Here is a 101,939-nt window from a genome sequence, read left to right as displayed (position 1 = left end):
GACAGAGGCAGAGAAAAAGAGACACAGAGAGATAGAGTCGCGCCGGCTAAGGATCAGTGAAGATACACAGAGGAAGAAAGATTTGAAATGGGCTCTAGAGTCTTCCTGAAAAATTATAACCCTTTGGGTTCAAAGTTCAAACACTGAGGTAGAGGAACCACATCTGACCCATAGCCTCACCAGGTTTGAACCCCATCCCCAGAGCCTCCCCACCGCGCAGCGCACGGCTGGGCGGAGGAGACACTCCGTTCACCTCTGGAGCTGAAAGCCACAAAACAGAAAGCGAGGACAAATGCAACTTCTAAACCGATGATTTCCCTCTTTAGTTTTCACCAGGAGCCAAACCCTGAGCTGGGACTTTTGTCCCACTGCAAACATTTACCGCCAATGTTTCAGCACAATGGCATCTGATGGGGGAATATCAGCAGAGGGCCAAATGGAGCATACTTCACACAGCGTTTGACTTTCTGGCTTACAATAACAGATCATCTTTCCCGGAAACTATTCTTTTCATCCTTTTGCATATTTGACAACAAGCAACTTTCTCATTAAAAAAAAAAAAAAGATTTCACCTGAGCAGTATTTTTTAAAGAAAAAAAAAAAAAGATGAACGAAGGCCAGCGCCTAACTCTGGGTCTGTTGTTGAGACAGCGTGGATCGTGAGGTGAGCCCTGATTGCAGTCCCACAACCCGGGTTCAACCCTGAACACCTTACGGAGCAGCCGGGAGCCTCCCCAAGGTTAAGGTGGTGGGAGCAGGGAAATCTGCAGACTTAGAAGGGTTTATGGAGAACCTGGTACTCAGCCCTGTAGTGTGATTCATAGGTTACAAAACTGCTTTGCATGTGTTTTATTACTTGGTCCTCACGACATCTGGTGAAGCGGCTCTTTTTATGATTTACCCAGAAAGAACCGAACCCAAAGAATTGAAGGAACTGGCCCGATGTGAGGACACCGCAGGGCTTTCATGCCAGGTTTTCCCCTGCTGGGCCGGAAACTCCTCGAGGACAAGAAGGCTTCTGTAGTCATCCTCAGATCCCCGTGGAACTCAACACAGGCCCTCGCTCAGAGCAGGTAATGAATGTGCGCTTGGAGAATGCGTGTGCATAGGCCTCGCACGATGCGCATCGCTCCACACCCAGCACGGGTGATCGGTCCTTCTCCACTCGGAAGAGTCCACGGCCAACGCCTCTCCTCTCTGAATTCCCTTCGGACACCCGTGTGCACAGTGTCAACCGGGCACTAGGGCATCCGTTCCGTTCTGTGCCCCATACTGCACTGAACACTGGTGTATCCATTTCCTATTGCTTTTGGACCAAATTATTGCAAACTTAGTGGCTTCGAACAGCACAAACTCATTGTTGTACAGTTTTGGAAAACATGAGTCAGAAATCAGTTTCCCGTTTCACTGCGCTAAAATCTTGATCAGGCTGAAACACTTGATCAGTGTCTTGATCAGGGCTCGTTCCTTCTGGGGGGGGACAATCTCTTTCCTGGCCTTTTTCAGCTTCCAGACGACACCCACATTCCTAACCCTGGGGCCTGGCATTCAAAATGCTTCCCCCCCCCCCCCGCCCGCCTCTGCTTCTCCCCTCACATCGCCCTCTTCTCTTCTGGGGTCACATTGCCACCTGCCTCTTTCTTGTAAGGACACCTGTGATTCCATTTAGGTTCACCTGGAACAGGTAACATTCTCAGGGAGGAAGATTTGCCTATTTTTAGGAAGCATTATTCAGGCCACCGCATTTACCGTTCATTAAGACTGACAATTTACCTTTTAATTTTATATGTGCCTGTCTTTCTAGGACACTGAGCGACTTGAGAGCGAGTAATGTACCTTGCTTACGTCCATATTGTCACCTCCTGGTACAGTGCCTCACATCCAGCTGAGGCTTCATAAATGATTATGTGAATAAATAATCCCGTATCCGCGGATGGCTTCTGCCCGAGGGTCATCACAGTACAACATTCCAAAGAAGTCTAAATCTGACTTCAAAAAACCTTAAAAGATGAGTCAGTCTTTTGCAAAATTCTCTTGGGGACATAGAAGAGGAGGTCACAACGCACAGTACATAGCAAAGCTTCCTTAAAAAAATGCCCTGGAGACATTGCTCCCTTCCTTCCAGACCCCTTCACTCAGTCTCTCCCTTCTTCTGCCCAGGCACTGCCCCAAGCAGCCAGATTTGTCATCTTTCCCAGGGAAAATGCAGGAGCATCAGGATTTAATTTTGACACTACCCGTTTTTAGCCAATGGGCAGGGTCTCACTAGCAGAAGAAGAAGAAGAAAAAAAAGCACTAAGCACTTCCTAAATTCCTGGGTGTGTTCCTAGATCTGTCTGCCACACAGCAGGGTCTTCGCGGCATTGTGTCTCGTTCCCAGTGATCCCATTTGGACCATATTTGGGCCCAGCCCTCTGTCCCAGGAAGCAGTTCAAGCGGAACTGCCTCCAGCCAGGGCCCAGAGGCCGTCTCGGAGGGGTGAGGGGAGCGAGCTGCCTGGCAGTCTGTCTGGCCCCAAGACTCTGGAACGTGCAACCTGGCCAAGGCAGCCCAACATCTCCAGTGCGAACGCCTTGAAGGCCTTCTTTCTTCCTCCTTCCAAATTAAAGTCAAAAACCAACAAATGAGTCTGAGTAAAATCTCACTTGGGTTAGTAACTCTTGGCTATAAATTCCTGATGCTCTGACACGATCCAGCCCTTCCCGATTCTCCAAGCTCTGCTTCTGGGCCCTTTGCTTGTGTAAGCAGGTCACTCTGAGGGCATAATAACGACAAAAGTCTCAGTGTTTTATTTACTTTCTTGTGGGTAAGTTTCCTAAAATGGAAAAAATAGTCCGGAAGACATGACTGGACTGTATGAAAATTTTTATAGCTTTTGGTACATATCATTTGATTGTTTAAGGAATTACCCAAACATATCATCACCAGCAACATGTAAGTACATATTGCCCTGCAGTTCTGTTAACATGAGATTTATCATTTTTATTTGTTTTTACTAGTTCAATACTTCCAGAATGGTATCTTAAAGTTGTTTAGATATGTTTTTCTTTATTGCTTTCAAGGCTGTATATTTTTTATGTGATGTTTGTTCTTCCTTTTAGTTTGTTAATAAACTACTCATCTCCTCCGGCAACTTACAAACTGGAATCCAGACACAACTCTATATGTACCAGTTCTTCCCTATTTTGGAATAAGCTTCCAATGCTTACGTTTTTCACATATGTTTTTTTCTATAGGCTGTGTCTACCGTAAGTTTAAAAATAATCTTTATTTTTTTAAGAATAATGTTTATGTATTCATATTTCTCTATTTTGCCCTCAGTATCTGTCATTTCTTCAGTAGTCAGAACTTTATCGCTCCTTCAAAAACAAGATTTTTTTCTTATTCTTAAAAATACTGGCATGTGTTTTCCTCTGAAATTTATTATTCAGTATGCTATAATGTATTACGTTAAAGTAATACATGGAAGAAGGTACTGAACTTCCCTTCTATCATCCTGTTGCCTGAACAATTAGCAAGCGATGAAATCTTTCTGCATTGTTGTATTGTTTCTCGTTTGTTTTAAATTAAGTTGATAGGGGCGCCTGGGTGGCACAGCGGTTAAGCGTCTGCCTTCGGCTCAGGGCGTGATCCCAGCATTATGGGATCGAGCCCCACATCAGGCTCCTCCGCTAGGAGCCTGCTTCTTCCTCTCCCACCCCCCCTGCTTGTGTTCCCTCTCTCGCTGGCTGTCTCTGTCCTGTCGAATAAATAAATAAAATCTTAAAAAAAAATTAAGTTGATAAAGTAGGACATCTGAGCCACAGGAATTTGTTTTGTTTCGTTCATGCCAACACATTTTTTTTTGAGCAGCTACTATATGCCAGGCGCTGTTCCAGGCGCTAAGGATACTTCTATGAACAAAGCAAGCATTTCTGCCCTCACGGAGCTAACATTCTGGCAAAGGCGTGGAAGGAGGGAAACAAATTTTAAAAAATACATGATCGTTGGATAAATAAATAACAAATAAGGTAGGAAAAATGTGAGGGAGCCTAGCATGGGGTTGAAATTTCCAAAGGGGAACTTAAGGACCTCACTGAGAAGATGACATTTGAGCAGAGACCTGAAGGAAGGCGGGGAACAAACCTGAAAATCTCACTTGGGTTAGTAACTCTTGGCTATAAATTCCTGATGCTCTGACACGCTCCAGATTGTGGGGGGGGGGGGGGGGGGCGGGTAGCGCCTGGGTGGTTCAGTCCATTGAGCGACTTTGGTTTCGGCTCAGGTCCTGGTCTCAGGATGGCGGGATTGATTGCCTACTCGGGCTCCCGCTGAGTGTGGAGTGTGCTTGGAGAGTCTCTCCCTCCGCCCCTTCCCCACTCGTGCACGTGCTCCCTCGCTCTTTCTCTCTCTCAGGTAAATAAATAAATCTTTAACCCACACGCACACACACATATCTGGGGGAAAGCAGGTTCAAGAAAGCAGCAATTGTAAAGGAACATCAAGTCCCTAACGTGCTCTGGCTGGGGTGCTAGAAAGCGGGTAAGAGAGAATGGCAGCCAGCGCATCTGGGATGAGGCTTCAGGCTGCGGTTCCTGGGGGTGCGGGAGGTGGGCCAGCCACAAACGGTGGGTTCTGGATCTATTTTTGACCTGAAATAAAGAAGGTCAAGGATGACTCCGCCTATTTTGGCCGGACCGTTGGAAGGGTGGTTTTGCCTTCACTGAGATGGAGCTGACTGAAGGAGGAACAGTGGGAATTTGGAACCGGTGTTCCGCTGATTTTTTTTATTTTTATTTTTTTCTGTTTGGGGACCTATCGTTTTGATGAATGTGCTTTTTACAGTGCATTTTCAGTCCTGTGAGAGAGTCCTTGTTTTTTTCCCATTGTTCTCTAAGACTGGTATCAATTATCCAGCTTCTATAAGTATTTTATAAGGCCTTAAACTAATATTGCATTCAAAGTGTCACCTTTGAAAACACTGTCGCATTTATTAGAGTTTGTTTTTCGGTAACGATCCAGTATATCTCTCCATTTGTTCGCATCCTCCTTTCCTTTTCCTGTTATGGTTTAATAATCATCTTGGAATAAATATTGTGGCTCAAAGAAAATCCTCCACCAAATTTATTTTTGGTTTGTGGTTATAAATGGACTCTCTCTCTCTTCTTTATTTTGTCTCTTTATTAATATGCGGCTGTATTTCGCTAACGGCTAGAAACGCAATTGTTCTGTGTGGGTTTCTTTTGGCTACATCTTTGCTGGATTCTTTTATTATTTCTAGTAATTTAGGGGTTGCTTTTCTTGGAACTCTCAGGTATATAATCATGTCAACTACAAAAAGTAGTATTTTTTTTACCCCTATATTTTTATGTCCTTCCCAAATAGCTATTACCAGCATTTCCAATACCATGTTGAAAGAATAGTGCTGGGTGAAACTTCTGCTGCTGCTTTCAATGGGAGGAACCATCCTTAATCTCCAGTAAGTGTGACATTGACCCTTCAGAAAAAGTACATGGTTCTTATCGAAGAATAAAAATCTCCATGTCTTATTTTGAAGCCTTAATGAGGAATAAATATTAAACTTTATTGACTGTCTTTTCATCAACTGTTAAATTAACGAGTACGCACTTAAAAAAATCACTTTTTTTTCGCTCCTGATTTTATTTGCTCCATTTTCTCTCTCTCCTTTTTTTTTTTGTTGAAGAATTTAGCTATTCATTTGACAGAGAGGGAGACAGCCAGGGAGAGAGGGAACACAAGCAGGGGGAGTGGGAGAGGAAGAAGCAGGCCCCCAGCGGAGCAGGGAGCCCGATGCGGGGCTCGATCCCAGCACCCTGGGATCACGCCCTGGGCTGAAGGCAGACGCTTAACGACTGAGCCACCCAGGCGCCCCTAACTAGTTTTCTTATAGGTAGTGAATAGTTGTATTTATTGTATAACCCAGACTTTAAATTTATTTTCTCCTCGTAGGGAGGTTTATCTCTGCGACGTGTAATATAAATGATATACTTGTATGAACTTTCCTTGGTGTTTACCTTTATCTTTATTGCTTCTTATTTTACTTGCCTATTTTCTTTTACTTGTCTCTGTGGAGAAACAGAAGCGCTGACCTTTGTGGTAATATTTTAACAGTCTGGAATCCTTTTTGAGTTTCTAGGTTTTCTGGATAGGATTTGGCAGGTATTTGAATGCAGGCTCCCCCCCCTCGCCCCGTGTCTCATTGACATGTGGTAACAGATCTGGGAAACAGGTATTTTTATCCTCATTTTACAGATGTTGAGCCTCAGGGAGGTTTTACATCTAATAAGTGATAGAACCATAAAGTAAACTTTATTATATTACCCGTTGGTTTTACTCTGACTCATTAGCCTTGCCATTCAGCAACGTCCTCGTAGATTACTTTGTCCTCGGGGTTTCTCTGCTTCATGGTCTTCTCTGTCCCTGGCTGTGGTCTCTGCCTCTGTAGGGCTCTGCTGGGAGATAGCACCCAGCCTCTCCTTCAGTCTTCAAGAAGAAAAGATGGAATCCGTCAATCTCACTTGCTTATTGGCAAAGGGGAGGCTCAGATTCAAGTGTGCCCCTCTCCAAAGTCTTCAGGTAGCCTCTATGATGACGTTTCTGTAGATGTGGCCTGGTGACCACCCGCCTCAGACTCATCAGAGACATGAACTGCTCACTAGTAAAACACATTCCTAGGCCCCAGCTCAGACTGACTGAGGCAGAAAGCCTGGGAATATATCCCAGGGATCTTAACTTCATCTTAACTGAATGGGCTCCTCCGGCAGTTCTCACGCACACTCAAATCTGAGAACCGCTGCCCAAATAGACGGAGATGTCCCCCGATGCGTCATGTCCCTGTGTAGGCCTCTCCCTTGAGTGTGGGCAGAATGTGTGTGGCAGACGTAGTGGTAGAGATGCTTCTGTGTTTACGGTACGTTTTAGAAGACGGTCTTAGAGGACTGCAGAGAGAGGGTCTCCCACTGGCCTTCAAGGTAAGCGGCCATGTTGGGGAAGCCTATGAGAGGGCCACATGCCAGGAAATGTGGGTGATTTCTGGACGCTGAGAGCAGGCCCCAGATGAGAGCCAGCAAGAAAAGAGGGAGCTCAGTCCTACAATCAGAGGAACTGAATTCTGCCAACAGCCATGTCAGCCTGAAGAGGACTCCAAGCTCCATAAAAGAATGTAGCCCCAGCCAAAACCTTGATTGTAGCCTTGTGTGACCCTGAGCAGAAGGCCCAGCAAAGCCATGCCTGGACTCCTGACCCCAGAGACTGTGAAATAATAAATGTAGGGTGTTTTAAGCCGCTACATGGTGGTAATTGGTTACACAGCAATAGAAAACTAATATACCTCCCTTCTCAAACTTTCACCACCTACCTTTCTTATCACATTATTTATAGACTTGGGGGTAGAGGCTATAAGTTATTATTTATTTATTAATTTATTTTAACCTTAAATGTATCTTTTAAAATAGGTAAGGGGCGTCTGGGTGGCTCAGTCAGTTAAGCGTCTGACTCTTGACTTCGGCTCAGGTCATGATCTCAGGGTCATGAGATCAAGCCTCGCATAGGGTTCTGCACTGGGCATGGAGCCTGCTTCGGATTCTCTCTCTCCCTCTCCCTCTGCCCTTCCCTCTCTCTCTAATAAAACAATTGTTTTAAATAAAATAAAATAAAATAAAATAAAATAAAATAAAATAGGCAATACACAGTTATACATTCATTATAACATGTGAAAGACCAACAATACCAAATATTGGCAAGGATGTGGAGCAATTGGAACTCTCAGGCACTGCTCGTGGGGATGGAGAAGGGTCCCATGGCTTTGGAAAACTGGCATTTCTGAAGAAGTTAACATACACACCCCTACAATCTAACCTTTCCACTCCGAGATATTTACTCAAAAGAAATGAAAACATATTTCCCCCCAAGGACTTACAAGCAAAGGTTCACAGCAGCCTAATGCGCACAACCCCAATTTATAAACAACCCAAATGTTCACCGACGGTTGGCTGGATAAACAAAATGTGGTACAACCATACAACCAAATACTATTCAGGAACAAGCTCTTGAACTCACAAAATAACACGCATAAATCTCGAAGCCATCACGCGGTGGGCAAGAGCCAGATTCGAAAGAGATACCGCTTGATTCCATTTATATAAAATGCAAACTAACCTCTAATGACAGAGGGCAGTTCAGTGGTTGCAGGGGGCCCGGGTGGAGAGAGAGGGACAGCAAAGGGGCGTGAGGAATCCTTGGGGGATGGGGTAAATGTTCTGTATCCAGATTGTGATGGTGGTTTCACAAGTGCAGACACTTTTCAAAATGTATTGCATTGTGGGGCGCCTGGGTGGCACAGCGGTTAAGCGTCTGCCTTCGGCTCAGGGCGTGATCCCGGCGTTATGGGATCGAGCCCCACATCAGGCTCTTCTGCTATGAGCCTGCTTCTTCCTCTCCCACTCCCCCTGCTTGTGTTCCCTCTCTCGCTGGCTGTCTCTCTCTCTGTCGAATAAATAAATAAAATCTTTAAAAAAAAATGTATTGCATTGTGCATTTTAAATGGGTGTGATTTAACTGTCCAATAAGCTCAATAAACTTGGCAAGGAAAAACAGATCCACGTGGCTCAAAATTCAAAAGGTACAAAAGGTGCAAAGTGGCCCTTTTGTTAGTGGCCCAAACAGAGGCAACCACTGTTACCAATTTCCTGGGTAGCTTTCTGGAGATATTTTTACTTAATATAAAGTGAAGATCTTTACATAGCGTACCTTAAAAAAACAAAACCAAAAAAACAACCTCCTCTTTCTTCTTTTTAATAGCTGTATAATTATCTCTGGTTGTACCATAATTTACTGAACTAGTTTCTAACTGATGGGCATTAGGTTACTACCAATCTTTTTACAAAGAAAACAACAATGAGCTTAAATTGGTGGGTCAAAGAGAAGGTGAATTTTTTTTTATTTTTAAAGTTATTATTAAATTACTCTCCGTAGAGGTCATAACAATACCTATTTCTACCAACAGCAAGAGTATCTCTTGTTTTCCACAGCCTTGCTGGAGCACTATGTTATCAGACTGTTCAATGGGATAGAAAAGCCAGTATGGATCATGACAATTTTATTTGGTATTCCTCTTATTATGAGTAGGTGAGGGTCTTTTCACGTTTTTCGAGAGTTATTTATAGTTGCCTTTGCAGTTACTTTTTTGTGAACTATTTATTCGTATCAGCCTATTTTTCCATAACGTATTTTGTTGTCCATATTTGTGGGGCTTTTTCTTATTGCCTTCTAATAGTTCTTCATATGTGGTCTTGGCTCAGACGCCCTAGGAAACTGGCTGAGACAAAGCTTCCATGCTAACGTTCTCCTGGGGGAGCTCAACCCCAGGACAGTAAGAAGGAAGGGAGAAATGGAAGTGAGGCCGAAAAGTAGGGAAACAAATACAAGGTGGTACATTGCCAAGCTGGTCCCAGCTTCACGAGGAAACAGACCATCGCTCGGTTATGTGTGTCTCAGGGGCCAGGGCTGGTGAAAGTGGGGAGAAAGGGATATCCTCTGTCAGTTCCCTTCCATCCACAGTCTCTCAGAGGTCACTACTTGCCCCACAGGGTGTTAATTGCCCTGCACTCTTGGGTGGCATGCCCAGCACCGCTGGTGGGGAAGCCAGATCTCGTGTCCCGTGGCATGGTGTTTCTCTGAATCCAGAAGAGGGGAGAGGTATTTCTCCCAGATCTGGATACCAATGCAATCGTGGCCCTTGCCCAGCCTTCATCCGGGTGGAAGACAAGCCAGGCAGTGTGTCCGGGACAAGGCAGTGAAGGCAGTGGCCAAGGGGCTCCACTGAGCTGGCAACTGAGGTCCTGGAGAGCCCCAGGTAGATCTAAGAATTCTGGAGAAATTTTTATATATTTTTTATACAAAATTATAAATTTTATAGATATAATTCCCTTCTAATTGCTTAGATCTACCTGCAATATCCAAAAAAGATAATAATATATATGCATATATGTTATAAGGACATTATATTTTATTGTATATATAATATATACATATAATATATGTATATACATATAAATATATTAATTATATATTTTATAATATATAATATATAATTATAAAATATTATAATATATAATATATAATTATAAAATATTATAATAATTATAGAATATAATTAATAAATATAAATAAATATGTATGACATATAAATATTATATATTATAATTATTATATATTATTGTATACGTTATCCTTTGTGCTGTATTCTAAGTTTCAGATACTCCCCCCTGCCCAGTTTGTTATTTGAATTTTGACTACTTATGGTGATTTTTCTGCTATGCAGAAAAGTTTTATTTTTATGTGACTAAATTTATCAATACTTTCTCCTATGGCTTCAACCGTTTCCTACTCTGAGATTATGAAAATTAAAAAAAAAAAAACCTTCCCATGTTTCCTTCTGCTGCTTCTAGGATTTCATTTTTCAAAGTTTAGATATCTCAGGGGCGCCTGGGTAGCGCAGTGGTTAAGCAGCTGCCTTCGGCTTAGGGCGTGATCCCAGCGTTCTGGGTTCAAGCCCCGTGGCTCCTCCACTAAGAGCCTGCTTCTTCCTCTCCCACTTCCCCTGCTTGTGTTCCCTCTCTCGAGCTGGCTGTCTCTCTCTGTCAAATAAATAAATAAAATCTTTAAAAAAAAAAAAACAACACAAAGTTTAGATATCTCAGATTCGTCTTGATTTTATTTTAGTATAAGGGCATGTAGTATGGATCCAAGTTTATTTTTGTTCTAAACGGCCACACAGTTGACCCTGATATGAAAGGACACCTGTATCATCTTATTACGTCTCCTTACTTTTGAAGACTGTTTACTGAAGCTGCTTATACCTACTGGCCTGAGACTCACTAGGTGGAAGGAATGATTTAGGGGACGAGAGTCACACCGTTAACGGAGCTCCACTTTGTCTTGCACGATGGTCCACTCCAAAAAGGGCAATCGTGGGCAAAGAGCAGGCAGTAATTTTTTTATTATGCTATTTTTTAACATAACTAATAGTGCATTTTGTGCTATTGTGTGTAATGATGTGAACGACGATATATCAAAATGGGGCGATATCTCCGTAACTAACAACATCTTGGTGAAATGAAGGAGATGGAACTTTGAATTATGGCTTCTTGCCCTGGGACTGTCATAAAGCATAAATGTAGTTTTGGACGCGCTGTTTTTACTTGGCATGGTCTGTGGGATAGCCTCAAAGGTGCTTAAAGTGCCAAAAGACCAGACAGGAAAAAGGGGGAATAAAACAGTTCTTTTTCAAAGAAACTGGGCCTCTGAAGCCATCCTTGGCCAAGAGCACGAACCCTGTCCTTTGCCCCCCAGTGTACTTTCATGACAGTGAATGCTTGGTGACCCATCCTTCCTGGCTGGACATGCATTTCTTAGGGGCGGAGGGTTTAGGTTTAACCCCAGAGTTTAGCCTAAAGCCTGAAACACAGTCATTGCAAAAAATGTGTTTCTAGAATGAATGAAATAAAGAGCAGGACAATGAATCAACTCAGATCACCTCCTGTGAAGCTTTTCCTGACACCATCACTGTTCCCTTCAACCCCACCTGGACTCTGAGGGCCCACTGTGCCCTTTTATTTAACCACTGACTTCCCCACTTCTCCTTTATGCATCCCTCTTCCCCACAACAGCGTGAACTCTTGAGACACGTGAACTGTCTTAATCAATTTTATATCCCTAGCACCTAGTAAACACTCAATAAATGTTTGTGGAGTGAGTGAGTGAGTGAGTGAATGAATGAATGAATGAATGCACGGTCTGTAGGCAGACTATTAGAAAAGGCCTGAATGTTGCTAAGGGCTAGCTGGTGTCTCTGGTCTTCATGTCCAGAAAGGAGATTATCTTTCCAGAGGAGAAAATATGGTCGAGCAGGAAGAGTGTAGGCTTTGGACACAGAACACCTGAGTTCTGATTCCAGCTCGGCCACTTCCTTTGGACAAGTCAGCTTCTCTTTTCTGAGCTTACGGTCTTGCACGGTAGAGTAGATATAATGAGGATTGGAGCTGAGGTTTGCCAGTGCTCCCCTCCAACCCTCCCGGGGTATGGTATGTCCTAGGCCCTCTCTAACAGCCGTGCTGTTACTGCTGTTATTATTATTATTATTATTTACCACTATGGTTATTTAGAGGTGTGGGGGAAGTACGGAGGAAGCTGTTCCAGGTATAGTTTAGGTAGCTTTGGAGGAGAGAGTTTGGGGACAGGATGGAGTGTGGGGAGATCTCTGACAATTGCTATGGTGATAATAACCAGCGGATACAGAACACTGACTCTGGAAGGCATTCCGCACACATCCTTTCGTTAAATCCTCGTAACAACCCTTAACGTTGGTGGTATCGCTCCACTTGTCAAAACGAGGAAGCTGAACCACAAAGCGCTTCTCTGAGGTTCAAGGTCATAGAGGTTAATAGGTTGAGGTTGAGATGGGTTCAACCCAAATCCGTTTCGAAAGCTTTAGGTTTGAGCTCCTACCCTATGCGGAGTAACCCAGGAGCTCAGAATATTCTGGGAACAAAACCTAGGTTAGAGACCTGCCAAGAACCTAGATACTGAGTTAACTTATGTAGAATTACAAGAACATAGACACCCCTTTTTTTTTTCTTCATGAAACCGTGCTTGTCACTCCTGCTGTCATTAATGGTGTCTTAGTATTTACACAACTGAGCATGCCTGCACCAAGTGGACCGCACTGGGGGTGGGGAGGTGGACTTCAGGGAAAAACTTCTTCACCTGCACCTATGCCTTTAGCAGCGGCAAGTTACCAGTGGTTTGGGGACAGCTCCCTTTTAGGAAACTGCCCTGGGCCTGGCTCATCACCTAATGGAACATGTCATTGGTTTGCATTTCCCCAGCACACATGGGATGTTTGCCATAGCATACCATACATTCTCCAAGCACGGGGGACCGTGAAGACTCACCCCAGGCATGGCCGTCACAAAGCTGCTTCTGGCTGTAGCCTCTTTAACCCCTTCTCTAGTGCACGAGCTCCTCCTGGTGAGACTTCTCTGGGGCATCACAGAGTTTAGAACCGGATTCTGAATTCCCACGTGCTGTTGGCCATCACTGTGTCGGCCTTCCCTCCATCAGCCAGATGGTCTTAAATGGGCTCAGATCCCCCACCATCCCCAGTAAGTTGTACCTCGTAGGCACTCAATAAATACGCCCTGAATGGAGAGGTTAGCTAAGCAAGAGGAGTTGAGCAACACCACCTCTTAGCATTGGTTGTATGTGGCATCGGTATTCAGGAGGGGTTGAGGGGATGCAGAACGGGGTTGACTTGTTTAAAACCTCTTCGTTTGTATATATGTCTCTCCCACAGAGAGTCCTGCTGAAAATAAACATAGCCTGCCCTGTGTGTCTCCACCATGGGAGGGGCATAGGGCACGGGTTAGAACTGTCTTCTCGGGGGGGAGCTTTTCCAGAGGACACTATCTATTTACTCAGCAAATATTTACCAAGCAAGATGGGAGGAGGAAGGGCATTCCAGGGAGAGAGAACAGTTTGAACAAAGCCAAAGAGAGGGGAAAGCAGGGGTAGGCGTGGGGTCTAGTGAGTAGTGAAATTCAGCAAGGAACATTTGAAAGGTAGGAAGGAACAGATCAAGAGCTTTGCATGTTTGGCAGAAGAGTTTGGGTTTATTTCAACACGCAGGAGGGTCAGAGGAAGAGTCTAAGCAAGATGGACGTAATCAAAACTGCTCATTAGGAAAATTAATTTGACAGTAGTGCCTAAAATGGACCGAAATGAAGAATAATCATACAGAGCAGCCAGCAACGACTGGGTACTTACTCTGCACCCAGCACCATGCCAAGTCTTTCATACACATTGTCTCATTCAATAAAAGTAACAGATAATGCACGTAAGACTCCGTGGCTGGCTCCTAGTCTTTTCTAATCTTCACAATGAACCTGTGAGTTGAATATTATTCTTACCTCAATTTTACAGATGAGGCCTGAGGTGCAAAGAGGTTAAGTATATTATGCCCAAGGTCAGAAGTGTTATGTGGCAGGGGTGCCCGGGGGGCACAGTCCATTGAGCATCCGACTCTTGGTTTCAGCTCGGGTCGTGATCTCAGGCTCAGGTCGTGATCTCAGGCTCATGAGATGGACCCCTGCATCAGGCTCTGCGCTCAGCGGGGAGTTTGCTTGAGACTCCCTCTCCCTCTCCCTCTGTTCCTCCCTTTTTGTCCCCTGTGCCACGCCACCCCCCACCCTGTGCTCGCTCACTCTCTCTTAAATAAATATATATATTTTAAAAAATGATAAATATATATATTTATTATAAGTGGCAGAGCCAGGGTTTAAACTCAGATCAGGCTGACCCTAAAGTGAACTCTTAAGGGAGGGAGATGTTAGGAAGTAATTGCAAAATCCTGACCAGGGGTGATGAACTAGAAGAGGGGCAGGAGGGAAGGAAAAGAGAAGAGGGATGCACAACTGAATTGTGGATACATAACAGACATGGCGTAACAAGTGAGTGACTGTTGGAGAGACGGGGTGGTCAGAGATGGCCCAGGGTTTAGAGGATGGGTGGCCAACACAAAGGTGGCACTTTAATGAAAATGAAGAACAGAGGAAGAAAAGTAAGTTAAAGGAACTCAAACGATGTCAAGTTTGATGTGTTGATGGAATTATCACGTAGAGATATCTTGCAAGCATTTGGAAAACCCACCTTATTCCTTACACCTTGTTCCTTATTTATAATGTCTCATTCTTAAGTGTCTCATTCTTTTCTTTTTTTAAATGGTATTTTTTTAAAGATTTTATTTATTTATTCAACAGAGATAGAGACAGCCAGAGAGAGAGGGAACACAGGCAGGGGGAGTGGGAGAGGAAGAAGCAGGCTCCCAGCCGAGGAGCCTGATGTGGGGCTCGATCCCAGAACGCCGGGATCACGCCCTGAGCCGAAGGCTGATGCTTAACGACTGAGCCAATTAAAATACCCCTTAAATGGTATTTTAAAAAAAATTTTATTGTGATAAAATATACCTCACATAAATTTACCTTTTAACCATTTTAAGAGTCTTATTTTTTAAACTAACAGGAAGTTGACTTCCGGTTTCCGTGCCAGCGTGGAAGGAGCTTGGAGGTCATCAGTCCATCCACCCAACAAGTAAAAAGCTGAACAAACCGAAAAATCAACTCTTCTTAGATCCATCAGAAAACTGAGGTCACGGAGCACAGTGCTGCCCCCCAGAATGGAGAGAGAGACAGGTACATACAAAGAATCGCAACTTCGTGTAGCAGAAACATCCGTGGGAATCAGTCCTGGGGGAGGAGAACTGAACTGCAGCTGACAAGTCTCTGGAGGCTCAGTGTGGACAAGTCTGAGAGTGAAAAACTCCAGGGGGGCCATCATGGGGGATGCCCAAGCTTTTGTAAGTTTTAGCTCTAGAAGCTGTACCAGGTTCTCGCAGAGACTATCAGAGAAAAATCCCCTTGTAGTTGCTTCCAGCACAGGAAGGGAAAAAGTGACCATTTTGAAATATGCCAGAGTGTTCCATTCTTCTTAATGAAGGCCTGCTCCCAAGAGAAACTATTTTACCACAGCCTAACCTATTGGGGTTTTCCCAGAGCTTAATCCTTAACTGGGGGAAGGGAAATACCCTACTCCAGTCCCTGTTCCACCTAAGAGAGAGAGAACGGAGAAGCCTGTGTCAAGTTCACAGCCCAGGAGCACAGCCCGACGAAAAGACCGAGACCTAATCATCAGACTACAGAATGCTTCCCCTCCACCCACACCTGGCCAGCACACCACTAAAGGCCTGTTTCCCACAGTTCCTTTTACCCAGCACATCATGTCGCGCTTTCAACAACCAAAAACAAAAACAAAACCCCAAAAACAGAAAACAAAAAATCCTGCAAGTCATACTTAATGCAAAAACCACAGTTTGAAGAAGCAGTGCAAGCATCCAAACCAGGTTCAGATATGGCAGGGGTGTCCCATTATCAGCCTGGGAATTTAAAATAACTACAGTTAATACGCTAACAGCTCCAATGGAAAAAATAGACAACATGCAAGAACAGATGGGTAATGTAAACAGAGAGATGGAAAGTCTTAGAAAGAATCAAAAAGAAATGCTAGAAATGAAAACAACAACAACACAGCAACAGAAATAAAGAATGCCTTTGATGGGCTCATTAATAGACAGACTGGAGACAGCTGAGGAAAGAATCTCTGAGCTTGAGGATATGTCAATAGAAATGTCCAAAACTAAAAATCAAAGGGGAAAAAGAGTGAAGAAGAAGAAAAAGGAACAAAATACCCAAGAACTATGGGAAATCTACAGAAGGGGTAACATTCATATAATGGGACTACCACAAGAAGAAAAAGAGAAAGCACAGAAGAAATATTTGAAGCAATTATGACTGAAAATGTCCCCCAAGTTAATGTCCGATACCAAAATGCACATCCAGAAAGCTCAGAGAACATCGGGCAGGATAAATGCGAAAAATAAGCAAACAACAACAAAAAAATTACACCTAACCATATCATATTGAAACTGCATAAAGTTAAAGCAAAAATCTTGAAAGAAGCCAGAGGGGAGTGAAAAAACGCCCTACCTGCAGAGGAAGAATGATAAGAATGAATTTGGCTTCTCAGAAACCGTGCAAACAAGAAGAGAACAGAATGAAATATTTAATGTGTTGAGAGAAAAAAACCCACTGACCTAGAATTCTGTGCCCTGTGAAATTATCCTCCAAAAGTTCAGGAGAAATCAAGACTTTCTCAGACAAACAAAAATTGAGAGAACTGATTACCAGTAGGTCCTGACTTGCAAGAAATGTTAGAAGTCCTTCAGAGACAAGGAAAATGATACAGGTCAGAAGCTCAGATTTACATTAAAAAAAAAAAAAAAGAGGAAGAGTATTAGAGCAGGTGAAAGCAAAACAAAAGCTTTTACTCTTCTTACTCTGAATTAATCCAACAGATCATTGTTTGGAGGGAGGAATCTGGAATATTTTGTTATGATAAGGCACTTGCACTGCCCATGAAGCGGTACAGTGTTAGCTGATAATGGACTTGGATTGGTTGTAAATGTATATTGCAAACTCTAGGGCAACCACTATAAAAAGCTTAAAAAGGAAGTATAATTGACAGGCTAGGAAAAGAAAGAAAATGGAACCATATAAAATACTCAATTAAAACTTCCAAAGCCAGAAAGAGTGGAAGACAAAAGTAGGAACAAAGAACAAGGGTAATGAATGGAAAATAGCAACAAATATGGTAGACACAAAAACAGCTATAGCCATGATCACATTAAATGTCAAAAATCTATCATGCCAAGTAAAAGACAGAGATCTCAGAGTGGATCAAAATATAAGACCCAATGAAACGTTGTCTACAAGAAACCCATTTTAAATATAATATAGATCATATATAAAAATAATATGATTAAAAGTAAAGGGATAGGGAAATATATACCATGCCAATACTAACCAAAAGAGAGTGAGAGTAGCTTCTTTCACTCAGCGTAACATTACTTTGGCGGTCATCAGAGTTGGTTTATGTATCAATAGTTTATTCCCTTTTAATCCATTGTATAGATGAACCACAGTTGTTTTTTTTTTATTCATCAACTTATTGAAGGACATTTGGATTATTTCAGGTTTTGGCAATTATGAATAGAGGTGCTATAAATATTTCTGTATATGTTTTTGTATAAACATAAATTTTCATTTCTCTAGGGTACCCATGAGCACAACTACTGGGTCATAAGGTCATTTATGTTTCATTTAATAAGAATTTTTTCCAATTGTTTCCCAGTGTGGCTGTACCCTTTTTCATTCCTACCAGAGACGTATAGGAACCATGTTCCAATGTATGACAGCATCCTCGTCAGCACTTGGTGTTGTCAGGAGTTTTATTTTAGCCATTCTAACATGTGTGCTGCTATCTCATTGAGGTTTTATTTTATTTTTCAGATTTTATTTATTTATTTGGGAGAGAGGGATGAGCAGGGGGAGGGGCAGAGGGAGAGGGAGAAGCAGACTCCCTGATGAGCAGGGAGACAGCCTGACGAGGAGGAGCTCAGGATTCAGTCCCAGGACCCCGGGATCATGACCTGAGCTGAAGGGAGGCACTTCACAGACTGAGCCACCCAGGCGCCCCTCTTCTGAAAGTTTTTTTTTTTTTAAACAGACCTGATCTTTTGTGTTTTGTTTTTGTTTTTGTTTTTTATTTATTTATTCGACAGAGATAGAGACAGCCAGCGAGAGAGGGAACACAAGCAGGGGGAGTGGGAGAGGAAGAAGCAGGCTCCTAGTGGAGAAGCCTGATGTGGGGCTTGATCCCAGAACGCCGGGATCGCGCCCTGGGCCGAAGGCAGACACTTAACGACTGAGCCACCCAGGCGCCCCATGACTTCTATTTCTTCTTTCAAAAGTCATCAATAGACGTGAATTTTGTCAGGTGCTTTTTAAGTATCGATTGCTGTAATCATGTTTTTTTTTTCCCTTTAAATGCTAAATGTTGGAATTACATCGATTGGCTTTCAAATGATGAACAATCTCTTCACTCCTTGTATAAACCCCATTTGGGCATGTTATATTATTCCCTTTTTATTATATTGTTGGATTTGATTTTCTAAGAATCTGTTGAGGATTTATACCTATGTTCATGAGAATTATTTGTTTTTAATTTTCTTTTTTTGTGATGTCTTTTTCTGGTTTGGGTGTAATGCTATTCTATTAACGGACCCATCCTTTATGTTAAAAAGGATTGAAGCTAGAAAATGACAAGGATTCTGCAAACATCCCGCAGAACACAATTCCTGGATTCAGAACCAGTGCCATTTGCTGTGCCGTGAATTAGATATAATTTCTTGTACGTTTTGCTCCTGGATTCAAAATACAGATGGTAGTCATGTTGGCTACAGTGATAACTGACTTCTGTAATCTGTAATTTCATTGCCAATCATTAAAACTTGCCTTCCCTGCTGTCACATTTTCAGTGATTGATGTAACGAATGTTTACATTTTCCTACAGCAGCACTGCCAACCTGATCTCTTTTTCCCTTCTGTTTGGCAGTCACATCTGGAACTATACCAAATCGACCAGCCAGGTAAGCCCAGGCCCCTGTGCGATTCACAACTACACGCAGTCCTTGACTGTATGGTTTGACTTACAATCCTTTCAGCTTTACGATGGTGTAAAAGCAACATATTCCATAGAAACTGTGCTCCAGATTTTGAGTTTTGATCTTTTCTAGGGCTATCTAAACACCTTCTGATCTTCTCTCGTGATGATGGGCCCTGGGAGCCTGCCGCAGCTCCTGGTCAGCCACGGGATAAGCAATCCCTCCGCTTACCACCATTCTGGACCCATACAGCTATTCTGTCTCTCCCTTTCAGTCCAGTATTCAATAAATTACATGAGATCTTTGGCACTGTGCGATGAAATAGGCTCATGTTAGATGATTTTGCCCACCTCTAGGCTAATGTTAAACTTTCTGAGCACATTTAAGGCAAGCTACGCTACTCAGTGGTTTAGGTATATTAAATGCATTATCAACTTAAAGATATTTTCAACTTATTATGGGTTTATTGAGACGTAACCCCGTCATAAGCGGAAGAAGATCTGAATATTAATTCCCGGAGGGCTTATGGAGTTTCTGCTTCCTTCTCTCCAGAAAGGGACAAATAGTTCAGATAAGCCCGGACCTCTAGGTAGCATGCATTTGGCTGAATGGATTGCCCATCTGGGGCTCATGTTCACTCAGGTGGAGGCCAGCTGGGTCATCAATGTGAAAGTAGAGAAAGGGAGAGCTTTCCACCAGGCAGCCCCTCTCCGAGTGATGAAAAGAATAGATGAGAAGTCAGCTATTCATTTGTTTAGTTTAATTTAACTTAATCTGTTAAATTTTATTTATTTGAGAGAGAGAGAGAGAGAGAAAAGCAAGAGCACGAGCTGTGGAGGGGCACTGGGGGGAGGAGGCAAAGGGAAAGGGAGAAGCAGACTCCCCACTGAGCAGGGAGCCCGACACAGAGCTCCATCTCAGGACCCCGAGATCATGACCTGAGCCAAAGACAGATGCTTAACCAACTGAACCACCCAGGCGCCCATGTTTTGTTTAACTTAAAAAAAAAAAAAAACCACAATTTTAAATGTTTTCCTAAGTATTAGGTTGATAGTCTTAATGTGGAGGGATGTCTATGAAATAGAATGGGAAATTAAATAATAAATACATCAAAATAGTTGAAATTCAGGTAGTGCTTTTTAAATGCCAGGCACAGCTCTAAGCCTTTTACATATGTGAACTCATTTAATTGTGACAAAACCCCCAACAAGGTAGGTATCATTGTAATCTCAATTTTACTAGGTAACTGTTGCAAGAGAAGTTGTAGAATAATATGGATAGCCTTATTTATGCAATAAAAAAATCCCACCTATGAAAATACAAAAAATATTATGTGGAGGTGAGGTCCCCCACTCTAAGCCCGGAGTGTGTGCATGCCCAGGGAAAGAAGATTTTCACTTTTGTTGCACGTACATCTGTTTGCTTAGATTTCTTTTAATGAGTATACATTTCTTTTATCATTTAAAATTTCTTTTTTTATTCAAATTGCTCACCAAAGGTGATTTGCACTTACTGTCAAATTTTTAGAAAATGAAAACACGCACAAATGAGAAAATAGAAATGACCTGTGATCTCACCTTGCAGAGGAAATAAGTGTTTTGGTGTTTATCTTTTCAGTTCTTTTTTCTTTGTATAAGTAAGTGATTTTATATTTATCAGAAAGTTCGTTCACACTTGGGAGATAACAGAAAACGTATATTGGCCTCTGTCCCCCATTCCTGGTTCCTAAAGAGCTCCTAAACCCTTGTAATTTCCCATATGATAAGAACCCCAGGAGCATTTCTCGTTCTAGTGAGGTGACTGTTGGTGAGCTCCTAGGTGGGGGTTGGGCACTGGAAAGAGCAAAGCATGATTTGAAGCTCAGAATTTTCAGGCTCTTCGAGAAGGAGTGGCTGAAAATGGAGTTTATGATCCATCATGCCTACGTGATAAAAAGTCCATCAATTCCCACAAGTACAGGCTCAGAAAGCTTTCCGATTGACGACCACATGGAGGTGGGGGAGAGTGGTCGCTCCATGTCCTTTCCCACATACTGGGCGTCCCTCCCATCTGGGTGTTCATCTGTATCCTTTATCATATCCTTTGTATAAGAACCAGGCAAATATAAGTCAGTGTTTGTGTTTTGCTGAGCTCCGTGAGCAGCTCTGGCAAAGTAATCAAGCCCAAGGAGGGGTCGTTGCAATCTCTGATCTACAGCTGGGTGTAGCATGAGTGACAGCACGAGTGACAGCCTGAGCGCGCGACTGGCGTCTAAGGTGGGGCTGGGGGGTGGAGGTGTCAGTGTTGTGGGACCAAGCCCTTCACCTGTGACATTGGACACTGTCTCCTGATAGATGGTGTTGGAATGGGGTTGAATTGTGGGGACCCAGCTGGTGTCACAGAGAATTGCTTGTTCTGGGGAAAAACCGCTACACATTTGGAGACCAGAAGTGAGGTGTTCCATCTAAAAGTAGAGAAGACACACGGGAGAGACACACAGTGGGCGGGAGCTGGGTTACCCCCATTCGTAGGTGGAAAACGGAGCCTTTCCATACACAGCACTGTAACGCTGTTTTTAAAGCTTCCTTTTTCAGCTAGCAATTTTATGATGAGCATCTTTCCGGGTCATTAAGCATTCTTGCATGGTATGGCCTTGACCATAGTTTTGGTGGCCTGCGGCTGTACTTTTCTTTTGCTATTGGAAGTGGGAGAGGGTGATTAATTGAACATTTAAAGTGGTGGAATAACGTGATTGAGAAATCAGCTATATGTGGTTTTCTTGGCTGTGGACTCTCCAGGAAAGAATGTGAAGTATTTTCCCCACATCCTCCCAGGAGGGTGGCCAGAGCTTCCAGTCTTGGAGGTCAAAGGGGACTGGAGCTGGTTTTCCAAGGTGGGGGAGCCGGAGCCTTACCTGCGGGGCAGTGACTTCCAGTACCTAAGAAGAAGGTGCGAGATCACGAGTGTCCACGAGTGGCAGACGTTGAAATCCAGCTGGAACACACATCTTCTGACCCCGCCCCCTCCCCCCCCAGGTGGCAGAACCTGGTAGGGGACGTGCGACGGCTCTAAGGAGGAAGCAATGCTCACAGACAGGAGGGACCAGCGCTCAGCACGTAGTACAAGGAGCAGATGTTACTGTGGCCATTTCCCCTGAAAAAGGACCAGCTGCCCCAGTTTTCCAAGATCAAACCCCTTGTGTGCTTGTTTGGGGATTTTTGTTTTTTGGGTTTGTTTGTTTGTTTAGATCTAATGGGCCAGGGGATTTAAGCTTCTCACGAACTGTGGATGGGGCTTGCAATCAGAGTTAAATAAACCTGGCAAAATAAAAAATACTGGCATTTCTTCCCCAACAAGTGTCCTGGAGCTGTTTGTTTCCTCACTTATGCACGACAATACAAGGAACAGTCGTGTGGCTAAAACTGTATTCATCCTTGATTGTTGGCTGTTTGTTTCAAACATCTCTTGGCCTGGAAAGCAGGGCAAGGTCAGCTGGGCCGGTCAACTCCAGGGACGAAGAGACCAGAACTGGGCAAAGACGGACAAGAGTTCACTACTGGTTCCAGTCGTCGCTCTCACTACTGTGCTTTAGAACGCCGAGCAAGTTTCTTTAGTTTTATGGGCCTCCGTTTTCTGGTCTGTAAAGTTCTGTGGACCCATAAGTCCTTGCCTCTTGGAGCCCTCAGCCTGTAGGAAGTCGAGACAGCTTGCCAGTAAATTAAATGACATATTCATGGAAACCGTAAGCAGCTCAGTATCCTCCCATGTGCTCAAACCAGATTGTGGGCCGTGTTCCAGAACATGCTCTGAGTTTTGCACGTCTGTGGTTTTGCTCTTACTGTTCCCCTAGAACGAGTGGCCCTCGCTCCTGCCTGTGGAAATCCCACTAGCCCTTTGAAACTCGACAAAAACAACTCTCCACGAGGTCACCCCCTGAGGAAGCCCTCTTTCTTTCTTCTTCCTCTCGCATCTTACGCCTGAGACTCCAGTCATCAGGGTACATTTTGCAAGCTCCCTGAGGGCAGGGGCTGGGCCCCCACAGGATCCAGCCCAGGAGGCCATGTTATGGTGCAGCCAAATGTTTGTGGAACTAAAATTGGGACTTGGGCCTAGGCTTGGCTCAAGTTTCAGGCTATTTCAGGCCCTGGAATGGGTGGGGCGATGAAGGGAATGCTGGGGCTGTGAGATAAAAGGCCTGAGCGGGAATGTGGCCTGGGCTTCACTGCCTGGAAGGGTCTCTCTGCCTCCCTCCTCTCCCCCGCCACCCAAGAGGGCACGGGAAAACACTATGTTCTAGGGACTCTTCCATCAGACCCCCGTGGGCCCCTTAGGACCTTGCTCCACCCACCCCTTCCCTGGGTCCCTGGGGTGGGGGTGAGGTAGGCCAAGGCCCAAGCAGGTCTGCAGGAAATGGTTGGAGGGGCTGTGGGGAGAGGTTCATGTCCAAGCTCCTGGTCTCCGCTTGGGCCCCACTGCTGCTTTGGGTCTAAAACGTTGTGTTGACCCCTTGTCCGGGCTCTGTTTGGAGTGTGGAAGTGGCATGAGCTCATGCGAGAGGCCGAGGAGCCTTTCCTCACTGCTGCAGAATGGGACAAATGCTGAGGGTGGGGATAAGGGAGTTTAACTCTTTTCCTGGGGACGAGTCCAGGCTTGCCATGGCTAAGGCGGAGACTTCACCCCTCAGATGGCCGCCCAGGCAGAACTCCCGTACATCACAGGGCAGAAGGGAGATTTGCAAGATCAAGACGGACGGGTGTGAGGGGCCGCGCCGGGAATCCAGGTCAGCTACAGGAAGGCCTGGGAGGGTGAAATGGTTAATGGTTTGTTGAAAAACAGGGAGAGTCCCTCCTCCAGGGGCCCAGCTGGCTGCAAAGCCAGGAGCAGAGGCTCCAGAGGTGATGCAATGGGGCCCGCCCTGCACACCAGAGAGGGTGAGGAAGGCGGGCTCCCACCCAGCAGCAGCCTCCGCACCAACAGCTGACCACGTTTCTCCAGCTCCAACAAGCCAACCTTGTGGCAGGGCCTTTGGAGGGGGCAGGATCCCAGCTACCAGAGACTTAGAGAGTTGAAGCTTCTGGCTATCCCACTGCATCCGGCCCCAGTGCCCTTCCGGTCAAGGCAAATCCCACTCTGAGCCCTCAACGGCAGATCCAATCAGCCTGGCCTACCTCTTGTCTCTTCCAAATCCAAGACCATTTCCAGCCCTAGGGACAGGTGGCTGGTGGCAGGTGGGGAGCAAAGGCCGGAGAGAGGCGGGGACGGGCAATGAAGTCCTGGATCCCAGCAAACTGGTACCTCCGCCTCACCAGCCCACTCTCCATTGTCTTGGGACAGGATATCTGCCAGGGAGACAGTATTCTAGAAACTTCTAAGACTCAGGATAAAGCCAAGGGTCGGTAAGTCGATACAAACCCTGAAGATGGATGGCCGTCCTCCTCCCCACCCTGAGGTCTGGCATGATAAATGCAGTTTACTTCTCAGAAGGGCTCTGCAGGGTGCGGCACGTGGAGAGAGGAAGGAGGAGGGCCCCACTCTGAAAAGGTATGGGGGGGACAGATTTTGAGAACAAGTCCTGCTATTGATGCTAAGCCCCACGAGGACAGGAACAGTGTCTGTCTTGTTGACTGCAGGCTCCCTGGCATCCAGCCCATCCCCTGACAAAAAGCCTGTGCTTAGTAAATAACTGACACACAAAGTAGCACAAAGAACCATCAAAACATTCCTTGAACATTGTTTACAGTACTCGATGCTTGCTCAGCCTTAACTTTTACCGGCTACAGCTTTGGAAAACGAAAACTGAAGAAAGATACATCAGGCTCTCTGGTCCAACCCAGAAGAAAGCATTTGAGGAAGTCTGGAGGGGCTGCTGGATACACAGTAGCCAGACCCCAGGCCAGGCTGGGCCAGGGAGGTGGCGGGTGGCTCACGGCTGGGACGGTTCCAGCCGCACCTCGCCCCTCGCCCCTCGCCCCTCGCAAGGAAGCACAATCGCAGTGTAAACAAGGACTCAGCCCCAGCACTGACGAGCAGCTTGCTGCTGGGAAGCGGTGCACCGAGAGAATGCCAAATTCTCGACAATAACACCTTCCCCTCCAGATTTTTTAGCTGGAGCCACATTTTGGTAACTTACATTTGCACAATACTTGTAACTTATTCAAAGCTCTTTGATATTTATTATTTTATGAGATTGGATTATCACGGGCCCCAGATGGAGAGCTAGCCCCCTTGTTTTGCATGAAGAAACGGAGGCCCAGAAAGGGCCAGAAAGGCCCAGGATTCCAACAGCCAAGTTGGTAGCAGAGTCAACACTTGAGAGGCCGCATCACCGTCTATCCAGAGGCCCGGCTTCTCTCCACGCCACGCAGCCTCCCCGTGAGTCAGCCATCACGAGTTCCAAGCACTGGGCCTCACATCCCCTATGGCTGAAAGGTGCCGTCCCCCCAGTTCCTATTTATAGCCGGGACCATGGGCCCCACTGTTTACATTTTTGCTCCTTCTCTCTGGCAGGACCTGGATGCTGTGACCCAACCTTGTCTATTTTGCTTGAAAGCCTATCCCGCTCTGACTCCTACTCTCACGCACGCTTTATTCAGATGGTACCAAGTTGAAAACCAGGACCCAGCACTGGGAACACGGTGAAGCCGACTTTTATGGCAAGACGATGGAGCGCTTGGGAAACACTGACAAGGACAAGCATGTAAGCAATCTCTGTATGTGGTAATGTGTTTTCGAAATATTGTAATCTGATCAAAGCAGAACACAAAGCGACATGCATCTACTGATCGCAGGTATGTAAATGCCAGCTTCTGCAAATGGCCAAGGACTGGAAGTGAACTCAGAGAGATGTAAAGAGATTTTTATCTTCACAGGTCTTTCTTTCCTATAGTGTTCCAAACAATAATAAATAATAAATATGAAGCAGAGGAGGAGGCAGAGAAGGAGAAGGCCCCCAGGGGACTGTCCATCTTTTCAAAAGTGCTTGAGTTACAAAGCGGGGGGCAGAGACTGGACATGGGGACTGTAGGGGCTGGGCGGGAGGCGGGGGCCAGGCATGCCTGCGGAGCCAGTGCCCCCCCCTCCCCGAGATGCAGAGGTGCAGCTGGGAGTCTCACCTCTGGGGGTCCCTCAGGGCCAGGAGGGCAGATTGGCAATCTGGAGTCCTGCTTCAGGGACCCCCTTCATGTCAGTGTTCATAGTGCCTCCCAGAGTTGTGCAACAGGGAGGCCCTGGGACAGAAAGAAGATGGGAGAGCCACTGAGCCTTGCTCCCTTGCTTCTGCGGTCATCCAAGATCTCTTGCAATTTTTCTGCACCTTTCATTGAGGAGGGCTAAAGGGAGGCCTGGCCCACAGAAGGCAAACGGCCTCCAGGGGGAGGCCAGCCTTGCTCTGTGGGGTGCCAGCCTGGCCGGGTATGAAAGGCATGAAAGGCACCAACCTAGGCTCCCCTGGCACTGGGGACAGTGCGCTACACAGACACATCAAACTCAACATGTCTGAAGCTGACTCCTTATCTCAGCAGCCCCTCCACCCAGACTCGCTTCTCCTCCCATGCTCCCCATCCCGGTGGACGTCAGCTCCGCCCACCCACGGCTTGCCAGGATCTGCAGGATCGGCTCCACCTTCAGCTCTCACTCTGCTCCATTTTGCACCCTAGGCCCCACCTGCACTGAGATATTTACAGCGCCCGTAATACACCAGGTTATTTCACCGCCCTGCCTTTTCTCATGGTATCCCTTTCCCTACCTTGTCCAGCTGCTTCTATGTCAAGAGTCAGCTCAAGGAGCAGCTGCCTCTACCAAGCCTTTCCTGCTCATCCCCACCCCCCCCACTCCCCCACCTTCTGTCCCCCAGTAGAGATCAGTACCTCTTTTGTCTCTGTAGCCCCAATATCTAGTGCTGTTCCTGGCACATCTTCAGCATTCAATGTATATTTTATGAATTAAAAAAAAAATGAATGAATGAATGAATGTGGAAGGTACGTTTTGGGGTAGACAGAAGAGTGAGTTTGATGAACAAGACCAAGCCCAGGCAGGATACCCCAGGGCCAGCACCTTTCTGGTGATGGCATCTCCCAATTCATCTCTACCCTCAGGCTCCCCCTTTCTAGAGCAGGGTCACTTCAGGCCCCGAGGCTCGTTGGCACCTTCCCTCCACCACACACAACAGATGCACCTGTCCTTGGGGCTCTGCTCTTCTCAAACATGGGCCCCTGGTCATTGTTCTCATCTGCGTGTGGATTGTGCTGTTCAGGGGGGAGCAAGTCAGATAGGTGGGTGGGCAGGCCGAGGACAGGCGATTTCTTGCCATTCATGAAGGCAACTCCCTTAGCTGGGCCAAGTGGGACCATCTAGGAGGGAGAGGGGCGGCATGCAACAGTTCTCACCCATATTATGTCATCACATTCTCTGGCTGGATCAGTTCTTTGGGCTCCAGCCCACACATGGTGGGGGCAATAGCAGCCAGCCATGTCCTTGGCAGCAGGCTGATTTCCAGGAAGGCCTGGGCCCTGGCCCGATGTGAACCACATAGATCTGCCGCCTTTTCCAGGGCAGGGAGTACTGCCCCTCCTGCCTTCTAGTCTAAGTACGCAGTTCCCCTAGGTCGGCCTCCCCAACCTCCCCTTGGGCCAGGTGCTCAGGTAAGCAGAATCAGACCTGCCGGTCTCCTTCCTGGTTCAAACTGCAAAGGTACTGCTCCGTCGAGGCCTGGCTCTGTCTTCAGCATTCTCAGCCGCAGCCACGGCCAAGTCTGTGAGCAAGGTGTTAGGGAAAACCTGTTACTTTGATTGAGGAGGAGTCAGAGAGAGGGGATCTTCCAGCTCCAGGATCGCAGTGATGGCTAAACGCGTGGCAGAACTTGGGCTCAGAGAGACAAAGCTCTCACCCAATGGGAGTTTTAAAAATCAGATTCAAAGGACAGACACATCTATGTTTTTTTTTTTGTTTTGGGGGGTTTTTTGGGTTTTTTTGTTTTGTTTTTTGTTTTTTTGTTTTTGTTGTTGTTGCTATTGTTTTTAATAAGCTATCCTAAGTCACATGTTTTCCTATTCTAGGGATGTGGAGTTTTCACCTCTGTTCCAACTGGCTCTGCCTCTGTTCTCTGAGCAGGCACCTCTGATCCCTGGACTCTGACAGCAGTTTGGGCAAACCCACAGGATACAAGCTACTTTAGGCTGTAGGTCCAAAGACTCCTGGGTGGGCAAGTCTGGCTCCTGGCCCCAGCTGAGAGATAAAGAGGAAGGTATCTGTCTGGCACCCTTGTGGATGAATCTGGTATTCTGGTCCCCCTGCTCTCGGTCCCTTCTGATACAGGAATACTGCTGAGAGGTATTGGAGGTATACTGCTTGAAAGAGTGGGCAGCTGAGAGAATTCGAACAGTTAAGATGAGGATCTGCAGAAGTATGTGGGCACTTTCACAGCCGGATTCAAACAGACAGGCCCCTGGGGCGGGGTGGTTGGAACATGGGCTTCTCTGACTAAGACTCTAAGGCCCCAGAGACATGTATTTCACACTCTCCCCAGTCTTGAACCCAAACCAGTGGAAAAGATGTCATTTCAAACGACAGCTTCTTTCTTGAAAGAGTTGAGCCTGTCAAAGACCTGGTGGGCTTCTGGGTATAAGGAGGTGGGCTTGGTGGGGCAGGGGGAACTTGAGAAAAGGGCACTGGGAGGACCTGAATTATTCATCCCGGTAGAGAGGAATCTGGCTTCGCAGAGTCAATCAAGGAGGAGAGAGGGAGGTGGCGGGATGGGAAGGAAGGAACAGATGGAATAACTGGGTGACTGGGCATTAAGGAAGACATATGACATAATGAGCATTGGCTGTTACAAACAATTGATAAATCACCAAACTCTACCTCTGAAACGAATAATACACTAGATATTAATTAATTGAATTAAAATAAAATAAAATAAAAAGGGAGTAACAGGAGGAAGCCACATTAGACAGCAGTGGGCTAGAGGAACTTTGTGAGTTGGTGTGGCCAGTGAGAAACCCCAGGTGACAAGATAGCCAAAATAACTTTTCAGAACATTTCAGAAATGTGATTCTAAATTGTTTGCTGTGTGATGTAATCTCTCCCCTGTGGCCCACAAACCTTCATTAAAAGTTCTGCTACACGTTACAGCATTATTTTTGCAGTTGTTTTGGAATAGGGGTGGGGGTTGAAAGGAGAAGGGGCTGTGTTCCATATTTGAATTGACAGCAGGAACTAAGGAAACAGCCACACTGCCAGAATAGTGAATAAAACTTCAGATGAGGCAGAAAACTAGAGCCAGAGGTAACCATGAAATTCTAAGTCCCCCCCCCCACATCCAGTAATCACAGAAATCCTGGGGAGGGCACTGGACTTTCCACAGGACATGGGCATCCAGCCAGTGTCATTTAAATCTCAAAGGACATGCTACCTCAGCTGACATCAGGGTCCAAATAGGCTTTGCCTCAGCAGCTGGACTAAACCTTGCAAAACATAAAATGCTTTGCACACACCTTTACTATCCAGGGCCTTAGCATAGAGCACATAGTAGGGGCCAGTAAAAGAATGCCCTGGGTGCCACCGGGAGCTAGCAGAGTCTATGCTTGGGAGGGGGAGCAGGAAAACCATTCATCCAGGATAGGACTTCTCTCTCCCACCCCCAAATCCCTTCCTTCTCTCCACTCTCTGCCCATTAGCCCTATCCCAATGGCCAGATAACATTAGCTCTGAGGCCTGAAGGTCTTGTAAACAAGCAAGACCCAGGGGAGACGGTGATGGAGGAGCTCAGAAAAGGTTGTGCGGAAACGAAACTGCTCTGAGTTTGTTCTGCTCACTCTTTTTTTTTTTTTTTTTAAAGATTTTATTTATTTGACAGAGATAGAGACAGCCAGTGAGAGAGGGAACACAAGCAGGGGGAGTGGGAGAGGAAGAAGCAGGCTCACAGCAGAAGAGCCTGATGTGGGGCTCGATCCCAGATTGCCGGGATCACGCCCTGAGCCGAAGGCAGACGCTTAACCACTGTGCCACCCAGGCGCCCCTGTTCTGCTCACTCTTAATGGGGTGAGCAGGAGGGGAAGGGGCTGCTGGTCCAAACGGTCTGGGGCAGTGAATGGGTTGTCTGGGTCCCTGCCTATTTCCTGGTCCTGGCTGTAGAATGCGTCGCATAGGGCTCTGGTCTTTGCTTCCAAACAACCCCCTTACACCCTTCTGAGGCCTTGCGGGGAACCCCACAGCCCAAAGAAACCCCTTCTCCCCCCGCCAAGTTCCGAGGCGTCCTCGCGAAACCACGCGCCTCTCATAGGGCTGATGCCGCCACCTGGCGGCGGAAAGTGTCTGGCTCACTCGGGGAACAAGCGAGGCAGGAAGAAGGAGGCGTGGCTTCTGCAGCCCGGTCCGGCGTGATGACGTCATGACAGGCCGCCGTTTCTCCCCGCCTCTTCCCCTTACTCCGCCCCTCTCGGAGCTGCCAGTACTTGACGTGGCGTCACCCTCCTCTACCCTTACTTTGCGTGCGTGTTTGCGTGCGGCGGAGGTGGCGGCGCGGGCCGGTCGGAGCTCGGCGCTGCTGCTCTTGGTGCTCCTGTCGCCGCGGTCGCTGTCCGGCTGGTTTAGACTGCCGAGCGGACGAGACGCTGGCCACAGCACCTTAGCACCGGACGCAGCTCCGCGCGGGCCCGGCGGGAGGGTGGGCGAACGCGTGTCGGAGGGTGCCGCGCGGGCGGGCGGGCGGGCGCCGGTGAGGGAAAGAGGCGGGGGCGGCGGGTCAGCCGCGGGCCGGGCCGGCCGGGGGATGTCGATGCCTGACGCGATGCCGCTGCCCGGGGTCGGGGAGGAGCTGAAGCAGGCCAAGGAGATTGAGGACGCTGAGAAGTACTCCTTCATGGCCACCGTCACCAAGGCGCCCAAGAAGGTGCGGGGGCTCTGGGTGGCGGCGGGGGCCTGGGATGGGGCCTCGCGGAAGGGGCGCGAGCGAGCCCAGGGCCCGGGCTCCAGCTAGTTCGGGACTTCAGGGGCCGGGTTTGAGGTGGTCCGGGACGACGGAGGTGGTGTGAGGGGTGGCGGGTGAGTGACCCCAGGCCTATCCCGAGCTGGAAAGGCCGCCCCTGACCTCACTTTCCTTTGTCCCTCGGCCCTAGTCCTCCGGGATCTTTCTGAAATCCGAAAGGGCCGGGCCTTAAATTTGCGGCTGACTTTTCCTGGATGAAGGGCCTTTCGAAGACGGGAGGGGGGTGCGGGTGAGCCAAGTCAGTCGACCCTTGTGACCGGCCCCAGGGGATGGCGCTGTACAGAAAATCTCCCCTCAGGTGAGTGGGTAAATCTGGCAGAGCTGCTTTGGGCAAATCTTTGGGAGCGGTGGCTGGTTTCTCCAACAACTGCGTGCTAGCTTGGAGGCAAGAGGGAAAAATACGTGGAACTAGCTCTTTTATGCAGGTGAAAGCAGCGAGGGCAGCGTGAGATTGAAAGGGAAAGTATGATTTTCACCTTCTGTGGTCATCCAGTTGCTTCAACATATGTAAGATATTAAGGCTTGGAGGTTGGTGACAGCAGACACTGTCATGGATACAGGTTGATCCTAGTCATGTGAATAGATCACTTAGGCATCCCTTGAGAAAAGAGCTTGGGTGGGTTGGAGGGGTGGGTGGTAAGGAAGGATTGCTCATTCTTTACCGCACTTAACGGAGGCAGAACAAGTTTAGTCTATTGTGCTGCGGGTTGAGCTCAAAAGACACCCTTCTAATTCTCTTGTCGTGGAAGATTAAATAGCAACCTTCGGAGATTTTAGTCTAACTAGCTCTCTGACCGGTGGGATTGGGATCCCAAGTGCTTTGTGAGCATTTGCTGCCAACCACGTCTTGACTGTCCACATACCTGGCACCCAGTTAACAGTAGACCGGAGAACCTTTGCAGAGAGGTGACCTTTCTGAAACCAGTGAGAAGCTGGATAAATATTTCCCTCCTGTAAAGACAGTGTTTCAAGGCTGTCTCTGCCTGCAGTGTTTGATAGGATGCAGTGCTTGTGTAAGCTGAATACAAGGTTTGCAGGAATAGTTACAGTCCTTGAGGCCCCTACACCTGAATTAGTTAAGCTGTCATAGTGGGAGGGATGACTTTGTTTTTAAAGGGGATTAATCTGCCACTCCAGAAATCATTTGATTGGGATTGAAAAGACAGGTCGCCATTGTGTGCTGTAGCTCTGTTTTCCCACAAAATTAAGAAACTTACCAATAGAATGCCTTTAAAAGGTAGTAGGAGATCCTTTGATTCTGTGGAGCCTGATTAACCTTATTTTTAGTGCTCTCAGTTCAGTTGACTGCTTTATTGGGGCAGTAACTGTAATCTGCACTATTTGGAGACACAGTCATAGCCTTTCTAAGAATGCTTAAGGGTAATACCTACGATAAGTTAGGAGAAAGCCCTGGTACCCTAATTCCCTGAACTCTTCCTCTCCCCCTTAGCCTATCCTCTTTTGTCTAGTTGCTTCAGGGATTAAGCATCTTTATTCTTACGTGCCTTAATTTTAGTAAGCCTGTATTCTTGCAAGTGCCACTTATTAGTAAGGCAGAGTTTGTATTGTAGATTATAAACTCCCTATAGGCAGGGACTCTTGTTCACCAGTGTATGTATTGTGCCTAGCTCTGTACTTAGCATCTAGTAGGTATTCAAATATTAATTGCCTACCTGGCTAACTAGTAATTGAGATGTCTGTAGGACCACCTACCAGGAATAAATATTTCTTTTCCTCCTTTCTTCCCAGGAGGAATATTGTTAATGTATTATTGTCAAGCCAAATGCTAATGATTTTAAAGACTCATTCCATTAGCTGAAATGAGCAGTCTCTGCCAGGAATGTGGGAAGACCCTATTATAAGTCTCCATTTGTGGGTAAATGTACCCCCGTGTTTCTTATTAATCTTGCTCTTTCTGAGGTTTGTTGTTTAGCATTTACACAGCACTTTGTATTAACGTGATTTATGATGACTAATTACCCTTCCCCTAGTGATGATAAAAGGCATTTATTTAGTTAATGAGTTGACTGAGGACTAGTCAAGGTCACATAGCAAGTTCTAGGTGATCCGTTTTTTCAGAACAACTGAATTGGACATTATGACTTAAGTCACTTTTGTACCTCTGCCATGTGTGGATAATGTGAGAAAGCCTGAGAAAAGAGAAAAAATGTAGCGTGGTGTGTACTGAATGATGTAAGAAAAAGGCCTCTTCAAAAGGTGCCGGCCTTACCCTGTGAGGATTCCAGTGTGGCTCTAGACCAAGTAAGCCTTAGATCATTCCAAGCCCCAAGGCCCCTCAGGAAGTGAGGTGCCAGTCAGGCTGTAGGTTACTCTAGGGTGACCTTGGTGGTTCTTAGATCAGATTCCAGTGTAACTGGTGAAATTTTATTCACTTTGGGAGAAGAGTAGATGTCCATCCATTAAAAGCATAGATTGAGATTCTTCAACTATAATCATGACTTGGTGTTGTATGCCCCAGGGTCTACCACAGTACTGTGAAGTTAATAGGACTTGTTGGTTTGATTCAAGGTTTGATCTGGGTGTCAAGAAGTCAACTAAATGGGTACCACCTGAAGCAAGTGAGGTTCTGTGCCTCAGTTTCCTCATCTGCCAAATAAGTGCTTTTTATTTGGAACAGGTAGAGATAGGTGCATGTTGGGAGCTAAGATGGCAAAAGTGGTTTTAAGCAAGTCTGTTCGTATACTTACACTCCCTCTTTTTAGTGAGCATTTGAGATGGCTTATAACACAAGACACATACAGTATAGATAGAGTCAAAACTAGGGGCGCCTGGGTGGCTCAGGCGGTTTAGCGTCTGCCTTTGGCTCATGTCATTATCCCAGGGTCCTGGGATCGAGTCCCGCATTGGGCTCCCTGCTCAGTGGGGAGCCTGCTTTTCCCTCTCCCCTCTGCTCGTGCGCTTGCTCACGCTCGCTCACGCTCGCTCTCTCTCTCTCAAACATAAATAAATCTTGAAGAAAAGAGAAAAAGTCAAAACTATAGAAGGAAGGAAAAAAATACTAACCATGACAGCTATGACAATTGGTGAGGCTGATCGTCACATGCAGTGCCACAATTTCTAGGAGGCAGAGGATAAAGGGAATCACATTAGCAGATGTGGGAAATAACACATGTACCATTTCTTTGGGAAGACAGCTTTGGCTGACACAAAGTTCTAAAGGAGATTTTCATGGGACAGTATTAACAGCTATAGTATGAGTCACAGGGTAAGGCTTGTTCACAACCGTTACTGTTGGTTTCACATTGTATTGCCAGGAAAATTTGGGTGAGGAAAGGGGTCCCTTAGTTGTTAGGGTAGTGTACATTATGCCACAACTAAAGAGGATCCTTGTTTAATGTTGGCAGTTATCAGTCGACCCAAATAAACCCGCTAGTTCCCCATAATCACTGGGTATTTATCCTTCTTTCTGCTACTTTGTATTGAGGGAGTGAGAGCTGTCCTTGGGCCTTTGGAAATTGACATTGTATCAAGTTGCTTTTTTTTTTTTTTTCCTAAGACTAAACCCAAATCTCCAGCTTGATAAAACTTCTAACTTAGACTTGCTTCTCTGGAAGGCCTATCAGAGCATTTGCTGTTCTCTGCACTTCTGAGCATTTATGGGGGGTACTCTCTGTACTTCTGAATATTTATTGGGGGGTACTCTCCAGAGTGATACATTAGGCATTGAACCCAAGATCTATACAGACAGACTTTTACCACCAGCACAGTAGAGGAAAAGAGAAGACACAAAACAACTACTTTTGCTTGTAAGATATTCTTTATTTGAATAAGGCATATATAGCAGCCTCAGTTTATCAAAAGGGTCCGCTAGGATTTAGGAAGCACACCAGGTAGAGGCCTAGTGAGTACTACTTAGCTGTTAACCTGTTGGGTGGAATGCAGGGTGCTCCTCTTCTCAGTCAGGGCTGTGTTATGGCTAATTCTTGATGCAGTTGTACAGAATTTGCACCGATATTCTTAGACTCACTGAGAAGAGGTCTGATAGGTGGATATTTCCTATCTTCCCAACATCATTAGTATGTCTTGATTCTCTTTAGGGCAGCTACTGTTTTAGTGGCAGTCTTCAAACAGAAGTCAGGGGTGTAAGAAGCCCTTGTTTGGATTTCTCCACAGATACCGATTATCTCTTTTTTTTGAGTTGTTAGACTCTAGTGTCAAAGTTCCTTTAGACTTTTATCTTGTAACAGAGAAATCTGTTCATTGTCTAGATCCCTTGCGTCTGTGTGTTTTGATACATAGACTCATGTAGATTTCTAGTTGCCTGTGACTCTTCATAAATTCCCTCTGCCACCTCAAGTAGTTATGATCTGTAAACAGGATCCTTACCACAAATTGTCTTTCTTACCCTTGTCAACGGTGTCAGCATATGATAAGCAGTTAAAACTTCACATAGAAGTATGGTCACCTTTTCTCTTACGATTCCATGTTTCCCTGTGACTCATTCAGGTAGCTCTCTTGCTCTCCCACTCTTGCTTGGCTGTTACATAAGATCTCTTTAACTTCCCCTTTTTTGTTCCTAAAACCGAGGAGTACAATGTACGTTAAGCTCTTGATTTTTGGAGTCAGGTTTACCTTCAGTCCCTACCCTCCAAAGCCCATGTGGCTTTGGGCTAGTGACTTAACCTGTGGAGCCTCCATTTTCTTGTCTGTAAAATGAGGAAGAATGATGGCACTACAGGACTGTTGAGGAGGTTAGCATTTAGTAAATTTACTAAATTTACTTAGCGCTATTGTTCCTTTATAACTAGAGTGACCGTATTTCTCGTTTGCCTGGTTCAGTTCTGGTTTAGACCTGTTACCCACCATGCTGTTCAGTGACTGTAAACTCTGAAAAGTACCCTGGTTTATATGGAATTTTGAAATAGTCTTAAAGAGCCAACAAAAAAAAAGGTGTTTCTATTAGAATGTCTTTTCAACAGGAAAAAAATTTTCCCTGAGGAAAATGTTATTTTATGTAGGGCTTAAACCTATTGAACACTAAAATAGTGGTTTTCTAAGAGGTACGCAGACAACGGGAAAACCTAGAGGTTGTGCTAGAAATGGGGTGTGCTCCACCTGACCCCTCCTCCCGCAACCCCCACGTCGCACAGTGCACCTGTAGAAGGTGGGCGCCTTTCAGACAGTGGGTTTGCTGAGTCCAGGAGTTTCTTTCCTCAAACTGCGGTCATCTGGGAGGCTTCCCAAACTAGAATCCTTGAATTACGTGAAACAATTCCAAAGACCCTTTTGAGGTCTGACTTTATCTTTTTATATAATCACCTTCAGATCACATCCTGTGTATTCCAACTCCCTCCCTCAGGTACTGTTTCTCTTTGCTCTCAACAGCCTGCTCCGAATTACATTTAACTGAGTTTCTCCTGCAGAAGTGTGTGGCCTTTGCTCTGAAGCAATTGCAGAGCTAGGGTGGGACACCCATGCTTTTGTTGACACTCAGACTGGTTTCATTTTTTTCCTATCTCTGTTCAGTTTCTCTAAAGGCTTCATTCAGTCCGGTGCCTTGATCTCAGACCGAGTATAATGATTGGTGCTACTTAGCAATATACAATGGGGCTTAATCATTTACTACCCAAACAGGCCACAAAGTGAAAAAGTATAATGAACCACTGGTAAAAGGTAGCATTTGGAATCCTATGGTCGAGACGAGAAAAAGACTTTGAAGAAACAAAAATGTAGGACTGGCCCTGCATCCTTCTGCTTTCTTGCCACAGAAGTCCCACTGCCTCAGCTGACATGTGTCTGTCCTTAACCTGTAGAGCTTAATGGGCTGAAAATGTTCTCCTTTACCAGCCCAAACCAGTTCACTGCTCAAATGTACACCCCGTACTCAGTTGTGTGCCCGAGTGAGGCTTAAAACAGGAGGGGCTTGGGACTGCTCACTGTTCCATGCTGTTCATCTTGGACCTGCCTGAGGCTTAGTTCTGTACCATCTGAAGAACTGCCCAGCTAGAACAAGCCCTGTTGTATATTTTTCTCTTCTTCTTGGAGAGTGTGTGTGTACAGTGCCATCCGTGAAATCCCGCTGAGCATGCTGTGTGCTGCAGGTGCCAAGGAAAACGCTAGCGTGCTGATCCGCAGTGGTGCCCCAGGCAGCTCTGGGAGCTAGATGGTGAATTGGCGAGTGACCGAGTGCGGGGTTAAAGGCCCGGAGGAGATGAGTGTAAGATGTTTCATTTCTGTCTCCTGAATGAAGCTGCCCATTTCACCGTGTTTTGAATAATGTCAGGAGTATGGAAGTTCCATTTTTAAAAGAAATGTTTCCAGCTCTTATGGTACTTATTAATTAAGGCGAACCTTTGGGGCACAGGTTTCCATGGGCATAATGGGAATTACCTTATTCCTTTTTTTTTTCCAAAGATTTTATTTATTTATTTGACAAAGAGACAGCCAGCGAGAGAGGGAACACAAGCAGGGGGAGTGGGAGAGGAAGAAGCAGGCTCCCCGCGGAGGAGCCAGACTCCGGGCTCGATCCCAGGACCCTGGGATCATGCCATGAGCCGAAGGCAGACGCTTTACAACTGAGCCACCCAGGCGCCCCTGAATTACTTTATTCCTTTCCCCCAGGACGGGCTTGACCTCAAGTCAGAGTTTCTGGGCTTTGACTTGTTTTCATTATGATCTTAGGATCCTGAAATCAAAAAAGGGACCTATCAGAAGAGTAAGTAGGACAGTGGTTCTGCTCTGCCCTTTTTGACCACCTCCTTCCTCAAAGGTCTTAAGAAAGATTTATTTGGGCTGTCGGGATGGTTAGCTTTATTTTGGAGCTGTAGAAAACCTTGAATTCAAGAAAACCTTGAATTTTCCAAAGCGCACACCCTCATCTCTGTGTCTAATTTTAGGAGAGAGGTCAATAAGTAGGTAAGTCTGTGTGGAAGGTAGAGAACTGAAATAGGTTTCTCTTTTGCCAGTTTGAGGGATGCTCCTGAGATAGTCACTGGATTAGAAACTCTAGAACAATGATTCTTAATCTTTTGAGTCACCGATCCCTTTAAGAATCTTATGAAAATTATAGTTCTTTGGGAAAATTCAAGAACACAGAAACTTGCATATATGTTTCAAAGGACTTGCGGTACTTCCTGAAACTCATCCATGGATCCTGGGTTAAAAACCCTGATGTGGAAGGGGAGGTCTCTAAGCCACAGTATTCTTTTCTTTACAGATCCGGACACTGCCGAGATTGTTTCCAGCTTGCAGTTTGTCCTTGAAACAAAGCTGAGGTTGTTGGTGTTCTCCGTCACCCCCCTCTTTGGGATGCTGCTCAGCTTCCCAGGAGACTCATTATCAGTGCCTCGAGGGTTCCACTCAGGAGCTCAGGCATACTGAAACCAGCGTTTCAGCAACTTCTGGGGGTTCTTGTACTGTCCCATGCCCTGTGCCCTTCCTATGAACCGTGGTGCCTCTGAAGCTTCAGAGCTGATTCTCAGGAGTGTTTAGGGAGCGCACGTGCTACACTATCAAAACTAAACAGAATAACTTGTTCCTCTGTATCTCTCAAAAATAGGTTTGATTTCAGTGTGGTGCTTCTCGAAACCTTTTTCAGGACTGATTTGATATCTGAATCTTAATTTTCGTTTGATTTCTGTAAACCAGGCATTTTGAGGGCAAGGACCATATCTCACACTTATGTATGGTATGCAGTGCTTGGCATATAAGTATTGTCAGTAATTGTTTATTGAGTAAAATATTATGAGATGATTATCACTAGGAGAAAGTGAGTTGGGCTCACTTGGTTGCTTTGGCTCCCTGTCCCTTTCAGTTGGCAAAAGGTGGTTTTTCTAACTCAGATCCCTCTCGCATGGGTGATTATGGAAATACCAAGAGCTGCAGGTGAGAAATTGATAAGAATTTCCAACAGCTTTTATTAGATCCCTTTCTAATGCCAGAAATAGGAGGTAAGGGAGGAGACTGTTGAGATACAAGGCTTCTTAGCCCAGTAGCCAAGAACCACAGGGCCGTTGGCTAGAAGCTTAGGGATATCCTTACATGTAATGAGAAGGTAATTTGATGTCCCACCAAGTTTTAAACCCTTAGCATTAGGGACACTGCCCTAAATGTTGAAAGTGGTGTCGTGGTTTACACATGCTCTTGATTTAAGGAACAGAGGCTTACTCTTAGGTTGTTTGAGATCTGAGGGCCAGCAGTGAGTTGAACAGTTTCATTTTGGAGTTTGTGTTGGAGTCCTAAAAGTAATAAACCGCAGCACTGCCCCGCAATGCTGGGCAAACTTCTGATTCTTCTCATTTTGCAACCCGAGCTGCCCCTTCTGAACCAAAGGCTGAGCTCCATGTTCAAAAGCTTTATATGCCCTTGTCTTTGAAAAACACCTTCCTTAGAGTTACAGTCTTCTGGGACCTGGGCCAGTGCTTGTCCTAACCAGGAGTCAGGCTCTAGTTGGCATTGAGGAGTTCGTGTGTTTTCTTTCTCTAAGTACGTGATGTAAGCAGGATTCAGGGGGAAGGGAGACTTTCAGAATTTTGTAGTTTTGGAAGTAGAAATAGGCACTTCGTAAAGATGGCAGATGTGTTCGGGTGTTCTGGTAACTAATTCAGTCTCCTGTGGGTGGCCAGGTAGCATCCTACTTCTGATTCAGTACTTGAGTTTTTAGTGCCCAGCTTCAGAGCACCAGACTTCTTAGCACGCAAGACATGAAGATTCCCAATGTTCAGTTCTTACGGAGAGTAGCCCAGCTGGCTTGTCATGCTGGACTAGATGAATTGTGAATGTTAATTATACTGATCAATACAGTGGCCTTGGTAACAGACTTGTAGCTGCTGTAGAATCTGTTTACTTCAGGTTTATAACAGAAAAGAGACCAAGCTGGTTGGGAACATGATGTTCTAAATGTAATAAGCTGTATTGTAAGTCCAGGGAAAACGCATGCTGGAGGCACTGACCCCATTGCACCCTTCCCCAGGATTTCCCAGAGGAAAACATTACTCTGGGGGGTAGTTTCTGTTCTTATTTGCCAGTTGAAAATGAATTGAGGTTGGCAGAGGCACGGCTTTGGTGAGATGGGGTAAAGGATATTTACAAATCATAAAGGTTAGACGGAGAGCACCCATGTTGGGAGGCATCTCATTCCTCTCCCTAGTTTGTAATTAGGAGTGGAGCGTTGATGAGATTAGTTTCAACCCTTGCATTCAGAAGAAGGAACCCCTCCTATCTGAGGAATAGAGGGTTCAGAATTCTGCACATTCTTTTCTGACTCCACAGGGAGGGGATTAGCTGAACACTGGGCATGTTTGGAATGAGAGCACCTTGCCAATTCTTACTGATTTTGGACCAGGCCAGTCTCTTTTCCTGCGACAAGCTCTTTGCCGTGTTCTCCTAAACCCTGTAGATCTGTTTGATGGATTGGCTGTCCCTGACAGATGGAGTTGGTATTAAAGAGGCAGATTTTCTACTTTCTTTGGCTTATTTGTTTTATCTCTGAACAAGATGTGGCTAACCCGTTTGTTCCCTCTGTGCCTTCAGTTGCTTTATCAAGAGCCTGGTAAACTCAGTGTGCTTGTGTTTGCGTTTTCGGGTCCTTCTTAGATTGTCTCTGATGAGTACTTCTCATGGAGTGGAAGACATGGAAGGAATCAGGCACCTAGGAAGCTTTTCAAAACATTCATTTCAGGGCCCTGACCTAGATCTGCTTAATCAGAAGGGGGAAGGGTTGAGGGATAAGGGACAAGTGGAGAATAGGATAGTATGTGCTTTTTAAGACAGCATAATCTTGAAAGATCCCGTATTTAGAACCAGTCTTTTAGATTATCTAGCAAGACTGGCCAAAATTGTTATGAAATCTGATACTGGGATGGTAATGTAGCTCCCACCTACCTTGAATGACTTTGGCCATGAGTAAAAATCTTGTGCCCCATGTGAGAGGTCCTGAAAACAGCCTGTGGTTACTCTTCTTTTCCAAAGTATTCAGAGTACGCTGTGACCAGAAATCGTGCAGCTCTGTCAGCTCAGGGTTGAGCACCTGCTACTGTATCTGAGGACCTGTGCTGGGCACTTAGGATTCATCAGTGAACAAGACAAAGATCCATATCCTCTGGAGTTTCCATTCTTGTGAGGTTATTATTCAGGCCACATAAGTCTAGTGTAGTGGTTCTTAACCATTTGGAGTTTGGAGCCCTATCAGAGCTGTGTTCATCTTCCAGAAAAATAAATACACATTTTTATATGAATATATGTGTGTATATATAGATGATAATTTACATTTAAGGGGAGTTGGCAGCCTGAAGCCCATCCATGAACCCAGGCTAAAAACCTAGAATGCTTGCTTGCCTAGAATGGAGAACCTGGTGATTGGGATCAGGCCAGGCCATGAGTTGGGTGTTTGGGACTGTTATCTCCTAGCCACACTGGGTTGTAGTTTCTTCTTCTGTATAGCCAAGGCCATTTGCAAAGAACTTGAGGGTGTCCCTAGAAAAAGCAAATGCAAGGAATTGTTAGGCCTCCACTACACCAATAGCATTTCTTGAGTCTGTGCTGTCTTTGAATGATTTTGACTCTGTTCCCATTCCCACATCTTGACTTCTGGTTGCCTGAGCTTCTTGGACTCAGCAGATTAAAAATCAGGTCAGAAGATGAGAATTTCCTTAACACGAGAATTTATACTATCAATTTCTGGACTAAGAGTGGTAGTAAAATTATAAAGATCATGAGAGGGCATTTTAGCGAAATTCTGGCATCAGAACACAACCTCACAGAAGGAGCTGATTGATGAAGGACTGAGGAAATAGCCAAGGAGTAAAGACTGGAGAGAGATGAGAGGAAACAAAGGAGGGCAGAACTCAGAAAGGCAGTTAACAAGCTGGCAAGCCAGGTAACCTTAAAGCAAAGGGAGTGGATTTGAGACCCAGTCAAAAAAAAAAAAAAAAAATCCTTTTTAGTTCTGAAGGGTCTGTCACTATTCCTTTATTATCAAACAGAACTTAGGATAAAAAGGGGAGGGCGGATAAGGCTTTGCTTTACGTATACCAATATTAATATGTCTCTGTCCTTGGAAAAGTTGGTGTTTGACTTGAATGAATGGCTAAATCCTGCCTCAGGGTTAGTACCATGTATAACATATACTGCAGAAGTATGAATGAAATTTCGTTTGGGACACTGGGAGAAAGAATTGTGTAGAAATGACATGGCCAGATTTAGAGATTGGAGCACAGTGAGCACACATAGTCCGGTGTTACTTCTACCTTTACCTCCCTGGAATGTGATTTTTAGTATAACCACAGATCAGGACCTTTTGAAGGGTGGTCTTTACAGGGAATTTTTGTTTCTTTCCTGAGATCTAAGGGGAACTTTCCAGACCCACACTGAGGGATTGCTGAAAAAGTGCTGTCTTCAAGGCCTTCTAGGCCAAACCACTATACACTCAGAGCGCATTAAAGAACAGAGCCCACGGTCCTCCCCAAAGGAGCCTGGAGGCTCTAGATGGTTCCGGTTGTAACTGCTCCAGTTTGTCCAGCATATGGAAAAGCTGTTCTGCCATGAAACCTTCCAACCTGCTGTTAGTATACGGACGTCTCTTTGTTTGCTCAGTGATGCATTAAAACCAAAGCTCCCTAATCTAGGGGAATAGAATCACACCAGCAATGATATTTATTTTCTGTTTTTTTAAGAAGCCCTTCAAATGATCAAAGAAATTTTAGACCTCACTTCCTGGGACAGTTTAAGGTTCTATTCAGCGTGTAAGCTATGTAGTTAAAACCTGCTACTCAGTTTTTGAAAAAATTCTCCTAAAAATCATATAGCCAGATTGTTTTCATTAAATGAGTAGTTTAAATAAATACCTACCGTGGATATGAAATCAAAATTCAGTCGTCATATTGCTTAAGTCCAGAATACTTCAATAAAATGAATAACCTTGTAAGAACTTTTTTTAAGTCATAGTAAAGTCAGAGAACTTGTTTTGTATTGGAAAAGTCTGACTTTGCAAGATCTTTCAGATACGTTATAAGATGCATGGTGACTTGGAGGAGATACTGTTTGAGGGCCACACCATGGATGGGAAGGGGACCTGGTGGAGTTCTCAGTTTAAGGGCATGTACTCTGTGCTCTCTGTGAGAGAAAAGTGCCCACATTCCCATTGTGCACGACAGAAATAGCTGCCTTAAAAAGCACATTTAAGATATATTCTCTGTGGCATGTTTTCAAGTATGGTCATTTCTTACGAAAATAGCAGGTTTCCCAGATGATGAAAAAAAAAAATCGTTGTTTGGTTTTAACTGTACCAAATTTGAAAACCTCCTTGTGTAAGTAAACACAGGTGGAATTTCTACGTTGCTCTTGATGCCTACAAGACATTCTGGGGTCATTTCTCTCATCCTAGTGGTCGGGATTAGATTGCCCATGCATTCTTCTGCTCCCCATTCCACCCCCAGAAGACAGTGGACATATATGCCAGAACAGAGCTTTTGCTTCTGCAGTGTTTGGGCTCTTAACTCTCTCCTCACCCTTTCCAGCCCGAGGAACCGTACCCCTCAAGGCAATTCATTGGCAACTTTAATAAATTACATTTCTTTGCATCATTGCACTTCTCCCAAAATCAATGTAGATTTTGGAACAGAAAGAATTCTTTTCCCTCCCTAGGGTTCACAAGTGTTCATCTGGAAGCCTAGAAAGCTTCACTGCAATAGTAGACTATTCTGTAACTGACCTCTTGAAAATAAGGGGGAAAGCTGCTGTTTCCCTGGCCTAATCCAAAAGAAGCATAATAGTACTGGGTCTGTAGGGAGTTTTTTCTCCCTTGCTTTTTCTTTTTTTCTTTTTTTTTTTAATCTCAGTATTGTTAGCAAATTTGCCTTCAGCAAGTCACTTAATCCCCACCCCTGTTCTGTTTTTTTTTCATCTGTGAAGAGTACATCCCACACTTAAAAGATTTTAAAATTTTTTAAAAATACAAATCCTCTTTAAGGAAATCATATCTGCGGGGCACTAATGTTGAAGCAGAGTGCTTAAACTAGAACATCGTAGAAATCTAGGCATCCAGGGGACGCCAGGATGGCTCAGTCGGTTAAGTGTCTGCCTTAGGCTCAGGTCATGATCTCAGGGGTCCTGGGATCGAGTCTCAAATTGGGCTCCTTGCTCGGGAGCCAGGGAGGTGGAGCCTGCTTCTCCCTCTGCCTTCCACTTCCCCTGCCTGTGCTTTCTCTCTCTCTTCTTTCTCTCTGACAAATAAATAAAGTAAAAATCATAAAAAAAAAAAAAAAAAAGAACTCTAGGCATTTAGGATCTTTGTTTTTACGATACCGGTAAGTGTGGATTTTGAATGTATAATCAGCTTTAAGTAAAAGTCCTGATGTAGTGCTTGCAGGTGGTTTCACTTGTTCTTTGTATGCCAAAATTTAAACAAAAATTGTTTGAAAAATATTGATATCAGTGACGTTCTAGCATTGTTATTTATTGATAAAATTTGCTGAGTAACTCTTCCTATACCAAATTCGATTTTGACTTTTAGTTTACAGTACAACCTAAAGCAAGAGATCTTTTATCCTTGTGCATCTGTCCACTTTACTCATTAGAAAATGACGTTCAGAAAGTCATGGGTCGGGAAAACCCCACTTTTACATTCTGGTCTGGGAAAGAGTGAGGGGATTGTACTGTATTCATACTGGAGCAATAAGTAGTTTGTTTTGGGGGGTTTTGTGGGGTTTTTTGTTTTTTGTGGGTTTTGTTTGTTTGTTTGTTTGTTTGTTTGTTTGTTTTTGAGAGAGGGAGAGAGTGTGAGTGAGCATGTGGTGGGGGGGAGAGCAAGAGAATCTTAAGCAGGCTCCACAGCCAGTGCAGAGCCAATGCAGGGCTTGATCTCAAGACCCTGAGATCATGATCTGAGCCAAAATCAAGAGTTGGACACTTAACCGACTGCGCTACCCAGATGCCTGGGTAGTTCTTATTTTTAAATAGCCCCAAAGACATTACAGCCAGCCATTCCTTTCAACCAGCTTCTTTCTTACAGGCTATCTAAGGTCATGATTTCATACTGAGACTTTTATCTAAAATTGAACATAGACATCTCAAGTTAGAAAGCCAGGAAGAGATGGCAAATATTACCTCTCTAGAATGAAAAATACAGTTCTGTTTTTGATGTGACCAATGGTCAGATTCTTGTCCTTGTATTATGTGTCTCGTCTCCTAGAAGTTTAATATTTTGTGTTTTGTTAAGAGCTGTGGAAACTAAAGCCCCCTGCAGCAGATCTTTAAAGTGATTTTTACCTTGTTTTTTGAAATGGAAACTCTTCTACCTATTTACAGAGTAGATTCTGGAAGAGCCCATTGACCCACTGGCATTTGGATACAATACATGTTACTACATAGTTACTGTTTAGTATTGTCTTTAAAGTCAGATTTTTTTTTTTAATTTAATGTTGAGTTTTGATGGCTTTTTCCTCCCTTGAGCCTATACTTTATGGGAAGCAGTGGATGGTAACTAAAAAACCAATAGGGTTTCTGTCTTACTAACCTTTGTTGGGTGTTAGCCTAGAGTTTAGAAAGCACACCCAGGTAAATTCAGCTGCCACTTTTTTGGAGCTGCTTGTAGTTCTTCTGCCATAAACTATTTGGCAAGGGTTTGCATGTCTTGCACCTCTGAATGGATATAGCCTTCCCCAAAGCGGCTCTGACTTACAGGTGGGATTCATTCACTCAAGCAGATATGTGTAGAGGGTTGGAATTTGCGAGATGTAATTGTCTTTAAACTTCATTTAAGCTAAACTTCCAGAGCAAGGAAGGAAGAATTGTTTTTATACATCTCCAGTCTTGTTCTTCTTGGCAGGCTAAGAAATTATACAGATGGCATTTACTCAGTCTATGTGGCCACCTTCCAAAATGTCAGAAACTCCCATCTTCCATCTAGACCTGTCCATTGATCGATTGCTTGCTTTCGCTCTTAACTTTTCTTCTCATAAAAATTCTTTTGACAAATACAGATTTACCTATTGATGAGCATTTGACAAATTTTCATCTTAAAGAACACCCCAGCATACCTTGCAGTGAGGTTTGCCAGTTTAATTTCTTGCGAGCTTTATTTAAAGTCACAATTGGCTTTAGGCTAGTGACTTTTTATTACACACATATAAGGTGAACAGTAGTAACCCGGCTCAGTCCTTCCCAGCATTTAAGAATTACTGATTCTTATATTCTGAACCAATACAAAGTGATTCCTAAGTGGAAAAAAAAAAAAACAAGGTGCAGAATATTTTAGCATTCTACCTTTTGAGTAAAGTAAGAGTATAAATATATACTTGCTTTTTTTTCTACCTCCAGAAATGAACATAAACCAGAAACCAATGAAAAGGGTGACGGGGGGTGGGTTAGAAATGGCAGTGAGACTTCTCTGAATATACCGTTAAAACTTTTGAGACGTGTGTTTCGTATGTCAAAAAATTAAAGAGAAAAAAGGAAAGCTTAAAATTGCCTAATAGAAACAAATGAGTCTAACTACATATCAGATCGATTATATAATCAGCCAGAAAGCCATCCTTGAACTGTACATCCTTTGTGAGAGATTTTCTAAAGACAAAAAGAACTTCAGTGAAATATTGACATTTCACTATGTAGAATATTGTTAGTAATATTACTCTTACAATTTTGAAATTGTTTTAGATGTATTATAGAATAAAACAAGCAAGTGTATCATTGCTGTTAGAGACCAAGGTTGTCAGCATAAGAGGAAAGAAATACAAATGGGGGGGGCGCCTGGGTGGCACAGCGGTTAAGTGCCTGCCTTCGGCTCAGGGCGTGATCCCGGCGTTCCGGGATCGAGCCCCACATCAGGCTCCTCCACTGTGAGCCTGCTTCTTCCTCTCCCACTCCCCCTGCTTGTGTTCCCTCTCTCGCTGGCTGTCTCTATCTCTGTCAAATAAATAAATAAAATCTTTAAAAAAAAAAAATACAAATAGGAAAATTAAAAGTCTTAAAAAGGTAATGTTAAATTTGAAATGGAAATACCAATATAAACTCATGAGTAAACAAAAAGATTCTCTACCCCCTGAAAGAACTTAATTGGCACTGACACCTCTAATAACAATGAGCTCACTTTATACTTAGATATTATTTTCTAAATAACATTCCCCGCTGAAACGAATCAGGGCTGATTCCAGGTCTGAAGCAGAGAAAGAACAAGGTGAGCCTGGTGTATCTTCTTATGCCAGAAAGGAAGGAAGCGCTTAAACAGAAGAGTCAGCGTGAAGGAGACTCCCACTGGCCCAGTTTGGGACAATTGGAGCATTCAGTGTACTCACTGTATAATTTAGTGTAACAGATTGAATAAATAAAAATATGAATGACAAGTAAAGAAAAAAGTGAAAGAGGGAGAAGAAAAGCTTTTCTTTACAAAAATAATGCCAGCTAATATATGTGGAAAGAATGATAGGGGAAAAAACCATGATTCTGTAAACCCCCCCCCACATTTAATTGGTTCAGGCAAGGATTATGAACAGATGGTAAAGTCACTAGGGAACAGGATATTCACAGGCTGAAAAATATCACCCCACAATTTAACCTTTACGTGCAAAGGAGAAAATACACCTTTCAGAGACTGATAGTCTCCCTTTAACCCAGGGTTCAGCTTGGTGTCACGAATCATGGGACAGCCTGACGTTATGTGCTGCCTGCTGTGATGCAAAGGGAAGTATACGATGTTGTCTATGAAATATTCTTGCCAAAATTTTAATCTCTTTCAAATCAAACCTCAAAACTGAACTTCCAGTTTACAGGAAGGAACTAATCTGAAAAATTCAGAATATGGGAGATTCCGTAAGGCAACTGGCCTGGACTCTTCAGGAAAAAAAATATCACAGGGGGAATAAAATAAAAGCAGGAGAACTGTTCTAGATTACCAGGCACTAAAGGAACCTAACAGCCAAATGCATTTGGTGAACCTTGATTCCATCCTGGGTTAGAAGAGTTGGGGAGGCATTTGGGTCTATAACTATGAAAGATGCTTTTTTAAAGTTGCTCAAGTGTGGTTAACATGGTGTGTTATGTTAGTTTCGGGTGTACGGTATAATGATACAATTCTACACATTACTCCATGCTCATCAAGATAAGTCTTAATCTCCTTTATTTCCCCCATTCCTCCCAAGCACTTCTCTGTCAACCATCAGTTTACTCTCTGAACTTGAGTGTGTTTTTTGTTTGTCTCTTTTTTTGTTTTTTAAATCCCGCATACGAGTGAAATTATATGGTATTTGTCTCTCTGACGGACTTATTTCACTTAGCATGATACCCTCTGGTTGCTGTGGATGGCAAGAGTTCAGTCTTTGTTGTGGCCACGTAATATTCCATTGTGTACATACCACATCTTCATGAAAGGTATTCTCGAGATAATTGGAGAAGTTTGACTACAGCATGGATGAGATAGGGTTATTAATATTCTTAAAAGTATGAGAATGTTATTGTGGTTCTATAAGAGAATATTCTTATTCTCAGAAGATTCATTCTGAAGAATTTATTGGTGAGTTTTCATGTTTGCAATTTTTTTTTTTTTTTGGCAGGACCACTTGAAAGTTTGCATATGTACATGTGTGTATATATATACAGAGGAAGAAACCTAATGTGGCAAGTGAGAAGATTCAGTGTAGATGGAGGGTATATACGTGTTCATTATACTATTCTTTTAAAGCATTTACTTGTAGAAAATGATAATAAAGTTGGGAGAATGGGACAGTGGGGGTGGAGAGTGAGTTGGAATGGAAACTTGGTGTATCACTGAAGTCATGGGTATGTTCCAGGAATCTAGATTTTTTCAGTCACCTGTACGTGTGTGTGCGTGTGTGTGTGTGTGTGCGTGTATGACTTAGAGTTGATGATAATTGAATGTCAGGAAAAGAAGAATGGCCAGCATATTTTCAGATAATATTGGTAGCAGACTGAGGATGAGGAGAGTATGGACAGGACAGGCAGCTGGGCAGATAGCTAAACAGGCATTGAAATAGAGTTGGGATTGTGTGTCTTGTAAATTATGGTTTTCAAAAGATTAGGAAGCCCCTCCCTGTCCTACTTGTTGCCACTTTTAACCTCTTAATTTTACCTCTAGTTGGCAGTTGGAGGCCCAGATCATTCATTTTCATTAGACCATTTTAGGAGCTTATAGAAAGCCGGTGAGGTACGTTGTCTCATATGGGGAGTGGGGAGTGGGGGAGTAGCTGGTAAGGGTAAAACCACTCTTTGGCAGAGGTTTTCAAGCTTTATGTTCCTTCTTCACCAGTTAAGTGACTTGGCAGTGTGAGCCCTGGTGTTGCCTCACCCCTTCCTCCCACCAACATTGATGAAAGATCAAGTTAAGTCCCATTTGTAAAAGAAGTGTTTCTTCTGGAAGTGGATTCTAGCAGTGTGTGTGTGTGTGTGTGTGTGTGTGTGTGTGTGTGTGTGCATGGGCGCCCGCACACGCACATATTATGTATCCTGTTACCCTTGGGACAGAGAGATGGGTGGAGTGGAGGAGGGAGAGGTGTGCTGTGATTAGTCAGCTTGCCGTCCCACTCCCTCCCCCCTCAGAAGTTCAAGCCCCATCTGGGGAAACTGAGAACTTAAGAAACTTGAGACAGGGAAGGAGGACAGGGAGCAGCCAAAACCTGCTGCGTCTCAGAAGACTGGTTCTGCGCTAGGGCATGGAAGAAGTGACCGATGGAGGCTGTGGATTCGACTCTGTGGCCTGAGATTGAGTCCCTTGAGATAAATTATTTTCTGGTGGTGTACCTGAGAGCAACGTGTTGGGAAGAGGATACCCGTCTTCTTTGGGAAATTTCTTTTACCTAACTGAAGGTCTGAAAGATGGGCACACTTATATAGTTCTTATACCAAAAAATCGATGTTTATTGATAACTATTTCTTTGGATTCATCTGAAATGGAATCAGACTGATCAGGGGTAAGTATCAAGGGAAGGTCTTGCGCCTGTTTAGTTTAGGCTGACAGCCATACCCTCTTCCTTCCCTCAGCAAAGAGCAGGTGAAGGTAGATTCTGCAGAAGAAGGAATCTAGCCAGAAGATGTGTGAAAGAGGGATTAGAAAAGATAGTAGGAGTCCTGGAAGGTGTTATAACACATTGCTTAGTAATTGACCTTGTTACAATTTCTAGCTTCTGATAGTCATCTTTTTGCTAAATATTAGCTAAGAAATATGCTGACCATCATTTCAAAACAGAAAATTCTGCACACGCAGTATGCTAGAGGAGACAGTGGAACAGATTATGTAAATTTGGGAATGCCTCAGAAGATCACTGGTGTACCAGAAGGAGGGATAGCGGCCCTTCACATACTCCTCAGCAATTAAGACAGACCAGTCCCTCTCCTCACTTCTAAGCTATGCTTTCTTAATGGTTTGTTTTCCTAATAATTGCTATTTACCTTTGAGTCTAGTCCTTCACCCTTAGGAGGAAACCTTTCTGAGGAAATTAAAAGCTGCTAGATAGGCATGTGAAATCACAGGTTTTGTAAGATGTCTAGCCTAACCTCTGATTTTTGGAGGCCCAAGCTGAACAATATCCAGATAAGGCTGTTAAGACTGCAACATCTAGGATCTTCCTTAAGAAGCGGTAAAATTCTATGACAGGCATTTGTGTTATCGTTACCCCCTCGGTCAAACCAAATCTACAGATCGTAAGGGCCCGTATTTCCTTTCGTAGATCTTTCCTGGGCTAGCGCTGCGAGCTCAGCTGGTGCCTCCCAAGTGTGTCCATTGAAAGGATGTAATACTCCACGAATATTATCCTGATCACCGTCCCTTGGCTATAGTGTCGATGCAATCCTGATGGCTTTCAGTTCTCTGGGATTCAGGAGCTAGATAGCAAAATTGGGTGGGACCTGGGAAGGAAGTGTGGCTAAGCTATTATTTAACATCTGGGTAGATGGAACGTGTGTTTGTGGAAGTAAACTTTTCAGCTTTTAATGGTAAAAAAATATCAGTTGGGATAAGTTGAACGAGTAGTATACAACAATTTTTCTTCTCTGGAAGCTTATAACTGTTTTGGGTTGTCTGTGATCCCTTTTTCTTGATAAATTATATACAGCAATTCTTTCAGCTCACTTTGTCACCAGACTTAACCACGAGGTGGTGGGTGCACCATATCCCAGATTGTTTCTTTGGAAAACTTCTTTTTATCATTTTCAGTGTCACATGGAAGAGAGTCAGCCATTGTACCCACTGAGCCCTTTGAAGAGGTGCTTTAAAATAGCACATTGAATTGGCCTGATATTTAATTGAGTTTTTAAGGCACAGCAAGTAGACTTCTGTATTTGGATGTGCTATTTGGAGAATGGGTCAATCTGACCTTCTAACCTTTCTCAGATGTAATATTAGTTCAAGAATGAAACACTGGCATGCTTGTTGTGGGTAAGGCTGTTTATGGGGTGGTAAGTATTCAAACACAAAATAGTTCTTTAACATAGGACTCTTTGGTTTTCAGATACTTTTTGAAGTTCCAGCTATCTTCTTTTTCCCTCCCCCTGTTTCCCATTCCACATCATAGTTAGAACTAGCCTTCCTTACAGATACAGCTTTGAAGAAGCACTGAAGTACACCAGTTGAGACTTAATTATGGTGGGAAGAGATGATGACAAGAGGAAGTAATGTAAACAGAACAGTTTTGCAGCCATCTTTGGATTTCATTTTTACATAACTGATCAAATCTGTGTAAATGTGATGAAATCCATCCCAGTTTAGAGGGCTATTACTGAGATCTGGTTTCACTAGAGGGAAAATTTGTGATATTCAAAAACCGCTTTTGACAACAGTGTCCTTGTTTACAATGTGAAGGCGAACAGCACTCCAGGAGGTACTTCAAAAGGAAGACAGAGCTACAGGCTGTAAGGCAGCCATAGAGCAGGCAGGCCTGCTGGAAACTGGCAGAGCAGCAGCTGTGATCTAGGTTCTTTTCAGCGTGCAGTTTGGTGCTGGGAGAGAAGACAAGGTTATCATGCATCTTTGTATAGCCGGACCACCTTATTTGTAAGCAGTGAAAATATCAAAGAGCTGCGAGAATAGACAGCCACCCATCCATGGTATGGCTTGAATTAACAGTCTGCCCACCTCAAATATGGACCCTATTCATTATTTGAGAGACGGGGCACTGCGCTGATCAGTAAGCTGCTTGCAGCACAGTCTAATATTTTTAGATGGGAAAGATGTTGCTAAGCTTTAGGCTACTGATGAGCTGCATTAATACAAGGTAGGATTACGACTATTAAATCAGTTCTGAGGTTGCTGAAGAAACACATTTCTGTCTTGCTACTGCCACCTCTCTCTCTCTCTCTTTTTTTTTTTTTTATTTAAGAAACTGCGAATGTTACTGCACTTCCCTCCCCCATCCCCGCCACCACCAGGTAGGTGGTGTCTGGGAATATGCCCAGAGCCTTTTGAAAAAAGATGAACAGGGTAGGGAATCATAACAGCCAAGAGAGAAGACTAGCTTCCGACTAGACTGCCCATGCCAGGAACAAGGAGGCTGATGGAGGAAGGGCTGCCTCTGGAGACTGTTAAAAAGGCATTGATGGTCTCTTGACTGGATTTTTTCTGCCACCAAAAAACTGCAATTGGGTTGAAAGTCATTACCTTGGTCCTGGATCAATCTCTTCAGTAAAACTAGCTTTGCTGACTGCAGAAGTCATGTGAACATGCAGTGGGAAATCCTATCTAGAAGGGCAGATGCTGACCTGTGGCCACTTCAAAGAGTGGGTTTGTTGTGTTGTTTTTAGATTGATTTATTGAGAAAGAGAGTGCCCATGGGGGGAGGGGCAGGGGGAGAGAGAAACTTAAGCAGTCTCCATGCTGAGCACGGAGCCAGGGCTCCATCTTACGACCCTGAGATCATGACCCCGAGATCACCCCTGAGCCAAAACCAAGAGTTGGTTGCTTAACCGAATGTGCCACCCGGGTGCCCTTCAAGAATGGGGTTGGTCGGTTGGTTTTTTTGAAAGGCACTGTGCTTTTGGCATTTAAACTGTTTAAGTTTTAGCACCTAAAAACAGCTGCTTAGGACATATAAAGATATTTGTTAATCAAGTTCTGGTGCCATGTACGTTGTGTAGACTGAGTCCCTTTTACTTCTTTTTCTGTGTGGCACATTGAAGCCTGATTCTTAACACTGCCAGCCGATGCTACCCTAGCTGGAGGGTACATGTGACAGAGAAGGGGGGTGTTTTGCAGCTGTAACAAACGGGCAGTTTACTGTTCCCGGCTTCAAAGTGGCTACAACCCTGTTGCTAGCATTATGGGGAGAAGATTTTAATCTGTAATAGCTTTTATATTTCCAGAGATATCTGCTAAAGACTTAGTTTAATGGATTCTCCATGGGAACCTTTTCAGATTTAGTCAGATTGTGAGGAGAATCTCAATTCATAGTCTCAAACCGTTCTGTTTTTCAGGAGGCTGAAGTTTATTTCATATCTTAAAGAAAGGGTTTATCAGAGCTTAAATAAAGAGCTCAGGAGGAAGGTTTAAACCATTTAATAGAAGGAAATGTTTTCATACACTTTAGAAGCATCCATTAATTTGACTGTAAATTATATTAACTGTAAGGTATTTGCCACTTACTAAAGCCAATTTTCCAAGTATCCTTCAAACAATTACCTAGTTCTGGTGTATTTCATTTAAAGAACTTTTTAATACAGTTTACCAAGTCATTTATTTTCTCCTTCAAATTAGTCCTAATTAGTTGGATTATACTGTGGAGTGCATATATTTTTTTAAATTTTGCTTTCTTTACTGAACTCCGGTACTTTACTGGATGTAGAAAGTTCTGGGCATACTACATTGGCTTTGTGAAGTATAGGTATGATTGGACTCTGACTTGGCACCGCAGTGCCCATCACCATTTCAAGGCAGCTCCGTAATTTTTCAAACAAGACCATTGCTAATTTCAGAATATGAATGTGCTACAAAAGAATATTCTGAAAAAAAAAAAAAAACAAGCAGAAGCACTATGAGATTGTGCTGTTTTTTGGTAGAGTTGGGAGGAAGGGTAGAGAGTTTAATGTGTCAAGGTTGTAAGAGGAAAGAAAACTTTGTGGAATGTGAGAAGAAAGATTTGTGAAATTTGGACAGATGCTAAAAGAAGTTAGGTCTTAAGCTCCCCGCCACACACATACAGAAATTCTAAAGCAATTGGAAAGAGGCAGTAATTGGCATTTGGGGAGGAGTCAGCAAGTAGCCTCCGCCTACACTCATTCTGGTGGGAGAGTTGCTGCCTTAGCAGGAGCTATATCAGAACATTAGGTTTTAGGGAAGGAAACGTATGGCCTTAAAAAATGGAACATTTCATAGAATGCTTGTTGTAAGTTTGCAACTGTTCATCTTCCTCTTACAGCAAATCCAGTTTGCTGATGACATGCAGGAGTTCACCAAATTCCCCACCAAGACAGGCCGGCGGTCTTTGTCTCGCTCCATCTCCCAGTCCTCCACTGACAGCTACAGTTCAGGTAGGTATGAACTTCGTGTCCACTCTGATCTCTCTTCCCAGTTCCAGAGTCTTAAGCTAGTTCTCTACCCACTGCTCTACTTTTCTAGAATCTGAAAGTACCTCCTATCAGGACTTCCCATCTTTCTGCTGAAAGCTGATAATTAGCACTTGGGCAGTGGGTATGTCCCCAGCCAGGCTTGTAGCTGGGGAGGCTTTTGTCATCTGGAGACTTCTCTTCCCCTGGCCGTCTCTGTGTGTGGTCTGTGGCCAATGCCTGCTTGGTAGTACTGGGCCGGTTCCCATTCCCACGTTTCTCCGCCCACATCACAAAGGGAGAAAATCAATTCTATTTTGGCTGACGGAACTGGCCTTGAAAAAGAGGTGTGTGTACTTTGGAAGCATAATTTCCAACTTTGTTGTTTAAGATATACCCCGCCACCTGTCTTTTTCTTTCTTGGCTCCAAGACTGCTTGAATGGTGACGAGAAGAATGAGTATTTTGGCTCCTTTTCTTTGCTAGGTTACCCTTTATGTTGAAGTGTCCTCCCTGTTCACCTCTGGAATAGGAAAGGCTCAGCTACGATAATGTGGCTCCAGCTCTGTTTCTTTCTAGTCTTCCTCTCCTATGTTAACCCTATATAAGTAGGCTTTTTTTTTTTTTTTAATTGTGTCCTTCTCAACTTTAGAGGGAATACTGGAGAGTTAATGTGGGAAAGGATGTAGAATTTAGGATTTGAGTACTAGCAGAATAGGCACTGGAAGATCCATAGGGGCATCTGATCTAAACCCCCCCCCCATTGTTCAGCTGAGGAAGCATTTAAGAGTTTAAGAAGCTTTCCCAAGGTCATAGATTGCTGTTAGTTTCAGCAAAGAGATTTGCCATCTCCATAAATGATCTTGCCAGAATACTGTTCTTATGGTTATTAACAATAAGGACCAGGCTTGAGGTGAAAGGATTGTAAAAAAAAACAAACAAGTAAATGCATTTTAAAAAAACCTGTTCTCTGCTCTGTGCCACTGATAACCCAGTGTTGATAAGATAGGCAGATAAGAGCAAATGGTGATCTACAGGGTCAAGTACTGAAATAAATGAATATTCAGGGTCACTGTGGCATGTGTGCAAGAAAAGGTTCCAAATACAATGGCTGTCATAAATAAAAGGTGTCTTGGAGTGACAGATACCAAAGAGTGGGAGTGATAAGCAGACCCGATTCCAGCAAAGAGAGAATTAATTGTGAAAAGCTGGGCTATAAGAGGAAGAAGGAAGGAGTGAGTGAAGAAAGCTTTAGCGAAGTTCTCAAAGATCTTGATGTCCATCTATTAACAGGAGCCTATCAGCATTTTTAAAAGCTTAGTGATCGAGTTAAATTGTCGCAGATACCTTTGGGACAGATACCTTCGGGAGTATGTGTGTTAGCTAGCAGTGTGTAGAAGACAGAGACCTGAGGCACTGGCAGAGACAGAGATCAGGAAATACTCGTCGATTCAGAGAGGAAAGAAGTGATTTGAGAGTCAGGGAGTGATGATTATATGTCCCCCACCCTATCTCTCTCTCTGAAAGGACATTTTTAGCCTTTATGTGAAGCTGCTTTTTTTTTTTTTTTAAGTTGAACATACTGAGTGATCTCAGGGCTGACAGTAGAACCAGAGGCACACACTCACCTTTTGAGTCGTTTCCTTCCATCTCTATAGTCCTTGAGCACAACCTAGTGTGAAATCCCTTGCAAGAGTCTCTTATCTCAGACTGTGGTCTTCTGAACCGCAGCCCCAGCAACACCTGGGGACTTGTTAGAAATGCTAATTCTTGGGCGGGAACTTCTGGGGTGGGACCTAAGCCATTTGTATTTTAACAAACCTTCCACGTGATTCTGATGGATGCTGTAGATGCTTGAGTTTGAGAACCAGTGTTCTAGGGAAGTGGTTCCTTACATGCCCTAGAGTATTCTTCCAGTTTTGCCATGTCTGGTTCCAATCCACATTGGGGCTAAGTGCCCCTGTTAGCTGGGATCCCTAGAGCTGGTGCAGGAATGGGGTTCGTAGCTTCTTATTACAGGGACTAGTGGCAGAGTATCATCAGGGTGGATAAAGGGGCCATAACAATCCCATGCATCAGTCTACTCTGAAGGAGTAGAGCTGAGAGTGATGTGAAAGGTGGCTCCAATTCCGAGTTTGCTTAACTTAAATGAGAATCCTTTGGGGAGTGCACTTGGTGGAGTTGGGGCCATTGAGGTTTTTCTCTCCTTGTTTCTTTCTCTCCTGTCTCTAGCTGCATCCTACACAGATAGCTCTGATGATGAGGTTTCCCCTCGAGAGAAACAGCAAACCAACTCCAAGGGCAGCAGCAATTTCTGTGTGAAGAACATCAAGCAGGCAGAGTTTGGACGCCGGGAGATTGAGATTGCAGAGCAAGGTAAAGAAAGGGGGTGGGTAGGGGACCAGAAGCAGCCCGCTTGCTGGTCATCAGGATCCGCAAACAACTTCACCCTTGAAAGCTAACTTGAAAGTCGCCTTGAAAAATTCAATATTCCGGACTCTTGTATAAGCAGATTTCTCTTTGTGCAGCTTGAGCCTCAGGGTTCTTGTTCTTGTTCTCCTTGCTTCCTGTTCTCAGCACGTAGTAATTACACAGAGTAGTTTCTGTTTTCCTCCCCCATGACACCATATTCGGAGATCTCCTTGTGGAGTCAGCAAGTCCCGGATCACTACATGGTGGTTAGTTCTGCGGGATCCTACCATAGCTGCCAATCTCCGAGACCCACATTTCCCAGAAGCAGCAGATGTGGGAGGGTTTTCAGCTAAGGACGGGGTGACCGAGGGTCTCTTTGGTCTTTGGTCCTTAGCACCCTCTGCTGGAGTGAAAGTGAAAGTGACTGATAGTCCGTTAAATCTTGGTTTCTCCACCCACCCCACTCCTGATAAGGTCTTTTTACTCTTGTTACTTTCACACTGAAGATGTGCTCTCTGCTGGGGGAAGTGCGGAAACCAAACAGACTGGCAGAATGGGGTTAGGCAGCCCAGAAAACGCAGCAAGTGCTCTTCTGCTGAGGGTGAAGTCTTCCTTCCTGGTTTGATGATTATATATAGGAGTCCATTAGCCAATGTCATAACCACTTCCTTCTCCTCCGTGTAAATGATGAGACTCCCCCTCCATTTTGACCCAATGTGAGGATTTACGTCATTCTCCATTCAGTCCTCTGCATAGAAGGCTGAAATGGTGGAGGAAGAGAGAAATTTCCAAGTAGTTGGATGACAACTCCCCAACTGTCTTTCTGCTGTTGAAGCCGCCAGTCATCATGGAAATTTGCTTAGAGTGTTTCTACCTTATCTTGCAATATCTCAACAGATCCAGACCACCCCTAGATGTTACTGGGGCAGAAATTCATAATCCTGCTAGCGCAGACCTAGCTCAAATCCTCTGTTCTTTCACAGACATGTCTGCTCTGATTTCACTCAGGAAACGTGCTCAGGGGGAGAAGCCCTTGGCTGGTGCTAAAATAGTGGGCTGTACACACATCACAGCCCAGACAGCGGTGAGTTTGTTGGGAGACAAAAGAGGGACTTCTGATGAGGGGGGAAAAAAGAAACTTTTTTTACTTGCTTTTCCTTCCCTATCGATCCAATCTTCAAATGCTAATGACTATTAGGTGGGACCTCCTGTTACACGGTAATGGGGTTTTCTGCTCTGTGTGTATAGATATATAAGGTATGTTCAACAAACCGGACTCAGGGAGATCTAGATCTGCAAAAATATGGCTGTTAGGAAAATGTTAAGACTTTCAGGAACACATATTCTGGGTAAAGTTAGATACCAGTAGGCTACCTCGCTGGACCATACCCTCTGTCGACTTCCCAGTGTAGCCTTAGTCCTGCAGAGTTGCTGGGTGTTGTCCTCTTGTGTGCCGCTCCTACCTGGCCCTCCTCTTTCTCACCCTGTCTTCCCATATATCTACGCAGGTGTTGATTGAGACACTCTGTGCCCTGGGGGCTCAGTGCCGCTGGTCTGCTTGCAACATCTACTCCACTCAGAACGAGGTGGCTGCAGCACTGGCTGAAGCTGGTAAGTTCAGCTTTTTTCGCCAACTCTGTCTCGAAATCATTATCTGAATAGAATGTGTACATATCAAAAGTGTCTTTACGGTTACATGTATGTCTAGGGGCTGTAAAACGTGGAGGGTAATGAGAATAGCAACAGGAAGAAAATGGGTAATAAAATGAAGGTCCATATCCCTGATGAAATATCACATGGTCATTAAGAATGACCTTTGAAAAGCATCTTAATTACATGGGGAGATGCTTAATTCTGATAGTAAGTGAACAAGGAGGAATATTAAACTGTATGAGGTATATGAATTCAGCTGGTCTCTTTTCACCAAAGGCTCATCACTTCCGAGGGAACACAAGGGAGCAGTGCCGTCTATATTAGTAGCTCCTTCGATAATTTGGTGTTCAATATTGCACTGAAAATATGTGGACTCCTTGTAAGTTCAATTTAGCTTGTAACAGTTTTTATTGTAAAAACGTTCAGAAGAAAATCACCGCGAAGTTTCCTGAAGGACTTACCATCTCCCTGGGATCCTTAGAGAGCAGCTTTATAATACTTTTGTTCTTCTTGTTCTTTTCCGGTATTTGTTATAGAAAATTTAGGAGTTTCCAAAATAATAATAATAGTCCTACTACACAGGGATAATATTTGACACATTTTTCCTTTTTTTCTATTCGCTTTTTACAGAGATAAATAAATCTCAATATACAATTTATAACCTAAAACATAACATTTTCAGAAGTAGTTTTCCGTGTCACTGAAAACTTCTTGAAAGCATCATTTGTAATCATCATATGGCCACGTGATTTTACTTCATCGTTTCACTCGTGTTAAACATTTAGGATGTTTCAAGATTCTTGCTAATACAAATATTGTCCTAGTGAACAACTTTATTTTGATTCCCATTTCATTTCATCTCTTTAGCTTACAGCTCCAAGTGTAAAATTGGCCAAAGAGAATAACATTTTAAGGTTCCAGAATACTTTTAAAATAAAAAATCTCTTAAATTTGTTACTGGTTTCTGAACTACAGGTGCCATTTTGACTTTTTGCCCTGTGGAAGTTGTTTCCTTTCCAGCATAGTTTCTGTAGCCTTTTTCTCTTCACATGGATCTCAGAAATTGGTATCGGTGTAGCAGACTCCCAGAAGGAGGAATCCGCTGATGTGTTCCCATCCCTGCAGGAGTTGCGGTGTTTGCTTGGAAGGGCGAGTCGGAAGATGACTTCTGGTGGTGTATTGACCGCTGTGTGAACATGGATGGTTGGCAAGCTAACATGGTAATGATGTATATTCATCCTATACCTTGACCATAGATTTGTTTCCTTTTTTTCCCTCGAAGCATGGTTCCCTAAATATGTTTTGGATGTATGTTCTGATACACTTACTTTGTTACCAAAGTGTTTAGCTCAATACCTATTCAGAACGGGTCTGAGTACTGAATGGAAAGGTGGGGGAAGGGTAAGACTAAAGTGAACACATGTGGCTCAAACACAGCAGAATGAAATAGAAGTACTGTGGTTCCTCTTTGGAGTCGAATTCTGGTTTCTTTCCTGCCTGCCCCAGCTCTCCTTTTGCATCCCACGGAGCTATATATTTCAAGACTCTAGACTAAAAATGAGTCTGTGATTAGCCTAATACTCTTCACTATAGCCAAGAACAGACTTAGGAATCCTTTTAACCATTCTACACCAACAAATTTGACTGTGTTTCCACTGTCTAAATCTGCTCTAAGGAGCTCTGAGGAGTGCTCTTCCAAAACATACCGGGCTCTCTTACTAGTACAGAAAGTGGGTTCAAAGTTCCCCCCAGCTCTAGCAGCCTGAATGCCCATAGAAGTCTTCTGGCTGTTCTATAGATCCTGGATGATGGGGGAGACTTAACCCACTGGGTTTATAAGAAGTATCCAAACGTGTTTAAGAAGATCCGAGGCATTGTGGAAGAGAGCGTGACTGGTGTTCACAGGTAACAGATTCTGGAGTAGCTGCCCCTTGTGTCCTTGCCTCAGCAAACTCTCCTGGTCTGCGTTAGGCTCGAGGGCTGTGTTTCTGACTTGTCACTAAATGGGAATACCTTCATTAGATAAAACTTCTCCGTTTTTACTTCTGAAGAATCCAGGAGATCCTAGAAGGAAGTTATCCCAGGTTCTAGTTCACACATTTTTCTTTCCCATTTATTCCACTGTGAGTCTCAACCAGTGTTGGGAGGTGTAGGGAATGAATATATCTGGAAAAACTGTATTCAATATTGTATTATAATTTTGTATTTAATATACAAAAAAAAATCCTGTTGTAAAACTATGCATTATATACACTACAAAAAGTAAAACTGGGCAAACTATTCTTGGCTTGTCGAAAACCCTAAACGATCTCTCTCTGAAAGAATGTTTCTCAGTTGGGGGCACACGGTACGTGCTCACACACGCACACATAGGGAACCGAAGCAGAGTCATTGATAATCTTTGTTTATCAGAGGTAGGCATGTTTGGTTTTTTTAATCGAGAAAATGCTGGGTTAAGGAAATACATCCCCTTTTATGGAAAAGAAGTCAATTTCTTCAATTGAAAGGGTTTTTTTTTCCCTTCCAAGAAAAGGGCGGGGGCCCAGGGGGAGAGAAAATGAAAAGAGGTGAGGAGGGATGACAAGGAAATGCTCTTGTTTACTAATATCCTTGGGCAATAAATACAGCTGGGGAGGGCAGCATAGAGCTCAGAGAGAATTAGGCAGATTTTTGCCACTGAGTGTGTTTTACCAGCTAACGTTGGTTTTGTTTGTTTTTGTGGCTTCTTCTCCCTTTAGGCTGTATCAGCTCTCCAAAGCTGGGAAGCTCTGTGTTCCGGCCATGAATGTCAATGACTCTGTTACCAAACAGAAGTTTGATAACTTGTACTGCTGCCGAGAGTCCATTTTGGATGGGTAGGTTGAAGTGTACAGACACTCGAACTTCTAGGGGACAGGTTTGGGTTGGGTCGCGTGTTAGTCTGATACCACTCCGGTCTTGTCCCTTGGTCTTCCCTTGGTTTTCCTCTGGCGTTAAAGGTTCGTTAGAGGGGTTCATGGCATACTGAGCTCAGCCAGCTTCCAGCTGGAGTTCTCATGGGGCCTTGCCTCACGCTTTTGCTTTTGTGCAGAGGGACTGTGTTTGGGCTAATAATGTTTAAGTTGAGCCCTTATCTGTTTTCCACAGCCTGAAGAGGACCACAGATGTGATGTTTGGTGGGAAACAAGTGGTGGTGTGTGGCTATGGTGAGGTAAATAGCTGGGCCTCAGTGTGTCTTTTCACAGACTTACTAGAAATGTTGAGTGAAGGAGATCTGTGCTACCAGCGTGGTCACTGATGTGGGGTTAAAATACGCCTTGAGATAATGTATCTCAGTAGCAAAAGTGCTTTATTCAGATTCATGAATAGAGACATACAAAATCAATTGAGGTTTCAGATCTCACTGTCTTGTGGAATGGCATGTTGGCATTAGCCGCCCCTCCCCCCACCGTGACAACAGTTACCTCTTATGAGACTGACTTCAAGTGAACATGTAGCACTTCAGCCACACAAGTGACCTGGTAGTGGAGTGAAGGGTGGGATCCGAAGTGGTATGTAGTTGATGATCTGTAAACCAGACTAGGTGAAGGAGATTGTGTGGTCATCAGTGACCCGTGGAGGTTCCGGAACTGCTGGGCTGTCCTTGAGTTAGATGCATCTCAAATGAGAGTTAATCAGGTTTTTCTGGAATAAGCTATGAGAGGTTACAGTTGCTCTTCCTTGGTCTTGTTTTCCTGATGGTAACACTTATTTGATCTCCCGATTTCTTTTACTATCCTGAGCCCCAGCCCTTGCTATGAAATATGAATGTCCACTAAATCACCTCCCTGACTGAGGGTCACAGCATAATCTGGATCCGTTTATGCTCTGCTTGGCTTAGAGCATCCCTCCAAGGGCTCAGTAGAGGATTGGTGATTTCGGGGAGATTAATGCCCATCTCCTGAAGAGCCTACCTGCCCCAGTACCCGTGCCTTAATGGGCCTGACACCCCTCCTTCTTTCTTATGCTCTACAGGTGGGAAAGGGCTGCTGTGCCGCTCTCAAGGCCCTGGGAGCAATTGTCTACATCACAGAAATCGACCCCATCTGTGCTCTGCAGGCCTGGTAAGAACAGAGTTGTAATACTATTAGATTCACCCCTGGTACATTGTGTTTCTGAGAGTTTATGATTGATTATATTGACCATTCTTTGCAGAGATCTCTCGAAGAAAAAACTAGGAGGATGGCTCTGTTCCCTCCATTGTAACCCCAGGGCACTCCTAGAGCTTCTTGGCATTTTCCCTTCCTGCATGGAATCTCGGGGAGTCCGAAGAGGCCAGTGTGTAGTTTAGCCCAGCTTGTCACTTGCCCCTGCGAGGTAGCACTGGACCTGACTTCGGAAGGGAATTTAGTGGTTTCATTTTGTGACCAGCTTCTGTCCCACTGCCTCCTTGCTTTGCTCATCGTTTTCCTTCCTTCTCTTCCAGCATGGATGGGTTCAGGGTGGTAAAGCTAAATGAAGTCATCCGGCAAGTTGATGTCGTAATAACTTGCACGGGTAAGTATCAGTGCTTTGGTGTACGTGGAGGAGTGGTAGCTCCGAGGCCAAACCTTGCAGGTGGTCTGACTTTCAGATAAAGTAGGTGTGCGTGCCATAAAAAGTCTCAGAACCCGAATAAGCTATCAGAACCTTAACATGTTTTCCAGAACCAAGAGTCTTTTTCCCTGATGGCTGTTTATACTGTTGAGTCTTAAAACCGCATCACTGAGCCTAAAGAGCTGTTACTCAGTGTACTCGCTTCTCCCAAAGGACGCATGCCCTTTCATGCAGCAGACCTCCTCTTTCCCGTGTTCTCACTGGAAGCCAGGCGGTACCTTTGTTCCCCAGCAACTTTCTCCGGCTACTCTCCTTTACCTTTAGGAAATAAGAACGTAGTGACACGGGAGCATTTGGACCGCATGAAAAACAGCTGTATCGTTTGCAACATGGGCCACTCCAACACGGAAATTGATGTGGTAAGGTTTCTCTCGTTGATTGACTGCAAGGCCTTTTTCCCCTCCCTTCCATTATAGCCACAGTCAACTGTGCCGTCTTCTTTCAGACCAGCCTGCGCACTCCGGAGCTGACATGGGAGCGCGTGCGTTCGCAGGTGGACCATGTCATCTGGCCCGATGGCAAGCGCGTCGTCCTCCTGGCAGAGGTACGTGCACCGGGGCGGTGGGGGCGGGGGGTGCTTCTGCCGTGCGGCACAGGCAGTGTCGTTAGATCCACGGCAGACGGGGGAGCCGGGGGCAAGTATTAGGCCCACATTTCCCTGAACACTCGTCTTTGGATAGAGCTAGAGTTCTTAAACTTTCTGGTCCCTAAAATAGAGCCACTCAAAAAAAACATCTACTTTTTACCAAGTAACGTACTGTTTCCTGACCACAGCTGCTTCTTCAGCTTGTCATACTCAGATGGACTTACAGGAAGTAAGATAAACTCTAGAGTTGCGATCTGGAACTGTAATTCTTTGTCTACCAGCTGAGTCCTGTCCTGCATTTGCTTCACTTGTATGACGCTGGAATCAGAAGGAGGGGGGCACAGCTCATCCCAGGCCTCTCTTACCTTTTCAGGGTCGTCTGCTCAATCTGAGCTGCTCCACAGTTCCCACCTTTGTTCTGTCCATCACAGCTACAACACAGGTATGTGGCCAAATGCCTGCTTCTCCTGCCCTGAGATTCGTGGAACTGGGCCTAGGTCAGAGTCCAACGAGAGTGTGCCCTGCTATGTTCTTTTCAACCTGTTTCAGGTCACGGGTGGTCAAGACGGGCTCTCTCAAGTGTAGAAGAGAGTCATCAGTCAGGCAGAGTCAGTGTTTGTGTCCCTCTGAGTTCGCTGTGTTAGTTGAGAATGTAGTGTTCAGCTTAGTTGTATTTAGTCTGTTCTTTTATTAGGAAATAACAAAAACAGCAGCAAATCCTCTTATGATGTGTGGTGGTGTTCACTGCAGGCCAAGTCCTGGGTACTGTCATTATGATAGATCACTACAGTACTTAGCCCAAGACTTGTTAGATCTAGTTTTACTTTTATGTCCTTCTCTAAGAAGTATTTTTGTATTTTCTGGCCCTCTTTTCCCAACCTAGGCTTTGGCACTGATAGAACTCTATAATGCACCCGAGGGACGATACAAACAAGATGTATACCTGCTTCCGAAGAAAATGGGTGAGTGAGAAAGGGTAGGAACCTGTACTGATCCCCAGACTTTTGCGTGGTTTGGTAAAATGGTTATCATTGAAAGTATTGGATTTAGAGTCAGAGTTCTAATGCGCATCCTAGCGTTTCATGGTTTCTGGACGTCAGGACAGATTCTAATCTCCATGAGTCTCAGTATCTTTATCAGTAAAGTGAGAGTAATATTTACATACACTGCAGAGTTGTAGTAAGAATTAGCGCTAAGGAGTAAAAGTGCTTAGCACAGTGATTTAGGATACATGCTCTTATTCTTAGTAGCCGTATGGAGTTCAGTAAACTTCCCACCACCAGTGACTACAGCGTGGGACCGAGATGAGAGAAACAGAAACAAATCTAGGTTTATCATCCATCTTCTGTGTAAATAGGCAGCCTCCTGTTGTTCTGGGGGACAGCTGTGTTGTGTTCGTGTGGCATGATACATCATCTCTGGTTCTTTCCCTTCTTGTAGAGTGGCACCCACCTCCCGTCTACAATTGGTTAGCCCCTGACCCCTTAATTAAAGCTGAAAGACTTCTCACTCTCATCTCCTCCGACAGCTTACCTCAGATTGTTTTATTTTTCTTTAATTCATATTCATAAAAGTAAAGCCCAGGAAGTTTATCTATGGAAGAGTAATAAATTTGCACCAGCTGCCTTAGAAATCCATGATCCTATGATTTGAGGCCTTTATGGATGTTATTCTAAATAAATATTAATGACACAAAGCTCTCTCGAGCTATTGATATCTACTTTGTTCCATAGTTTGACTATAATTCAGTTAAGGAAGTTGCTGCAGGAAGGTAAGAGTCATACATAGCATGTTGACCACTGGCGTAAAGCCAAAAGCTTTGCCAGAGAAGGATGGGGAGGTACAAGTCCACTCCATTTTGTCACCCTGGCAAGTGGCTTTCTAAATGCATTCGGGATGTACAGAGAGAAGTACCCTGCCGGAAAGGCAACTTCGAGGGTCCTTTAAGCAAATACTTCGAGTTATAGAAATGCTTTCAGAGTTATTCCATTCCTTGTCCTCTTTCTCGAAAAGCTTCGGATGAAAATAGGGGGAGGTTATGCCCTGAGAGGCAGATTGAAATGGAGTCTGCCCCCCTCCCACTGTGTTCTTCCTAGATGAGTATGTTGCCAGCTTGCACCTGCCATCATTTGATGCCCACCTGACAGAGCTGACAGATGACCAAGCAAAATATCTGGGACTCAACAAAAATGGGCCATTCAAACCCAATTATTACAGGTAACTTGGGGGAAAACAAGCGAGAAGCTCTTTTACCCAGTATTAAACCAAGCATGCTAGCCAGCTTTCTTAAATAAAGTGGTGTGCCTGATTTTGAAGAGTACAAGAGCTCTGCTCCGGACTAACAAGGTGGGCAGAGAAATTGTGTATCTAGTGGTAGATGTAAAGGAGTAGGGGTTTTCTAGGATTTTGAAACTTGGGCCTCACCCCCAGAGATTCCGATACAGTTGGTCTGGCATGGGGCCCAGGCTTATTTTGTAAAAGCTCCCTAGATTACTGTATAGTCAGGGTTGAAAACCACTGGCTTATATTATCAGGGAGCAGGAAATGAAACCAGAGATGTCATGCCAGAAACCCTGTGGAAGCACAGGGAAGAATGATCCATGGGGAATGGCTGTAGGGATCCCCAGCCAGGGCCAGGGAAGGACCCCGGGGAGTGTCCTCTGTTTCTGATGTTTGTCTTGGAGCTCTCCTGTGAAGACCCAAGTGCTAACCAGCCAGTCTCTTTCATTACAGATACTAATGGACCATCTTACCAAGGACCAGTCCACATGAACCACACAACTCTGAAAGAAATATTTTTTAAGATAACTTTTATTTTCTTCTTATTCCTTTCCTGTTGATTTTTTTTTTTCTATAATTTCATTTTTGTTTTTTTCATCTCATTGTCCAAGTTCTGCAGACCATACAGGAACTTGCTTCATGGCTCTTTAGATGAAACTGAGGTTCATGGTTCCTCACCCTAGTCACTAAAGAAGGATTTTACTCTCCCAGCCCAGAAAGGTGATTCTTTCTTTCACATTTCTGGGGACTTTAGTCTTAATTGGGTACCTTATTAACAGGAAATGCTAAGGTACCTTCTTTGTTGAACAATCTGCGATGTCTAAATTGCCTTAAAAGAGCCCATTTCTTAGCTGCTGGAATCAGTGCTCTTTGACTTTGTCAGAGGAGCAGGGGTGGTGCCCACCAGCGGGGTCGGTTAGGTGTTAGGTGGCGCATGCTCATTGCTCCAGGTGTTCCAAGCCCTGTTTCCTGTGTGAAGGTGGTGTGTCTGGTTCAGAGATGGGTACTGTTAAGATCCACTTGGTCCACTTGGATTTAGTACAGCCCTTCCTCCACTCCCACCAGACCTTATTTTTCAAGTTTTTAACCAGACTGCACTCTGTCTATTAAGTTTAATTTTGTCCCCTAGCATTGATTTCCATTGTACACAAAAAAGAAGAAAAAAAGTAAGAAAAACGTGTAGTGTTAACACGGAGGAACTGCTTGGGTGATTAGTGGTTACCAGTTTCTCTTTTGAACCTTTGGAGCTGAGAGAGCAGAGTTGAGTCTGGAGAAATGCTGGCCTCAAACTCTGATACGTCCTTCTGTTTCTAGCCCATAGTTTCATAGCATCAATGAACTGGGGCCATAATGGCAAATTCTATCAGCTCTGCCCCATACAGCTTGTGCTGAAGGCGAATTTCTTGAGCCATTACTCAGTCTAAAACACTGAGCTCTATCTTTAGGATTTATCCTTTAAGAGCAAATTTCTGGTCAGCTGTGCTTCTGCAACCTAAAATATTTAAAGGGAGGTAGATGTGGATGGGAGGAGAAGGATAAATCGGACCAGGGTGAAGGAAATGTAGTTCCGTATAACTGGTCAGGGACTTTAGGCCCCACGTGTAACGTTAGTTTTACAGAAGTGGTACCTCTTTTAATTGACACGTGTCACAAAAAGTTTATGAACCAAGATCTTAAAGGGCAGTTTGTGCACAGGGAAGGTAGCCAGTGCGTCCTGGCTCACGCCCGGAAAGAATCTGTAGAGAGGCCCTCCAAGATTGGAGAGGTGTAGTCCCATGCCATGCGCCCTGCTTACCAGCATTTCTGCATGGTCCGATGAGCTTTATGCTCATGAGCTTTAAGTATATAATTATCCAGGATTCTAAATCCTCAACTTGTTCTAGCTGGTGATCCTTCAAAGTTGGGTCAGGCATTAGTGCTAGGTACTAGCAATGTTCATTTCTCTGTTGCCATTGATCAGAGAGACAGACATTAAAAACAGTAATATAAGAAAGGAAAGCTTTCACTCTGCAGCCTTCTAGCAGAGTCTTGCCAAAACATTTTTCCTTTTCCTCTCCTGGTTCTCCCCTACCCAGCCCCTTCCCACTCCTTTTCAGTGTGACCATGCTTTCTTCTCTGTAGATGCTAACGGTTCAAGCCCTTTTCCCCAGGGCATTGAACCAGCCAATCAGAATACCCCATCCTTGAGGGGCGGTAACCTGGCCAACAGTGGTATCCATCGCGTCAGCTCTGCTGGAGGCAGGGGGCCCAGGTCCCACTGCCCTCTGGCCTGCCCCCGGCTCCCAATCTATTACTGTGTCCATAGGAATAATAGGTAAGGGCTCCATCTCTGTCAAGCCATGTAACAAAGGACACTGTGGGAAAATGTCTGGCATCAGAGGGAGCGTGTGGAGAGCAACTCGGGAAGAACAAGTTTATTTTGTATTGAATGATTTTTAATGAATGCAATATTAATCCTTGCAGATGAGCAATAATCATTAAAGTCAATTAAAATGATAAGACCTTATTGGGATTCCGTGTCATTCTTGTCTGAACAGCAGAACGTCGTTAGAACTTGTTTGCTACGGTGGGATGAGTCACAGGTCAGTCAGCAGTCTCTAACAGATTTGCTGAGGACCTAATATGGAGAAGAGCAGGCTGGATGCAGAGTTCTTCAGTAATATCTTAAGTTGTGTTTGCCCGCTCTGTGCCAAAGCACTTGCACTCAAAACTCCTTCAAGAAGCAAATCTGGGGGTGCCTGGGTAGCACAGCGGTTAAGCGTCTGCCTTCGGCTGAGGGCGTGATCCCGGCGTTGTGGGATCGAGCCCCACATCAGGCTCCTCTGCTAGGAGCCTGCTTCTTCCTCTCCCACTCCCCCTGCTTGTGTTCCCTCTCTTGCTGGCTGTCTCTATCTCTGTCAAATAAATAAATCTTAAAAAAAAAAAAAAAAAGAATAGCCGTTCTTTAAAAAAAAAAAAAAGGGAATTGGATATGTACATAGTTTAAAAGTACCTCCCCATAAAATATTAGGTACGATGGGAAAAAAAGAGTAGTTTTAAAGTGGAGAAGCTAACAGACCACCTTAACTGAACAAAATGAAAATAATGGGAGAATTCTAAGTCCTCCACCACTGGGATGCATTGAGAAGGACACAGCATCCCTCAGTAATATTTCCGCCAAAGATGCAAAACCCGAACGTAATCATGAGGAAACATCAGACAAATCCAAGTCGTTTTACAAAATTACTGGCCTATAGTGAGTCTTCAAAAGAGCCAAGATCACCCAAGTCAAAGAATGACCAGAGAACTACAGAGACGAATACAACAACTAAATGAACTGAACTGGATCATTTTACTGTAAACATTACCGGGACAACTGGTGAAACCTGAAAGGAGGCCAAGGGCTAGGTGGTGGGAACGTCAGTGTGGATTTCCTGATGTTAATGGCTGAACTGCAGTTCTGAGGAGTGTCCTTGCTTGGAGGAAATAAACACTCAAATATTAGGCGGTCATGTGTCATCAGGTCAATGACTCACCCCTCAGACGGGCTAGGAAAAGATTACTTGTAATGTACTCACTACTATTTTATAAGGTAAAGAATTTTAATGAGAGTTCAAAGACTCCCCCCCCCAAAAAAATCAGACTTTAGTTCCATCAACAGAGAAAACTTTTTTAAATCTATTGGCTTCTATTTAGGAACATCTTAGGCCAGATAATAAAGGTTAAGCCTCCTGGGTTAGCAAAGGAAAAGAAATCAACAGAAAAACATTACTTTCCCTGCCTACACAAAACCATATTTCACTGTCAAATCCCAAGCAAAGTAATACACAGACCCGGACGGTTCAGCAGAAAGGCGGACATCCCTGTGTGGGCACAGCATGGTGTAGCCCCTCCAGAGTGCTCCCTGAACAAAGTCCTAGCTGCCGAATAACTTCTGAATGTGGGAAATTCCAGAGAAATTTGTGAAGTTTGAAAGAACATAGAACAAGAATTGACATTAGTACCTACCGGCTAACTGGGTGCAGAACTCTGGGTTAGAGCAGGCGTCAGTCAACGATAGCCTTCCCATGAGCCACATCCGGCCCACTGCCTGTGTTAGTACAGCTCACAAGCTAAAGAATGGTTTTCACATTTTTAAATGTTCTTTTTTTAAAAAATCATGACATATTTTGTGACACATGAAAATGACATGAAATTCAAATTTCAGTGGCCAGGAATGAAGTTTTATACACAGCCACACTTATTTATGCACTGTCTGTGACTCCTTTCATGTCACAATGGCAGAGACTTAAGCAGGTGCAACCAAATAGCCCACAGAGTACAAAATATTGACTGGCCTTTATGGAAAAAGTTTGCTGACTGCAGGCATATAAAGGTTGTATTAGGTATAAAGGGAAAGGTGTGTTGAAAGGCAATTTATTTGCATTCTATTAGGTAAGAAGAGGGAGTCTGAGAGCAGAAGCTGAGAGAATGAAAGCATCCAAAAGTAAAGGATACTGAGCAGAGTATTCTGGTCCAGGTAACAAATGCTCAATCCATCTGCATCCCGGCCAGGATTCCCTCTGGTACTAGGAAATCTCAGCAAACTGATAAAGCAACTTAAAAATTACTTGGGGAAGATAATTTGTGATCCCAATCTAGCGTGCATGGTTGAGTAATCAATTTAGACTCAGTAATCAGTTTTAAATTGCAATCATTTCTCTATATATGGTATTGGAAACTATATATACACTATCGGAACTTTTAATAGTATTATTTTGTTTGCATTAGATTTGCCAGATAATTGAAGTACTCCAAAAGGAAATCGAATATGTTAAAGACATAAATGCAATAGGAAATGTTTAAGGGAGCTTAAGTTTATAAATTGGATATTCAAATTTCCCTTAATTAAAAGTAATTAACATTTGCTAGATTTATAAATATAATAAGATCTAGAAGTCGAACTTTAAAAAGCTTATGTAATGTTTTTGGTACTTCAGTAAATTGAATATTAATTTCTTTGACTGAAGTGATGTCTTCTCTGCCCATACAGCAGCCCTTGAAGACATTTAAAAATGTCCTCTAAAAAGAATTGTTCTGAACTGTGGGCCAGAGAATACAAGTCTCTGATGTGGGGCTTTTCCCCCTGGTACGGCCCTCCTGTGGCATGATTCTCCCCTGCAACCACCAGAGGGCGAGTTTTCTCGCATTGTCTGGTTATCACACATGGTCTCTGGCCAACAAACGATAATAAGATCTAGCTCCACAATCCTTTTTCTGAAACCCCTGTGTTTTGAAGTTGAGAGTATTTCGGATTTTTAGGAAATACACAAATACACACTATATCATGTAATACCTACTGGGGGTGTGGGGCAGCATTCCATAATCAAATGTGTTGGTATTTCTTCAATCAAATTTTAATATTCACAGAATAAGAGATAAACACTATCAACAACCTCCCATCAGTTTAGGTCAGGTTTTGCTGCCAAATTGATTTGTGCGAAACTGCAGGGAAAAACTTTTTTTTTAAGATTTATTTATTTGTCAGAGAGAGAGAGAGCATGAACAGGGGAAACAGCAGGCAGAGGGAGAAGCAGGCTCCTCGCTGAGCAGGGAGCCCAATGTGGGGCTCGATCCCAGGACCCTGAGATCATGACCTGAGCCGAAGGCAGACGCATAACCGACTGAGCCACCCAGGCGTCCCAGGGAAAAACTTTTCGATTTTTAGAATTTTTAAAAAATTTTTGGAGTTGTGGATAATGGTCTGTGGCTCTGGTATATTAAGAGTAACACTTAGTGTTTGCTGTAATTGGCTCCATTCTAAACACTTCTCACAAGCAGCATACTTACTCTCCACAATAACCCTACGAGACAGGTACTACTATTCTCCCCATTGTACAGATGGGGAAATCGAGACAGGGAGGTGAAGTAACTTGCCCCAGGGTACACAACTCCTAAGTTGGCAGAGCTGGAATTAACCCAGACAGTCTGTCTCCAGGGTCCGTGCTTAACAAACACGAGGCAATATGGCTTGTAGGAAACAGCGTCATACCAGGTTTCTGGTATGAGTCACATATGGGGCTGGTTAAAAATATAGATTCCCAATCCTGTCCCAGACCCACCGGAACAAACTCAGGGCCAGGAGGAAATTAAATATCTCGACTCATAGTGCAGTTGATAGGTAGATCTAGGATTTGACCTCCAGTCTTTCTGTCTCCCTGTGGCCTTTCTCCTGAGTCACCTTGAAGTTCCCCGAGGGTACTTTGAGGCAGTTTCCCTATGGTTCTTATTTCTTAGCAAAGATCCTTCCAGCAGAAGAAACGGCATGGGCAGGAAGCCCCACTGTGGATGCCATGACCTTCTGGACGCTTCCTGAAGAGCAAGCCCTGACCACCTGGGGAACCCTGCTGCCTCCGGGGGCACAGAACTCTTGCTTCCCAGAACCAGAGCCGAACTGCGTCCAAGTCACCCACTCTCGGAGTTCCATAGATCCCCTGATGACCTGCTGGGCCCTTGTGCTCTGCACTGGGGTGTTCAGTCACAAAAGTTCACACCCATATTCATTACCGACCCCACTAGTTTTGTGCACAAACACCGAACGAAAGGTGCATTCTCTTCACTGCTTCCCTCTGGGCAAATGACGTCTGAAGGGCCACAGAGAGGTGTCTTCCCGTCCGGGGAAACGTCATGAGGAGCTCGAACCGGATAAATACAGCACGCTGCCCTCCTGAAGGTCAACTGAGCATGAGCTCTTCCAGCTTCTTCTCAGGCAAATCCGTCCACAGAGGGGATGGCTGTGTGTGAATTTTCTTCCAAGCAAAGATGGCTTTATCTCAAATCTGATGGTAAGATGGAGGAAGAAGGGAAGTGTCTTTCTCTGTCACAGACAATGGGGAACACCCCACCACCGATGGCTTCTTCCTATCTACACTGTGGGCTTACTCACGTGTGTGCTTTGGTCGTTGGACAGGGTGCTCTGTGTGTCCGTCAACTCTGGTTGCCTTTATTGTGTTAAGTCCTCTGTTTCCTTGCTTATCTTCTGTCTGGTTGTTCTATCCAGTACCGTGAGTGGGGTATTGAAGTCTCCAACTGATATCGTAGAACTATCCATTTCTCCCTTCAATTCTATCAGGTTTTGCTTCACATATTTTGATGGTCTTCATTAGACGCACGAATGTTTATAATTATTATAGCTTTGTGCCGTATCGAGCCTTTTCTTGCTATACAATGTCCTCCTTTGGGGGACCTGGATGGCTCAGTCAGTTGGGCATTCGAGTCTTGGTTTCTGCTTGGGTTGTGGTCTCAGGGTCATACTCTCAGGGTCATGAAATCGAGCCCCGCCTTGCGCTCCCCGCTCAGCACAGAGTCTGTTTGAGATTCTCTCTCCTTCTCCCTCCGACCCTCTCCCAGCTCATGTGCACTCTCTCTCTAATAAATAAATAGATAAAATCTTTTTTAAAAATACATAATGTCCTTCTTTGCCTCTTCTAAACTTTTTTGATTTAAAATTGATTCTGTCCGGGACGCCTGGGTGGTGTAGTCGGTTAAGTGACCGACTCTTGGTTTCAGCTCAGGTTGTGATCTCAGGGTCATGATCTCAGGGTGGTGCGACAGAGCCCTGCGTCAGGCTCCGCGGTCAGCATGGAGTCTGCTTAAGATTCTTCCTTCCTCTCCCTCTGCCCCTACCTGAATGCTCCCGCTTGTGCGCACTCTCTCAAATAAATGAATCTTTTAAAATAAATAAATGAATAAATAAAATCAGTTGTCTAATATTAATATGGCCACCCCTGCTCTCTTCCAGTGACTATTTTCAATGAACATCTTTTTCCGTCCTCTCCTTTCAACTTGATAGTGCCTTTGGATCTCAAGCGAGCCTCTTACAGCCCGCATATAGTTAGGTCGTGTGTTTGTCCATTCTGCCAATCTCTGTCTTTTGATTGGGGAGTTTAATCTATTTACACTTTATCACTCATAAAAAGGGACTTACTTCTGTCATTGAGCTATTTGTATTCTATATGCCCTGTAGCTTTTTTGTCCCTCATTTCCTGCTTTACTGTCTTCTTTCCTGTTTAGTTGATTTTTTGTAGTGAATTGTTTAAATTCCTTTTTCTCATTTCCTTTTGTGTATATTATACATCTATTTTCTTTGTGGTTACCATGGGATTACACTTAAGCTTCTAAATTTATAATGCTCTCATTTGAATTTATACCTTCAGCAGCATACAAAAACTGCTCCTTTACAGCTCTGTCCTTACCCCTCTTGGTTGCTGATGTTACAAAATATCATCTTTATACATTGTGTGCCCAAAAACAAGCAAATAATTCTTTTAAATTCACTATGCTTCTAATTATGTAGAAAACAAAGTGTGGAGTCACAAACCAAAGATACAGTAATACTAGTTTTCACACTAACATTTTTTTTCTTTAAATGTATCAATCTCATGTAGAAAACAAGAGGTACAGTTACAAGCCATTGGGGGATGGGTAGTTGCTAGTCGCTAGCAGCTGAAATTGATCAAGGCTAAGGTAATTTACTCTCCAGGTCTTCCCCTGAGGTTGCAAAGCCTTCAGCAAACTTCAGAGTTCCAAAACAGTTACATCAGATAGATTCTGCCAGTGCAACTGTCCTCTAGGTGGGGGGGGGGGGGGGGACAGATTTCCTGGTGCTTCCTACTCCGTTATCTTCCTAGAATCCTCTCCTTGCAACTCCTAACACTTACATGTCATTTGAGTCTGTCCCATCATCTCCCCCCTCCCCAGGCCAAGCTGTCAGAGAAGACCACAGCCCCGGCCAACAGCTTGACTATAACCTCGTGAGAGACCTTAACAAAGACACTCTGCTTGTCCAAACTTCAGTCAGCCTCCGCTGAGCCCTTGTCTTGATGAGGCCTTGACCTTCACCCCCTGTCCTTGTCAGTCCTGCATAGCCCAAATGTAACAAGCATTCTGCTAAGTCAGGTTCGCAAGAATATCTGATCATGTTCCTTATTCTCTACCCTTGATATCTATCTGATCGCCCTGGCCCGCCTTCAGCAGGAATCCTGTTACGTCAGTTTTGCAAGCATCGCCCTACCCTAGGTCTCTCCTCTTGGTAATATCTTGTTTTCACCCACTAACCCCCCTCATTCCACTTGTTGGCTACAAGTCCCCAGCTGTTTTTGCTGGATTTGGAGTTGAGCCCAACCTTTCTCACCTAGTGATAGCCCAGACACCTATTGCAGGGGTCCTGACTGCAGTCTTCCTGACCACGTTAACAAGTGCCAGAAAAATCCGTGCTTTAACATCCTTGAGTTAGAGGCACTCTGCCAAGCCATCCCCAGATTGTTGACCCGTAGGAACGATGAGATAACTATTTGTTGTTTTGATCCTTAAACGAGAGGGTCACTTACGCACGGTGTGTCCTGGAGAGCGTGGTGCACTGCTCACTCTCCCTTCGGGACTGGAGCTCTCATACTTCCATTTCCATTTCCCAGAGTGTTGGCCGCTTAGCAGGCGCAGTTTCCGGAAGTCCTTCTCCAGGAACTGCCTTTGGTAAAGAAAGTTACCTTGCCTAAAAGATACACCCCTTCCCCGGGCCGTCTGCCAGCCGAGGATTTGTCCATGCAGGAGTATAAAGGCCTGGCTCCTTGGCCTCCAGTGTGGGACCCCTCAGCTCTACAGGGCCCCGAAGGGTCCACCGAGATCTCTGCTGCAGCCGTGTCACAGTTCAACTTCTCCCTCCCCTGGTCCTGGTGCTCTCACCTCCATAAGGAGGTTACTACCAGGGCGGGTCTCCAACACACGTCCTAAATGCGAATCTCTGCCTCAGAGCCCAGAGGTTTCTGGGAAACCTGGCCTCAGACACTATGTGACCTTGAGCAAATACTTTCCCTCTCTATGCCTTGGTTTCTTCATCTGCAAAATGGGAGAAACACCAGTGTCCATCCCAGTGTCGATTAAATGAGTTTAGGTCCTTGGCATGGTGCCTGCCATACGGTAAGCACAAATACGTAGTTGCTGTTGTTATTATTACTGTTAACTATAAAAAGAACATTCCAAGTTCCCTGCCCCCCTCACCTCAACAAACCAGGTAGTGCCAAGGTCTTGAGGCAGCCACAAACTTGGCATGCTAGAGAGATAGAGCGGGGGGCCATGAGGCCAAAGGAGGACAGCGGCAGGAGACGAGGTCGGAGAAGCAGGCAGGGCCCTGCTGGGCCCACGTGGACCTTGGATGTTAGGGGACAGAGTTAGGGTTTAAATCTAAGGGAGGTGGGAAGCCATGGCAGATTAAGAGCAAATCAGTTACACGAGTGCCTTTAGGGTTCTGAAAGCCCATCCTGGGGGCACCCAGGTGGCTCAGCTGGTTAAGCATTTGCCTTTGGCTCAGGTTATGATCTCGGGGTCCTGGGATCAAGCCCCATGTCAGGCTCCCTGCTCAGCGGGGAGTCTGCTTCTCACCCTCCCTTTGCCCCCCCCCACTCATGTTCTCTCTCTCTCTCTCTCAAATAAATTTTAAAAATATTTTAAAAATAGTAATAAAAGCCCAGCCTGGCTTGTGGGGAGAGTCAGGCAAACAGCAGGGAGGAAAGTGAGGGAAACTACAGCAGAGATGTTCACGAAATGGGAGCGTGGGGACAGGTTTTGGTCGGAGACCCACTGGTGGATACATGTAAGGGGTGAAGACGTGTCCTGGGTTTTGGCTTGAGAAAGGTGGGTGTTTGGGAACATCATCTGTTCAGGATGGAAGGAAAAACAAGAGAAGGGGAAAGGGAAGGAGCATTCAGAGTTCTGTCTGTAACATGCGAAGTTTGAAGTGCCTGTTAGACTTCCAAGTAAGGTGTCAGATCAGCCATCGGACGTATGTGTGGGTCCTCTTTTGACTAAGCCATACAGCCTGTAAGAAGGCTAGCAAGTTATAAATTAATATGACAGAGTTAAGCTGCTCGATTCCTTTGGAAGACAGGATTAATGTTATTTGCCATATTAACTAACTAACTAACTAACTAACTGCCACATGATCATAGCCAATAACGGAGAAAACACCACATAGCACTACAACTAGAGGTTAAGACCTGGCCCATAGCTGCTCCGTAAGTCATGACTTTAATATTGAGCATTTCAGTGACTAGTAATAACCTGACCAGGACTAAGATGGAAAGTGCCAGAAATAAGCTTGCTTTGGCTCCCAGCATGCAGTTACGTATGGATGGATGTGAAGCGTCTTGCCCAGTAGGTAACAGCCTTGAGGCTCACAATACGTGCCAGCTTCCTACTACAGAGCCCACCCGGAACCACCATGTTCTTTTTTTTTTTTAAGATTTTTTTATTTATTTGACAGAGAGAGACACAGCGAGAGAGGGAACACACGCAGGGGGAGTGGGAGAGGGAGAAGAAGGCTCCCTGCTGAGCAGGGAGTCCCATGCAGGGCTCGATCCCAGGACCCTGGGATCATGACCTGAGCCAAAGGCAGACGCTCAATGACTGAACCACCCAGGCGTCCCAACCACCACCATGTTCTTGGTGTGGCCCCTGCGATGCTATAATGACTCAAATATGCAATTTCACTTCTTCCAGTCTCTTGAACCATGACTACTTGTGGTAAAAAAGGGCCTTCTCACCTTACACTTCACTTCTTGGCAATAATAATGTCTTTCTTTTTCTTTTAAAGATTTCATTTATTTATTTGAGAGAGAGAGAGAGACAGAGACAGAGTGACCATGGGCAGGGGAGGGGGGGCAGAGGGAGAGGGAGAAGCAGACTCCCCGCTGAGCAGGGAGCCCAACGTGGAGCTCTATCCCAGGGCCCTGAGATCATGACGTGAGCCGAAGTCAGACGCTTAACCAAATGAGCCATCCAGGAGCCCCAAAATTCTTTTTTAAAAAAACACTGTATAGTTTTCAAAATGATTTCACATAAATGAGCTCATTTGATCCATAGTCTCACAAAACAGATGGGATTATCATCGTTTTACAGATGAGGAAAACAGGAAGTCACAACCATTCTCCTAAGTGTCACTAAAAATTCTTAATATTAAACACAAATGTTCGTGGCTTCTGTATATTCAATTTTATCAATGTCCCCATTTTTAGTCATTTTCTTATTGACTACTTCTCAAATTACATTGGTCCCAACTTCACATAACTGAAAATACCACCGGCTGGAACATCTTCATACATATATCTTCATCTCAATCCTTGTTTCCTCAGGATCTATTATTACTAGAAGTGGAATTACTGGACTAAAACCTTAAACCTTCCCTATTCCTAATGGAGCTGAAACAGTATAGGATGTCTAAAGGTCTATTTTCCCCCCCAGGTGATAGAGCTCGTGGTAGGTCAGTCTTAGAACTTGGTCAAACTGGTCACTGAAACTAGATAGCAGTTACGTGTTGGGTTTTGTGGGACCGACCCGCTGGTTTTTTTTTTGTTTGTTTGTTTTGTTTTTGTTTTTGTTTTTTTTTTTTAAAGATTTTATTTATTTATTTGACAGAGATAGAGACAGCCAGCGAGAGAGGGAACACAAGCAGGAGGAGTGGGAGAGGAAGAAGCAGGCTTCTGGCGGAGGAGCCTGATGTGGGGCTCGATCCCAGAACGCCAGGATCACGCCCTGAGCCGAAGGCAGGCGCTTAACCGCTGTGCCACCCAGGCGCCCCCCGACGCGCTGGTTTTATCCAAGGAGGCTTGCCGCATTAGTCCTTTTCCTGCAAATTCCTTAGTTCTTCCTATCACCTTGGCCCAGCCCAGTTTGGATGAAATGCTAATTTACAAAGTATGTTACTGGAAATGAGGAGAAACAGGCGAAGGACAGGAAGATCAGTAGGAGTAAGTAGCAACACGGTGGCTTTACATTTATTCATTAGTTTACAACAAAGACTTTTAAGGTACCTACTAGTTGGGTGGTGGAAATTTCACAAAACTCGCATCACGGGGACTTTCTGAGAATTGAGCTGGAGTAGCCAAAGGTGGAGCTCCGGAGAGACAAAGATGGAGAAAATGCCTTTCAGGGCCTCACAGTATAGTAACAGGTAATTATCAGACATTACCTCTAAGAAGTTTGATGGGCATCTCAAATTGGACATGCCAAAAACAGAAATCTTGATCTTCGTAAACCTGTCTTTCTCTCAGACGTCCCTATTTTAGTAAGTAATACAACCACTCATTAGATGCTCCAGCCAGAAATCTAGGACTCATCCTTTACTCCACTCTATCCTGCTGATAGGATTCCAGCCTTTCACTAAATCCTGTTGAATCTACCCACACAATATAGAAATATCATAACTCCATCCTGGCGCAAGCACCATCATTTTCATCTATCAAGTCTCCTAACTTGCCTACCGTCATCCATTCTGAGCTCTCTAATCCCTTCTCCAAAAAGCACCCAGATTGGTGTTGTAAACATCAGACCATCCACTCCCTGGCTAACACCCTCTGATGGTTTTCCATTTCACTTGGAATAAAATTCAAAAATTTTTTCATGCTCTGCATTTATGTGGCAGCTGCATTATCCGGCCCTCACCTCCCCCTATTCTTCCCCTGGCTCACTCACCTGCCACGCCAACCTCAGATCTCTCTGCTTCAGTTGCTCCATGACTCTTTGCATGATTCTCATTCCTTCAGAACTCATTTAAAATCGTACTCTCAGGCTTGCCTCCCCTGGACATCCGACCTAACATAGCCATGCGTCCCATCACCACTACCACTTCCTAACCCCTTACACTTCCTTTTGTTCTTCGCAACACTTATTTCTCTAATACTGTATTTGCGTGCTCATCGTTCATCATGTCCCTCTCCCTCTCTGTACTATGTTAGGTACCATTAGCACCGAAACTTGTTATGCTCCCCATTCTATCGCATTGCCTGGAAGCACAGAGACATTTATTGTTTGTTGAATGAATGATGAATGCATGCTTGTCACAACTCTAATTGTTTTATTGATTTATTCATTTGTTTAGCACATCTCCCCCACGTGAGTGTAAACTCCGTGAAGACTGCTATCGTGCCCATTTTGTTCACTGTCATATCCCCTAAGCTTTGAACAGAGCTGTAACAGTGACAAGGGCAAAGCTACTGAAAGCAAGATGGGGGCAACTAAACTGACCTAAGGAGCTATGGGAGTACTCACAGGTAAAACTGCACCTAAACAAGTACTGAAAAGGGGTGAAAACCAAAAGCGCAGAGAAAGGTTAAGAGTCCCGGCGCAGGGAATCTCGCGAGGTGTTGGGTAGCCAAGATGGCTTCCAGCACTTGCCGCCACACCTAATATGGCGACCAGGGACCGTTCCTGGGGGAAATCACGCGAGAGTTACATCACGGGTACAGTCCGTGAATTGAGCCGGGGGTGTGGAGCAGCCAAGATGGAGCCGGCAGCCGGCGGTCCTGGCCCGCTGATCATGAACAACAAACAGCCCCAGCCACCACCACCTCCGCCACCGGCAACCGCGCAGCCTCCGCCCGGAGCCCCGCGAGCCGGCGGGGGCCTCCTGCCCGGGGGCAAAGCCCGGGAGTTCAACCGCAACCAGCGCAAAGACTCGGAGGTCAGGAGCTTCGGGGGGCGAGTATAGCACTGGGCGGTTGGCGGCGGGGGACCCGGGCCCGGGGCCGCTTTCGGGTTCCAGCTGTGCTTCCCGGAGGGTTGGACAGGGACCGGTGGGAGAGTTGTCATTTTACAGCGAAAGGAGCAGGGAGCAAGGCTGGCATCCCCGGGGCCGGGGGGTGTGAAGCCGGGGTCGCATCCCCGAGCTCCGCCGTTCGCCAGAATCTCCCTGGGCCGGCAACTCCTCGTTTGCTTCTCTGGAGCCGGGGCTGAGGGTGCGGCCTTCAGGCCCCAGACCCTGGGAAGCCACCCCTCGCCCCAGTTCGGGGGTGAGGAGTCAGTGGTCTGCGCGCGCTCCAGGGGGCGGGCGGCTGCACCCGGACCCCTAATCATCTCTGTCCGCTGGTCCTGTGGGCTCCGCAGCGTGCAGTGGGCGTCGTGTGTGGGCCGGGAAGGGAGCTGGAAGCCGGACGGAGCTAATTATCACTAATAGTACTACGCGCCCGGAGATTTTGAGAGTAGGAGGGGGTAACATTCCCTATTCAGTCTGACCTTAGCTATTTACAGGTCCAGGCCGTAGTTTGACAGTGCCTAGTGCGCCTGATGCCGAACTGTTAACGATCACAAATACACATTGTAAACAGGCATTAGGGCTCAGCATTCCCTTTCTTGCTAGTGGGCTGTTCCTCCGGTTCCGGAGACACCATAGTCTGAAGCTGACTAGTCACCTCACCCCGAGTTAAAGAATTCCTCCCACTCCCTCCCAATGTAGATTTCATGAATGAAGACACACACGTCGCAGCATTTTAGGGCTTCTTAATCAGTACGTTCCCAGAGTATTTACTGTGAGGTCTCCTTCACCAGAGATAACTCAGAGGCTGATCAGCAGTGAGGCGCTTATTAACGAGAGGGAATTCCTCCTTGTCCAGGCTCACGATACCAGGTCATACCAAAGGCTGATGATAAGTGAGATCAGTTCTGCTCCAGCTTTTGTATTTTGTTGGCAAGTGCAAACCTCTGGTAAAACGTGTCAACATTTGGCAAGTCCAAAACAGAGGTACTCTAAGCTCGAGGTGAATTATTTGAAAAAGCAATGAAGTTGACTTTTTAGGAGCCTTTGCCTGGTGGGGTGATGGAGGATTATGAAAGTGGTGGGGGTGACCCCGCCTTCATCAAGAGAGGAGTTACAGTTTAAAAACAGTTTAAAAATTTCCTAGGTGGCTTTGAAAGATCAAAGAAATACCCTTTGATGCCTTTAAATTTCTCCTTCTACCCTTTCATTTCCATATAGACTCAACACATGGAAAGCCAGCCAGTGAACACATTTAAGCTGAGAGAGCTGTTTCAGTTTATTTTCTTAGAGATGCCGGTGCTGCGCTCGGCATTTTGGGGGCATAGCTGGACTCAGTAGTCTGGGAACTTGACCAATGCCTGGAGGACAGGGAGGCCATCACTTGATGAGAGCCCACTGTGCACTACATAATTCTGATTAGTCCTTAAAAACCTTCAAGATAGATTTTTGTCATCCCCGTTCCATAAATGAAGGAACTGGAGCTCAGTAACTTGTGGAAGTGTACACTCTGTTGCCTCTGACAGAGTAGAGTTCTTCATGTTTTTCAGTGTCTGTGGGTTTGTTTTGTCATTTTGTGGGTGGTCTTTGTCTTCCCAAGTGGCTTGTGATTAAGCCTGAGGCCTTACCTACTTTGTCACCTCTTCTCTTTTCCCAGCACAAGGCTTTCAAGATGGTGTGTTCTCGGCGGTCACCTATCGCCAGCAATGAAAAGATTCTCTTTGTCACATTCTCCCCTGTGTGTGGGAGGGAAACCATTCTGTTAGGCTGCAGCCTTCTCTGTCTGTCAGTTCTTACTGAAATTTGAGAGAAGGGCAGGAAAGCTCAGAGTGTCAATACTCATTTTGTCCTGAGCAGTTGGCCTGCTACTAGCCAGAAAGAAGCGAGGCTTCCGGAATCTTAGCACCATGTGGAAGGGGTCATTCACTGCAGAGAATACATAGAAGCTCTGTGTTCATTTATCTAACAAGAATTTGTGTGAGTATAAACTCTTCATTCATTCAGGCTAGGTAGTGTGCTGGGCCTTGTGAAGTACTGGTGAGCAGAGTGGACAGAGTTCTCCCTCTCGGGGAACTTGCAGTGTCGTGGAGAGGCAGACGCTAAACAGTCACATGCTGGTATATAACTAGAAGTTGTGCTCTTAAGGAAAAGTGGAAGGTGCTCTGCAAGGGCTGAAGAGGGAGACCTGAGCTAGCCCCGGAGACAGAATGTGATAAAACCCCAGCAAAGTGGAGGTGGTGGTGTCTTGTAACACAGCGGCATCTCTGGACACATATGTATTTCCTCCTTTTGGAAAACACTCTTTTTGCATTACTGTCTCCTTTTTTCCACAGGGCTATTCCGAGTCGCCAGATCTCGAGTTTGAGTATGCTGACACAGACAAGTGGGCTGCAGAGCTCTCGGGTAAAGCACGGACCTTCTTATTATTTGGGGGTGTTTTATTTTTTTCCTGAGTTGGTCTTTGATAAAATTAACATAGAATGTCATTTTGGAGTTTGTTTTTTCCTCTGGTTAGCTAGTGACAATATATATACATATGTATCATTTGTATAAACATATATATATGTATATATAATATATAAAAACATGTTAATTATGGGATTCAAGCTCTGTGTATCTCATGACTTTGGCTTTTCCTTTACTTTGGCGAAGCACCTCTGCTGTGTGGTCAGCTCAGTTGGCTGTGGGCCAATCGCAGAAGGTGATGCTTCTTGGCCGTGCACTGTCTGCCTGACAGTGGTCTCTCCTAGAGCAGTAGGTCATGCATGAGGCATGCCCAAGTGTGCCTGCCTCTGTGCACATCTGTGGCTGCCACCGCTACTCACATGTAACGTGAGGCTAGCCTGAGCTGCTTCTCAGGCCTCTGTAGTACAGGTCCCAGTTAGAGGTCACGGCCACTCGAGAGACACATGTTCATGGTGGCCGTCCGCCTCGCATGGCGTCGTGGGATTGATGTGCACCGGACTGGAAATGCCTGGGGTGATGTGTAACTGGCATTCTGATTATCTGCTGCAAGGGGAGTCAGTACTCTGCATCGTGCACGTCAGAGCACTAAGACTCCCTTAGTAACTGGGTAGTCCAGGAGTCACTGTGACTCAGGGACAGAGTGGGGCCTAGAGGCAAATGCCTTATATTCTCTGTTCCGTATGAGACCTGCTATGGAACGTGGACATGGAGCTGATGAGACTTTGTTCTTGACAGAACTTTACAGCTACACGGAAGGGCCAGAATTCCTGATGAATCGAAAATGCTTTGAGGAGGACTTCCGGATCCATGGTGAGATGATTCCCCGCACTTCTTGATTCCTTTGACCCTGCATTTTGAGAGCTGCAGGGTTTCTCTTAGTCATCTAAGTGACTTGAGTCATCCTGGACTGGCCCAAGAAACCTGCTGAACCATGACGGTTCCAGGCCACATGTGACCTTTAGGGTGGGCTTGCTGGTGCTCTGGTGGTGGCTTTTCAGAGTGTGAGTACTGGGAGGGAAAAGCTTTATGTGATTGAACTCGCATCAAAAATAGCAGTGTTTCAGTCTAGAAATCCGCAGAGCAGCAGCGTGACCTTCCACCTTACCTACAGAGTAACTTCTCTTTCTAAGTTTTCTGGTCTTGGGGTAGTCTTTGAATTTGGTGAGTTAACATCGTGTTCATTCCATCGTGAGGATTTTCTGGGCTCAAGTATCACTGGTCTCTTGCCCCGCAGTAACAGACAAGAAATGGACCGAGCTGGATACCAACCAGCACCGTACCCATGCCATGAGGCTCCTGGATGGCTTGGAAGTCACTGCCAGGGAGAAAAGACTCAAGGTGGCTCGAGCAATCCTCTACGTTGCCCAAGGTACTGAGCGGGCCCCGGGACCTCTGACGCTGACCAGTGACGTCCAGTCGGACACTGGGAGGGACTCAGTGAGCCGTGCGCTGGGTTTGCAGGCACCTTCGGAGAGTGCAGCTCGGAGGCAGAGGTGCAGTCCTGGATGCGCTACAACATCTTTCTGCTCCTGGAGGTGGGCACGTTCAATGCTTTGGTGGAGCTTCTGAACATGGAGATAGAGTGAGTTCTTCTGAGGCGCTGGAGCCGGGGAGGGGAGGCAGGGGGGAGGGGACAGAGCTGGCAGAACTGAGTGGTTTCGAGCAGGGTGAACGGGCCAAGTGGGGCTGACGGTGTGGTCCCAGGCTCTGTGCTGACCAGTGAGGTTGAACTGTGGCCGCAGGCGAAGCACTTAGAGCATTTTATCCCGCCCCTTGGGCGGCCCTTGTCAGGGCCACGCCTCGTCTTCCTTCCTGGAGGAAGGCCTGACTCCCAGATCTCTCCTGCAGCAACAGTGCAGCCTGCAGCAGCGCGGTGAGGAAGCCGGCCATCTCCCTGGCCGACAGCACAGACCTGAGGTGAGGCAGGCCGGCCTGGGCTCCCCGAGAGTGAGATCAGAGCCGGGCGCGGGAGGGCGTCTTCGGGGCCTTCGCTGTGTGTACGCTCCTTCTGTGCATGCCGACCTCCGTGTTTCCCGAGTCTGCCCTGCGGGGGGCTCTCCCTCAGTGGGACTCTGGGCCGAGACCCTGCAGGAAATCTAGGGCGAAGCCACGTAAGAGAGCCACAGTGACGTGCGGCTCCTGCCCACACTGCTGCTGGCAGCTTGGTGGGGTGGCGCTTTGTGTTTGGTGAGACACACGACCGGCTCCTTGGGCTCCACCCCCTGGTGCACAGCTTGACCCCCGTCTCCTTCATGATGTTCTGTGGCCGCACGGGAAGTAATAGCAGCTGCTGAACAATGAGGTCGCCCTCCCATTTTTGTGAGGCTTAGCGTCTGTCTCTGTGCGTTTGGGAGTTTTGAGACCGGGTGTTCGTGGTGTTCCCCCCGTGGTTGGGTCCCTGGGCACTGCCCGCAGGCTCCTGATTTCCACCCCGTCACGGTCGCACTTGCTTGTTCTCGCCGTCACCCTGCGCTGCTTCATCTGACCTGGCACCTACTTCTGCAGCTCAGCCCACCTCTGAGCTCGTCTTGCTCCAGGAGGCTTAGGGCCAGAAGGGCTCTGGGCCATTCTTGTTCATGTTACCCCGTTCAGCAGCCGTTGGGGAAGCACCTGCCTTGATAAGCACTTAGCTTGACGCTGGAATGCAAAGCAGAGTAAGAGCTGCTCATGCCCTTGACAACAGAGGACAAGAAAGGGCACGCCAAGGGCGCTCTGTGGGACTGCCGGTTTTCTCTGCGTCCCAGCCCTCTGCCACCAGCTAGCCTTCGTGCCCTTTCCTCACGTTAGCTGGACCGTGGAGAAGCCAGGACGCTCCCTTGCTTCCCTGTTCTGCACCATTACGGGCCGGCTCTCGTTCCCAGGGTCCTGCTTAACATCATGTCCCTGATCGTGGAGACTGTTCACCAGGAGTGTGAGGGCGATAAGGCTGAGTGGAGGACCATGCGGCAGACCTTCAGGGCTGAGCTGGGTAGGGCCCTGGGGATCCTGGGGTGTTGAGGCCCTGCCCGGAAGCTGAGGCTGCTGGCCTTTGGGAGGGTCCTGTTCCTGCTGGTGGTCCTGATCCCTTTGTGTTGCCTCTAGGTTCCCCCCTGTACAACAATGAACCATTTGCCATCATGCTGTTTGGGATGGTGACTAAATTTTGCAGCGGCCACGCCCCTCACTTCCCCATGAAGAAAGTTCTCTTGCTGCTCTGGAAGACAGTGTTGGTGAGCACCTCCTTGAAGGGGAGCTGCTAGGGGCCAGGGCAGGAGGGAGACTTTTCACTGTATACCCTTTTAAACGTTGAGTTATGTGAAAAACTATATATAAATTAATATATAACTTAACGATAAACTTCGGTTTAAAACAAAACAAAACAGCACCTTTGCCTCACTCTAGCCCAAGAGGACTTGGCCCTGGGGTCAGAATGGGCTGTGGCTGCCTGACTCCTGCAAGCTGCTTCTCTAGGCGTAAAACTCCCTTCTCCCCAGACGAGCTGCTTCTGAACCTGGAGTGTGTGAAGTGGTAGGAGGCAGAAGTAGAGCTGGTGTGAGGGGCCCCTCAGTCAGAGGTCACTTGAAGGAAGCAAGTGCCGTCTTCCTCAGGGGGTGGTGTAGAGCCTGCTTCTGGCTGGGGAAGGAATGCCAGCACCCTTGGCTTGGGGGCCGTTGTCAGCAACCAAGCCCAGCGCCCTTCCCACCTGGAGCAGTGACTGGAGCCGAGAGTGGAGCTGCAGGTGGGACCCCCCCCACCCCCGCGCGCCTCCCTGGGGCTCACCTCCTCCTTCCAGAGCAGGCCAACTCTGCGGAGCCAGGCTCAGGGAGTTTAGAGTGGTGTGCACATTTTATTTTGGTTAGCCGTCCTCTGGTTCCTCACGAAGCCTCCCTAAAGCCAGAGACGAAAGAGACGAAAGCTGAATGCCACTGGGGTTTTGGCTTCTCAGGGCATGTTGATAGGAAGCTTTTTCTTTTTCTTTTTCTTTTTCTTTTTCTTTTTCTTTTTCTTTTTTGAGTATCTAACAGCATATCCCCAGTCTGAAAGACTGGCATGTACAGCCTTTGAAGCATGAGTCTCACAGACTGTTCTAGGAACCTGAAGGGGTGGGCTCTCCCGTCTGCCTTCTTGACGGGAAGAGTGTATCATGCGTACAGAGCTTAAGCGTTTCCACTAGCTCGGTCAGCCTGCATGTCTCCTTCCCTTGGTCTGTTTTCTCTGCTCCCACGTTGGTGTCACTGGATCCTCGTGTGAGTGGGTTTAGTCCCTTATTCGGGGATTGGTGTGGGTCGCGGTGTCAGGGCTTAGGGACCCACTCGTGGAGGTGTTGAGCGCGGCGCACCCCTTGTCCACGATGCAGTGCACACTGGGCGGCTTCGAGGAGCTGCAGGGCATGAAGGCCGAGAAGCGCACCATCCTGGGCCTCCCCCCGCTGCCTGAGGACAGCATCAAGGTGGTCCGCAACATGAGGGCTGCCTCTCCGCCGGCGTCGGCCTCGGACCTGATTGAGCAGCAGCAGAAGCGGGGCCGTCGGGAGCACAAGGTGAGGGCGACGGATGTCCCCGCTGAGTCCCGAGGGTCTCAAGGTGCTCAGCACGTGGCAGCATGATCCCTGGGTGAGCGGGGCTGTTGGAAATCATTGCTGAGCAGCTAGTCCAAATGAAGGCCTCTGGGCCAGGGACACTGTGTCTCTAGCCCGGGGTCCAGTTTATGTGGGTACCTACAGCATGGCACTTTCGAGGCACTGGGGCAAGAAAGGCTCTGTCGTTTGGGCCCAGCCTTGACTTCCTCTCAGGTTTTTCCCCTGCCCTCGGGTCCGCCTACCACCTTTCTGTGTTACAGCCTCTCTAGCCTCCTTGCCCTTAATGGTTGCTTGGTTGGCACTTGTCTGATTTCCCGTCCCTCTGTTTTCAGGCGCTGATAAAACAGGACAACTTGGATGCCTTCAACGAGCGGGATCCCTACAAGGCTGATGACTCTCGAGAAGAGGAAGAGGAGAATGACGACGACAACAGTCTGGAGGGGGAGACCTTCCCCCTTGAGCGGGATGAAGTGATGCCTCCCCCATTACAGCACCCTCAGACCGACAGGCTCACCTGCCCGAAGGGGCTTCCGTGGGCTCCCAAGGTCAGGTGAGGCTCAGACGTCTGGCACACTCCTGGCTCCTAAAACCGGAGGCGTTCCGTCCCTGGGCCTGGCACCTGGCCTGAGTCACCACAGGAGCTCCTCTTCAGGGCCAGGCTGACTTCGGCTCTGGGATGAAGCTCTCTTAGAGTACCCTGTGTTGGCCCAGAGGTCTCAGGGCGCTGGCCTTGCTCAGAGAGACCCCGTGGATGGCTCTTGAGTCAGTTATATGAGTTAGCTCTTGGTCAGCCATACTAATGAGGGGACTAGGGAAGAATGAAAACCAGGACATTCAACCGAACCCATCTCCACTCACCCTGGGGTTGTATGTGGTTTTTAAGAGAGAATTAAAGATGAAGGAAGAGTTTTTAGAATTGTAATTATGGTGTTTGATACATGTGTGCATGAATCAATGGGTGGGAAGCTACCTGGGTATATAGAAAGGATACCTGTTTGAAAAGGCACCAACTAGGGGCGCCTGGGGGGCTCAGTTGGTGAAGCATCTGCCTGCGGCTCAGGTCATGATCCCAGAGTCCTGGGATCGAGCCCAGCATCGGGCTCCCTGCTCAGTGGGGAGTCTGCTTTTCTCGGTGTCTGTCACCTAGCTTGTGCTCGCTCGCTCTCTCTCTTTCAAATGGATAAATAAAATCTTTAAAAAGAGAGAGAGAGAGGAGGCACCAACTTAAGAAATAGGTGGACATATGAAAGGATACAGAAATCAGTTTTTAGATCTGAAACCCCAGTTTTCAGTGATCTGTGGTGGCCATACAAAACTAGTCATCAGAAAACGCAGGATGTGCTGATTGTTTAAGCCAGGGACTCGGGACGCATATGAAAATATCCGTAGTTGGTAGCTCTGGTTGTTGTAATAACTTTAAATATTTGAGAAATTCTTTTGACAAACAAACTTGTTAGCTGAATAAAGTGTGCTTTTCGGTTTGACGTAGCACCTTAATTGGACAGGTAAACTAGTTACACATGGTGTATTTTCAGGTTATTGATCCAACAACATTATAAAGGACATTAAAGCAGTCTGAAGAGTTCAGTTCATTAGTTCGTTCTGTCTTTTTTTTTTTCCCCCTAAAAAAAACAATGGTGGGAGACCCTTTCTTCTGGCTTCACAATTTCTGGGCATTCTATGTTTTATTGACCATGACACCTTGAAATAATATTTAATAAAAAACTCCTTCTTTGGCAGAGAGAAAGACATTGAGATGTTCCTCGAGTCCAGCCGCAGCAAGTTTATAGGTTACACTCTAGGCAGGTGAGTGTGATCTGGCTTCCTTTTGAAGAAGGGTGACGGGAGTTCATTCTCCTGGCCTTTGTTTGGGGATCGAGGTGAATCGATGTCTAGGCTTAACACAGGGCTTTCTTTATTCTCCAGTGACACGAACACAGTGGTGGGGCTGCCCCGGCCAATCCACGAAAGCATCAAGACTCTGAAACAGGTAGGTGGCTTCGGGTGAGCTTTTGACCTACTTTGGTCCCAGGTGAGTAAAGTGAGAGCAGCCCATTGGGAATAACCTTTTAAGACTGTTGTCTGCCTGAAGGAACCTGGGGCGGAGGCCTGGGTAGACCACGGTGATACCCTTTATTACAGCTCTTTGTCAGTTCTACTTAGTCTAGCTGCGTTTTTGTTGGGGACTTCACTGGGAATTTGTTAAAGATAGTACTTGATAGTTGGAGTTTTCAAGGGCCTGAAAAATAGCCCTCCCTTTTCCTAGTCCAAGTTCTAAGGCAGTTGAGATGGAGGCGTAGGCAGATGGAGATCGAAACATCAGCTTTATTGCTGATAGAGCAAGTGGACAGTGAGGCGTAAGAACACGGCAACGAGGTACACCCTAATGCTTCACTTCCAGAATGAGGCAGACTTGCCTACCCAGGGCCAGGCAGTGCTGCATCCCTGCTAAGTCTGGTTGAGGAGCAGAAGGGAACGTAGGCTTTCTTTTTTTCCGAAGAGAAAAGAGAAGAGGGTTGGGCTCAGGAAGTCCTGTTCCTCCCCCCGATACTTGGCAGTCAGGGAAGGGAGGAGTGAGTGTGTGGAAAGGGGCAGGGGAGAGCAGGGAGGAGGTGTCTTCCCTGACAACGTGTCAGGAGTCGAACTGTTGATATGTTTTTGAAATGTATTTTTGAGGTTTATAGTGTAAGTGGGCTAAGTGGGCCCTGGGCTGCTAGGATTTTCTGAATCCTTGATGCCCCCTCTACTGGTTTTTCCTGTCTCTCTAGTTATCTGAAAGCCCCTTCTTTCCTTCGTTTTCTCCTAATCTGCTAAGTGCTTTTTAGACTGGGTTTAAGAAATACGTGCCCACTTAGAAAAATCTTTCAGGATTCGAGTTTGGGATCTTTGTGGTGACTTAGCCCTCTTTGAGAAGATTGTGTTTGAAGAAAATCGAGTGGGGTCTTTGCCAGGGTAGGGGGGCTTTGGCCAGAGCATGAGAGGCGTTTCTCTGCTCTCCCTGCAGCACAAGTACACGTCGATTGCAGAGGTCCAGGCACAGATGGAGGAGGAGTACCTTCGCTCGCCTCTCTCCGGGGTGAGTCTGACACCTTCTCGAGCCGCCAGACCCCCGGCCGTTCCCAGGCACTGCCCTGGGCCCAGACCGCAGAGTTGCCCCAGGCCCTGCCCTCCAGGCTCCCAGTCTCACTCTGCCTGCAGGGGTGGCGTGTGTCTAGTGTGAGGGTCATACTCCCGGCTCCACCACTCATTGGGTGGCCACCTAGGCAAGTGCCTGCATCCCGCCATGCTTTAGTTTCCTCGCCTGTAGGATGGGAAGAAGAACAGGACCTTCTTCCCAGGGTTGTAGTAAGGACTGAGTCGTCACAGGTAAAAGGCCTCACGCGTTGTAGTATTCAAGGTTTGCTGTCGTTTCCAACGTCATGTACATCGCTACTCATGTACAGAGGCTCCTCTGGCCACCTAGCGAGCTGGCTCAGACCAGTCCGGACTGGGGTTTTTTATTTGTACCTGTTGTGTCCAAAGGGAGAAGAGGAAGTGGAGCAAGTACCTGCAGAAACCCTCTACCAAGGCTTGCTGCCCAGCCTGCCTCAGTACATGGTGAGTGCGCCTGCTTTTGGGGGGTCGCCGCCGCCTCGGGCGTGCTCTGGGTCTGGGACCCCCTTGGTGGCCCTCCCCACCACACTGGCCTTGAAAGCAGGCCCTGCCAGTGGCCTCCAGCCCCTCCTGCCGCCCGCCTGAGTTCCTCCGGGAGGACCGCCTCTCAGGGCTTGGGTCTCCTTCCGCCCAGATTGCGCTGCTCAAGATCCTGCTGGCTGCAGCCCCCACCTCAAAGGCCAAAACGGACTCAATCAACATCCTAGCAGATGTCCTGCCTGAGGAGATGCCGTGAGTAGTGCGCCCGTGAACGGAGCAGGTCAGGGGCCGCAGGGGAGAGGGGAAAGGGAAGTGTTTTGCTCTCGGTCCTGGTCTTGCCAGGTTGTTTCTCCCTTTGGCTCAGTTTCTCTGTAGGTTAAGTGTAGGGTATTCCTGGCTCAGAAGAAAGACACTGTATCGAATTAAATATGTAGTTTTACTGGTTGGGAAAGTGGCTTCGTGTGGATTCATCAGCCTGGATTCGGATGTAGACTGTGCTGCTGAGTGAACTGGGGAGAAGCCATTTCCCTTTCTGTAAAATGAAGCAGGCTGTGTTCGATGTTTCCTGAAACCGTCCCTCGAAAGCTGTGTGATCAGGACATCCAGGACGTGTAGCTTTGGCTTCTGGACACTCTACCAGCCAGCCGCTGAACCTGAGCTGGGGGTGGATTCTTTCCTGTCCACTGGTGATTTGGCATGGAGAATATTTGTGGATATCTCAGGGCGATAGTGAAATCCTTAGGGGTTCTTTTTCCCTGGGGTACTGACTTCATCACTTCGATATGAGAGTACACACCGAGATCATTTTCTGCCTTGAGAATGACCTGGGCCTTGATCTGACCTCCCACCGGCCTGCCAGTGCCACCCAGCTCTGAGCCCAGCTCCCTAGGGGCTGGGACCCTTGAGTCTGGCAGTGACAGCCAGGTGTGGGAGGAGGCGGGGATTGGCTAACACTAAAGGGAGTGTCCCAGAACACTAGGCCATCTTGATGATCTTGGAAGAAGGGTTCCCCAGTCACGTACTAGCTCTCCCCTTACAGAGATTTACAGTGAGGAGCCCTGAATTAAGAAACCAGTTCAACTCAATGCTTCTTCAATTTATCTGACTCCAAAGCCCCTTTTTCGCCATAGTATGAAACATCTCAATGTACTGGTATTCCACAGAATACACTTTGAGGGACCCAAGTTCCTCCCGAGTTCCTCCTACCCAAGTTGGTAGCAAAAGCTTAGGAAGAACTTGAAAAGGAGAAGTTCATTTTGTGAGGAAATCAGGGAAACAGGCTAAGAATGTGGTTGGGGCCTCACAAGAAATAAACTGTGCTGAGCTGGGTGGCCTGCGAGGCGGGTGGGAGGAGGCCCGGGCTGGATCTCTGGATGTCCGTGGGGGTGGAGGTGGGGGTGCCCAGGGAAGGCTCCGGACTCCCGTCTCTCCGGCGAGCACCTAGAAAGGCCGTGCCGTGCGCGCTGGTGGCTCACCGGGAAATTGTGTTTCCAGCACCACGGTGTTGCAGAGCATGAAGCTGGGGGTGGATGTGAACCGCCACAAAGAGGTCATTGTTAAGGCCATTTCTGCTGTCCTGCTGTTGCTGCTCAAGCATTTTAAGTTGAACCACGTCTACCAGGTACCTGTTCACTGGGCCAGGGCCTCAGACAGTGCTGCTTCTCCAGCCCCGGAGACCTGAGGCCTTGACCTTCCAAACCCCCTTGAGCTCTGCATGAATGTTTTAAGACACAGTCCTCCAACCAAGGCCTGTTCTCATTGGGGGGAAGCGGGTGAGGTCCTAAAGGGCAGGTTTAACTTTTTTCTGTTGGTTTCAGTTTGAATACATGGCCCAGCACCTGGTGTTTGCCAACTGCATCCCTTTGATCCTAAAGTTCTTCAATCAAAACATCATGTCCTACATCACCGCCAAGAACAGGTGATAAGGATGAGGGGGCAGGAAGGGGTGGGTATGGCCTGATGGCAGGGCTCCCGGCGGGCCTCTCCTCCTGAGCCCGTTCAGCCCCTACAAGCCAGCGCTCTGCCAGGCCTCAGGACACAAAGATGAAGGAGACACGGTCCCTGCTGTGGAGCATGCCAGTGTGTCCAGTCTGAGTCTAGCTACTCTAGTGACAGGTGACTCGGCCTGTGCCTGGGTGGGAGGGTTCTCATCCTGGGCTCTAGCACTGTCCTCACTGTTCGGTGCCTTTTTGAGGAGACTGGCCGGGCCTCCTGCTCTCTGAGGGGCTCTGCCATGTGCACTGTTAAGCCCCATCTGCTCTTACCCCTGCCCCCCTCGCCTGGGGCCAACTGTATTTGATGGAGCACCGAGGGTGAGCTCCCGGCCGGACACTGTCTCCACTAGTGGCTTGAGGTACATTAATTGCCTTGAGAAATCTTCCCTCCGGCCCCAGGCTCATTGCTGTGGGGAAAGCAGTGTTTCTGGACTTTACAAGATGGCCGGCTGGTCTCTGGCCACGGAGGGACCTTATGAGTTCTCTGGTAGCGGGGATTTCATCCTCCTGTTGCTGGGGGAGCAAGGGGGGTGCAGACAAGGCAGAGTCCTGCTTCCACTCCCCAACACGTGAGGGAGGAAGGCCGGGAGCCAGCTGCCAGCCTTTGCTCAGGGTGGGCACCCCCCTTCTCTTGCTCCCGGCAGCATTTCTGTCCTGGATTACCCCCACTGCGTGGTGCATGAGCTGCCGGAGCTGACCGCCGAGAGTCTGGTGAGTGGCTCTGTGCTTCCCCAGCCGTTCCTTTGGCGTGAGGGCTGGTGGTGGAGGGCCTGCCTCCCCTGACACGGGGATAGAGGTGTTCACTGTTGAGTGCTGGCTTTTAAAGCACTGAAAAGGCATAGAAAGGCCAGAGGAGGGAGCTTGGAGTAGTGCGTCGGGAGCGTGGTCTTCAGGGGCTGCTGACCCAGAGCTCACCTGGTCGAGTGGCTTCCCTCTCCCACACTGGATCTCTGTGGGGCACAGCTCTGAGGGAGCCTGGGTGCGGGTGCCCCAGGTGTGGGGGCTAAGGGCACAGTCCCCAAAATCATGCTGTACATTTCCTGCAGAAAAATTCTAGGGAGCTCCCCTACCCTTGCCAAGCTCTAGGCCGAGGAGAGGCCCGGCAGCTCTGAGAGAGGCGTGAGGGCCGGGTCACTGCTGAGCACCCTACAGCTGTGAGGGTTATAACTGTGCCCTGGTTCTTCCTGCAGGAGGCAGGTGACAATAACCAGTTCTGCTGGAGGAACCTCTTTTCTTGTATCAATTTGCTTCGGATCTTAAACAAGCTGACAAAATGGAAGCATTCGAGGACCATGGTGAGCTGGCGCAGTCAGCGGGCACACACTTGGAAGTCACGGCGGAGGGCCACACCCCGTGCTGTCCCCTCCCAGGGCGTCCCCGGGGCGGGCTTGCTGCTGCCCCTACACCCTTCTCACCAGACTCGCCTGTAGCCACAACCTTGGATTTAATGGCTTGTTCCTGGTTCCTTGCTGAGTTGCACTGAAAGCTGCAAGAGGCTCAGTCCTGCCCTGAAGCCTGTAGACACTTAGAGGAGGGATTTTTCTGTGTGCTCTTTATCTCCAGTGGTAACACAGCCAGGATTCTGGGAGGCTCCCTTAACCCTGAGTCTGAGGATGCCTTTGGGGTGGGGAGGTCTGTGAATCCTTGGACATCTTACATAACGTGCCCGTAGGAATGCTCGCGGTGGGCAAGTTCACGGCTTCCCTCCGATTTCACGATGACCCGCGGTTTTAGCGGTGGGAGCCCCTGCCCCGGAAACCCCTGTCGGGGAGACGGAGATGGTCGATGCCCCTGCCTGTAGCCCCAGAGGGGGTGGGCAGCACGGTGGTCGCGCGGGCGCCCATCGCTGCCTCAGCACGGTCCCCTCGCGGCCCCCCCAGATGCTGGTGGTGTTCAAGTCGGCCCCCATCCTGAAGCGGGCCCTGAAGGTGAAGCAGGCCATGCTGCAGCTGTACGTGCTGAAGCTGCTGAAGGTGCAGACCAAGTACCTGGGGCGCCAGTGGCGCAAGAGCAACATGAAGACCATGTCGGCCATCTACCAGAAGGTGCGCCATCGGCTCAACGACGACTGGGCGTACGGCAACGGTAAGGCTCTGGCGCGAAGCCGACGGGGCGCCTTTCCCTCCGAGGAGCCCGCAGAGTCCAGGTCCTGCTTCTGTCGCATCCGGGTAGGAGCTCCAGGAGGGACTTCGAGGAACTGCCTGGGGTTGGCGCATGTTGTCACCCCCTATTCTTCTGTCCCCTGAAGGAGTTCTTTTTTCCAGAAACTGTCACAAGACACTTACTTGCCCGTCTTTTCTCTCCCCACTACCACTGCCTCAGTTCTGACCACTGAAGTTCTCACAGCCCTGATGGCTTCCTTGCCCCCCTTTTCTTCCCCTCTATCAATGCCTCAAACTGAGCCCCAGTGATCTTTTTAAAAAGCAGATCTTGTGGTGCTGAGTCCCTGAGTAAAATCCTTCATTAGCTTCTGATTTCCCTGAGAATTTGAGCCAAACTCTTAAGCAAGGCGTGTGAGGCTGGCCCCGAGTGCCTTCCCCTCCTGTGTAATCTGATCCAGCTTCCCTTCAGCTCAGCCTCCCTCACACACAGGGGTCTTGGCCCATTAGCTCTGTGTCCCCCACGTTTCTGGCTCCTGGCAGCACGCCTCCCTCGTACCTGTCACTGTTCAGTATCTGCATGTGTTCTTCCCCGCTGGGCGGCTGCCTCGGCCTCCAGGCGGGGCGGGCTCTTCCTGGGCTTTCCTGAGCGCTCTGCCGGGCCGTTCCGGGTCCTAGCCCACAGCCCCACGGCCAGGTGACCACATCAGCACCCCAGTGCCCTGTGAATTGTGTGGGGCCAGAGTGACCCCCTGTCGCTGGTCAGGGAACTGAGAGAATGATCAAATGAGGGGATCTGCACCTTCCTGCCATCCATCCCAGAGAACCAGGGAGAATGTGACTTTCAGAGAAGCATGTTGGGCCTGTGGCTCTGCCTCGCTGGGTCCCTCCAAACTGCAGTGTGGCCTCTTTCTCTGTCGATCTGGCCTCTCTCTTTTTACCTGATTTTCCTTTGTATCGAAGTAAAAAAGTCCTGTCAGTCTTCCTGAGGGTGGGGCTCGGAGGTCTCCTGCCTGCTCTGAGCTGACAGCATTTCAAGCCAGGGTCAGCCTGGCCCGGCGCTTCAGTGAACCAGAGGGAGCTGCCACGAGGGCTCGGCCCGTAAACATGTCTTCCTGCTTTGTCCCAGATCTTGATGCCCGGCCTTGGGACTTCCAGGCAGAGGAATGTGCCCTCCGTGCCAATATCGAGCGCTTCAACGCCCGGCGGTACGACCGGGCCCACAGCAACCCGGACTTCCTGCCTGTGGACAACTGCCTGCAGAGTGTCCTGGGCCAGCGGGTGGACCTCCCTGAGGACTTCCAGATGAACTATGACCTCTGGTTAGAAAGGGAGGTCTTCTCCAAGCCCATTTCGTGGGAGGAGCTGCTGCAGTGAGGCTCCTGGGCAGGGGACTGACAAGGAAAGAGGGGGTGACCTGGAGGTGCCCCAGGGGCTGTCCTCTCCGTGGCTGCAGTGCTCCCACCTCCCTCCAGGTGGCAGCACAGCCCCACTGTGCCCTCCCTAGGCTGCGCTGGGCTGGGGGCCGGGGCAGATTTGGCCCCTTGCTGATTCTCCGAGTCCTGCTCTGAGCGCAGTCCGCTCTGTGCTTGGGATCCTCTCTTCCTCCACTTCTCCCCACCCTCTTCTCTTGGACATGGTTGGTTGCAGCTCATTTCTCTTTCGGCCTGAGGCTGGGAAAAGCTGGGGTGGGCTGGGAAGCCACTGCATCTGAATTGCAGGGGTCACGCTGACTCTTCCCGAGACACACAAATCCTTGGCGTGTCAGCCTGCCAAGGAGGAGAGCTTAGGATGAGGGCCGGGGCCAGAGAGTCGGAATCTTGGTTTTGCTTTGAGGGGTTTCTGATGTCATTCTGGCCTCCTGCTAAGTTTTGTCCGGAAGCAGTTGCAGAGGCTCCATCAGCTGCCTCAGTGCTTTGATTTTGGACAGGGGTAGGGTAGGAGGAGAAGCTTCCCTTAGCCAGAGGTGCCATTTTTCCTATTGGTTTGCGAGGGTCTGTAAATACTTATATATAAATCTCTGTATTCTCTTGTGTCATGGTGGGGTTTTTAACGTGTTTGTGTATTCTGTTTACATTAAAAGGAAGCAAAACCAATCCCCATTGCCGTGTCTGCAGGAAATAAGGCCCCTGAATATCTCTCAGGTCTGGAAAGTGGCTTTTCCTGCCAGCATTGCTGGATCAGCCACCTGTTCCCTGCCAGGCTGCCTGCCTTTCCCACCTGAGGGAGAGAAGCGGGGAGTTGGCACTTATCCAGAGTGTTTTTCCCCCACATCAATCTGGGCTTGCTTCAGCCGTGCTCCAGGGCCCCGGGTTGCTGGGGTGACAAGTTGTCCTGTGTCCCTGGGTTTGATGTAATTGCAGTAGAAGCCCCGGCATCTCTGGATCACACTCCCTCCACCAAACCGGTTTCAGTGCTAGGGAGGGAGGGGCCGGGTCCTAGAGGGGTTGGCTGCTCTGGGCCGTCGCAAGGGTAGATGGTTGGGACTGAGGAAAGCTCTGTGCCCAGAGCCTGGGGAAGCAGTCAGCTTCACAGTGGGAAGGAGTGTGTTGGGGGGCCTGGGAGCCCACGTTGCTGGGGAAGAGGCAAGGAGACTCTCTGTGGTAGGTTTCAGTTTGAGGCCTCCGGGAGCCTGCACCTGGCCTTCAGATCCCTGGACACCTCTGCTTCCACCTAGTTCCATCTTGAGGCTGTGTTTCTGATGCTGGTGATATGACAGGACTCTTCTCTTTTCAGAATTACATGAAGGTCCCTTATCTTACCTGTAGGCCATATGTATGGGGTCTTAAGGCTCTGAGGGGTCTTGACTTAAAAAGGAAATGTACTCTGGGGAAAATCTCCCTTCTGTTGGTTCAGTGCCTGCCTGGCCTGGGTCTTAGCTGGGCTTCCAGGATAAGCCTGCATGTTTCGGAGCAGCAGGGGCGAAGCCAGCACTCTGCTTCGTAAGTCCCACAGCCTCTGAGGCGGGAAGTCCGTGTGACTGAGTTTTTGCCCCCCGGTAACTTGCAGCAGACAAGGGAATCTGACATGACTTGCGTGTGTGTGATGGATGTTCTACTGGTCCTTGCCAGGACCAATAGGAAGTATGTATCTTGAGCTTTCAGTTTGGGTAAGATAGATTTTCACGTTCATCGTCCACCAGGTAGCCTGGCTCACTGAACTAGCTTGTCTGAGGTTTTTGCTTCCTTCCCCTTTTTTTGATTTCCCCAATCTCTTCTGAAGTTTCCCTTAACTGGAGGTGCCATTTTTTCCTCTTGGTTTGCAAAAGTCTGTAAATACCTATATATCTAATTTATGTATAAGTTTGTGCAAAAAAAGAACGCAGAATATCAAAGCTGCAGCTCCGTGAAGCCTGAGTGGGCAGGGACGCCCTGCATCTGTGGGCCCACAGGCTGGCCCAGGAGAGGAAGAGGCTCATCCCGGCCACACAGTAGGCCAGTGGGAGACTGGCCATTGAGATCCAGGCTTTTGGACAAAAATGTCTTTTGGAGCAAGTGGCCACCCCATCTCTGTGGTTTTCTTTCTCATCTGGGTCCTGAGATGGGCAGGGCACGTGAAGGCCCTTTGTAAATGGTTGAGTTATACACAGTGTTGATTATTGCTAACCAGGGCTCCTTCCAGCCACCGAGGGATGGGTTACCTGCTGGCCGTATCACCTGAGGGGACTGGGCCTTGTTAATCGAAAGCGTAACCACTTACTGGGTGCCACGTAGGTAGGTACCAGGCCCGGTACCGATGCTTCTCGGAAGCTCATTTTCCACACAGGAGCCCCAAACGTTCCGTGCTGACCACATGCCAGCCACTGCTCCGAGCGCTTCGTGTAGACTATCTTCTTGCTTATCATCACCCTGAAGGTACCAGCATTACCGTGCTTATTTTGCACGTGAGAAACTGGCACAGAAAGGGTAAAGAACTTGCCCAAGGTCACAAAATAATGAGAGCCAGAGCCTGGATACAAACCGAGGTCTCTGCAAAGTATGTAGGTCAATGCCCCCCCCCACCCCACCCACCCTTTCTCTAATGAATCATTTGCTCTTTTATTCCCTTTAGTCAGTATTTAGTATTTGCTCAAGCATGGTCCTTGGCAAGAAGATTCTTGGCAAATGTCCGCTAGGCCTTGACCTGGCTTCTGATGTGCACCAAATGTGCCCTCGTCATGATGGTTAGGGGGCTGTCGCTGCCACCTTCCTTGTCAGCCTGAGCCTGGGTGTTCTTCTACCCTGGGTCCCGGAGGACTCGTGTGTGGCTGCCACACCATTCCTGTTAGGCTCCTCTCCCGGGAGGCTGGCTTCCTGTCTGTGCTCTCATGAACGGACTGCTCAGGGAAGCAGTAGCCGTGCCATTCGTTTGTCACTTGGCACGGTCAGCCTCCGGCTGCGGCCTCTCACATTTACTCACTGAAGGACCTTGAGCTCATCAGGCTCGACGCCTCAGTTGGCTTATCTGTAAAAATCAGGTTAATAACAGCAAAGTGGTTCCGAGGGCTGAATAAGATAATGGATAACGGCCCTACGTACCTGGCCGAGGAGGGACAGCACAGCTTGTAAGTGACAGCTATTTGTAGTCCTGCTAAGGGCCCTTCCAACTCTAGCCTGCTCGGAATTTGCTTCCACTTCCTGAATCCCCTGGAAAAGAGATAGACCCCCCACCACCACCACCAAGGGCCAGAACAAGGGCTGAGGCCTCCTCCTAGGCCCTCTGCTCTATATACAGAAGGCTTTCAAAAGTCGGCCATTCACCGAGCCACCCTGCTCTCCTACCTTGAAGGCCTCTTCTCTGGGCCAGGCCTCATTCCAGGTGCCCTGGGCGTCCAGGTGAACAGAACACCACACCCTCGCTTTCCTTGACAAGCTGTCAAGTCGACAGACGGGACCACAACAGCAAGCGAGAGCAGTAACCTGCTGGGCACCGAGACAGACATCCACGGGGCCGCCCGGGCTCCACCAGCCCCAGCCAGTGCCCTGGAGAAGAGACTGGGTGGGGGAGCCTGCCACAGGTGAGGGGCAAGGGTGGGGTCTCCGGCATCGGGACCGAGGGCTCTGAGAGCATTGCCCCTGGGGAAGATGGCTGGGATGAGCCCAGGGCAGAGGCTGGGGCAGCAGTGAGGTGGGCGCCCCCTCTGCCTGATACAGAGAGTGCCCGGCTCCCGGTGAGGCCGGGCTCTGTTCCTGTCTGGGGCTGCGGAAGGTCTGCACTTCAGGGCCGAAATTCGGGTTGATGTGTAAATGCTTGGGGGGAGGTGGGGGGGAAGATTGAATGCCTCTAATGAGAAGCATTTCCTCGCGCTGGACTGAGACCGGAAACCTGGACTGAAGGGCCCGCTAGCGAGGGCTCTCCGCTCTGGGCCTGGGGTCTGTGCCCTTGCCAGCACCAAGATTTAGGGTTTCTTTGGGTGGGCCATCCTGGGGCAGAGAGGGGCCTTAGCAAAGGGACATTGGGCCTAGCAACTCTTTTAAATTTGGGATTTCAGGTGGGACCATTTCCCCGTTCCTTTTCCAGAAGGGGTAAGCATAGCCCCCAGTCTGACGTGGGGCCTAGGCTGAGAGCTGAGGTCACCTCGAGTGAGGCTGGGGGCAGGGGCATCTGAAGCTGTGTCTTAGGGGTGAGACGCCTCGGGTGTGGAGGAGGAGGGGAGGACGGGAGGATGGCTAATGGGAAGCAGGTGGAAGGGCTGCCTATGTCCCAGCCAGGGGACAGGCCGACTGGGATGGCCCAGGCAGTGGGAGAAGCCATCAGCTCACAGATAATCCCAGGGAACAGGCTCCGGGATGCCCATTCATATTCATTATGTGTGAAGTGGGCGGTTGTAAAGTTAGCTTTCTCTTCATTTAGCTGTCACTGGGCAGAAAAATATGAGCTGTGGGCAGATGCCCCTGGATGGGAGCCAGTAGCTGGTCTCTGGCCTCCCCGTGCCCTCCCCCGCCAGGGCCTCCCTCCCGCACTGTTCGCTCCCAGCCTCCGCCTGCCTCCTCCACTCTTGCTGCGTGGATCTCTGCCTTGGCTTTACTGCCATCTCTTCTCTCGTCTCTCTTTCCCCACTTCTGTTCCTTCACTTTCACACATCCTTTCCTGTCCGTGCACCCCCTTCCCCGGAAGCTGCGTGAGAGAGGGAACTGCGTTTTCTTTCTTGACCATTGTTCTATCTCTGGCACCCAGCACAAGGCAGCAATAAATACTTGTAGAAGAAACTCTTCTTTCTCCTCTTTCTGCATCTCTCCGACTTGGTGACCCAGAACTCCAGAATCTTGGGGGCCACTCCTTGGGTGAAGAAACTTCTAGTGCAGTGGTCTTAGCCCTGAATTAGAAATTTGGGTTCGAGCCCGTCATTACTGACCAGCTGTGGGAAGGGGGTTGTGTTCCTCTGAGATGCTGGGGCTGCCTCTCCCTACTACTCAGACTCTCCCCTTCCCGTTGGATACGGGGCTGCCCCGTGGACTCAGAGCCAGCGTCAGTACAGAGAAGAGAGAAATCCCCAGCAGCCAGGCCCTCGAATGAAAGGAAGGGCAAGAAGGTACTGGTTTCTTCTGGAGCTGGAGCCTCATCACACTGACTGTCTTAGAGGAAAATCTGATCTGATGTGGGACTCGC

The 101,939-nt window shown here is 46.7% G+C and overlaps 2 protein-coding genes and 1 long non-coding RNA gene across 6 annotated transcripts; all 3 read left to right on the top strand.

The window, feature by feature from the left end:
* The first annotated feature begins 23,333 nt into the window (after positions 1-23,333).
* Positions 23,334-29,214, top strand: LOC113244913 (uncharacterized). 2 transcript variants are annotated; one of them, XR_003312555.4, is made up of 4 exons: positions 23,933-24,489; positions 25,280-25,465; positions 25,601-25,790; positions 28,147-29,214. It is a non-coding gene; the product is annotated as an uncharacterized LOC113244913 (long non-coding RNA). The 2 variants fall into 2 exon arrangements; XR_003312556.4 differs by lacking the exons at positions 23,933-24,489; positions 25,280-25,465 and adding an exon at positions 23,334-23,873.
* A 1,602-nt stretch (positions 29,215-30,816) lies between these two features.
* AHCYL1 (adenosylhomocysteinase like 1) lies at positions 30,817-68,568 on the top strand. 3 transcript variants are annotated; one of them, XM_026484608.4, is made up of 17 exons: positions 30,817-30,980; positions 54,392-54,503; positions 56,750-56,893; positions 57,913-58,013; positions 58,438-58,540; positions 59,708-59,802; positions 60,381-60,487; positions 61,321-61,437; positions 61,709-61,772; positions 62,576-62,664; positions 63,027-63,097; positions 63,461-63,555; positions 63,642-63,740; positions 64,156-64,224; positions 64,666-64,744; positions 65,879-65,999; positions 66,516-68,568. In XM_026484608.4, the coding sequence occupies exons 1-17, from the start codon at positions 30,861-30,863 to the stop codon at positions 66,520-66,522; spliced, it is 1,593 nt and encodes a 530-aa protein (XP_026340393.1). In that variant the 5' UTR covers positions 30,817-30,860; the 3' UTR covers positions 66,523-68,568. The 3 variants fall into 3 exon arrangements, with proteins under 3 accessions (XP_026340393.1, XP_057166368.1, XP_026340394.1); XM_026484609.4 differs by lacking the exon at positions 66,516-68,568 and having other exon boundaries at positions 30,818-30,980; positions 65,879-66,003; XM_057310385.1 differs by having other exon boundaries at positions 64,156-68,568.
* Positions 68,569-80,315: 11,747 nt separating this feature from the next.
* Positions 80,316-97,447, top strand: STRIP1 (striatin interacting protein 1). The gene is made up of 21 exons (XM_026484605.4): positions 80,316-80,532; positions 82,935-83,004; positions 83,803-83,877; positions 84,302-84,436; positions 84,529-84,649; positions 84,916-84,984; positions 85,929-86,035; positions 86,149-86,276; positions 87,404-87,586; positions 87,958-88,175; positions 89,366-89,431; positions 89,552-89,615; positions 90,630-90,701; positions 91,148-91,222; positions 91,413-91,510; positions 92,753-92,879; positions 93,076-93,176; positions 93,897-93,963; positions 94,443-94,547; positions 95,133-95,337; positions 96,481-97,447. The coding sequence occupies exons 1-21, from the start codon at positions 80,353-80,355 to the stop codon at positions 96,726-96,728; spliced, it is 2,514 nt and encodes an 837-aa protein (XP_026340390.1). The 5' UTR covers positions 80,316-80,352; the 3' UTR covers positions 96,729-97,447.
* The last annotated feature ends 4,492 nt before the right edge of the window (positions 97,448-101,939 follow it).

The sequence above is a fragment of the Ursus arctos genome, unplaced genomic scaffold (genome assembly GCF_023065955.2).
Source record: "Ursus arctos isolate Adak ecotype North America unplaced genomic scaffold, UrsArc2.0 scaffold_12, whole genome shotgun sequence".
Classification (NCBI taxonomy): domain Eukaryota; kingdom Metazoa; phylum Chordata; class Mammalia; order Carnivora; family Ursidae; genus Ursus; species Ursus arctos.
The sequence above is the reverse complement of the archived record's forward strand: the minus strand, read 5'-3'. Positions and strand labels throughout refer to the sequence as shown.

Coding starts and splice junctions, on each gene's coding strand:
- AHCYL1 (XM_057310385.1), top strand. CDS start 30,861: ATGTCGATGCCTGACGCGATGCCGCTGCCCGGGGTCGGGGAGGAGCTG. Junction 59,803..60,380: donor ATGGTTGGCAAGCTAACATG/GTAATGATGTAT, acceptor GCTGTTCTATAG/ATCCTGGATGATGGGGGAGA. Junction 60,488..61,320: donor AGCGTGACTGGTGTTCACAG/GTAACAGATTCT, acceptor TTCTCCCTTTAG/GCTGTATCAGCTCTCCAAAG.
- STRIP1 (XM_026484605.4), top strand. CDS start 80,353: ATGGAGCCGGCAGCCGGCGGTCCTGGCCCGCTGATCATGAACAACAAA. Junction 89,616..90,629: donor GCATCAAGACTCTGAAACAG/GTAGGTGGCTTC, acceptor CTCTCCCTGCAG/CACAAGTACACGTCGATTGC. Junction 91,511..92,752: donor GTCCTGCCTGAGGAGATGCC/GTGAGTAGTGCG, acceptor TTGTGTTTCCAG/CACCACGGTGTTGCAGAGCA.